The sequence below is a fragment of the Paramisgurnus dabryanus genome, chromosome 6 (assembly GCF_030506205.2).
Source record: "Paramisgurnus dabryanus chromosome 6, PD_genome_1.1, whole genome shotgun sequence".
Lineage (NCBI taxonomy): Eukaryota > Metazoa > Chordata > Actinopteri > Cypriniformes > Cobitidae > Paramisgurnus > Paramisgurnus dabryanus.
Window position 1 is genome coordinate 23,806,420 of NC_133342.1, and position 109,584 is coordinate 23,916,003.

A 109,584-nucleotide genomic window follows, 5' to 3' on the forward strand; every position below is an offset into this window, starting at 1 on the left:
AATGTCAATACAGTTACTCTTGTTAGTTCATGGTGCATTAACTAACAGTTAAGAGTTACAATGCTTTATTTTATTACAAGTATGAGTAAATGTCGAAATTAACATGAACAAAGATTAATAAATGCTGTAAATGAATTGTTCATTAGTTCATGCCAGCTAATGCATAAACTAATTGTTAACAAATACAACCTTATTGTAAAGTGTTACAGCTTTTTTGCATGTCAAACAAGATTTTCGACATGGTAGTTAAAATAAATTTTACATTTAAGAATCTTGATCTAACATGCGTGTCGATGAAAAACATATTTGGCTGGCTTTATATACAATGCAAATACTGTAATTCGCAGCAAAATATGACTTTGAAATTGGTTCAAGCTATAAATCTCACATTTTTAATAGAAGTATTACTTTATCTTTCTCATTTGCCCTTCCCTGAAAGACAAATAAATTTAACTAAAGTGCGACAAGTGGCCCAGTTCACCCCACTCTTCTCTACTCCAATGAGAAAGAGGCTTGTGGCTCTGTGTCATCAACAACCTCACTTTCGTTTATGAACAGTTATAGTGTGATTTCTGTGGATGAATGGATTGTACTGGGCACAGATCATCAAACGTCTTAAGGTGCAGTATTTGGGTTTATTACTCTATTATATCTCTTGAGTTTTGGTGGTCTGTCAGTGGTCTCCTCATCAGAGGTTGTTATGAACTAATCAGCGGGTTTCCGTGATGCTCTGTGAGTCCCGGAAGCTCTGCTTCAGGAGACAGGACGGAGTTCAATGACAGTGGAGGATCTGATACCACTCTAATGGTCTTTTGATTCCACTGTCACAGCCCACTTGAGGGGCAACAGACCTAGTTTGCTCTGATGATCTCTTTCTGCTGGGTCATTGCCTCTGTTAGAGTACGGTTCACAGTGACCCCCTTTAGCAGGGTCCTGTCAGGACCCTAGCGCTATATGTTCAGACATTTGGGTGAGAGCTTCACATGTTCTCATTTTTGGTATAACATATGTCTACAACGTCAATTATTCTTCAGTGACGTTTAATCAATGTACTTCCAAAACAGCTAAAAATCAATATTGATTATCCTCTAGTTGTACTTAAATGACCACTCATTGGGTTTAATTATGTCTGACTCTCTTTCAGATACATTTCTTTAATGAGGTTTGTTTAAACATAAGGAATTTGAGTCAGTTTTATTTTACATTGATGCATTTGGAAGAAACTTTCATCAAAAGCGACATACAGTGTATAACAACGAATACGATTTAAATTTATAAGATACATGTGTTCCCTGGTAATCAAATCCACAACCGCAAAACTCTGCCAACTGTGCTACGGGATTAATCATACTTTTAAAGGACTTCATGTTTCATAAACGCCAAATGCGTAACATTAGAAGTGATGTTGCCTAATGAACATGAAACAACAAGCTTTCGAACAAAACCTGATCCTAAATAAGTTTAAAGTGTGACGAAATACTAAACTTGGAAGGACCAAATTCCATGGTTTCCAGTCTTTTCCTTTCACATTTCATCATCAACACTTGTGTCACATTCACCAATTGAATGGGACATTGTCCTCCCCTCAGAGCCCAGTCTCAATAACTGCCCATTTTCTGGGTCTCTGCCCTCACACAATCACGTATCAACTCCAATCTGTCCACATAATGCTCTGCTGCCTGCCTGGAATGGCTGCTAAAACCTACTGCCATTCCATTTGCATGCATTGCTTCTGGCCAGGGTGTGATTCCATGCCATAATAAACACCCCTGTCGTGAAGATGTGGGTTTGAAAGATTTTGTCATTAAGGGAAACCTGTGCATGCAGCATATTAAAGAAGCTTGTAACGTTATGATTTTGTACCATGTTTCCAGACTAAGAGGTCGTGACCGTATAGACCGTGTGGTCTTTGAGAGAAGGTGGCTATTAGTGACCAGACATCCACTTTTATAAAGGATGTCTTTAAAGGACAAACATTAAGGCATCGTCGATGTATAGCTTAATGGTAGAGCATTGTGTCGGCTGGAAAGGTCACGGTTTTGAACACAGGAAACACGCATACTGATAAAAGAAAATGTGGAAATCCTTTATAAAAAGGTTGTATTTGTTAACACTAGTGTTAGCTAACATAAATTAACAAAGAACAATATTTCTACTGCATTTATGAATCTTTGTTCATCTTAATTTCAGCATTTACTAGTACATCAGTTAACACACAATGAATTAAAATAAACAATTAAATTGACATTAATTACCATTAAAGATATACTAGAAAAATATACTAGAAAACTGTTAGTTCATGTTAGCTAATGCATTTAGTAAGGAATAATTGACGACGGGCTATTGAATTATAAGAAAATAATGCACACCAAGGTGTGCATTATTTTCTTATAATTCAATGGCAAGGCAAGGCAAGTTTATTTGTATAGCACATTTCATACACAGAGGTCATTCAAAGTGCTTTACATAGAAATGAGAAAACAAAAAATCAAAGATACATAAATTTAAAATATCAATTAAACGTAGGGTAACAGATTTGATCCTGAAACATTTTTAGTTATGCTGGTTAAAAGTCTCCTCACATCCTGATAGCAATCACTGTGTTAAGTTGTTTAAATGTATTTGTAGAAATTTATGTCATCTGTGAAAGGCGTAGGACCAAAAAATGTTCAACAAATCATAGATTTCGGTCCGAACGGACGTTTCCTTTTTTGTCCCTCATACGTAAGCGTAATTTGAATGCCCACAGCACAGCAAGTCCACGCAGACACCATACGTCATCGGCGCGTTCACGTGCGCTCACCTCCTGTCTGTAAACAGCGAGAACAACAAACTTTTTTGCTGAATTGACAACCTACACAGGAGCCACCAAACTAAAGGCATCTTTTATAACAACAACAGCAAAAAACTGCCTGGATCAGCAAGAGCAAAAACCCAAATTAACATCGGTAACTTTACTGCTTTACCACGAGATGCAAACAGCTACAGGAGGCAAAGGGTCTGAAAGGGTCGTTGCACTGTTTATTTTGGTAAGGTAGGTACGCAATATGTTTGTATTGAGATGGATTCAGATATTCTACTTTGATGAAACATTGTGTTGCTTATGAAATTTGTGTTCGTTTACGGATTAGCGTAACGATAATAGTTACTACGTCTTCACAACCGAAAGTGTGCTTTAACTAATTCTGATGTAAACCAGTTGTTTATGTTGGTTATTTTGGAAGTGTTATTCACTTTGTACTGCAAAGTTTTCTCACTGGTGAATGAGACATGAGATGTGACCGTCTGATCTGTGCGTGTTCATGTTGTTGAAAGAGGCGTGACTTTGGATGGCGATTTGACTTGAGGGTGGGATCGGGATTTCATTGCTAGGCGGCTACCGTTAGCATTTTTCAAAATGTGTTACCCTACCTTTAAAACAAAATAAATCGGATTTTAATAAAAACAGTTTAAATGAATGGACCCAAGTCAAGTATTCCTCTTATACCACGGTTACCACAAACATTGCTCTGGTGCCTATTTTTAAGACATTTGACAAGTTAGGTGTGCGGTTATCAGAAATTAATGCATACCCATGGAACATTTCTCAGCCAATCAGAATACAGCATTCAACAGACCCGTGGTATAACTAATGCTAACAAAACGTATTGTAAAGTATTACCAGAAATGTATACCTTGTATGCACTGTAAGTCATTTTAAATTTAAGCATTAGACAAATGCATAGGTGTAAATGTATTATGAACATTGCTTATAATATTAAAAAGCGCCTATTGTCCGATTCGCGTTTTTAAATTCCCTTTGGTGTGTAAGTGTGTATTAGTACATATTAACCATATGCAAAAGGTACAAACCCCAAAGTAAACGATGACGTGCGTTATCGTCTCCAACGTAAATCTCTTTTCTTGGACTACAACAAACACAAGGATTGTAGGCAACAGTTTACTTCCTGGGATTGATGATGTAGAAAAGACCGACATTATCATAATTCCTACCGATTTGATTCACAGCCTGTAAGTTAACTCGTGTTAGCATTGCATTGCAGGCACGTGCACACATAGACATCAAAGGGGGCTTGAGCACCTGCCCTTTTTATTCCTTGAGAGAAAGTGCCCTTTTTTCTGGGGTGCTTTTTAAAAAAAAAAAAAAAATATGATCTTTATTCATATAACAACTGATGTCTGTCTGTTTCTTGTGTTTTTTACTTGTTGCTTATTTAATGTAACATGAATTTATTCAGGAATCATTTAAATGAGATTTAAACTCTTGGTAACGCTTTAGATTACAGCCCGGAAAGTACTGGGTAAGTACAGGGAATTTACAGCGTATGTTTCTATAATTATAGTTTACTTATGAAGTACGTACGTGTAATTATAAGGGAACAATTTATAATATTTGGGGAATAAAAGGGTAACAACCAGGAAAAATACAAATAATATATGCAGTAAAGTACTGCGTAAGTACAGCGAATTTACAGCATACATTTCTGTAATTATAGTGTACTTATAAAGTACATACGTGTAATTTTAAGGGAACAATTTATAATATTTTCGGAACAAAGGGGTAACAAGTGCCACTTTAATTTACAGCCCGCAGATGTTGTATTTACTCTGTAACTACGTGAAACAAGGGGGTAACAAGTGCCACTTTAATTTACAGCCCGTAGATGTTGTATTTACTCTGTAACTATGTGAAACAAGGGGGTAACAAGTGCCACTTTAATTTACAGCCCGCAGATGTTGTATTTACTCTGTAACTACGTGAAACAAGGGGGTAACAAGTGCCACTTTAATTTACAGCCCGCAGATGTTGTATTTACTCTGTAACTACGTGAAACAAGGGGGTAACAAGTGCCACTTTAATTTACAGCCCGCAGATTCTGTACTTACTCCTACTACATGAAACAAGGGGGTAAACATTTTTGACTTAGACTGTAACAACACAAAACTATTTACACAGTAACTACAGAAAATACACTCTTAGGAAGGATGTGTTAATTTTTTACACATCTTTGTGTGTTAAGTTTTTAAAACATTATGTGTAATTTAAACACATTATGTGTCATTTTGTGTTGATTTTGTGTTAAAATATCACACAAGTTGTGTTAAAAGTAACACAAAATGTGTTGTTTCCATAATAACACAGAGACTAATGTGTTGTTTTTAACACATCCGTTCTAAGAGTGTAGTTCTAGTTTTGCTTGCTTTGTTTTCACCATAGTTGCCTTGCCTATTTTTAATTTTGCTTGATGACCCAACAAATTCCTGTACTCTTTTTCTTTCTTAAGGTAAGTAACCTTTATTGAAAATTCTAAATAAATTGTATTGTATAGCATAAACACATTAACTGAATTTCAAGTTTTGTTGTTTAGTAATCTAAAATACTTACTGCATATATTATTTGTATTTTTCCTGGTTGTTACCCCTTTGTTCCCCAAATATTGTAAATTGTTCCCTTATAATTACATGTACGTACTTCATAAGTTTACTATAATTACAGAAACATACGCTGTAAATTCGCTGTACTTACGCAGTACTTTCCGGGCTGTAATCTAAAGCGTTACCAAACTCTTATATAAAGAAAAATAGCGCTATTTGTGGCACACAAACGGTAGACAGATGAGTCCCGCCTCCAAAATTCACATCGCTAATATGATTGGCTTTACCTTTCCTTAGTCCCGCCTCTCTAACTTATTTCGCTTTATGATTGGTTTGTCTACACTCGTGCTGCATCATTCGCGCTTCAAGCGCCAAAGCTCAGCCTGAACGAGACGCGATCATGTGCATGATTATGCAGGCAGGCTACCGGTAAGTGTGTGAGGAAGAAAGCATTCTTATATCAACAGTTTTATGCACAAAATATGGGACACGTTGTTACACATAACGATTCAGGGACATTGTTTTCCATGGCAATCCCATATTAACCTGAAGAGTTGCAAACTTGTATCCGTATAGTGTATGTAGTTTAAACAGACTGCTCATAAAATAATAGACCTTTCTCACAACTTCCGTATTTATGACCGGAAATACGCAATCGTCGCGGAAATCTACTTCCTCCGCAGTCAAGGCAATGTAAAAAGCCATATCTGTTCCATCAATTCCCTGTTGATGGTGAAGTTAGACAGAAGTGGATTCAGGCTATCCGGCGAGACTTATAATGTGTCGCTTTAGTTAACAGTTCAGTAACAGTTAGACTCGCTCTCTACTTACGTAGAAATTTATGGACAAATTCTTCATGGAAAAAGTTTTCCTCCATTAGTCGTGTCACATCAGCAAATGTAATATTTGGCAAATCCGTTAACGAAGTTTTGTAGACTCTTTGATCCATTTTAAACTTGCCCGGGTTTATGTTTTTCTAGTGTGTTGACGTTTGACAGGAACTCCGCTTACACGACGATTACGTATTTCCGGTTACTGTGAGAAAGGTCTATAAAGCACAAACAATAAAATAATTGCTAACTGCAGTAGTAAGCTTTTTTTGTTTGTGTTTTTTGTAATGGCTGTTAAATAAGTATAATGTGTTATATAGTGGAGTGCTGGAGTAGCCTGGTTAGCCAGACCTACATCAAGATGTAAGGTCTGGCAACTCTTCACACAAACGGCTCAATGCAAGGGGCGGGATATAAGGTTGTCCCTCAAAATGCCTCTGCACGCAATAGGATAGCGCTATGACGGATCAGAGCAACAAAGAAGGTGACGTAGTTACCGTAACCAGTCGGCAAAACTCCAAACACATCTTTCTTGCTTAAAAAAGGACTTCAGTATGGTTTATTTGCTCTTCTCTCAAAGAAAAACATAAGTCTAAGTCCTCCAGAGTCGCGGCCAAAGCCGCTTCAAAAGATAGCTGTTCGCCAGCAGCAGCAGCCATTCTCTGTTTTCAAGTAGGAACCGTTGCAGCTCTGTCGTCATCATGTTAAGCCCGCCCCACAGACGCTACACACGATGTGATTGGCCTGACCAAATTTTGGTTTTTGGACCGGTTAAGTGTATTGAGAGTGCCTAGACTAAACCCTGGCAGCAAATATATTTTGCGGCCGCTAGGGTGCGTCTAGATTTCTAGGCTAGTGCTGGAGTAGATTGGAAAGAAATCTGATGGTTCAGTATTTTACTTGCCCAGTCTGAATTTTCACTGACATCACAAAAAAGTCAAATATAAAATACAAATAAAATAGGCCTAATCTATATTTGTTGTTTCTGACATGTGTAACCCTAATAAATATGAAACCTCAGATTAAAGGTGCCATAGGATGTGTTGTCATAATATGTTAAATTGTTCTATGACAATTACATAGAAGGTATGTTGCTTTATTAAGTGCAAAAATTATCCAGAAACGTTTTTACATGTCTATTTTCAACCCTAGAATTTGTCATTTTAATTAAATGGTCTATTTTTGCCCTATTTGAAAGTGTCATGAATAATAATGTTGAGCTCTGCTCTGATTGCTCTGCTCTGAGGCTCATGCCAGCTCACATTAGTAAACAGACCTTATATTTTGAGCCCTTATTAGAAAAACAAAAAAATACATTTTGACAAAAATACATTTTGAGTAACAACTAATCAGCTAAAAGCTAGCATATGATATAGCATTTATTGGCATGTAGCGCTAACTCAGCAGTCACAACTTTGTTTTTAGCATTTTAACAAATTTGTAATTAATGTGTAATTTTGTTTTTAGCATTTTAACAAATTTGTAATTAATGTGTAATTTAATGTTTTCAAAACATGCACATTGGCTACCTTTGCTGCTCTATAAACCTAGACTACTAAGGAGACCATGGTGTCTGTGTGAACTGATTATTTTCTAGACATATTTTGAAAATTAAACAATTGCGTGAGTTTGAGGAAGTTAAAATTAATTAACTTTTTTAATCTTTTTTCAAAAAGGAAGTCAGAATTGCGTTAATATATACTTTTTGTTTAAAAAAAAGAAAAATATATACATAATTATGAGAAGTGCCCTTTATTTCACTTGAGCCCCTGCCCCTCGAAATGTCTGTGCTCGTCCCTGTTGCATTGTAAGCGAATCTTTCAAACATAGTAAGGAGCGTCACATTTCCGGCTGACGCCAGAGGTATTCAGACCAATCACAACGTACAGATTAGCTGGCCAATCAGGGACACAGAGCTTTTCAAATCTGTGCATTTCAGGAAGAGAGTGAAATCTAGAGCTACAAAAATGTACGGTATGTGGAAAATAATGTTTTTTAACCATAAACAAAGCGAACACATTGTATTATACCAAATACACAAAATAATGTTGTGTTGTAGCAATGAAATAGGTGCTATTTAATAAATATTACTTTAGAATTCAATTAAATTATGTTCACTTCATAGTCTTATATGTCCTAAAAGCTGCTTTATTTTATATGACACTGGGCTTCTCATGGTCGCCATGTTGTGACAAAGTCCCGGGAAGTCACAGCACTAGGCAGCCATATTTGCAATGCCTACGGGCAGTTATTTCAGTCATGCACGACTAAAGTCCTATCTACTTCAATGGGTCTAAAATCACTTACCTAAATCACAAGTAAACATGTTTCTGACCAACAATTAAACCTGACATCAGCTGTACCATAACTCTTTTATCTTAAATTTGCGCTAAAAACGACTTTTATCGTGATCGCTTCAGCTACTAAGCATGTGCATGGGTTGAAAAGCACCTTTATGAATGTGACTCTGTACAAAGCCCCCACCTCTGCCGTTATCGACTGATGATTAGGTTTTTTAACTGGAAGGTGGGACTTTCTGCGCCCAGCAGCCATAGTGGGTGCATCCCAGGCTGGATCCTTCAAAGAATGCGACTTCGAATGCAGGGACCTGGTTTTTGAAGAGTGCAGCCTCCGAAGTCCACGAAGCAAACTGAAATGAGAAGGTCTAGGAGGGAGTTGCATCACCTGCTTTTCCCATCCACCGCATCTTTCAGCAGGACACAACAGCAGAGACATTTCATACTTTAACCCTGGAGAACCCAGGAAAATCCAAAAACCCATTCATTCTATTGAACAAATTTAACCCGTGGGTTCTCCAGGGTTAAAAATAAATATGGAGCCAGATCATTTTTTATTTTATTTTATTTTAGCTAATATGACGCATTAATGCAGATTAAACTACTCAATAGTATATCAAATTAACCAATCTTAGAAATATACAACAGTAAAAAGCAATGCACAGTTTTTCAGCAATAATATTAAAGAGCACCAATTATCCGATTCACGTTTTTACATTTTCTTTGTGTATTAGTACATGTTAACAATATGCAAAAGGTACAAACCTCAAAGTAAACGATGATGCAAGTTATCATCTCCAACGTAAATCTCTTTTCTTGGACTACAACAAACAAACGTATTGTAGGTAGCAGTTTACTTCCTGCGATTGTTGATGTAGTAAAGACTGACAATATTATAATTCCTTGGACTCACAGCCTGTAAGTTAAAGGAACAGTATGTATGAAATTTCAACCCAGTCTCACCCCATGTCGTCAATATTTGACGACACTTGACCATTCGTCATATGTTGACGCGAAGGGTATACCTTTCGCGTCATTTTTTGACGAACTGGGGACTTCAATACTATTACGTCCGTTGCATTCTCTTTCCTATTTTCTTACCATTTCCGCGTCGGTTTAGGGTTAGATTTACATAATGACATCCCTACCCAAACCTAACTCTAACCCCAACGCCAGGTGACAACTGTTTCATTTCGCGTACCTAACTCTAACCCCAACGCCAGGTGACAACTGTTTAATTTCGCGTAGACTGTTTCATTTTGCGTAATCTAACCCTAAACCGACGCGAAAATGGTAAGAAAATAGGAAAGAGAATGCAACGGACGTAATAGTATTGAAGTCCCCAGTTCGTCAAAAAATGACGCGAAAGGTATACCCTTCGCGTCAACATATGACGAATGGTCAAGTGTCGTCAAATATTGACGACATGGGGTGAGACTGTGTTAGAAATTTATATCAATTAGTCATAAAATGGCCCTGATATGTCACCACAAGACATTAAGAAATCATTTTCATTTCAAATACTTATATCACTCACAACAGTGGTCTGGCCAGGATATTGTCATTTAAAAAGTGGAGTTGCAGCCCTCAACTGATGTTTATGTTGTCATGTTGTGTAGTGGCCACCAGTTGTGTGATTGCAGTACCAGTTTTAGCCACAAGTTTTGTGATTGCAGTACCAGTTTTGGCCACAATTCTACATACTTTGCCTTTAACTCCTGTTAGCATTGCATTGTAAGCGAATCTTTCAAACGTGGTAAAGAGCATCACATTTCCGTCTGACTTTAGAGGAATTCAGGCCAATCACAATGTACAGATTACCTGACCAATCAGGGACACAGTGTTTTTCAAATTAATGAGTTTTGTAGATGAATCAATGTTTGTACATGTACAATGTTTCAGGAATAGATGGAAATGGAGCTACAAAATGTACAGTTTGTTGAAAATAATGTGTTTTTAACCATAAACCATGAAAACACATTGTATTATACCAAATACACAAAATAACGTTGTTTTTAGCAATAAAATAGGTGCACTTTAATTCTTAGCATTAAAACATCATTTAATAGAAAACCGTGGTGGCCGGTGACTTCTCTTCCGAGGGATTTCAAAATACTGTATGTGTGTGTCATGTGAACCTATGTGCATCATTCGTCATGTCAAAATATGTGCCTTGCTGCACACGCATCGAAAGGGTTTTAAGATAAAAGAGACGCTCATGTTCACAAAATACTCGCAAGACAATAACTTAACACTAAACTCTGATGAGATTAAGCGAGTATCTGTCAAACGTGAGCATATCTTTAATCATAAACCCCTTCGAAGTGTCCATCTGATGGATCCTTCCTTTCATGGGAAACGAAGGACGCATTTGGAGGGCACATCTGAAGGCTTTTAAAGAAGCCTCCGAATTGGGACAGCCTTCATCACAGCTTGTTGACAATATTGGACTTCGAATACTGCCTTCTGAGGATGCAGCCTTCGAATTGGGATGCATCCATTGAGCACTGCATTGTCCCCTGTTCATAGTAACAGTCCACAATCTAATTATGTCCAATAACTTTGGTTGTGATCACATGACCCGTCAAAATGCTACTCGCTTCAGCATGCATGCATATGGAATAAATTAATTCACTATGAACAGTGCATATCTACAATAGAATGTGCACATACAAACATCATTTACACTGCGTGTCACCATCCAAGATGACTGCTATATTGGCCAGCACAACATAAGCAAAAGCTCAAACGTAGGTTTAAATAAGTTTCATTTCACAAAAGATTAAGGAGAATGTAAAGGAGGCTATTTATACTTTTAAATGAAAGCATTTTAAAGTACTGTGCATATCCTTTACTTAAGTTGTGAGTCTGCAACATGACAACAGAAAAATAATGTCCGAAAGTCACTGCCACTTTATTTGTTTTGCCATTACTAGACTCTGACAACGATGTAAATCACCCACACATTCTAATTGCAGAGCAAACATCAACATTTATTTGAATATTTTCATATGAAAAGTTATTGCCTTTAGAGCCTATGGGCAGAATGAGAAGGCCATGTTCTTGTACAACCCCCCAGCCCTGTGTTATCAAGCACACTCAACTCCATTTGGCTGTGAATGATCAATATGTCCCTCCCCCCTCTTTCCATACACATTCCATACACATTGCACATTTATATCTCCCTCATTGGCATAAAGATATGGACGTTATAGCAACCCACAGCTCATTGGTTAGAAATGGTAGTTATTTTTAGAGCAGCTTAATGGAACAATAGTCATTCCAGTCTCTCTCTCTCTCTCTCTCTCTCTCTCTCTCTCTCTCTCTCTCTCTCTATCTATCTATCTATCTATCTCTCTCTCTACACATTTTCTCTGTTAGGCACAAAGGTCATGGTGAAATGGATTAGATTTTGTTGTTTGATTTATATCTGTTGTTATTATTCCCCTTTCAGATTTCCATTTCGGAGAAATGCTGATCTTCACCGCATATGAATTTTCTGTTATACGCAGACATTGTCAACAAACAGGATAGACTACAGAAACTATAGCATTTTATATGTGATTTATCTCAATACTTCCCTCTCTCTTTCTCATTAAAACACCTTATCATGATTTTTCCATAATACTGCTCTATATGAGTGTCTGTGGAGGTGTAGTAGCCTGGGGCATTGGGAACCCTTGGGATTTAGTTCTCATTCCGAGGAATTTCTTTCTCTTTTTTTTGTAGTATGGTCCTTTCTATTCACATGCATAACATAGAAACTAGTGATTTTATATCAGTGCAGAGGGAATGTAAAGGGACCTCTCTGTCTCCAAAGTGGCCGATACAGTATATTTTTGTTGCTAAAATGAGTAGCATCGTGGACTGGAATTGCACCAGCTTTTACAAGGGCGTTGAGTTGTCCCTCAATCCATGAAGCAACCATCTGTTTGGGCTTTAAGCTCTTTTGTATTAAAGCTGTAATAGCAAAAGGTCATTCCGGGAATGACATCAATAAACTTGTGAATTAATGCAAAACAAAAAAGGGAAGCGATACCTCTGTACTCCAGGGTACATCTGGGTCCACCTAATCTTCTGCTATGGAAACAAATCAATTAGAGCAACCGCAATTATGTATGATGTGAACAATGAAGAGCTGAATTTAATACAGGCATGTTTTAATGCATGAGCATGTTTAACTTCACTGTCTTGAATATCCATGCTGTGTGATAATTGAAAAATATGAAAAAAAAAGAAGAGTTTTCGTAATTTGTCTCGCATGTTTCTAGTCAAGCATTTCTGAAATTAAAGCTCTTGTTCTTTTGGCAAAATATTCATAATTATTATAAAATAAACTATCCATCTAAATTTTGGGAGGTGAATAATACAAATGTCAAATTAAATAATCCCTTGTAGTTGATATTTCCTCCTGACCGTGAAAGGTCATGGCATATCATTCAATTAGATGGCCCGTGGCCTGAAACGTTTTCATCTGCCGTCCACGCATAAGTATTGGCGTACTCACAGCTCCCCCTGCTGTTTCATTAAAGGAACTACAACTGTGTCATCAGCCCTTCGGTGCAAATATTGTGGGTTTAACATGTCAGAGTTAGCCCAAAGTAAAGAAAAACAGTAACTGGGGAAAAATAAATATGATTAAACAGAAGAAATATTATCTAGACCACTCGAGGAAAGAAATGTGACCAATCCACTGGTATGCACATCCAGCATATATGGCTATATTCATGGCGAGAACTGGTTAATCCATAAACAAGTTTATTCACACAAGTTAATCCAGACACAGGTTGGGGGAGAGACAATTTGCATAACTTGCATGCTTTTTGGCCTGTGGGAGGAAACTCCCCACAGAAAGGCCACCTGACCCAGCCGGGGCTCCGACCGGAGACCTTCTTTCTGTGAGGCAATGTTTTAGTTAAATTTTGTTTTCATAGTGAATTATTCCAGGTTCCACACAATTCGGTCTTAGTGTCCCCGCATGGCAGCACAGTATTTGATTAAAACAGGTTTGGGCAGATTTGGGACACTGACATTCAATGCAACGTGGGATGTACTCCACTGTCTGATATGTGCTTATGCATCCTCATCAGTGTTCACATGGCTCTGTTTACTTACAGGTGCACGCCACAAAAGACAGCTCTGGACTTTTATACACAAGGCAACTAGACAGAGGCGTATTGAGAAGCCACATATTTATTTAAGGAAGGTCTTTGTGAAGCCACTAAAGTGAGTAAAGAGTGTATGAGCATAAGGTTGGTTAAAGAAAAAAGTGAGTGAGTGAGTGAGTTTCTCTCTCTCTCTCTCTCTCTCTCTCTCTCTCTCTCTCTCTCTCTCTCTCTCTCTCTCTCTCTCTCTCTCTCTCTCTCTCTCTCTCTCTCTCTCTCTCTCTCTCTCTATCTATCTGCGCGCGCGCACGTGTGTGTAGACGCTTGTTGCACATGTTTGTTGTTGCATTTCATTGTAATAGGATTTGTGAATGATTGCTATAATCTGGCTTTTTCAGGCCCAAGGGAGAGCCATTAACATATTAACATCTGTATCTTGTTTATTTGCCATGCCATAATTTCCCTCTAATCAAGACTTAATAAGGACAAGAAGCTTGAGGAATGAGCTGTGCGATGAGCATTGTGCGAGTCTTCTCGCTGATTACTCGAGTGAAACACTTCATTTAGTGTGACACACTAGGTTGACTACCTCAATTAACCATTCACCATGATGTCAGAGCGTGACCATGCGATCATCGCGTGTCTTTGAAGATAAAAGCTTGCACTTCACGCAGCATAACAGCTTTAAATTATGATGAAAGATAAATGTTGTCATCCTCATTAAACATCTGATGAGTCTGCCCTCTGATGTGACGCTTCTGTCAGCTTTTCATAAGCGACAGAGTGATTTTAATAAACACCGAAGAGCTGTATTTTGTCGAGTGTCAGTTTGATCATGATTCTCGTATTGCCTTCAAGTTGCACTCACTTATGAAAAATAATGCATCTAATGACAAAACACTGTCCCTAAGTGCCGTAATTTATTTCATAGACAGCTGAGGGCGCTGTGGACCCTTTAAATGAAGCGTACAGCTTATAGCTGCAGCGGTCTAATGCGTTTGACTTGTTTGGGGATTAAAAATCGTGTCTCCACAGAAAATTAATTTACATGCAATAACAAAAACATTTAGTTTTAGCCTTTTAAGGCCCCAATGAAATCAATAAATATATATATATATATATTTTTTGCATTTATATAAACATGTAGCTTTAAGTACCATATGTGCTCCAAAACATTGACGAAATTCACATTTAGAAGATATAAGCATTTTAAACTTACAATTTCTCAATTCCATTAAAGGCGGGGTCCATGATCTCTGAAAGCCAATGTTGACATTTGAAATCACCTAAACAAACACGCCCCTACCCCAAAAGAATCTGGACCTTTTTTTAATAGACACATACGCAACCCAGGCAACGATATCGGTTAGTAGATACGCACCTACTGCTGATTGGCTACAAGTGTGTTTTGGTAGTCATCCCAACTCCCTTTTCCAAACCATTCTTTAGAAATTGTGGATCAATCATTTCACATCAATCTTAACTTCAGCTTCTAGTCAGATTTCAGGCTGTGAGGTAAGCTAAACCCTATTGGCTATTTTAAAAGGGGAGGGGCCTCACAAAATGCCCCTCCCTAACTTGTTTTAGTTTGACATTACATAACCGTGTTAAACAATGCTAATTATTTCAAGGGACTTCAGTGGTTCTTTAAAAAAACATACTGTCCCAGAAACACCATTAGGTACTATTTTTTTGATTGACAATCTGATACTCAATAATGGACTTAAATTGTTAAAGGAAAACACCACTCTTTTTTAATACTTTACTAGCCTTAATCCTAAACTAACCCTAATACATACCTATCTTTTTTCAGTGTGTGCACTAAATCTTTGTACAGCGAGTCGTGACTGTGTTAGCATTTAGCCTAGCACCATTTATTCCTTAGGATCCAAATAGGGACACAGCACTTCAACCTCGGCAAGCAGTAACATCATCACTCCTGTCTACTCCCCCTCTGACTTAAACTTCCACCAATATTACTGCGCCCGAGGTCAAAGTGCTGCAAACTAAGTGCTCTTGCGCCATACAATATAGTTATCATTTTTTATCCGATCAAAAAATCGGCACGTTTTTTTTTGTGCCACCATACTTACTTGTGTAACTACTCATGTAAAAGTCTTTATATAAGGAAAACATGGAAGTGTTTGGTGGCTTCTAAATTCATCCCTGTTTGGATCCTAAGGAATGACTGGGGCTAGGCTAAATGCTAACACATTCACGACAAGCTGTACAAAGATTAAGGGCACGCATAAAAAAAAATGGGTATGTCTTAATTTGTCTAAGTTGAGGTAAGAACATGGTAAAATATTGAAAAACTGTGGTGTTTTCCTTTAAAACAATACTAGGACACATCCAGCACTACTAAGAATTATTATTGTACATTTGTGTGTAAGTCTAATTAAACATTATTTTTCATTATGTGCATTGAGGGTCTACATGCATATATACATAATATTGCGAACTACATGTATTCAGTATAAATTATGATTAGGTTAAGCCAGGGCTAGCAGTTACAAAGTAGCCTTAATACATACAGAACAGGACTGTAAACAAAGTACCAAGCTGTGCTAGAAAAGAGAGATATGCCTGTTTAGATGAGACAAGAAATGAATCATCATAAAGTTGCAGGTGTGGATCCTCTGTATTAACAAAAAAGACAAAACACCCACTCCAACAAACATTGTTTTAGCCTTAGCTTTGAAGCTGTTGGAACAGATGGGTGGGGTTGCGTTTGTTAGTTTAGGGGAATGTTCTTATTGGACCAGCAGAATAGACAATACTATAATACTAGTAAATTTAGTTAGCTTGCTTAATGTAAACGCCCTAAACTACAGAGTGTTATCACCTTAATAGAAGCTACACAGTTGTGATGTTTCCTGTAGTGTTAATTAGGCCGGGAAATGATTTTTTTACTTCTGCATAATTGTAATCATGGAAGCATTTTACACATAATCTTACTGTAAAAATGCCATTTATTTCTTTTTATATAATGACATGAGAACTATGATATAATTACTTAATAATGAATTACACACATACACACTCTTTTTGACATTTATATGTGATCTCTATCTTTAATGCCAGTACATTACTTCTTACAGAACAATCATTACAACAACAAGGGGGTTTTCAAGATATGAAAAAACAATACCCTGCACTCTGGTTTTCAGTGAGAACGGCAGACTGAGGTCAGTTTCAAAACAAGTGTGAAAAATACAGACATGTCTGTCAATGAATCATGTTTTCATTATTTGGGACAGTCAGTAAGAAATATGACCTTACTAGAAGTTCTGCAAGCAATGTAATGACATCGGTAAATTAAATATTAAACTACAGCTTTAAATACAATCTGCTGCGTCAAAACTTACTCCAAACAGACTAGACTGTCAACAAAACAAAACTCTTAAGAAAACATTTTAAACAATAGCTAACAGCTAATAAGATTGCTGTTAAAGTTATAGTCAGTTTATTCAAGGTATTCACAGTTTATTATTATAGAAATTTACCTTCATTGAAATGTATGGTTAATTGTCAGCTTTGATAATACTCAACTGCCTTTAAAAAATAAACATGTATTTTATTTTAAAATAGTGTCCAAAATGTATAGTGTAATCTAATAAAAGCAGTCTTCAAATGATGTTACATTATGTGTCAGTCATGTACATTTTTCTGTGTACTGTAGCAAGTTCGTATAAAGGCAGATTAAATTATAGGACTACACAACTGCTTCAATTAAACTTCTTAACTGCAGTAATCTTACAATATTCATCAAGCTAAAGTATGCTTCTCCTCTCTTCCCTATACAAGCTTATCACCAGCTATCATGCTCATTCATTCCTTCTTCACAATGAATCAATAAAACTGTGATTCAAATGAAAAGAAACAGCAGTTCAGCTTCTGCAACACTAACCATCAGTGCTTTATTTAGGACATTGAACTACAAAATGATGCCCAAGCAACTCTACAGGAAGTGCTGCACTTTCATTTATACCACAATGATGTAGATCTTCATTTCAGTTTCTTCATCATTTCTTGTCTCTGCATGAGAAAAAAGTATGGATTAAGAAAATGTATAAGCTCATAAATATATACAATTACCACACAACATCTTAAATCATACCACCAAATTAAATCATTTTTTGAAAAAAAACATTGATTTTTTATAAACCACATATAAACACTCTGGCCCAATAACTCATGGGGAATGCTAAGATTCATGTTTAACTAATATTGTTTTTAACATTACATTTAGACTTTTTGATCCAGTGAACAATGGGGGCAAAATAAAGGCAGAGAATAAGAATTTCAAGAGTGGTATTCAAAACACACCATGCACTGCTGATTTGTGAGACAGTCATGTGACCATTAGATATCAATTACACCTGAACAATAACTCACTGTGCCTCTGTCAGCCTTTTATGTAAATGTCCTCTACATAGCACAGAGGAGTAGTGTGTAAAATAATATGATCATATAAATATGCATGTGATCCAAAATGATGTAGTTTAGAGTGGTTGCCATTTGTATTACTTATAAAGAGGAGGGAATTAAAATGCATACATGTAAGGGACTACATGAACCGACTTACTAGTGATCTGCATGACTAACCCTTACACTGACATCAATTTAGTCTGGTTAGTATTGACTGATTCAGTTGATTTACCACTAACATTGGATTTACGGGTAGTTTAAAGATGACTGCAACTCACTTGACCTAGTTGAGTGCATTTTTTATGAAATGTGATGACATGATCTTACGTTGCTTATTGTGGTCTTGAATCATGTGGTTATCTGTTGTTATATCATTTCTGTGTTGGCCCATTTCCATGCTGTGTGGTTTTGTATGACACCTTGTAACTGTCAAGCTAAATGACTAAATGTCTTAGAACAATTATATATCTTCTAAGGGCCAGATTTACTACTAAACTATGCAAATTAGCGCAATTCCAAAAAGGCGCAGATGGGATGGTAATATTTGCGGGTTATTAACTAAAAAGACGCTAATTAAATAACATAGGCGCAACAGCTGATTTCCATAATGACCAATGCAATCTACTAAGAGCAGCGCAAATTAGTTTAGGGTCGCAAATAAGCAGAGCTGATGCTCCTGCAGGTGCTGGTGATCTATTTACGCCTAATGCGCTTGAGTTCAGCACCACGTACATCCCAGCTGAAAATTCAGTGTGTGAAATCCCAGCTAACCAAGGACACTGAAAAGAACCAGAGGACAAAAAAATAAGGTTTACAAGAAGTTTTGAAACATCTGCTATTGTGTGACTTCTAGTCACTCTGGGATTCCAAATAAACTGTTTCGTATTAAAAAAATTCTCTGCCTTGTACCACGTGCTGTCTGATCTAACTGCAGTCATTTCAAGCACAAAAAAAATATTTAAGAAATGCTTTTTTTCTGTATTTAATAATGGTGCAAAACTATTAATATCACACATGCAAATATTAGTAAATCGTGTTGCGTGAATCATTCAAATAATCTCCTCCCATAAATTTTGCATCTGAATGAGAAACACCCGAACAGTCACAAAAATAACTAGACCACACATCTTTGGTAAATCACAACAGTCGTGTTAACAGCAAAATGATGGTTTGCTCTGGCAAACCACAGTCGTAGGTAAACTGTTTGTTATTTTTGTCATTTCTTAATATGGCCTAAATTGACCATATTTCTAAACTTAGGTCCTTGCTGGCTCAAGAATATCTAAGATCTGGCATTTTGTACACCATGTATTTTATGTATTTTATACTTTTCTTATTACTGTTTTTATGCATTTTGTTTTCAATATTTTGTGAAAAGCACATAAGCTTCAAATAAGTAAGATGATTCTTATGAAGAAACCATGAGTAAAACGAATCTTTAGTTAGTCAAAAAAACCATGTGGTCCCAGAAAATTTCTGTAAAATTGTCAGAGAGGATTTTGTGTGAACACAAACACGTCCCGTAAATGTTCTGGGATCGCTTACATAGTTACGTATAGGCTCGTGACTGCAATTCCGAGGATGCGCTAATTCATAATAAGTGTTCGGATTGTCACGTGTGTGGTTCCCTTTTCCAAAATATGTGTCCTGCGTGTGGAGAGATCCTGTGTGCATCACGTGTTTTGTCAAAATAAGTGCCTGCTGTACATGCGTCAAAACCGTTTATGATAAAAGAGACGCCCACGTTCCCTAAATACATGCAAGACACTCCCTTAACAGTAAACTCTGATTACGCATGAGATTGTGCGAGTATCTGGCACACGCGAGTGTCTCCTTTTAAGTTCAAGTTCAAGGCAGCAGGCACTTATTTTGGCATGACACGTGATGCACACACGATCTCTCAAAGCACAGAACACAATTTTTGAAATGACGAACCACACACATGACAAGCTACATACTTCAAAAAAAAGAAGTCATCCGCCACTGCGTTGCCGTAACATTCACAGAAAGCATTCTGTGTGAACAAGAGACAGAAACAATGGCGTAAGGGGCGTGTGTCATCGCAATTAGAAGTTATGGTTAAGATCTTTCACACAGGGATTTAAATGCAGATCAACATTCACAACTAAAGAAATGTCGGCAAACTGGACTGAAGCAGAGATCAGAGAGCTGTCACTATCTGCCCTAAAGCCGACATTATTCACCAGGATGACAGAAAAGCGCATCACGTACTCTTGTCATACACAAAAATGCACGCGAATGGTTTCTCGAGAGAGAAATCATGGATAATTAGTATAATCTCTGTTTTAAAGGGCTATGATTAGGAAACTGAGGCCTGATTTCACAGTCAAGGCTTAGCTAAACCTAGGACTAGATTAAGATGTTTAAGCATCTTTTATAGATGGTTTCATCGGACGCACGTGATACACGTCTGGATCCGAACTTTACTTCCGGTTTCGTTTTTTTTAATGGTCTGACTAGTTGCTAAACTGATCTCTTGAACAAATGCCTCCTCGAAAATAACAAATGTTTTGGTTTCCTAGGTAATCTATGTGTTGTTAATTTTGCTTGTTATATAAATAAACTACGTTTAAAGAACTTTGTTGTTATTTATTCTTAGCGGAGCTTACCGGAAGTTACGTGCGGAACGCGACATCCGCTTGTTTGTGTTGTTATTGCTGAAACGGTCTATAAACATGCCTTAGAAAAGACGCTACTGGTGTGTATCTTAAAGGCAAGGTGCATTATTTTTGAAAACCACTTTGGAAAAGGGAGTCGGGCCAAGTACCAAAACATACTTGTAGCCAATCAGCAGTAAGTGGCGTGTCTACTAACCGACATTGTGGCCTATTATTGCGGGTCTATCAAAAGAAGGTCCAGATTCTATTGGGGTAGGGGTGTGTTTGTTAAGTTGATTTCAAATGTCAACATTGGCTTTCAGAGATAATGCACCCCACCTTTAAGGCAAATCAATGGCACTGGCATATTTTAAAGGTGCAGTGTGTAAATTTTAGCGGCATCTAGTGGGGAGGTTGTGAATTGCAACCAATGGCTCAGTCCACTGCTCACCCCTGGCTTTTGAAACACATAGAGAAGCTACTGTAGCCACCACAGGACAAACAGGTCATCATCTGAGACAACTTAGTAAAAAAATTTGTCCGTTAAGAGCTTCTGTAGAAACATGGTGGCCCAAAATGGCGACTTCCATGTAAGGGGACCCACTGTGTATGTAGATAAAAACATCTCATTCTAAGGTAATAAACACATAACTGTTCATTATGAAAGGTCTTTATACACCTTTGATAATATAGTTTTGTGTATTATATTGCATTTCTGTCAAGAGATCCTTCTAAAAATTACACACTGCACCTTTAAGATCTGTCAGTGCACGTTATTTTCAGTTGATACAATGACTTAGTCAAGGACTAGTTTTACGCCTTGTCTGTAAAACCAGTGGTTAGAGTTTTAAATTGTGCGCATCTTTGCAGAAACCTAAAAAAAATTATTTGAGATGCTTAACTAGAAACTGAAAGTAGTTATTTATAAATATAGAAACTAGTTATTTATAAATAATGCATTGCTACACTACATGTGTGTTTTATAAAAAAGTGCCTTCTGGCACTTCTCCGGCCCTTTACTCTGCATTACTCTGCATACAGCATTTTACACATTTAGGAGCACTGCATCATCATGGCCTAAATTGAGCCTCTTCGCCATCTCATTTCAAAATGAGTTATATGCAGGCAGACCCAGGTGTCCCCTTGAGAGTCCTGAAATAGCTAGATCTATATACAATGCTGCAGCTAGTCCTAGATCAGAAGGAATTGGGTTACTCTATTACTCCAACCCTTGAAGCGCTGCACTGTATACTAATTATTGTACTGCTAAGAGAACGTGGCCTATTTAATACACTAAGCAAGACCCTTTTTTATAGTTTTTGGTCAGAGTTATGGTCGATATAATATACAGGTCTGCCTAAACTAGAAGATTTGCACTCCCAGAAAATCCAGGTGGGCTCTTGTACCTCAGAGAATGAGTCATTTAATCAGCTAAAGTGGGGGATTTAACTCCTCCTTTACACAGAGCAGCAAAGCAATACATTAGCCATGGCATTATCCTGAAATGAGGAAATTCCACTTGAATAAACAGAGAGAAGAATATGATCTTCTGAAAAATTACCCATGGCAGATTAAAATGGATCCTGGTGTGGAGCTTCTACTGGAAGGCTGCCCTGACCACCCTGTCACTCAGAGGCTGGGTTGGTCTGAAGTTGTCTCCCAGCATCCCATCATTTCCTTCAGGAAGCTCTGCTCCTTTAATGTGAGACCGGAGTCGACGGAACTCTTCAATCTTGGACAGAAAAAGATTTTGGGTTAGTTAAAACATGGATAGTACGTTTTAAGCTCATTGTTATTTTCACTGTTTATTTTTCACATAACATCAACAGGGTCAAATGAGTCCCTTGAAAAGTACAACAAGGTGATATCATTCTATAGACATCTAAAACTTTATAAGAATCCTCAAACAAATGCAAGGCTCATGTCTGACCTTTGTATTATACTCATATGGCTCTAGCCTTTACTTAATTGTGCAAGTCATTCAAAAATGCTTTGAGTTGCAGACCAAATATTGTACTGACAGAATTGACTTGCACACTGACATGCTTTTCCGCTGTCATGCCAGTGTGAGCAAAGCTACTGGTGTCAATATAGCCGGTGCCAATAACTGTCAAAAGGGCTTCAGCTTGTGATACCACAACAAAGTAAAGGTAGCACAAAGAGGAAAACATAAAATTAGACCCTATATTCAACCAACCTAGTAGCACCTAGTGTACACATTTAGCGAACTGTTAGTAGATGGTAATGTGGTAAAGGCTGAGTATTGTCTAAGAAAATATAAGATATATATGTTTGTAAATATTTCTATATAATTAATTATATAGACATTGCTTTAGTTTGCAATTTTCTCACTAGTAATAATTTTAGGCCAAATTAACAACAATCAAGCAAACATCGAACTAATTCACACTGATCTAACAAATGCCAATCAAATTAGAATGTTAGTGTTGGTTGGAGTTTGTTGGCATTTGTTGGACCAGTGTGAATTAGCCTTTGCATATCCACCTGTTTCTTGAGGTAAATGCGGGGGCCGCCATCTTTGAGCTTTCCGGCTTATGACTTCCGGTGAACCACTAAAGCCAATGGTAGTCTATTGCGAAGGACACAAGTGTGCCGTTTTGACTGGCTGTTTAATGTTTATTATGAAATCCAGGAAGATCGACATAATTTGTGCAGTTAGGGGTTGCCATAATAGCTAATACAAATGCAGTTAATCTCTACAAAACATTTATTGTAACCCCATGCACAAGAGCATGTGTATGTGGCGCACATGCACTCATCGGTATTTACAAATCCATCCAGTAAAACATTTTATAGAAACTACCAGTAAACAATAAATACAATAATTGTTTAATAACAACTAATATTATGCTTATAAAAATGCAGATTTATTTATTCTGCTACTATATATTATTACAAAAATGCGATTACAGTACAGAATATATATACGACATAATCTGCTTAGTTATTGTTTGTAATGTGTTTGAGCGTACTTTTGTTCAGAAAGCAAATACTTTAAAAAGTAAGCACATAAGTTCATAAGCTAATGTCTCCTGCGTAAGCGATGTAATAATATTTTTTTTAAATGAAAACAACACTCAATACATGCAGTAGTTTAACATGTTTATTAGGGTTTGTTCAAATTATTTACAATGTGTTGAAAAGAAAGATACTGCTGACTGTGTCGGACCGCGAGAAGCTTGACGTGTCGCAAAAAAGTCCATTAAAAAATGCAGTTTCAAAAAACCTCACAGCAGAGGGACAGTTGTACGGAAGCCGAGAAAGGCCATGCACTATTATTATTTTTGCTTGCTTGTTTTCTCGTGATCACGACTTAATTTCATGTCAGGATAACAAGAAAACAACTTTTGTTATCTCGAGATCACAAGAAATTAAGTCGTGATCACGAGAAAACAAGAAAGCAAAAATAATAATAGTGCATGTCCTCTCTCGGCTTCCATAGGTTCATACATGGCAGGTGTAGTAAATATTAATTGTTTAAATCATGAGCCATTTCTCAATATGCGTTCTTGTCTGTACTTGTGGGCTGCGTCCGAAACCGCATACTGTATAGTAGGTACTGAATTAGATGAAGTACCTACTTACTTGCCGTTAAAACAGTAGGTACTGTATAGTATGAATCCTGGTAGTATGAATGAGATTCGGACGTACTACATCCGCCATCTTGCTACATCACGTGACATACGTCGTCATCACGTCATGTCATTTCAGCGCGAAAAGTGCCTCTTCTTCTTCGTTGGATAACTCCTCGTCCGGGGCATCATGGGATAGTGAAGCGTCCATCGTATGCACACTGCAAAATCTAACCGGAAGTAGTAGGTCATCCGGGTACTTTTCGCATACTGTTTTTCGAATACTATGTATTCGGACATACTACTCGCCTCGCCTACTGCTTTTCACGTACTATATTGTATGTAGTAGGCGGTTTCGGACGCAGCAGTGTTCTTGTGGACTTGTGAAACGTCATCAGTCGCGGCCCAAGTACTGTTCCAATTCAAAGTTCGCATCAAGCCCAAGTTCACATAAAATCCCCGGATGTGTTCTTGATCCGCCCATTTTATCGAGGATGCACCAGAGGAGACTTGTGTGGACTTATGACAGTGAAGTTTCCCAGAATGCATTTCGCATCACGAGTTCGTTCTTCCAAGTCTGAACTTGTAAGTTCGAACTACGAAAGACACAAATCCGTGTTTGGCGTACTTGGTATTGAGAAACGGCTATGTTTTATGCGTGCTCCCACTACGCCCCTCTACCGGCTGGCAAGTAAAACGGAAGTCTCAGACCGGAAAGGTAATACGTCACATTTTGCGTTCAAGAAACAGGTGGATAGCCAAAATATTGTCCCCACTTTATTCCCCAGCTTGCCTTCTTTGGCCCAAGATGTTCTAAAATTGCCCCCAAATGACTCAAAAAAGTGATATTCCAGGTTCTGACCATTAAAAAACTGGCCTATATCTGCTTTTTAAGAACAATTTAAAAGGTTTTTCTCTTGTTTTCACCTTTTGTGGGTAAACTATGGCTTTTTAGTTGGCCAGTGAATGAAAAAAGTTAGTTACGGTAACAGTCACATATTATTTAACATTTTAAATAGCTTTACCTGCATCTGAGAGATAGTTAGTGGGTAACGGTAGAGAATCCAGGTGACATTCTCACTGCAGGGTGGAGTGGTCAAAGAGCCCTCATACACCCAGTAATCTCTTAAAAGAGGGTCTGAGGAAGTTAAGAAACCAATAAAGACAATCAGAGAAGCACTGATGCTTTGATCTAGGAAATAACAAGAAAATGCCATTGCATTGGAAAGGATTTTATATAGTATGCAAAAAAGAATATTAAAGGGCAAATATTATTACAAAATGTAATATAAGTCTCAGGTGGGCCTATGTGCCAGTAAAGTTTCAGCTCAAAATACCACACAGATCATTTGTAGCATGTCCAAAATGCTATAACAAATGAAAAACGCTGTTTTCATGTGTTTATACTTTTAAATGCAAATAAGATAGTGCTTTTACCTCCGTTACAAACAGACAGTAAGTGCTGAGACAATAGTATATTTAGCTGCATTAGCACTACAACGTGCTAACAAACACATTTAGAAAAGCTTTTGGGTAAATTTAACCTGTCATTCAGACAGTGGCTATGGGTGGGGTGGGCTTTTTTTGCTGCTTTGAATAAATAGGGATTAAAAGAGGGTGAGAGGGTGAATTAATATGTGCCCTTTAAAGTGTAAGTTCACCTCAGAAAGAACATTTTGTCATTAATTACTCACCCTCACATTGTTTTACACCTTTAACTCTTTCCCCGCCATTGACGAGATAACTCGTCAATTAATAGAAAAAGCTTCCCTGCCAATTACAAGTTTTTCCGGCAATCTGTATTTTCTTACCCAGCTTATAAAAACCCGAAGTATTCCCTTAGGACAAATAGTTTAAATTTCACTGTAAAAAAAATCCGTAGAAATTTCAATGTTATTGCAGCTGGGTTGCCGGTAATATACCGTAGATTTACATTTATGTTATTTACTGGCAAGAGTTTGTTCAAAGTTAAATAAATTTTAAATATTAACAAGTCTTTATCTTTACAGAATAAAGCTATACAATAACAGCCTCATGCAAAGCATTCTGGGAACCAGAAATCATCATCAACCTTTTTCTGTTTTTTGCTTCAGATTTTGTTTCCCAGAATGTTTTGCTTGATGCTGTTTTTTTAGTTTTACTCTGTAAAGACAAAGACTTGTAAATGTTTAATGTTCATTTAACTTTGAACAAAATATTGCCAGTAAAAACTTAAATTTAAATCTACGGTAAATTACCGGCAACCCAGCTGCAATTTCTACGGAATTTTTTTACAGTGTTCGTATGTTTTAAGGATCACACTGAATCTGATCTCTATCAAAAGTCCTTTACAAAAATAATATATTCTCAGCTTTTTACTCAAAATTTGGTATTTTTGAAGAAACGTACCCATATTTGAGAGAAGAGTTTAAAAGCATACAGTCTGTTCTTTGTAGGTTTGATATTGTGTAGGTTTATATATTTAAAGAAGAACATTTTCTGGAAGGCATTAAACTTGTGAAAATCATAAAAAATGCTACCGCTGGCTGGCAACTTTTTTTAAGTCGCTGGTGGGGAAAGAGTTAAGACCTTTTCTGAACAAATGAAGATTTTTTTTAATTAAATCCGAGAGCTTTCTGAACCCCCATAGAGAGCAACACAACGCACAACTTTCAGAAAGGCAGTAAAGGCACTGCGAAAATAATCCCTGTGACTATGGTCTGCATTTCATGAAGTGACAAGAATATCTTGGTGCTCAAAAAGTCTCCAACATGTATTAATGAAAGCTGTTTAACACATGTTTATATACACACATAGATGCCCCATTATCGACTCACATCTGTATATAGAGAGAAAGAGAGAGAGACCGATATAGGTACTGAGACCGATTTTATGACCACAAAAAGTATGCTTGTCACTTCATGAAATGAAGATTGAACCATTGTATTCACATGGACTATACCCAATGTCTTTACTGCCTATGGAGGTTCAGAAAGCTTTTGAATTTCATTACAAATATTTTCATTTGGGTTCCGAAGATAAACAAATGTCGAAGAGTAATTATTAACAAAATTATGATTCTTGGGTGAACCAAACCTTCAATATAATAAATTATAAATAAGAGTGTTATGTACTACTATAAAGTTTTTTAACTTACCAGGTAGTAACGTGTTAGGGTTAAAACATGGAATAATTTTTGTCTTTCCCTGTACAAAGATAAAAAGATAACAGTCAGATAACTCTGCCAGTTTATGGGTCATATTCTAATCTCATGTGCTTACTTTATACTGGAGGTCCTGCAAGACGTCTGTAATGGCTTTCAATCCAAGATGCTCCTTCCCAACCTGCACAAATTACATCAGATCGAAAATGTCAAATGAGCATGACATACAGTGGGAAAACCACATAGAGCAAAAATTCTCCTTCCATTTACATGTATAATCAGTATTTTAAACACAAACAGAGGAAGACACCAAAAGCTTTCTGTGTAAACAATGTGCTAAAAACATATTTATTCATACAACAGTACTGGATATTTCATATTTGGTCAAGTCAAATATGATACCTGGACAAACAGAGCGATGATGAGAATGCCATTTTTCTTGCCCATGGCCTCCTCCACGCTGTTAAATAATGTTGAGTTCCAGTGGATTAGATGAAGCTGTGAGAGACATTTAATAACTGAAGGGATCTGCATTCATTTTCACCATACACCCAAAATGTCAAGTCAACAATGTTTGCTATGCAAAATTATAATTGTGATGCTATTTAATTTACAAGTCCCACCACTATCTTCGGTTAAAAAACTGGTTTGACTGTGGCAACTTCAGGAACTACTGTGTTATGGACAAACATGGCAACATAAGAACAGGCCCTTATCTTTCTCCTTGTGTACAGAAGACAAGGGCATGTCGGTGTGGGATAGCAGGTGCCAGGGATAGGTGAGCTGAATAGAACAATTCATGATGCATGTGGTACTACTGGCATTAAAAAAGACTGAGTTCCCCTTTTGTTCTTTTGCAACTAAGAAAAGATTTTCTCCTCATACTGAATAGGCACTGCAACTGACATGATGTGCAACTAAGTTTGAAAGTGGTATAAAAATTCTATAATCCATTCCTGTGTTTTGCTAGACCGGTTGCACATCAGAGTAATATAAGTAATATAATTGCAACAGCAGGCTTACTGCAACAAAATGCTATTTCTTCTGTGTAGCAAAGTTGAAGCTATATTGAGCTACTGCATTGAATATTCGTATCAGCAGTAGCTGACAACTGAGAATTATTACTTGTAATAAACAAGCAAGAACAAACATCCAAAATACACAGAACTGGTAGACATGCTTACTTCCATAGGAAATGCCTTAAAGTTAACAGTGTGTTCAGATCCCCTCTGGTTTTCTCTTCCCCAGTGAAAGCGCACCTCGTTCAGTTCATACTCATGGTTGTTGGGGAGAGGGCCACCGGTTACAACTGAAAAAACATTATAAGACTCAGGAAGCATTTTTACCTCCCCATAACCTCATAATGCAGTAGGTGTAAGGGTTACAGTGGCAAGGAAAGTATGTGAACCTTTTGGAATTTCATAGTTTTCTAAAAAGAAATCGGATCTTTCATGTCTTTATTTAACAACCAAAAAAACTCATAGTGCTTGTGGAAAAAAATATGTGAACCCTTGAGTTATGCCACGTTTCTGGCAACTTGTAACTCGTAAATCACATCTTCAAAACCACGACTCACGACTCTGAACCGGGAATACATCGATCTAGTACGACTTCACGCATATGAAGTCATGGGTTTGACTGCCGTTCCAGTGCACTTTCACGAGGTTGGAAAAACACAGGTTATAGGCCTGAAACGCGTACTCCCAGTTCAGAGTCGTGGTTTTGAAGTCGTGATTCAAGGGCTCAAAAACCTGCCTGGAATGCAGAATTAATAACCTCTAAAAAGCTAATTGGAGTCAGGTTTTAGCACACCTGGAGTCTCGTTAATATAATACATTTGGAGGTGTGGACTACAGCTATTTTGACTGATAAAAACCCCTCAAACTTTTGGAGTCTGCACAAGAAGAACATGCTTATGTGACCCATGCCTCCCAAAAAGAGCTTTCAGAGCAGCTACGATCAAGAATTGTTGCTTTACATGAAGCTGGAAAGGGTTACAAAGTTATTTCAAAGACTTTAGAAATTCACCAATCTACAAATGGAGATGCTTTGGGACTGTTGCTACTCTACCAAAAAGTGGTCGCCCAGTCAAAATGACACCGAGACCACAAAAAAGACTCATCAGTGAGGTCAAGAAACGACTCAGAATGACAGCCAAAGATTTGAAGATATCATTGGAACTTGCGAACATCTATGTTCATGAGTCTACAATAAGTAAAACACTGAACAAGCAGGGTTTCTATGGCAGGATACCATGAGGGAAGCTACTGCTTACTAAAAGAACATGCTGCACGCCTAAAGTTTGCAAAAGAGCACATTGACACTCCAGCGGTTTTCCCAAAATGTTTTGTGGACTGATGAAACTAAGACTAAAACTAAGCGCTACATCTGGCATGGGAAAGGGCACAGCATATCATCATGAAAACATCACCTCAACTGTAAAGTATGGTGGAGGGAAATCATGATTTTGGCCTGCCTTGCTGCATCAGGGCATGGGCAGCTTGCAATCATTGAGGGGAAGATGAATTCCCAAGTTTATCAGACAATTCTTCAGGATAATGTGAGAATGTCTGTATGTCAGTTGAACCTGTGTAGAAGGTGGGTGATGCAACAGGACAACAACCCAAAACACCTCTTCAAGTCAATTCATAGTAACTCTATTGGGTTGAGGTCTGGGCTCTGACTTGGCCACTCCAAAAGGCGGATTTTGTTTTTCTGAAGCCATTCTGTCGTTGACTTGCTCTGGTGTTTCAGCCTGATCTCACAAAAAATCATATTTTACGAGTTGGCTAATTCGTATTAATTCATACAACCACATTTATAAGTTTTGGTACGATTTGCCTTGACCCCAGTGGGGTTAGGGGTTCGGTTTTGTTGTTGTTGTTTTCTTGAGAATCGTACGATTTTGCACAATTACCTTTGTATAAATGTATACGAATAAGCAAACTCGTAAAATATGTATGATTTTTTGTGAGATCAGGCTGAAACACCGGAGCAAGTCCACAACAGAATGGCTTCATAAAAACAAAATCTGCCTTTTGGAGTGGCCAAGTCAGAGCCCAGACCTCAACCCAATAGAGATGCTATGGACACATGAGACATCCAAAGAATATGTTGTGCCAGCAAAAATGTGCAGTTCTGATTCACAGCTACAGGAAGCACCAGGTTTAGGTCATTGTTGCCAAGGGGGTCATTCACTTACTTTTTCCTCTGTCATTTTGAATGTTGAATGAGTGTGTTCAATAAAGACATGAACGATTAGTATTTTTTTGTGTTATTATTTTTTGACACATTATGTTCGTCAATACCCGTGAGATCAGTTCACATTTAATGACACATTTTTTCAGAAAACTATGAAATTCCAAAAGGTTCACAAAATGTTTCTTGCCACTGTTTTTTTTTTTTGTATACCTGATTTGGATTTAAGCATGATCCTTGCAGTGTGACCATCATTGATGACCTCGCAGTCCCTGCAAACCACATAGTTGGGGTTAAGCCCCACCTCCAGGAGCCGGGGATCATAGCATGCTTCCCTGGAGTTAAGGTTTATAGGGGACTGGTACTCTCCATTTGCTTCAGGAAACAGCAGACCCCATTCAACACCTGGAATCCATTACAAGAAAACACATGGGGATGCAATCAACTGCTTAATGGTGATAACATAAATTTTATCAAACGCTTATCTTGTTTTTAACTGTTGCTGACTTTGTCCTTGTTCATGACCCACTACAACAGTTTAATGCGAATCCTTGGTGAATTGTTACCTTGAAACAAATTCTTGCAACATTTGTGTCAATCAAACTGTTGTTCGCAGTAAATGCAGCATTAGGTACTGTTGCTGTGGATGATACAGGCGGTGGTCTAGTTATCCTAAAGTAAAACTAAATAAGATCTGTCAGACCTCCAGTGTTTCAAAGTCATTAGTGAGGTGTCCAGCAGGAATAACAGACACGGGGGGATACAGTATGTGCTCATTTTTTCCTCTGCTGCTTTTTTATTTCTGTGTTTAAAAGCTTTACTTGTCCCTTTTCTCTTCTTGGCAATCCATCTGCTTCATCTTATTAAAATAATAAGGAATACTTTCCATTACAAAGTAACACAGTAAAAAAAGCCTAGGGATTTTTTTACTGCAATTATTACATAATATGCATAATTATTGAATTATAATATATCAATAAGCACCTGGTACATAAAAAATGACTGACTTATACAGCAGCGCTACTATATAGAGTAAAACAGAGACATTACTGATCACGACTGACCTGCACTTTGAATCCAAGTTGTTGATACAGTAAGTTTGCCAAAGTATTAGTAGAAACAACATTTTGCAATGAGTATCACTACTAGTTTGGCCCATAACTTATTGATAAAACAGCTGGATCACTGATATTTTTAAAAGTACCAAAGAAACTCATTGTAAGTTGTATCCATACACAAAAAAGCAATATTTTAGTTGGCAGGGATGTTTAAAGAGTAATCCTTAATCATGGGCGTGACAATAGAGTTTCATGTTTCACAAAGAGGAGAATTAGCCAGTTGTTATCTCACTGAAGTCTTACCTTCTTCATAGCCCCAGTTCAGCTCATCTTTGAAGTTATTGGATTCCTCAATAGCATTATCCGCCATGGCAATACAATTTGTTTCCACCACGCTGGTCAGAATAGCAAACGTTCTGCCCCGAGAAGATGCCAAAAACTATAAGTTCTTTATGGCACTGTTTTCAGGATGAAGTCTGCCTCTTCATTTGTACACTTTCCACTCATAAAACATGAAGGAGATGATCTATAGCAATACTGTGGAAGTAATTGAATTTGGTAGCTTTGAAGGCAGTGTCAGAAACAAGACTCCTAGGTGAGATTGCAGCAGATAGACCAAGTCTTCATTCCACTGAAAATGATGAGTGTGCCCAATCCGCTTTTCTGTCTCCTGTTTTTTCCAGAAAAGTGGTGCCCCCTTGTTTAAACTCCAGTGCGCACTAAAAGAAACTTCAAAAACTCTCTTTCCCTCAGCTGTGACGGCCCACACTGTGCCCCTTCAAACCACAAGCCATCTGATTGGCTGAGTGCAATGCCTCTTAAGTCTCAGATGTAGCACCATAGAAACAGCTCAGCAGTCTGGCCTGGTTTGCAGTCAGGCCACGGGACGCACAGTGCACACTGGCAGGAATGCAGGAGTGATGTTGCTCTTAGAGTTCCTCCCACAATGGAGGAAATGGGTGTGGTTAGAAAAATACTCACCAGGGGGAGGAGGAGAGACATACAGAGAGAAAGGAAGGTCTGTCAGAAATATTGTTTGCTTGGCATGTTACTGAGGTTGTTTTCAAAGTGAGGATGAGATGGACCCTAACAGTGCCCTGCTCTGAGTGATGGACATGTTTTTCCAGAGTGTTATTTTCTGCAGTGAGACCTTGATGTTGTGAGCGGAAATCTTATCATTTTTCTTTTTTAACAACGTTAACAAGAACGTTTATCTGCTAGATTTCCAAAAAAAGTACTGTGACAGTATCTTATCTCATTACCCAGAGAGTTCTCCCAAACTAAAAACTTTCAGTTTGACTTATTATTATCATGTACTTACCCTTGTGTCATTCCTATCCTGCTGGTTTTCCCCTGGAAATCAAAAAAAAAGTTTTGTTAGCAACCTCACTCAGCTCATGTTGTCCCTAGCAACAGTGTATAGTAAACATATTTGTTAAAAATGAGATAAAAGTCCACATGACTTTTATTGATGCTACTGACTTATTCTTGATAAAACACTCACTATTTCAAACATCCTGTCACAATAATTCTTAAAAAAGCTTTCTTAAAGTATACCATGAAAATCTTTTACCATGTTTAAGTGCTATGATTGTGTCCCCAGTGCTTTTATTAACCTAGAAAATGTGAAAAAGAACAACCCGGTAACTTCGGCATGTGAAAAAAATAGGTAATTGAAATTTGGCTCCCCTTGTGATGTCAGAAGGGGATAATACCGTCCCTTAATCTGCACTATCCAACCACACCACTGCCATTTAGTACAGAGAGAGAGAGAGAGAGAGAGAGAGAGAGAGAGAGAGAGAGAGAGAGAGAGAGAGAGAGAGAGAGAGATGAGAATTGACAGCACAATTGAGTTTCAATTTCAACAAACCACCATAAAGGCGATCAATATTTGCATTTCATCAGCTCATTTGCATTTCAGAGGACACACCCAAAAACGACAATTATAACATTTATAAAAATTATCGATATGGTATTTTGAGTTTAAACTTCGCATATTTACTCTGGGGACACCAAAGATTTATTTTGCATTTTCAAAAAGGTCTTGTGAAATGTCCCCTTTAAGGTAAAGATGAAGATCAGTGAATAGTGATGACAGAACATTTTCACATGACTTCTGAAGACATTAAAAAAACCCTGTGAAGATTCATCAAAGATGGTAAATAAATAATGACAGTTGGTAAAAAAATAAATGATTAGTTAAAATGTCTCCTTCTGAAAGATAAAAAAGAATGTGTTCCTTAATTACTAAAGCTCCTGAAAGAAAAATGTAACAACTATTAGAGATGATTCTATACTAAGAAATTACTTTGACCCTAATTTTCCAAAATTAAAGCATATTACATAAAAGTCCAACCACTACCTAATTAATAATAAGTAGGCCATTTGAATCCCTAAAGTTTAGGAACTAAATCAGGGTTATCATGTGACCTAAGGAAGTCAAATCTATTCTTGATAATGTAGCTAAGAAATGTTTGACTAAACATGGACAAAAACATTAACAATTTCATGGTGGTGTAACTGGTGAGGAATTGTTTTAATATTTAGTGTAATTATTTTATTGACCACACAGCACTTACATCAGCTCAGGTTCTCAGTCAAAGATAACAGCATTGCCCCCCAGTGGACATTACAAGACAATGCAAACAGCTTAATGAGCTGCCAAGGCCTGTTTAAGGCTAAATGCAAATTTTAATTACTTAATTTTAATCTTAATCCATAAAATATTTTGACCCGAGATTTAAAATGTGTTTACATCTGGTATTAACACCATTTTGGGTTATCCAATCAAAAATTGTCAAATTTCTGTTTATAGTGATAATTAAAACATGGTCCTACTTTAGAAAAAAATGACTGGGCCATTAAGAAATATAGAAGTACCACTAACATAGCATAGCACATTTAAGATAATAGAATATAGATTAAATACATGACAAAGGCACAGAATATTTTTTATTTAATTTGAAGGAGGAGTGGAAAGGTCACTTTCATCAGCAGTTTAAAAATATACAAGAACAGTTAAATCTCAATATTAGGTGGCATGTTTTGCCCTCATTACATAGCCTACATACATTACAAATCCTGTTTTAGGCAAAATAGCAATTAATGATAGCGAGACATGTGCAGACATAAATTGGCTCTGCTTTCATCTATGAAATGGTTTTGAGCCTCTCCAGGTTTACACGGTCAATTTACCCCACAGCAAAGCATGTAACCCCAAACTGTCATATGGATTAAAGGGATAGTTCACCCAAAAATTAAAATTCTGTCATCATTTACTCATTCTCATGTTGTTACAAACCTGAATACATTTCTTTGTTCTGATGAACTTTGAGGAAAGTTCGCAATCAAACAGTTCGCAAGCCCCATGCATCTACTTCCAAAGTTAATTTTTTTCCTACCATGGAAGTGAATGTGGCTCACAAAAGTTTTTTTAAAATATGAAGAGCTTGGTTGCAAAACGCGATAAACCCACCACCAAAATCAGTATTGTATCAGGTCAGTATAAAAAAGTAAATTCTTAATTTTACGCAAAATCCAATATACGCCGTTTTTTCTGTCATCTTTTCTCCCTTTTTCCCAAAACCCAATAAACGCCAGTCCTCCTTCTCTGCAGAATGCAATAAATCCGCTCAACAAATCACTGCGCACCATTTCACGCATTGTAAACAACAATGGCGGTGTGTTGAATACACACAGAATACTAGTTTTCCTCATCTACTTTGTACTCCGTGATCAACAAACAAACAAAAACAAAATAATATTTTTGATGGCATTGATAAACCTGTGGTGGTTTTCTGTGGCGATGAAGAATTGTAAGCCACTTGGGTGATGGAAAATGCCTGCTGCTGCTTGTTCTCACAAGACAGCATGAAGCTTCTGTCATGCTAACACATTGACCCCATGGGATCTAATGAAAAACTTTCCATTATTTTACTCGAAGTCAATGAAAATTGTGTTTTTAATATGACAAAGTAAGTGTTTTGATTAATGCCAATTTTTTTTTTTTTTTTTTAATCAGTGTATACCACTAGTCAACTAAATGAATATAACATGGCAAAGATGAATGCACATTAATATATTGATTTAATAGCATTTAAAAAAAATGGTCATGGATATATTGCATTTTGCTGAAAAAAATAATCAGTTTTTATAATAAATCTTTGAAAATCAAATTATGGATTTGAATTTTTCATGTTATTATAACCTAAAGATGCTGTGTGAAAGTTTGTAAAGGAAAATTGTGGTTTTTATCTTGTCACTCTCTTGGTATAGAAAACACATTTTTACTGTCAAAATGGATTTATTGCGTTTTGTAACCAAACTTTTCATATTTTCCTGCGTGTTTATCAGAACTAAGAAATTTATACAGGTTTCTAACAAAACGAGAGTGAGTAAATGATGACAGAATTTTCATTTTTGGGTGAACTATATAATTTTACTTTTTAACCTCTTTGAAACTTTGAAACTCATATCTTACAGAACAAGAACCTTTATAATTTTTTTCTTTATAATTTGACAACCAATGACAACATAAAAATTTGCTTGCATTTGTATTATAAAACAATATAAAAAATATGGTTGAGAATACGCAAAGTAAGAAATTCTTGGGTAATGTGTGTAATGTGTTTGTAAAATATTAATAGCAAAGTACAAATTAATAATATATAATATATTGTAAAATATTTGTTCTTTGCTTTTTATAAAAATATAAAAATATATTTTGGACTTGAGAGGCAAGACAAAAACTTTGAGAGCACACAATCAGCATCTACTTTATTATTTCTCATTTTTAAATTATCAATAATAAAAATGACCACAAATTATTACAGGTAGGTAGACAATTTTATAATTTGGTAATAAACATAAAAAAAGTTGCATAAAAGGCAAGTACTTATTAACAATAGCTAGTAGTTACATTACAAATCTAACCTTGTAAAACTAAATATTGCAAACACCAAAAACAATCTATAAAAGTAAATAAATAATATTTTTTTATTTGAAAGAACAAGTGTTTGTAGGTAGCCAATGCGGTTCATTGTACCTTATTTTACTACATTCACCATAATTTTAAAGGTCTGTTGCATTTACATTATATTTAAATGTAACCAATAAGTGGTAGTAGTAGTATTATTATTTGTAAAAGTGTCTACAAGCCCAGTGTTTAAAATTATTTTTAATCTCTACACTATCAATGTCTGACACAGAAGGTTTAGTTTTTTTTTTATTTGCAATCAACAATAGTACAATGAGAAATATGCAATTAAACAAAAGTATACAATTATTATACAATCAACAAGTCAGAGTTACATAAAATAAATAAATTAACAAAGAGAGAGAGAAGGAAAAAAAGAAAAAAATGTGTCATTTAACTAGCAATGTCATATTTGCTTGTAATCATATGAGCTCTATCAGATTTTTTACTGTTACAATTTTTTAGCCTAGTACAGTAATTCTTAAGCTCATTTTTAAAGTGAAAGAAGTTTGGTTTGGAGTCAGACTATTTTACTTTATGAATGTGAAATTTCCCCAGTAAAATCAACATTTGAATAAGATATTCCTTTTCTTTATCAAGTGTTTGATCACTGAAGTATATTAATATGTCCAGTCCAGTTAGCTGTAAAACAATGTTCAATTTTTTGAACAAATCTTTCCAATTCAACCCAAAACATCTTTGAACAGAAGATTTAGGTGAGATAACTTCCGGTGAAGTCCAGCGCGTCTTCTATTCTGCGTGCGTGGCGAAGGCGGGACGTGTGACGTAGGCCCGGCTAGAGCTCGAGGTGTTTATTGTTCCTTCCCGTCGAGGAGAGAAAAGGGCTGGCTTAGCGGAGACATATATCACAAACAGTAACCCTGCGATTTTAGCTTTAAGGAGCTATTTTAAACGGGCCAAAACAGGTTAATACAGGACCGGTTGGCCATGGCGTACGCGTACCTCTTCAAATACATCATAATCGGAGACACGGGTAAGCAGCACGAGCGAGTCTGTTATTTCCGCAGTGTTGGAGTCAATGACGTGGTTTAATCGGAGACGCGAGGGGTGGGAGGACTGACAGGCTGTTAAAATTGTCCTTTCTCTCTATTTACCTATTTGACTCTTATCCTACCACTTACATTATCTATAAAGTCAAATCTATAGTGCGTGCTTCATGTCATGACAGCAGCGTGCAGTTATAATGCCTGTCACTGTCTTTTGTTTTCTTGGGTGGGGGGTGCTAGCAGGCAAGCTAAATATTGTTTCCATCTATATGTCTCCATCTATAACAATAGCAGCCTCTATGCGTATTTTAAGCATGATATGTAGTGTGTCAAAGCAAATGTGTTTGTTAACAAATGCTGTTTTATTGCTAAAATCTGCTTTGAAGCTCAGCGAAAGGCCACAGCAGTCAGTTAACGTTAGCCAAAACCGCTAGCAGCTATTTACCCTGGTTAAAAATGGCGTTTACACAATTGCGTTTGTCAGATGGCAAACCTGTTTACCAGTTGAGTGCTAATAATGATACCAAATGTTTTACATTTATCAGTTAGTCGCGTTTTACTTATCCTCTATATTTTGAGGCCTGCAAGACTTCACCCAAATTTCTTTTCCAGTAGGCCTTTCCTCAAGACACAATACGTCAACAGGAGACGTTGTCAGTTAATACACATAGGCCTATGATGTTTTTTTTTTTTTTGCTATTCATCAGAATGTTAAATAAGTAATACAGGTCCATGGAATTTCGTGATGCTGAAAATGGGATGCTGAGGCATCATCTTAAATGCAAGCCAGCTGTGTATGCATATAATCCCCTCTGCTCACCTATTTTTTTCTTAACATAGAAGCTATCAGTTCGTCTTGCAATCACACCATAATGTTTATTAACACCTGACTTAAATTGACGTTTTAACTTATTGTAAATTATAGTATCCTTGTGGTCAGGTGTCAGGGTTGGTTAGGTCTATATTCACCATTGATGCTTTCCTGCACTAAAAGACCACATCAAAATATTATATTTTTAAGCAGATGTCTGTGTTGGTGTTATTATACAGGCTCTTGGTGCTTTCAAATGTAACCTTTTATTTACAGTGTCACATAAATTTCATTAATTGGTAAGAAAATTGCGTTCTGCCTTTACAGGTGCAATAGTAGACAACATGATTTCTGAACTATTTAACTATCTAGGCCAGTGGTCCTAAACTCAAATTGGCTTGTCGCCATTTCTGACATTGACATCTTATAGGAGGGCCACAGAGCTGTTTCAACAATCAAAAAAGCACAATATTTGTGGGTGTGTTTGTGCGGCTTAAATTTTATTATTTAACATAGCCAGACAGGGATTATTTTAAGACAGGACTAGGCCTTAGTTTAATTAGGAAATATAATTAGTTTTAAAAAACATGCCTTACTAAAAATATTACTGGTGTGCATTTTGAGGCAAAACAAAGAGTGCTGATGTATTTTAAGATATGTCAGTGCAACTTGTTTTCAGTTTGGACAGCTCTTACATTTATTTCTGTATTCATGTTTTCTATCTTTTTATGTTAGTTCACCCAAAAATGAAAATTACCCCAATTACCCACAAGCCATCTAAAATGTATATATGACTATTATCATTTAGATGAACACAATCAGAGTTATATTTGAAGATGTCCTGTCTCTTCTAAGCTTTATAATGGCAGTAAATGGTGCTACTGATTTTGAATCCCAAAAATTTGCATCCATCCTTCACAGAAGTAATCCACACGTCTCCAAGGGCCTAATAAAGCCCTTCTGATGGCAATCAATTTAATTTTGTAAGGAAAATATCTATATTTAAGACCTTATAAACTATAATAAGTTCAACAACTAGCTTCTGGTACCGTCCAACGTGCATTTACGAGGCGTCATTAAGGCCGTTTCACACGGTACGCGGCAACCACGAGTGTTTAGTTCTTTTTCAATAGGAGACGTGCGGAAAGCGGCAAAACGGGGGCGGTTACAGAGGTGAAGCGGAGTTGGTCCACACGCCTTGCTCGTGCACCCAAAATCCTATTCCTTCTCCGGACATTGTACTTCATGACAGGCGCCGTTGAAGATAAACATATTTGCACTAAATGCTGCACAAAACGCTTCCAATACAAGAGAAAAGCTGAAGCCGCGCGGCGATTTTGCCGCTTACCGCGTACCGTGTGAAACGGCCATTACTCTGACAAGAGTGAGTTTTCAACGTAGGATGTAGCGTATGATGCATAGTGACGAACACAGAGGAGAGAGCAAAACAAAATGCCAGTAACAAGTTTATAATTTTTAAACAAGGAAAGAAAATGGCTGAAGATTTGATATAACATGACGGTGTTGAGTTATCCTTATCTGTAGCTAAAACAACTCACTAGTTCTCAATGGTTCTTACGCCCAGTCTGTTGCATTCTACATCCTGAACTCATTCCCTTTAGCGTAAGCTAGTTATTATAATACTAGTTTTAGGCCATGTTTACATTAGAGCATTTGCGTTTTAAAACGGCATTTTAAAATGAAAACGATGCTCGTTTATACTGGCATTTTAAAAAGAATCTTCATCCACACTATACACCACCATAAACGCATGAAACATGACCAATCATGTAACTGGGCTGCGGGCATGCGCATAAAAGTGTAAAATAACTTATTACTCTAATAATAGCTTACCTTTGCGCGTTTACGCAGCCTAGGGGGTGTGCGATATTGACAAAAAGTCATACGTGGGTCCTTTGCTGGCAACTATAACAGACACTATTTTTGAACCTATAGAAATGTGTTTGGGAAAGTCTTATACTGTTCCATCTCCCCCCTACAACATATTAATATGATTAATAGGTTAATTTTGATTTAATAACTAAACAGAAAGGTCTTTATGAATTAAAAAGAAAGCATTCAAGTGAACAGTACTAAACAGTAGCGAACTTTAATCAAACATAGTAAGAGGTGAAGTGTTGCTTTAGCCTATCAGAAATGCTTATTGCATTAATTTTTAAAAGTGTACGAGGTCCGTGCACGTCCTCCGCTAGCAACACAGAATAACGTTAGCTAAAAGTGCAAGCGCCTAAACCAGCATTATATATTAATGACGTTGGGTTTATTGTTTTTATTAATTTAAATTCACAAAACTTATCAACAAAACATCGATTAAAATTAAGAGACAAATTATCTGAAACGAAATTCATTTTAAAGTAGCAAACAAAACTTACATTAAACTGGAAAATAATGTCTGACCCATTACAATTCTCCCTTCATATTGGCCTTTACAACGCCTATATGGCGTTTTAAATTACAGTCTATCTTTCATAAGCTAACTAAATTTAAACAAAACATAAACACTTATACTGTTCTATCTCCCCCCTACAACATATTAATATGATTAATAGGTTAATTTTGATTTTATAACTAAACAGAAAGGTCTTTATGATTTAAAAAGAAAGCATTCAAGTGAACAGTACTAAACAGTAGCAAACTTGAAGCAAAAATAAATTTCAGCAAATGCAAACTTTAATCAAACATAGTAAGAGGTGAAGTGTTGCTTTAGCCTATACCAGAAATGTTTATTGCATTAATTTTTAAAAGTGTGCGAGGTCTGTGCACGTCCTCTGGTAGCAACACACAAATAAAAGCGCAAGCGCTTAAACAAGCATTATATTAATGACGTTGAGTTTATTGTTTTTATTAATTTACATTCACAAAACTTATCAACAAAACATCGATTAAAATTAAGAGACCATTTATCTGAAACGAAATTCATTTTAAAGTAGCAAACAAAACTTACATTAAACTGGAAAATAATGTCTGACCCATTACAATTCTCCCTTCATATTGGCCTTTGCAAAACCCTATATGGCGTTTAAAATTACAGTCTATCTTTCATAATCTAACTAAATTTAAACAAAACATAAACACATTAAACCCAACAATACTCAAACATTAATATAAAACAGACATTGTCATTATCTATAAGGATGCATGTTAAAACAATCCGATATAGCGTTTATAATAGCTGGTTGGTAGATGTTTAGCCTACTATTTTTGGCAAAACCTCCGTTGCAAACCTCCATTTACCTGAATAAAAATATTTTTTCTTTGAAAATGATGCGCTGTCACGTTAACATCAGCTGTTCGTTTACATAAGACTCAGTCTACGTTCATTTACACTCAGAGCAACGTCTGAGTTCTCAAACTAAAACAGGGTCTTCAGCGTTTCCGAACGAATCCGTTTATGAGGGTCGAAAACGGTGATGTAGTGTAGATGAAAGGCGTAAACGTAATTAAAGGATAAACGCATTAATTTAAACATAGCCTTAAATACACATATTTTTATTACAAAATTGCATTGATTACCATCAGAAGGCCTTTATTAACTCTGTGTGGGTTACTTCTGTGAAGGATGGATTTACTTTTTTGGCTTCAAAATCAGTAGCACCATTTACTACCATTATAAAGCTTAGAAGAGCCAGGACGTTTTCTAATATAACTCTGATTGTGTTTATCTGAAAGATGATACTCTTATACATTTCAGATGGCTTGAGAATGAGAAAATCATGGGGTAATATTTATATTTACTCAATTTCAGATGATAATAACACGATAGTCAGAACCTAAAATTTGGCAGAAGTGGATATAAACATAATGTGTTTTCCTATGTAAACAGAGTTGTCCCTTTGCATGTTGCTTAACCTAGGTCAGATCAGATGCTCATCTGAAACCTGATCTGACTAGTCACTCCATGGTGAGGTTGCATCCAGGTTAAAACTAAAGATTAATCTTAAAGTTCCTAATATAAGATTTGGGACAAGTTGAAGCTTTGCTTCATTTCTTGGACAAACTGAGCATTCAAATTAGCATTTTTGATAAATAAGAATAAAATAATTTGTGATTCGTCATTATGAGACAAGGTGTGCATGCTTGAACAAGATTTGCCACCTTACCTAGCTTACTTCAGACTACAACTTTTTAAGTACACTCTTAGAAAGGATGTGTTAATTTTTTACACATCTTTATGCGTTAAGCTTTTAACACATTATGTGTAATTTTAACACATTATGTGTCATTTTGTGTTGATTTTGTGTTAAAATATAACACATGTTGTGTTAAAAGTAACACAAAATGTGTTGTTTCAATAATAACACAGTGATGGGTGAATTCTGGGACAACGCATTTAGTGTGTCGTCCCACAATCAACACTAATGTGTTGTTTTTAACACATTCGTTCTAAGAGTGTAAGTGAATAACAGTAGACATAGGAACTTTCTTTATACTCGTATATTCAAACTAACTTTACCCACTAGTATTTGACAAAGTTACGATAGATCTTATCTCTTTTGTTAAGCACTTTACCATGACTGAATTGACATGCATATAATTTTATTGTGCAAGAAGCAATAGTTACCTGCGGTTTTCAAGATTATTTTGTATGTGGCATCATTATGCTCAGGAGACAATAAGCTAGTTTAATTTTTTATATATCTATATTTCTATTTGGATTGGATATCCAGCATGTGTGTGTGTATGTTAAGGCTAGTGTTTGCTGTAGGAGGGTCTGCACATAAACAATGTGTGATTTCATCTTTGTTTGTTGTCTCCATACATCTCTCTCGTGAGCGCTTTTCCAATGCAGCTCGCTTGCTTAGCAACGGCTGTTGCTCATGGCAACGCATAATCCTAATGTCCTAAGGATTTAACCTCTTTGGTTATCATGGCAGAATCTCTTATCTCATTTTAGGTGAGAGGAAATATGGTTTTACCAATAATATAAATATTCAGTTTCTCAGCCTGGCTTATTACATACAGAAATTTAATTAAGTTAAAGATCGAGGAACACTTTTCTAAAAGAGCCTTCGGTTCAAAACGCAAGGGAAATTTTGCTTTCATGTCTGTGGATGTATAGAATTTTGAACCAAAAATTTTTTTTTTGTGAATACTGACATTGAGAAACAGAAAAATTATATTGCTCTGAGCAATAAAATGAGTGAATAAATTTAATCCAGATTCTTTTTTAGCAGTTGCATAATGAGATCGTTTGATTAAATGGTTTTAATGTTCATGTGTGTTAGTGGAAAATGAGATGATGTAAGAGGAGGGCAAATCTAGCACCAATACAGATGAAAACTCCCCTTTTTGAAGTTTCTCAAATAAAGGCTCAACAAATGCTTTTATTGTAATGCGATACAGCAGGTGTATAGCCCTGAGGCTAATTGTGGCCATTCATGTGTTTGCTTTGCAGGTGTGGGGAAATCGTGCCTATTATTACAGTTTACAGATAAGCGCTTTCAGCCGGTGCATGATCTCACTATCGGTAAGCCTCTTTAACCCAACATCATTATTTTCCCTTATTAATTAAAACAGAAATAAATGGGTCTGATCGGCACTGCAAACAGATTGGTGTTAGTCCTTTTGCAGAGACTTTTTAAAAAATTAAACACATTGAAAGTACTTTATAGTCAAATTAGTTGAGAAAGGACAGACCTAAACTCTTTGTGTGCACAATTCACAAAGTCTCAATATGTAAATTAAACTGAAATAATAACTGTATTGTACTGATAGATTCATTTATTTTGACAGGTGTTGAATTTGGAGCACGAATGATCACTATAGATGGCAAACAGATAAAACTACAGATCTGGGATACGGTAAGATTACAATCACTTTTTATTATTATTTTAAATACATTTGATGTATTTGGTGCATGTATACCTCAGGTTGATATGCTATGCTATTTTTATATTTTATATTAAGTTATGCTATTACTGTATTACATTAAAGGTGCTCTAAGCGAATTGGCGCGTTTTAGACCATAAAACATTTTTTGTTACATACAGCAAACATCTCCTCACTATCTGCTTGCTGCCTGTCCGCTGATCAAACTGTAAAAAAACGCAATCTCTGTAGACAGCCCAGGCTTCACAAACGGCAATAACAACACAGTGGCCAAACCTAGCACCACAAAACAAAACAAAGTGTTCCAGCCATAGACTGTAAAAAAAGATGGACGACGCGACATCGCCTCCCACCATTGTAAAGAATTGAAGCCAAAAATGTTCGACCACGGTCGCCGCCATGTTACGTAAAAACGTCAGTTTCGCCCGCGCGACCAATCAACCATGCCAATCATAACGTCACGCCCTGTTTCTATTGCATCAAATTACAAGCTAAAATGAAACTTACCACAATAATGAAGACTTGAACATATATCAGCGTGAATTACTTGAAAGGACCAAAAACATCTTTGGGAAACTTTTACTGGAAGTGTAAATAATTTTTTTTTTATTTAGAGCAGAGTCCGATTCGTTTGAATGGAGAGGGCGGGGTTTATGACTTGTACTTCAGCCAGCCACCAGGGGGCGATCAAAGAGCCAGAGGTTTCATTTTTTAAGGCTTATGAGGCACACCGGGTTCCAGAAAATAAATGACAAAAAGGATTTGGGGGTGGGGGTTGGGCGCGTTCATGAAAGCACGGAAGGGAGGGGGAGGAGTTAGCTACGCTCCGTCTGTTTGAAAACAATTCAAACGTCAACAAAAACTAACGTCTCGCAGATTCGCTTAGAACGCCTTTAACAGACATGGTATAGACCTTAAAAGCACTAATCTATATAAATGACTGGATTGCGCATAGAACGCTTAACGTAACAGCGTGAGGTGAAGCCAGCGCAGAGTTCGAGCGGCCATCTTTGTATACCCAACCGGCAGAGGGGGTCATTGACTTCCATTCAAAATCATGATCTAAATTCACCCGCTTTACAGAGTATCAGTCACACAAGATACATTTTTAGGATATGTGTACGTGAATTAATTGTTAATTCTGGTGTTATTTGCAATGTTTATATTTTAATTGGGCAGAATAATGGATTTATAAAAAACCTTTAAAGCTCCACTGTGTACTTTTTTGAGTTAATTCTTAGCAAAAACCCATGTTTTCTTATAAAAGTATGTGCTCATTTATGTGTAATTACTTCCACCCACTAATCAAAGTATTCTCGCAAGTGTAGAATCTGCTATTTAAAATACATACGGTCGAGTCGCTCGACTGGCTGAATCCATGTTGTGCTCCGTTCACAGCTCACCCCTTGCTTTTGAAATGCATAGAGAAGCTACGGTAGCCACCACCAGACAAACATGTCATGATTGGAGACAACGTAATAAAAAAATTTGTCTGTTAAGACTGTGGAAACATGGTGGCACAAAATGGCGACTTCCATGGAGGGGGACCCTCGGTGTATGTAGATAAAAACGTCTCATTCTAAAGTAATAAAAACATAACGGTTCATTATGAAAGGTCTTTATACACCCCTGATAATATAGTTTTGTATATTATTTTGCATTTCTGTCAAGAGATCCTTCTAAAAATTACACACTGCACCTTTAAGGTATTCTGTTAATGACACGGGTATAAATAATGTTTTTTGACATTCAGCTACACGGTCAGCGTTATTTTGGTTATTTCTCTGAATAAGTTAAGGTAACTTGTAAGTTTGATAACATAATTACAAAACCAGCAAATTATTGCATGCACATATGGTACAAAGCATGCTTATTTATTTAGATTTCAGAATGATCACATTTGTGCGGCGGTCTGTCTGATGATCTGGTACTGTAATAAAGTATATAATAACTGATTAAAAAGCAAAATGTACAACTTTCAGTAAATAACTATGTACATGGTTAGGACGTTTGCGTTGTAATAATGTACAGGGTAACTTTAGATATAAAAACGAAGACTAGTAAAGTGATGTTTTATCATTAAAATCTGATAACGTCCATTGATTTAATAGAATGTTTCCTCATGTGCAATCCAGTCATTTATATAGATCAGTGGTTAAAAGTAGTGAAATTTAAAAACCATACAACAGAGCTAATTCAGCATTACCCATGTGAGGAAGTATGAATGTTTTCCATTGGCATGTCAGCTGTTTTCTGTCTTTTTGCTAACTGGACTATATCCACGTTCCAAGATCCCTACCTCTCCAATGAAATTTCAGCAAACACACACAAAAAATGGTTCAGACAGCAGTTTTGGTTGGCAAATTTTTTTTAGGTCTATCACAGAGACAAATTTTCTAGGACATGTATCTGTCCATTTGGTAGTAAGAACATTTCAGCATATTATTGATAGTTTTTATGTGATGTCACGCACATAGGGGAACGCCCTTCTGGAGGGCAAGAGAGCGCTATCTGCCGTTGTCTGCAGGTAAAGAAGTGAGTGATTTCTTTTGTTTAGCCTAAAAATTTAATAGTTGTTGTGCAATAAAATGCACTAACCTACGAGGAGACAATCCTGGGCTGTGCTTCTACAGAATGTTGTCGGAGAAGAAAACCCAGAAAGGAGGAATTTGTAAATGATGTGCCATAAACGTCTGTGCTTCTGACTCTTCAATGAATGCAACAATGAATGATTCTATATTCTTTAGAATGTAACTGGGCGTATGTTTGTTTAAAGGATTAGTCCATTTTCTTAAAAAAATCCAGATAATTTACTCATGTAATCCAAAATGTTGATGTATTTCTTTGTTTAGTCGAGAAGAAATTATGTTTTTTGAGGAAAACATTCCAGGATTTTTCTCATTTTAATGGACCCCAACACTTAACGGCTTTAATGCAGTTTAAAATTGCAGTTTCAAAGGACTCTAAACAATCCCAAACGAGGCATAAGGGTCTTATCTAGCGAAATTATTGTAATTTTTGGCAAGAAAAATTAAATATATGCACTTTTAAACCACAACTTCTCGTCTTCCTCTGGTCAAGTGACGCTCCAGGGCGACCTCACGTAATACACGTCATCACGTCAAGAGGTCAAGGATGACATATGCGAAACTACGCCCCAGTGTTTACAAGTGTGGAGAAAGAGGACCGTTCTGACATTGTTTTATGTCCACATAAGTGCATAGTATATACGTTACACTTGACCTTTCTACGTCATTATGCAATTACGTGAGATCACAGGACCGGAGATAGACCAGAAGTTGTGGTTTAAAAGTGCATATTTTTTTTAAATGACAATTGTTTTGCTAAATAATACCCTTATTCCTCGTTTGGGATCGTTTAGAGTCCTTTAAAGCTGTGTTGAAACTGCAATTTTAAACTGCATTATAACTCTTAAGTGTTGGGGTCTATTAAAGTCCATTAAAATGAGAAAAATCCTGAAGTGTTTTTCTCAAAAAACACATGCAATATACAAATTATAATCATTTTTTTCAGATAATCATGTGCAGACTTGCTTATTCATCCTTATTGAAAGATTAAAAACATGTCGAAAGGATGATGATGATGATAAAAGGAGTTGTGCACACAAACATTTCACCCAGCAGAGGGCAACAAAGTATAAGCAAGAAGAACATCTGACTTGTGTTATTGCTTATTTATTTATAAACATCTTACATTTTTAGAGAGTAGGTAGGTCATACATATTTTTTATGTCTAATAATTTGCAAAACTCGCTTTGCAGGTTTAAAGTTAAATGAAATGTTTTCATGTTTATAGGCAAGTTGCATGGGTGAGGCTATCTAATGAAAAATCTAATGTCAGGATAATTAGATGGTGGTTGTTTTGTGTGGCTTCCTTGTAGCCATACTGCGATAATGTCACCTAGCTTGTCCAGTGTCTTCAAATGTGCCATAAATCTTTTATCTCAAGGTTATTTCAACAAGCATTTGTGATAAACTACAGAAGATGAGGGAGTGTTGGGTGAAGTAACAGGAGAAATCTGCATGTCTGGCCTTCCTGTAACCTTTCACTCCAGCAGATGGCAGGCATAACGGTGTCATTCATCATTTATTCACAATGGGCTCCATTAACTCTAATGTTAACAGCTGCCCCGGGGAATGGGTTATTGAATTCAGATACGTGCTGCTGTTGGCTTATTCGCCTGCTGTCAGAGGGGGTGGGTTGACCAGAGGCCATCTTATGCCACTACATGCTATTGAACGTGGCCGTGCGCAAGGAGTCGACTGATTGGATGGGCGCCATGCTCTGGAGAAGCATTGTGGGATAGAGACTTGGCCAGTGCGTGTAAAAGGCATTGCGCGTGAAGTCGGAGTACCTCAGAGTCTATGTGTGTCTGCATGTTTTTGATATTAGCGGATGAAAGGGTCAAGGTGGAGATGCATATCCTGCTTCTGCTGTGCTTCTGCTTGGAGAAAATGAATTGAAGATGGTTTATGTACAGAGTGGATATACAAGATATCCAGTGGACGTTGTCGACAGATGACTGCTTCTCATAAACTGGCTTTTACTGGCGTAGTGATGCATGCATGTATGTGTGTTCCAGGCCGGACAGGAGTCCTTTCGCTCAATCACCAGGTCTTACTACAGAGGTGCAGCTGGGGCTCTCCTAGTTTATGACATCACAAGGTGAGAACCTAACTTTTGTAGTTCCTTGTAGTCTTTTACAATTCAGTATTGCATTCCATAAATTCAGAAATTAGCTTATTGTCAGTTTTATGTGTTGGGTTTCATTATATTTGCAGAAGGGACACCTTTAATCACTTGACAACCTGGTTAGAAGATGCTCGTCAACATTCCAACTCCAACATGGTCATCATGCTCATTGGAAATAAAAGGTTAGTGCAAGTTTGGTTTTAAAGGGGACATATCATGAAAATCTGACTTTTCCATGTTTAAGTGTTATAATTGGGTCCCCAGTGCTTCTATCAACCTAGAAAATGTGAAAAAGATCAACCCAGTAACTTAGTTTTGGGAAACCATTCTCTGCAAGCATGTGAAAAAATAGGTAATTGAAATCTGGTTCCCCTTGTGATGTCATCAGGGAATAATACTGCCCCTTAATCTGCACTATCCAACCATGGCACTGCCATTTAGTGCAGAGATCAGTTCAGTTGCATTTTAAAGGACACACCCATAACATTTTTGCTCACACCTACCAAGTGGCATTTTAACATGCAATAATAAATTATCTATATGATATGTTGAGTTAAAACTTCACATACGTACTCTGGGGACACCAAAGATTTATTTTACATTTTTAAGTACATTTTGCCTTAGCTGTGTTGAACAGATAAACATGATATATGATCGTGTATATGAACTGGACAGGTAAACCTGTTTCCAAGCATGCATCAGCCCTTGTGTCTCAAAATGGTCAAACCTATTTCCTCTTGATTGATCACTAATATGCAGAAAGTACTGTTTGATTTAAGAAACGACAAAACAAAACAATACAACACATGTTTGCAATCTGTTGGAATTAACTAAATGCAATTTGGTTTCTCACGGCAGTGATTTAGAGTCACGGAGAGAAGTGAAGAAAGAGGAAGGAGAGGCCTTTGCCAGAGAACACGGTCTGATTTTTATGGAGACCTCTGCAAAGACCGCATCGAACGTAGAAGAGGTACGGTAGCACTTGTATGGTCTTCAGTGCTTATGTGATGATTTATGTTTGGGTGAAAACATGTGCACATACATGAATACAGAAAACACCCTAGGGACACACAAACTGGGGAGAAAACGTTCAGTGCTCTGCAGCGACGCTAGGAGAGGCTTAGAGATGGCTTTAAAAGAGAAGGGGTGTTCAATTGTGGAGTCTTTTCCCCCATAGATCCACCCAGAGCTGCCTCAATGATTAATTTGTCTCATTAGTGTCGTGTGAATTCTCCTGACCCCTTCCCCCACCTCTTTATGACGTTTCAATCTCCTATTTAAGGTTCATGCATATTCATAGATTCCCTGCCACACACACGTGGATACGAGCGCACACACATTGCGGCACTCGCTCTGCCGTCGTTTTCTCTGCAGTTATTGAGCCGCAGAGGACTGATTGCTCTGGAGAGCTGAGGGGCAGGTCTACCAAAAGGAAAGCACCTTTGTTAATTTGGCTACAAAGTGCCCATGGCATTTCTTAACACTTCAAGGGTGAGCCGAAGCTACGGGCGTGTTTATTTTCTTAGGGTGACCAATGTGTGCCCGTCAAGAATAATAATAGACGCAATCACTTACAACCAGATGGGGGCACCAGCCTTCAACCATAAATACCATGACACTGTTTGCGTTTGAATGTCTTGTGTGTTTTACCTCACTTGTATTGATGCTCATTTGTGTTTTTATGTATTTGGTTGTATTTGTCTGCCATTATTCAGTGTTCTTCAATCCAGTTCTACACAAAATCTTTGATAGACCAGTATCAGTTTTAATTGCCTTGACTTATTTAAAATATGGTTCTTGTTGTCATTTCAGGCATTTATCAACACGGCCAAGGAGATTTATGAAAAGATCCAAGAAGGAGTCTTTGATATTAACAACGAGGTAACCTGTGAAGAGAGAGCACAATCTGTGTTCATTACAAGTTTGAAAAGAATTAGGTCAAAAGGATTTCCTTTAGCACTACACTGAAATGTCACATATGGTCTGATGGGTGGATTCAGATACTTGCACCACAACAAATGATGGTTAGGTGCCACAAGTAGGATAGAAACAAGATGGTACCAACCAGAAAGAAAGGTTGTTGCCTTTTGTCATGTGTACCCACAGTAACCATGTACTTGACTTTTAATCTATTTAAATTCTAATGTAATAGCCAGTGAAGCTGGACGGATGTTATTGTATTTGGTTGCCTTTGATTTAGGTGCTGTAGTAACCAATGAAATGTTTAGGAATGTGGTAGTAAATAAATACTGGATCTTTGTATGATGATATACATGCCCAACAAAAAAAGACCCATCTAGCCACTCACTTTTTCCCTACTGGCTGGTAGCCAGCACATAAATTCATCCCATTTTGTAAGTTACATCCGGTTTGACGAATGTCCACTGTAGCTATTTTATTTAAGTAGTTGGAAAAGTAAAAAAATTTAAGGCACCGAGTCCAAACCGCATCAGCTGATCGAAATCCCAGCCAGGAACTTCAAGGCTCTCCCTCTCACCCCAGATCACTATAAATCAGATTTGGCGCAAAGTGGAGTATCCTAAGAATGTTACAAAAGCACAGCGTGTCTCTGGAGTTTTGGTTTTGAACGCAAGCCCACTTAAAGGAAAAGCTGGCAAGGTGGATGACTTTGTGTGATGAATGAAAGTGCCACCAGCTTGGGTGTGTGTGTTTTGAAAGTCCTGGCAGGTTTCCCTGCTTCTCTGTATTAACGCTGGAATAACACTCCTGAGGTTCTCCTGCCTCAGTGCTGACAAAAGCGGGTTGCTAATTCAGGCCTACAGGGACCAATATTTTCTGCTTAATACAGCATTATGTGACGGTACACAACCACGACAATATTAAATTCGTTTTTTTGTGAGTATGAATGTAAATTGTGTGGTTTCTCATTCTTGTAGCCTTAATGGAAATAAGTGTTTAAATGTCTTCATTTGTGTGTGTGTGTACACAGGCTAACGGTATTAAGATCGGACCCCAGCATGCTGCCACCAACTCCACGATGGGTGGCAGTCAGGGAGGACAGCAAGCTGGAGGTGGCTGTTGCTGAGCACTACCCTTTACCCTCCAGTCGTCTCCAGCCCCCCTGCTCCTTACGTTTCTACTGGACTGGTCGGGCTCACTAACATTTTCTTAACCTCCCACAGCCCAGGCCCCGGATTTAAATCGTATATTAGATGGCTGTCCAAAAAATATTTATAAAGTCCAGGTTGTCTACAAACCTCCTGACAAACTCCTGAAGCCCGTTTGGGCTACAGCAGACGTTATATGGTTACTAGTAAGGAAAAGGCACGAGCTTTGGAATTATTATGGTAAATATATTCATGTTTGTTTCTCGGCAGGTTGTTTTTTTTTTCAATGTTTTGTTTTTGCCCATTTGACTTCAATCTGAACTGTATTAAACACTACAAAGTCATCTATAGTATTTTAAACGGTTTATGTGGGTGAATTTTTTTGAAACTGTGGTGAACCCTGAAGTCAAAATAAATGAAACGTAGTGCTGTACTTAAAGCAACAGCTATTATCGAAGTGAAGAAGTTAAAAGAAGAAAAAAGCAGGACTGTTTTAAATCTGTATTTATCATTCACATTCTGTATATAAAGCTTTTCTTGCTTTGGTGTATGTTGACCGAGCTAGAATTCTGTACTGAGTTTGCTTAAATTCTATACTGTATGAATAGAGCTTGAAACTACAACAGTATTGCGACATTTCCAAATCTGCTTTGACACCATTTTAAGGTAACATTTTTACTTCATTTATTTTAGTTTGGTCCTGCCATCTGCCTTGACCCATCGTATCTCTGCCCCTGAACCTGCTCTCTGTATAGTATAACTCTGGCTCTGTATACCTATTTTAATGCCAAATTTGTGTTTACCCGTGTTCTAAAATCACAACTCCAGACATGGATCACATCTTCAGAACTAGATCTGCTGTTTGCCTTAAAAGATTTTGGGACATCAAAAGATTAACATAATCATGCCACACAAGGTCATCGCCGTAATTACGTGCAATTATGTATTGCATATGGTAACGCTAGGCTTACTTATTCCTTCATGCACACATACATGCCTATACCTATATATCCATAAAAGTTGTCACATATGCATGCGTTTGTATGCATATAGGTATATATTTTTCCCTCTTTTAGAAGTTATTTTTCCTCCAAAGCAGTCTCCTGTGTAACGTCAGTGCAGATCCACATTAATTTAGGTGTCTGAGTGATTGTGTAAAGACTTGCTTTCTCTTGGCACTATGTTGTTAATAGATATGTGGTGGACATCTTGTCTGTTGTTTAGGGGGTGTGATAAAGCCAAACCTGGAGTAACTTTGTGACCCTCAACTTTATTTGCTGTGTTTCAAAATTAAATGCTATCACGAAATAATATAATAAAACCTTATAAACTCAGTTTGTTTTGTGCAGTTTCTACAACACCCAGTAGGCCTAGTTTTGTGTGTTTTTTTTCCAGTAAAATCTTTTATATCCTACTCAGTTTTTTACATAAGTCATGCATAGTTTAGCTTAGAAAAAGTGGTTCAGTGATGTTATATCAAATAATCCAAAAGAGTGTGTAAGAAGTTAGTATTTGAATTGAGTGGGACAGTGAGGAATTTATGTTGAATTGGGGACAGCTATAGAAGTGACGCACAGGGGAAAGGCCTGGACATCCGGGTTACTGGCGCCTATTGGGATTGGTTGGTTGGTTCACGATTCAGGTAACTTCTGTTCGGGTATGTCTTCTACATTTACGCATTAATGCGCTTTATTTGATCATAATTATCTGTCTGTAATGTCAATTAGAGAATGTTTTATATATTTATTTAAAAAAAAAACACGCACAGAAATCACAGTGTTTCACAACATTTGTCCAGACATGCTGACTGCTCACATATTGTTCAGAAATACAATATACCAGAACTATTGACACTACCGATATATTGGCTAATCATTACTTTAAGAACTTTCAAGAAAATATTCTATTAAGACTAAGGAAATATAAACATGCATAATGTTCTTTTAATAAAAAGACTTTTAAATAATAAATACTTGGCCTAGTTTTAAAAAAGCAATAATTGGGAAATGCTCAAAAAATGAAAAATATTTGTCCACGAAAACATCAGTATGAAACCCAGTACGGTTCACAAAAATGTTTATAATTAATCGTAAGTTAGGAGAGAAAAAATCACTTGCGTCACAAGCCGGCGAGGTCACTCACGCGCACGCCTGTTTATCCAGTAACTCATGCACGCGCCCCCTGCCTGTGGAAGGTGAGCGCGAGTGTCTAGAGGAGAGGACGCGAGAACGCGACTGCCTGGATCGATCGGATTAAACTCGAATTGAGTGAAATTAACACAAAGGAGAGAGGCAGAGTCGGCGAGGACGGGACACGAAGACGCCGACTTTACAGACACAATTTATATTTCGACAGTTTTTCGCTCATTTTAAAGGATTTTCTGGATATACGAACAGGAGTTAATTGGTGAAAACCCTAAACTGACCCGCGTTGAGTAGGGTAAGAAATTGCCGTTCTTTCTGATAATACAATGTGAATTCACCAACTTTATCAGTGGCACACAACTTATTTTTCGGTTCCACGTGTTTTCTTAACAATGTTACGTTATCATAACCACACTTTCATTGTAAGAAAACTGTTTTAAGTTTACATTTAACTTTGTTTTCCACCATGGTGGTATCAGATGCGTTAAACCGTATTTTAATAGCACAAAAAGTTCTCTTTAAACAAGGTTTCATATGGAATACAAGAGCCGCTTGTTAGTTTGACGTTTCTTTGCATTTTAACTCTTTAAAGATTCTCAAACTAGCTCGCGCACATGCTAACGTTAGCTTATTTAGCTCACGTTCTCTGTATTGTATAGAGCCGCACGGTATCCATAGGAGTGGAAGCGAGAAATATGTTAGTTTAATTACACGAGCGCCATTTGTTTTATTTAAGGTATTAGACAGAACACGCATAACCTCTGTGTTTTACATTTATCACAGACAAGTAAAATTAATTTAATCAAAACCCTATAAAGTAACATTCGTTAGCAAGCTAATTGTGTGTTGAGACACGAGGTGGTTTGAACGTAGAGGTGAGTCATTGGCCGAGCTGAATGAGGGAGATCCCCGACCCCTAGTATCAACAATTACACTTAAAATAGTTTTTACGCACCCCACGCTTCATGATGATATTATGGTGAAGTTGTTTTATTACCACGTTTCGCTTAGAATATTCAGGGGGGATCGAAATATTACGCGGTATTAGTAAAACTAATCGGAAAGTGTTCTCGTCCGAAGGACAATATATTACCAGGGAAGGTTGCTTGAGGGCATAGTGGCAGTCCCCTGTTAGTCTTTTTATTTATTAAAACTTTTACTTGTTTTATTAAAAAACTATTTGTAGACGTGTCTTGTGTTTATACAATCTGGGAAAATTTTATTTTTAATCGTTTGGTCAACACTGAAAAGTGCGTTGGAGAGCCAGGCGTGCGCCGAGGTAATTAGCTTGTTGGAAGTGGCCGATCTGCTGAAAGAAACAGACAGCGTCGACTTCATTGTCTCACAACAAGCTAACTAGCTAGCTGGACACAACTCATCTCACATTTCTTTTGTTCCCTTTACTCCTCAACAGGTAGACAGGGTTTAAAAAAGGAGGGGGGGTCGTTCGACACTCGGATGAACCGAAAAACTGGATCTGGTTATTATGGGATGACTTTTCAAAAAGTTATAAATTTAATGTTACGAAGTAAGATAGGTTTTCTACTTCAAGTTCTATATTTGAGACAAATATAGAACTTGATAACTAAATGATAAGCACCTGCCTCATATACATCGTTTGAACGGCGAAGAAGAAAAAATTACCATTTACAACAGGTCCAAGATTATTTTTACACTTTGTTTGCATGTATCATTCATTTTGTCGTTAAATGTGTCATTTTAAGGTAGAACATATTTACAGAAGTTGTTAAAGACTTCTTTGAACTTAGTTTAACAAAGAAATGTCGTTGTCTCTTTCACTCACTGCCTCTCAAGTCTTTAACCTAAGATGGCAGCTTTTAATGTGTGTCCGTCCACTCAGTGAGGAGATATGAAGCCGGTATGGCGGAGCAGATGCGAGTCTGCTTTGTAGCCGCTTTAAGCTTTTCATCTCGCGTGCCTTTTCTTGTGGTTGCCGAGGCTTGTTCACTAGTTGCATCAAATCGAAAAGTCAAGTGCCGGTTCCTCTTTTGAGAAGTTTGATTACAACTTGTTGTTTTACCATGTCCGTATCAAGTCCAAATATATTTATATATATTATAAATAACTTTACCATATGAAAATACTCTTTAACCGTTTAGCTTGATTTGCATTTACATTTATGCATTTAGCAGACGATAATCCACAAAGTTTAAAAAGATTTGGCAGATTCTTTATTTTCGATAGTCACCCAAAGTATATTTTTTTAAGAATATTAACTTTAAACAATCATTAAGTGGATTTTTCTGTTTGAAATACTTTAATCGTTCAGATTATACAGTAATACATAAATAATTTATTATTACATGCTTCATTTATCAAAATAATTATGTAGGCAAATAATTTTAAGGATAGGATGTTAGATGGTCAGATCAGTTTGTTTGTCAGCCATTTTGGCTTGCATCAAGCAAACTTAAACATGACAAAAGATGTGGACTGTCCCATCAATATCTAATTACACTTTAGATTGTAGATTAAATATTTTTGTTGAATCACACAAGGTCGTGACTGATATACTTATAGATGTGAATGAACCAACAATATTTTGTTTTGGAAACTTCACACCTACAAATGTAGTTTGTAAATCTGTATATTTAGTATGCTTGAATGCAAATAGAGTAAATGTACAGTATTTTATCAATTTAAAAAAATAAAATCAAAGAAACAAAAAGGCCCAATAATAAGTTTTATGTGTTTTTCATATGATTTGTGCATCCCCTGTCCATATAGCTTGGATGTTTTTTTTATTATTTTTAATTAGCCAGAAACCGAAAAAACTAATCCAAAGGACTGCGTTGGATGTGGGTCAGTCACCCCCCCCCCCCAAATCATCGGACGGTGCTTTCAAAGCTGGTATTTTAGTTATCTGACAACATGCTTTCAATCTACGCCAGGAACAGCACTTCTGTGTACAGGCCCTTTCCCTCCAGCCCCTCCTCTCTGGCCATGGGTTAGCAGGAGGGCTGCAGTGGCCTGTTGTGCTGCAAAACAAGCAGGCTTTTTTTCCCTTCTTGCTGACCATCCCCCTCTCTCCTGCCACATAGAAGATGGAGGAACCGCTTTAGATGAATAGCTTAGAATGAATGAATCAAATATTCAAATGGGAACCGCTGGCCTGTAGTAGTCGAAGTTGTCACTCGATCAGTTTTGAGATTTGTTTTTATAGTTAAGGTGTGACAGCTTAATGTCCTCTAACTGCTCTAGGACTTTGCTTTTTGTAAAGTTTGCATAAATTCCTATATCACTTTATAAATCCTTATCACTTTCTTTTAACCTTGATATGCAAGTAAATCTAGATCTAGCCTGTAGTCTGGTATAGGCTGAGCTTCTTTCAACAACCAAATTTGTTTGGTTTCCATCCCAACAATTCCATTTCTTTGGTTGTTGTTGCTCAACATGTTTAGTCTGTATTATATCAAACTTTAAGTTTCATAATCACATTTGTTGTTAACACCATGCACATGGTTTTGTATTTGTCCCATTTCCCCATTTTTGTCGCACAGAGACTTTTTACAAAATATACAGAAACATGGCATATATTTGTCATACGTTCTTAAAGCTACACACGTTCTGAATACTTATACACTCATAGGCTGTTTGGTGAAGGATCTAACGGAGTAATTCCCTGCAGCTCATTTGTGTCCCCTGTTTGGCTACAAGCAGTTATCACAGCCTCGGGTTATACAACCTTAAATTCATCAGCCCTAAGGGAATGTCACAATCATTGGGTATCCTGATCGGTGACACTGTGCCTGACGTCTTTCAAATTAATGTGATCGAGACCTTTTCTGTTTTTTATACAGAAGCATCATCTGACATAAATTTTGTAGATGAGCTTTTTTTGAATGTTTTTGTTCTGGGTGGTTGCTTTGTTATGAGAAAAGGCACTGTTTCCATGTGCATGTTTCATAAATCTGTTTACAGGACATATTGTTAACAATCTCCACCTCATTACTATAGTAAAATAGGTGACTCTTCTAACGTCTCTTAATTTTTTCTACGCTACCCTTGCCTGGATATTGCTAACAGGAAGTGCATCTGATAAATACACCTCTTTAGTATGTCTTTTTTGTGGCTCCATGGCTTTGGGATTGTGTAGCATACAGTTAAATGTTTCATGGGGGGCATCATGGGTTCCAGGCCTGTCTGACCCTTCTGCAGGTCCTCAGCCGGTAAGCAGACAAGTGCTGGAGGCAGACTTGGTGACAGCAGGTCTGGAAGTGAAGGTCAAAGTTCTCCCTTCCTCTTTTTCCATATCTGGCTGTCTGTGTTCTGTAATGCACGCAAGCTCTTTTTTTTCCGTTTGACAGAAATTTTCTTGTGTAAGCATTATAGAAATAAACAGCAGGATACTGCTTGATATTTGGAGTGAAATCTGCTAAATAGCTTTGGACTATAGATGTAGATTACAATTATTCATTAGCAGCGATTTTCCACCTCGTATAGGCCAGTTCACTCTACAAAATAAGGGGGGGGAAGTCATCCATTCAATTACATCAGCATTGTGTAAAAAGAACCAGTTTGCGCAAATAGAACAGCTCTACGGCCCTAACCCCCGCTCTCTCCGACTACCCACTCCTCACATCCTGTCACCCTCACGCTGCCTTTGTGCTCGGTTACTTGCCACAGATACACCCCCCTCCAAACCCCCGCCTATGCATATGTGTGCTCACTCACAGAATAGCACAGATATAAATTATGCCCAGCTGCAGTAAGCTTCTAGTGGGGGTTGTTGAATAGGGAAATAAAATTAAAGGAATGTTGCTAGTGAGCATTCGTGTAAGTTGTTGTTTTGAGTGTGACTCCTCCTCTTTTTTTGCCATGATGCATACGTTATGCATGTTAAAGTTCATCCTAAGAGACACCACAGGTGGCCATAGACCTGCCCTCTCTTAACAGGGTTTTAAAGCTCCCTGTGAAATGGGAAAATTGGGGAGGTAGGATTGGTTAATCAGTGACTTTCTTGCAGAGTGCATTAAAGAGACTGTCGGTGTTAATGACTGCAATCACACACACTTGGTGGGCCTTTCCTCTCCCTCTTTTTTATTTCTCTAGTCTCCTTTTTCTACTATCACAGCACATTGCTCTTTTGGCAAAGCAGGTTTGGTTTGGTTTCAGGAGAAATTAATGCGGGTTGATGCTCTGACACAGATGGCTAAAAACCGGCTCAAACTGCTTGAATGTTTATTGCTTGTTTTGTCAAAGGAATGCTTTTTTTAATGAAGGATAACGTCTTGTGCACCTCTATAGACAGAGCTCAAATACCTAAACTTCGGCGTGGTTACAGATACACTGACTTTTTGTGATGTCTTTAATTGAGAGATCTGGTTGATTTTGATTACTTTTTAAGTCAACAATGACCTTTAGTATGAAGTTCTTGTTTGATGTATTTTTAGTATAAGATTGTTAAAACAAAAATGATGGTTTTGGGCAACTCATAAATAACACTCGTATGCACATGTACTCCTGTGTTGGGATCAGCAGTAATCTGTCAGTTTTGAAGTGTCTGTGTGACAGCAGGTAATCATTCAGCATTGTGACAGATTGGCTCTCTCATGTGTTGTGTAACTTAAGTTATAAAACTGATTTTAAGAAAGATACTGAGTTGCGAGACTGTTGCAAGAATTCTTTTTATTCACACCTCCAGACCGCAGAGGACCACGTATAAATCATCAGTTCATGAGATTAAAAGCATATTTATAAGTGATGCACCTAGGGCTGGGTGATACAACGATATTGATATGTACTGTCAATACACCTTTATCGATGCTGATGGGAAAAAAACATTTGATACGACGCCTGTTAATGAATTGCTAAAACTGCATTGGACTACATAACATTGCTTTCCTAGATCTTAAACAGCCTATTATATGCCCTGATAAAGAAGCGTGCCGCAAGTGACATGCAAACAGCCAATAACAAGTGTTGCTGTGGGGTTCGGTTTCGCCATTGCCATGTAACAGGAAAAGCACAAAAACGTGTAAAAATGAGTGCTGTGGCCGAGGAGATTGTCAATAATAAAAGGAAATGTTAGTTCACCAGTGTGGCAGTTTTTTGTACAGCTTTCAAAGTATACTTACTGCGGCTATGCGCAGATTAGGCGACATTTACAGTAGATTTAAAAATGCAGGTGAAGAAAAGTAGCCGATCGACCATTGCAAATAAAGTTTAGAACAAACAACGAGAAACGGGAATATCAAATTATGGTGACGAAAATGCTCCAGACAGAGCATTTATAGAGTTTATTTAACACCAATTTAATCTTTATGTGAAATACACATTTTTTTTGTACTGCTTAAATAAATTTTTTGTCTTAAAGCATGTAAATAAAACATACAGCGCTTCTACTTGTCATTTTTAAAAAAACGTAATAAAATGTTTAATAATTATCGCTATCAAATAATATAACATGTAATATAGATTTTTAATTTTTTTAGCTCTATCGCCCAGCCTTAGATGCACCAACAAGAGAAGGGCCGATACAGATTGTTTATTTGTTAACTGCGTAAACGCAATAAGTTGCATGTTTGTTGCATAATCCAGCATTTAAAAAAAATAATTATCAAAATAGCTTCCCAAAATAAACTGTATTCCCTGTAATATCATGCAAATTATAGTTTGTCAGACGTGTGATTTGAGCCATGTGTGAAAATGTGTGCTTTCTGGGCTTTTTTCAAAATCTCAAATTACCAAAAATTGCTGAAATTTTATCTTACTTTGTTCTTCTCTTATTGTGTTGGTCATTCAAATGTTAAACAGATCCAACACATGATCAGTAAAAATAATTTGTTGCAGAAATAAACAGCTAATATGCCCACTGTATAGTAGTGTATACAAGTGTTTAATATCGGTATCGGCCAATAGTTGTCTGTTTAAATCTATCGCTCCTCCCAAAAAAAAATCATATCGCTGCATGTTTATCCATTTAATATAGTGATGCACCAATGTATCGGCCTCTGATATTTATCGGCTGATTTTTTTATGAATTTGAAACCATCGGCATATCGGCAATAGCACGAGAAAGGCTGATACCGATTATTTATTAATTAACTTAAGAAATCCATTATATGTAAAAAAAAAACCACCTTTGAAGGTTGTCATGCTGTCTTATTATATTTTTTTTTAGCTTAATTTGTGCCTCTCTTATTATGTTGGTCAGTTGAATGTTAATTAGATCCAATCCATGTTCAATAAAAATAATTTGATGCAGAAATAAACTAGCTAATAGACCAACTGTATAGTATTGTATACAAGTGTTTATTATCGGCATCGGACAGAAGTTATCTGTTTAAATCCGTATCAGCCCAAAAAATCCTATCGGTGCATCCCTAATTTAATATTTCACAAAGGCTTTATTCCACAGTGAGATACTACTGATGTCATTATGATCACGCTTTGATACATGTGGACAACTGTGGTCTTACCAGTGTCAGAAATGGACAGAGAAGTCAAAACTGACCAACAGTTCACATGATCCGCTTGGTGCTCCTGAGAATACTGCAGTTTTGCTTTGTCAGCATGAATTCTGGGACGGGGATTTGTACTGAAAACTTGCCCTGAGCGTACCTTTTATACAGGTTAATTTTACAGCAACGTGCTTGGACGGTGAACTATACTTTGTTGCTATGAATCACTGGTAATGTTAAAGCTGGATGTTGTGATCTAGCCAAAGTAGGGCTGCACGATTAATAGGGATGCACCGATACCGATACTTGTATCGGGTATCGACCTCGATACCGATTTCCTAAAGTACTCGTTAAAAGTCCCCCGATACATGGAATCGATACCACGGTCTGAGAAATGTCTATGTTTGAGCGGCGTGTTAAGGGCGATTTATAGTCGTGCGTAGGTCCTACGGCGTAGCAGCGACGGCGTAGGTTCCGCGTCGGTTTTCATTTATACTTGTGCTTCGCCGTCCGGGTCGACGTGCAAACACACGCGAAACCGCTGGTTGGCAGTAATCACGCGTGTAACCACAGTAGCAGCAGAAGTCGTCACAGAAGAAGAAGCTAAGCAAGTTAACCCACAAACGAAGAAGAAATAGCAACTTGTTGTGTATAATTTAAGAAGACCAGCAATGATGGAAGTAAATAAACAGCAACTAATGTTGCAGTTTGAGTTAAATCACTCCTCAACTTGGCTCATCTTTGTTTTCACCGTCTCAAACGGAAATACCTATGACGCAGTTTTTTTACCTGACGGGAGGGGTTCTGGTGGACCAATCACAGCGCTTACGGTCCGCGTAGAGCCGACGCGCTGTTAGAAATTTTGTGAGGTGCGCGTCAGGCTACGCACAGGCTACGGATAGCCTACGCCGTAGGACCTACGCACGACTATAAATCGCCCTTAAGTGGTTAATGCCTCTTGTGTTGTCCAAAGAGACAGAGTTTACAACAAACTGAAAAGCTAGTCCTTTGGTTTTTTTTGTTAAATTATATGACTAAAGCTGTTACCTGTAAATTTAAATCATGTTTTTTATTAAGTACTCTGTATCGGCAAGTACTGAAATGCGAGTACTCGTACTCGTATTCCAAAAAAGTGGTATTGGTGCATCCCTAACGATTAATCGTATTTTTATCATGATAACGATATGTGCGCCCCATGGTTAGTTAAAGACAATCGTCGCGATTAATGTGTAAAGACCAAGTACAAAGCAGACGGTCTAGAATCAAGCAATGTGTTTGCTTGATATGGGAGAAGTCAGAGTATACAGAGTGGACATTTGCAAGCGCGGTCTGTGTAATGGTAGAATTAAGTTGGCATCACGCGATTTACAGTCATTCATCTTGAACGAACATAATGGCAGAGCAACAAAAAGAAAGTACAGAAATACGTACGTTAGTTCCTCGAAAAGGGTCATATACTCCATTGTTTTGATATTTCTGATATTTTTTGTGCAAACTGTGCTTTTGTTTTGTCCAAACCTGAAATATCAAGATTTTAAAAGCTGAAGACACAAGCCGCAACCATAAAAACCTCGATCGTCCACGACATACAAATATATATTAGAGCTTTTTATCATCACAGTTGAAACTGTGGCTTTTTTAGGCTTCTTCATCTTTTTTTATTTTTCAATTTAATTTAAAGAAACATTGAGCCATTGATGATTGTAAAAGAAAGACGTTTAACCTATGGCACGAGTCCGCTACGCACACACATACATTCACAATGCACCTGTTGCAAAGGTGTTAAGCGTCTCCGCCCGCAGCACCGGGGGAAAATATAAATGGAGGACTGGATTAAAACCCAACTTTTTTTGGAATGTGTAGCTCTCATGAAATCCAAAATAAGCCAATATTTGGCATGACATTTCAAAATGTCTCACTTTCTACATTTGATATGTTATCTATATTCTATTGTGAATAAAATATAAGTTTATGAGATTTGTAAATTATTCCATTCCTTTTTACTCACAATTTCTACAGTGTCCCAACTTTTTCTGATTTGTGGTTGTACAAAACAATAAAATATTTTATAATATATAAAATATAGCCTAAAATTATATACATGGCTGTAAAGTGTAATAAAAATACTGAAGTGAATAGAAGTTCTTCACTTAGAGAATGATCATGAATTCTAATCGTGATCAAAAGTTTGAGCAAAACAATCGTGATCATAATTTTTCCTGGAATCGTGCAGCCCTAAGCCAAAGTATGTGTCCGGATATGATGTGCCGTTTAAAAACTGATAATGGTTGTTCCTCAGTCTTACGGTGGTTATGTCTTGTGAATAGATGATCATGCTGAGTCTGCACTCTACCAGATTTGTTTGGAGACATTGTTTTAGTAACTCTTTCAGTAACTCCTTTGTCTAACGAAGAAGTCTCTTTTGAGCTCTTGTGTTTATTGGTCAGAAATGGAAATTCGTTTTGCTAGTTGTGTCAAAATACCCTGTTGTCAGCTTTGTTAGGCCTACATTTGAAAACTATGCCCATTGGGCATTATTTTATAGGTTAAAATATTAAAGACATCTTGTATATGTTTGTTGTGTCTTGTCAAGATAATTAGCCTTTTTAATGACGTTACGTATGTCCCTGGTTGTATTTGCTGCCACCGCTTGTTCTGCCCTCCAGACAGGGGCAAGCCTGGCCACCCACTCACTGTGGTTGCCTTGTAAGTGCGTACGTCATGGTTGCTCTTGCCCTGACTTGTGGGTTTGTACTCCTCCTTAGGGGTGTGGCCCTCCAGAAGGAGGCACTCTGGCATGCCGCCACATCCGTCACACTCCAAAGAGAATTGGGTGAACGGTCAGACTGTCGGCTTACACACCAAATCTGATCATAGGGATTCAAATTTGCGGCTTTTGGCATGGATGTGTAGGATCTCCCTCCCCCGTCCATCGTTGTGGTTGGTGCAGCCAGAGCATCGTTAGTACAAGTGCTGCTTTGGGTAAATAGGGACTGATTTATGGCTGTGGTGTTGAGACTCTTCTTCCTGCTCTTAACTAAAGCTGTGAGGAGATTAAAGTTGTGGTCCTGTCACCCACAGGCAGACATCTCTCCTTCCTCCGATCACTGCTTCCATTGAGGTTAACTGTGGTTGTAATGACCACCCTGTGTCACCTTCAGGATGTTAAAAAGTTAAGGAAGATTTAAGTCCACCACTAAAGTGTTATTGTGCTTTCTTAACAGAGATGTTTCATATTGAGTGAAAGGGTAATGAGTGGAAAGTAGGCCTGTTGGTTTTGGTGAAGTTGTGTAAGTGTGAAATGTTTATTTGCTATGTGTGGTTTGTAGCTGGGTGACTGTATACTGTGATATTGCCTTACAGGAAGTCTTTACACCTATTGCCATGCTATGCAACCACTTATTATAAGTCTAACATTGTAGTCATTCTTTTGTCTCCCTGTGTTATGGCTGGAAAGTGTTGTTTTTCTTTGTCTTTTTTTAATAGTACCAAATTTCATGAAATCTGTATCCAGAAGAAAGTTTGTGGAACAGTATTTTTTGTTATAACGCAGCATGCTGAAGCTTGTTTTTTAGTGTGGCTCTTTGATCCTAAGATTAGGCTGGTCAATGTAGATTTTCACTGGGATAGTTTAAACATCCATGTGGAGGGGCCTAAAGAAAAAGGAAAATTGGGGGTTGGGTGGAAAGACTGAATGAGCAACAGAAAATGAGGAGCCTAGGGTGGAAAGGGAACATTTTATAGTGAGGTGGTTGAAGTTGAGGCAACGCATTCCTCGCCCACCCTTTTTTCTTGCAGTGGAGTCACCCCACACATTCACACACGCACGCATGCACACAGAGATAGTTGTGGTTGACTAGGACATCCAGTCCCTTAGCAGGCTCCCTTTCCCCCTCCCCTGCCTGGGTTATTTCACTTCTACATAATTCCCCTTGCTCATCTGATTACCCTGCACAAGGGGACGAGCAGGTTAAGCTCACAATATTCCCAAGAACATAGACCTTCACTCTGACTCCTTCAAAATACTTCAACAGCTCTGACACACTCACAAATACAGAAAGTTGCACACAGGCAACAGCATGGTTAGTTTTAAGACTTAGCCTTAGCAGGTGGGCTGCCTGATTGTGTTCTTGCATCTGCCTGCCTGGTCTGGCAGCTGCTGTTGTTTAACTACCACTGCTTCTGCTGCTGCCTCACTCTAAAATCCTTTGTTCTTTCTCCACCATCAACGAATTGTAAAGAATGAATGAATTTAGGCTTGGTGCCTGTGTATGTTGGCCCTTTTGTTTGGAAGCAGAAGGAGCAGAGGGTGGGGGCTGGGATCAAAGGTTGGCAAAGAGTCAGTTACAACTGATTTAACTGAAGAAAAAATCCTAAGTCTCACAACCCTCAACTGCTCTTGAATCTCTTAACAGCTGCAACTCACTGGCTGAAAATTTTATAAATCATGGTTAAAGTGAACATAATAGAAGTGGCTTTCTCTCACCTTGAGCTATTTGTGTTAATGCTTCCTCTTTCTCCCTTCCTCTGCAGGTCCTGTAACCTGACTTTGCCTGACACTGCGTTCTCTGAGAGAATTAAGGAAATATGGAGTGACATGCTGCAGATTAGTTAGCGGCTTAGCGGCTTTGAGGACATCCACCTCTGTGTGAGCATACATTCCCTGTCCTGCTTCTGAAGCTTGGCTGCACAGCAGGAGCACCGCAGCCATGGCTGACCCGGGCATGATGAGCCTTTTTGGGGATGATGGGAATCTGTTCTCTGATGAGCTGGAAAGCTTGGGAGAATGTGGCTACCCCCAAGGTCAGGCAAATCCAATGAGTCAACAGATGCCCCATGAGCACCAAGGTTATGGGCAGCTCTCCTCTTCTCTTCACCTCTCCTCACCTGCTGTCCCTGGACAGGCCAAGCTTGGCCACCATTTTGACCACTTCAATCAGTATGAACAGCCCAAGATGCATCCAATAGACCAGCAGGGAGGCCGGATGATGGGAAATGGACCAGTAAATGGCATGTCCTCACCTCACTACCATGGTGCTCCAGCGGGTGCAGGAGGAGCTGGAGCTCATCATGTCTACCCAGGTGCACAAGGAGATGGACGGAGCCAGTCATTCCCAGATGCTGGAAATGCTTGGGGCCCTCAAGCGATACAGGTCCCTGAACAGACTCGACCACCTTTTCAGCAGCAACCTCCACAGCCCTCTTCTCACCAGCATGGCCCTGCTGGAGCACAGGGACATGCTCACCAAATAGGCTCTTTTATTGGGCGTGGTGAATTTGCCATGCAAGGGCACAACCAGACGCAAACACCTCCAAGAATGAACCACTTTCCACAAGGCATCTCTCAGGATGCAAATCATTTTATGGGTCACGTGGGGATGGCGCAAAATCCCAGCATGTCAGGATCTCCCATGCGTCACCCAGCACAGCCTTCTCAGCAGCATCAGCAATCCAATCAGCAGTTTCTTCACAGGCCTGGCCAGGGCTCCGTTCATCCAGAGTCTGTGGCCAACCACAATTCCCAATTCCCACAAAGCCCTTCACGGCAACAGCAGCAACAAGTAATGGGCGGAAGACCCCACCAAAATATGGCATTTAACATGCACAACCAGCCAGTCTCTTCCAACACTGTAAACAGCTCAGGGCAGTACCCTCCCTATCCTCCATACGGCAACCTTAATCAGGGATTAGCCAACACTTCAGGGATGAGTCCCAACTTGAGCCTTACCACCAGCAACAACAGTAACCCTAATGCACCCGTATCCCAAGTGCAACGTTACCCTGCCACAACAGGGCCCCAGCGCTATCCAACACCTGGGACACAACAGGGACCAATTCACCAGCAGCCCATTCATGTGAACCAAATCAATGCCCAGCCTATGCATTCAGCTCAGAACCAGACAACGGGTCAGCAGAAGCTGCAGCAACAGCATTTACCACCTCCATCTCAGGGATCGTATGTTTCCCCACCTTCCATGTCACCAATGAGGAGCCTGGCGACACCTGCAGGTACTCCTCCACCCCAGCAGGGCCGCCCACCCAGTGCCGGTTTGGTAACTGATGTGGGTGGTTACCCTGGTGTGCCACACCAATCTCAAGGTCCAATGGCTCATACCCAGAGAGGAGCTGGCCCAATGAATGCAGCACAGCAGCATCCCCACCAACAGCTGCCATCACATTCACAGCAACATCCACATCCTCCACCCACCCAGATGTATGCTGCTCTGTCACCCAATCACAGGGCCACTGGCGCTCAAGTAAGACCTCCAGCAGGACCTGGCACAAACCACACAGAGCCGCCAGGCCCACAGGACCAGAGGCTGCTCTCCCAACATGCACAACGACAGCAGCTGCAGACACCCCCATTGCCTTTCCAACAGCTGCAGCAGGTGCACACCCCTCCTACAATTCCCCCCTCACAGACACACCTGGCTGCACACCACCAGAGCTCTCCTCCATCTCAGCAGGCATGGGCACCTACTCACCAGTCACCTCCATCCATGCAGAAAGTGCCTCACATGCTGGTGAGTGTAATAGAAGTACATTTACGTGTTTGGCATATGTTTTTATCCAAAGTGACTCGCAGTGCACAACAGTTGAGTATACCTTGTATCATCAATGCAGTGTGTTAACCTTACTTCTGGACAGTTAGCTTTGTGGGTGGCAAAAGGCGTACCTTTAGGTGTTTTTGGCAGACTACAAAGTTGCCTTTGCCCCTATGGGTGAACAAGTGTGTGGGAAATAGATTTTTACAGCTGTTTGTTTCCTCCTCACTGCATATCCCGGCCCTCCCCAAGACACAGGCGCCACAGTGCTAATCTCCTAACCCCACCCCTCCCCCTTCCCACTCTGAAGGGGAAATGCTCCCTTCCTGCTCGCAGTAAGCATCACTCTCCTCCCCCGTCTGCACTTCTTCCGCTCCCTCTTTCTCTCTCTCTCTCTCTCTCGCTTGCTCTCTCTCGCTTGCGCTCTCTCTCTCTCTCTCTCTCTCTCTCTCTCTCTCTCTCTCTCTCTCTCTCTCTCTCTCTCTCTCTCTCTCTCTCTCTCTCTCTCTCTCTCTCTCTCTCTCTCTCTCTCTCTCTGCACCATGTATGTCTGTCTGTCTCTCTCCACCCTATCTGTTTGCTTTGCCTGTCTCGGAGGACTCATGCGTGAGTTAATGGTGTACAGCAGGATGCGTGCCGTGTTGGGAGGGTGGAGGAGAGAGAGCCAGTGGGGATGGGAGGTTAGCAGCTCTCAATAGCTGTGAATGTCACGTGCTTCTGATGCCATTAGCTTGTTTTGCTCTGAAAGCCTCTTTCTCTGGTGACCCTTTCACACACAATGGCTACTGTTATTCTAACATGCATATCCAGCACAAGGCATTTTTTGGTGGTTTGTGTTTCTCTCTCCCTTTCATACCACAATCCGTGTCTCATGTCTGCGACAGCATCTCTTTGATTCTGTCCTGATAGAAGTTTTGAGGTTGACATTTAGGATGTCAGCATTAATTTGTCCACCTCAGTTGTGACCTAGATGAAATGCATGCACTTAAGTGCTGTGTGCCTGTGTTCACTGCATCGCTATCTTGTCACTTTAGGCAACCCGTGATCAAGACAAAGACAAGATGATTTATTAGCTCAAAGACATTTGATGTTAATATTTTTCATTCACATGCATTTTGCCCTTACTCTCAGACCAACGTAGGCATATTATTGATATTAGCTCATCTCATTGTTTATACAGTATTTAGGCATTTATGACCCATAGGCAAAGTACTCTGTTTTCTGCATACAACAAGAGGTTGATAACAGGCTTGACTTGGTTCAAGTTATCATGAAATAAATTAAATTCAACATTTATTTTCTCATGTTGCCAAGAGATTAAGTCTAGTGTGCCATGTGCTAAGGGCCTGCTCTGCACTCCTCAGAGGAAGGGTTGAATGTACCGCACTCATCTCATGCGTTTTGCGAACTATTAAATGACATAGATGTGTCACTTGTGCAATATTGAGAGGTTTGATGCAGACAAAATGAGAGTGTGACCTTTTAAGTAGAGCAGTGCTTCATCTGAGGGAACAGACGCTTCACTGTGGCTCCAGCCACTGTAGTCAGACTGGTACCAAGCACAAGTGTTCACAGCATCACACTTGTCTTTGATAACTAAAATAGAAGTGCAGATGGGAATGCATGAAATGTTTGGGTCATGGCTTAAATCCAGTCACGCTGTGTGTGAAGAGTGGACAGCCATGTTTATAATTCCTTTATTTCCCATTTAGCAGTTGGTACGAGCTGCAAGCCTCCTGAGACTCTGCTGTCAGCGACTGCTAGTCGTCTTAGTGGTCTCTCTCACTCTGGGTCAAGCACAGGCCGCATGGTACTTCCTAAATATAAAAAGTACAACCAGGAGTTATGGCTGTAAGGGTTATGCATAATTTGCGCAAACCAAATGTCGTAAAAGGAAGTTGCAACACAGAATGGTTCAGTTGGAACATATATACATTTTCTAGTCTTTCTGTTTGTCAGTTTATGTACCATTTAAAGGGATAGTTCACCCAAAAATGAATATTCTGTCATGTATGCACACATGTTTAACACAAAATAAGATATTTTGATAGATGATGATGGTAAGCACACAGCTGATTGTAATCATTTACTTCTCTAGTAGGGAAACGCATTAAGCAGTATTGTGATAAATTATTGTAAGCTCATATTTGACAGTACCCATTGAAATCCATTGTATGTTTTTCCTACTGTGAAGTCAATGGTTACAATCAGCTGTGTGGTTACCATCATTCATCAAAATCTTATTTTGTGTTCATCAGAAAAAAGAAATTAATACAAGTTTAGAACAACACGAGGATAAGACAATTATAAGATAATGAACTATCCCTTTAATGTATGTGTCAGTTTCAAGCTCAAAGCATTATAAACTTATTTGACACCAAAGTTTGGTTTCATTTGTTGCACTTTGTAATTCCCTGTGCAAGCCATGTCTATTCCGTGCAAGTTTGTTTATAGTTGGGTACTAGTGAACGTCTTACGGCCTCTAGGTGTTGCGGCACCATAAATTTGTAGTTCATTTAGATATGCTCTCAACCAGAAGCAAAAAGAACTTCGAGCAATGAATCTTGAAGATAAATTTTAACTAGGGTTAGGCCGTGTGTCTGGGAGTCAGCTTTTCATCAAATGAATTGGGTGTTAACTCATGGGTTTGCGCTGCAAAAAGCCTGCCGTGCTGAGCAGAGGCGCAGTGCTCCTTCAGGGAGTATTTAGCTCACCGAGTGAGCACTTTGCCTGCTAGATTAACTGACACGCCAGTCTCCCCCTCCGAGAGATGAAATCCTATATTGAACATATTGTATTCTGGACTGCTGCTGTCAAATTAGAAATGCAGAGAGCGCGTGTGGTAGGCCTATTGTCATTCATGCAATTGATTATTGGGGAGACTTGGCAAGAGGAGAGACATTTATCCGTTAAAGCAGCCGCTGAACACTCGCTGTTCCAGCTGCTGTAATGACCACCATTGCATTGGGTGTTGGGTATTTTCTGTGACCTTGCTGCTGTTTGGCATGCACAGTGCACCCATTTTTCTCATAGTGTGTTTACAGGAAATATGCATTTCATCACCACAATCATGTGGTTTACAAAGTCTTTTGTTTTAAAGCAAACTGCATGGTATACAAGAAACTGGTAGAGTAGAACGGAACGCATGGTTCAACATCTTCCAATTTGCAAAGAACAAAAAAATGTTGTATGTATCCTTAAAATGCTATGGCATTTTGCATTACAAATGCCAGTGTTTAAATTTTAGACATCAGCTAATTTAAAGTATAGATATAATTTATTAGTGTCATAATGCCTCAGTCCCATATGCTGCTGGGACTTTGGGAAGCTGGACGCTTAACACGGCTGCCAGCATGTTTCCTGTCATTTTGTCTTCGCTATGAACTGTGTGGGTACTGGAGATAACAATGCAACTGGAAGGAGAAAAACAAAACCGTTTAATTCTGTTGAACTATAACTTGCACTGGTGATAATGGGGGTTAATGAAGTCAGACCAAATAATGTGGCATCCCACGTTACATCAGTACAGAAAGTTGTGCAAATTCTGTAATTATTTTTTCCCCACAAGCAGTGATCCTAACAGCTGATGGCTTAAGATTGGTTTGCTGCTTTGTAGTCATAAATAGGAGAGATTTTTAAGTCTGTGTTTTTCCTAGTGTTTTTTTCATTCTAGGTGCTTACTAATGTCTCTCTTTCCCATCCTCAGCATTCCCCTTCAGACCCCTCCATGGAGATGGTAACATCCAGTATGACACCTGCCTCAGGCCCGAACCTGCAACCAGCCAACTGTGACATACAGCAGACTGAGAGCGAGCTCAAGCCAAAAAAGAAGAAAAAGAAGAAAGCCAAGGCCAGTGAGGGCCAGGAGGGTAATGACATCGGCAGTGAGGCTGGAGGAGCATCATTTCTGTTGAATGATGGAGATGATCTTATGACTTCCATGGATCAGCCTGCCGTTGAAAAGAAAAGCAAGAAGAAACCAAAGGAGAAGGAGCCCAAGGAGCCGAAAGAACCCAAGACTCCTAAAACTCCGAAGACTCCCAAGACACCCAAAGAACCCAAGGAACCTAAGGAGAAAAAAGTGAAGCCTGCCACCCCGAAACCTAAGACCTCTAAAAAGCCCAGGTTTGTGTCCATGCGTTTTCTTATTACAGTGCTTTGCCATAATGTATACGGTTTTATTTAAGTTCACATGTGATGGTTGCTGTCAGATGAACGAATGTATAAAGATCTGTGGACAAGTTATATTTTAGTCTTGGTTGTATTTGTGCGACATACACATGAACAGAGAGACAAAACCCTTCTTGATCATTTTGTTTATTGCACTGTAAAAATGTTTTTAGCAGTTGTTTACTGTAGAAGTATAATACCATCCATTTATGGTGCTTTTCCATCGCATAGTACCCCACGGTTGCTCACTTTGGCTTGGTTAGCTTTTCCATTGAGTTTAGTAACAATTCGGAGTGGGTGGGATTATAGGCGTGTCGTTATATTTGCGCTACCTACTGCTGTGACATCATGCAAGTGATAGCATCGTTGTACATTCCCATACATTCATTTATTTCTCAGTCCACTACAAAATTAAAATTGACCACCACAAATAGAGGTTTGCACGTCATGTTTATCACTACCTCTGTCTCACATGACAGTTTCTGTACAAACACCAGTGGCGTCGTAAGTCGACGCACTCCGCTGAGCCTCATTTAATTAGCATTTAAGCATATAAGACAACGTGCGCTTCGTGAATGTGCAGCCACATTCTGCAAGTCTGGAAAAAACTGTTATGGTGTTCCTGATTCTCAACCTGTGGATGTTTTTCATCGCTAAAAGGGAAATTGGGAACTTATAGCAGAGCACAGATGACAACATGTTTGCTCGAGACAGCGCAAGCTAGCATAAAGGTAAAGTTAATCTTTTACATTATAGCGATGACGCCGGTAGTGACGATTCTCTCAGACCAATCAGTGATCTACAGTGTTCTCGCATCACGTTTTGGTATCAGCTCAGGTCGCTTGAAACCATAAGCGAGGTGGTACTAAAAAAAGTATTGGGTACTACGTACTGCACCCAGTGGAAAAGTTCACAAAAGCAAGCTGACCCAAACCAAACTGTAGAGTACTATGCAATGGAAAAGCGCCATTAGATGTGGTGGGACTGGTATTCAGTTGTACTGTCTTAACATCAACGACTTTAAAGAGATGATATTGTCCCTTTACAAAGGCTTTGAGGGCTGTTTTTGTTTTTTAGCTTGAAGCTAGTAACACTAAACCACAAACACCATAGCATTCTCATTAAAAATCTCACCCACTTACCAAAGCTTGATGCTCATACTTGTGAAGAGTTACAAAGTATTGCTAACAATAAGGTTGCACTATACATTCTCACCTTTGCTGCTAATTCGTACTGCAAAAAAGGCTGCCGTAAACACAATATTTGTATGTTCTTTCTATATCTGCCTCTCCTCTAAATACACATCCCAATCATTATCCCGACTTTGAATGATGCTCCCTTCCTTTTCCAGCCCTTTCTTCAACCCCACCCCTCTTTAAAAGAATCATCCGGCTCAGAAATGCAAAGCAACAAGGTTTCATGGCTATTTTTTCTCTAGCTGAGGTGGTAACATGAGCCGGCTGAGGAATGTGTCAGCCTTCCCCCTTAACCTCCTCCTCCCCCCGCCCATTCGAACGCCCGTCACTCCACCGCCATGTCCCTTTCATCCAGGGGAAAAGGGCCGGGCCAATGCGAGCACTCAGCAGCGCATCTGCAGCACAGTGCCAGAGCAGTAGGTCATCTGAAGGGGGAGGGGTTGGGGAAGTGTGTATGAGCGAGAGGAAGAGGGGAGGGGGAGTATCTCCATTTAAAATGGCACCTAATGCTAGTTAGTCCACAATGCTGTCTCATTAATCATGCCGGCCTGAATTTGACCAGATCTGCTGCAGTTCTGGCTGTGTGGTATTGGTGAGCCCCTGTGAATAGTTCTTAACAGTCTGTCCCCATTTCTTATAAAGTGGGCTAGCGAGTTGAATTCTCATAGCGTGTCACACATTTGATGAGACTTTGTCATTTCCTTTCCCCTACTGTCATTTTTTGAATATTTGCAGTCCATCTTATCAGTTTTAACACTTGGCTTGTTTACTTATTTTATGTCAAGAAAATGGAGTAGAGGTAACAATGTTGGACTTTAAAAAGTCTTGTCTTTGTCTGTGTTTTAACTGACAAAAAGAAACATACTATAAATACTCATTCTTGGGCCACACCCAGGGTAAATGTGAGTGTTTGCGTGCCCCGGTCTGTTTTCCCCACGCAATCATCAAACACTTCTCAAGGATCTCTCCTTAGTGTTGCATTGCATACGGCTCTCCCCCCCACAAGATGACTGCTTTGCATTGCAAATGCACACCTCTCATCTTCAATTTATTGGCCGGTTCCCAAGCAACTATGGCAAAGCCCCCGGTTAATTCTGTGTGGTTGTTTTTCCAACTATATAAAACCATCTAATTTGGTGGGCAGTTTTCTTAGCACTTTGATTTTTATTTGGTCTCATGTCAAAGTCTCTCTTTCTCGCAGATTATCTTAGCTACATCCTGTGCACTCAGATATAAAAACCACAATAGTCGCGGTTGCATAGGAAGTGCTGCAATGTGTGTGTACTTAAAGCTCTACGCTTGCGGGACCAGCATGCCTGTCTACAGCACCTTTACACCACACCGCTCGCTTATTTGTCCCCAAACAAGCACTCTGCCATGTCTCCTCCCCACCAAGCTCTGGTGTAAAAAAGTTACATTCGGCATGACATTGAACCTCAAAGACAAAGTGCAGAGAGGTGAATAACAGAACGAAAGGAAAGGCTAAGCATCCCACTTTATACTACCAAGACTGGCAGCCCTGTCCCACCAGGGGTTGGGAGTTTTCAGTTCCTGTGAAGTCTTGTGTTTGCTGCTTTGGTGATCAGAGAAGCTACCGCCTCAAAGAGAGAGAGAGGTGCAGTGAATACATTCGAGAAGTGTGCCGAACGCTGAATGCACAGCCACTCGAGGACAAGCAAGAGAGTAAAGATGCACATCGCCAATGCTACCTCGCTGCCATCAAAGCAATACGCACTTAGAGTTACCCCCACACACGCAATATAGGCATTAAAGACGCTTTTTTTTCCGATGTAGTGTTTTTTAGGAGGCTCAAAAAGTTGATTGAATGGTCGTTGGGGAATTTAGCCATGAAGGTCCACTCCGTATTTTGTTTTACTCAAAGAATTAATGGAAAAAGACTTTAGTGCCTTTGAGGTGTTTGATGTTGTACTCTCACATGAGTGAAACCCTATTTAGTAGGGGTGGGCAAAAAAATCGATTCTTAGATGAATCGCGATTCGGACGTGGGCCGATTCTGAATCGATTCACAAATGTCAAGAATCGATTCTTAAATGTTAGTTTACAAAATAACGTCACGTTATCAGAACCAAAAGGCGGAACTCAACTGGGGGAGCGGTGATGCACACGGACAACTTAAGAGAGCGCGCCCTGCAAGAGCGCATAGCTGAGCTTACAAGAGCAGAAGAGAAAGAACGCTTTAAATGCTTGTAGGACTATACTGCATATATCTCTACATTGAATTTAGGGCTGTCACCATTACTCTATTCTTTTTGAGGTGTTTTAAAAAAAATCCTGGAGTACATGTCGAGTACTCCTTAAAATAGCGGAGATGCGGTTTAGTGAAACTAACAGTATTAGAAGCATACAAATCAGCGCTACGCTGCCTCTCTCTCCCTCTCGTTTGCTCGCTCACACACACCGTGCGTGTGAATCAGGAACTGCGTGAGGCAAGAATGCGCATCCATGTGAATTTTGGAAGTTAAAGACGACTGAGCTGCAGTGGCATGGCAAAACACATTTGAGAAGAAAGGCGCAGCAACTCAAAAAGACCTGCATGTTTCACAATTACTCCAAAAGACCATAATGACAATTTTGCGCGTGGAGCAGCAGTTGTGCGATCTACCGGCATTGCCTTTGCGATCGACGTATTGTACACCCCTGCCCTAAACCATCCGCAGACTGTTTAGATATAACATGAATATACTTCTGTAAAAATATGCACATAGTTTGTTATTCAGTCGCTGGGTGCGCTGCATTATATAAATACAGTAATACTGCCAATCACTGTGTATAATGATGATGATGATTAGACGCTTAACGTTCGTGGAAGTTAATGCCGGTTAACATATAGAATTAATATGTCACGTTAAATTAATATTTTTACTGGTTTTAATGTCTTACAACAGAAACAACACATGTATGTATATAAGAATGACATTATTTATCCCTAGTTGCATTAAAGTACAGTATATGACAGTTCAAAGACTAGCAAAAGCGCAAACATTAACCTGGCTTTGAAAGCAAATGCGACGTAATGACGTCACAGATATGCAAATTAGTACGTCAAGAATCGATTCTGAATCGAATCGGGACCCTAAGAATTGATTCTGAATCGATTCATGAGGGTCCAAGCGATTCCCACCCCTACTATTTAGATTGCTGGGCTAATAAAAGCTGAATAATTATGGGGCTGTGCTGCTTCTTGAAGATGCTAAGATCACATGACCAGCTGCTACTAAATTTAACATGGTAATGACTGACCCTTTCAGGAGATTAAAGCATCACTGACTGTTAAAAGTAGGTTTGTAACTAAAATTTGTTTTGATGCAGCATTATCAGCTAAGTGTCAATTTAAGTCCAAGATAAATATTACATTATACCCCTTTCACACAGTGCAATGATCTCATAAAATTGCAAGAGTTTCTTTTGTGTGTGAACAAACATATTACGGAATTGATCATGGGACTCATCCCTGGTGGAATCAGTCTTGTAATGCGTCCTGTGTAATCAAAAGGCAGGGTGTTTCATATTGAGAATCCACGTTGTTGCAATATAGTTATCGTCACCAGGGTTTTTAAATGCAGATCAACGTTCACAAAGAAAAAGGTCTGAAACTGGAATGAAGCAGAGATCAGGGAGCTCCTCACTTTTTCCCTGAAAGTGAGATTGTTTGCAAGATTAATTGAACCGTGAGCAATGTGCTAGATTACGAATCAGAAAATACACAAGCGTAATTTATCAAGAGAGATATCGCAGATTATGTGCAAACTTAAGGGCGCACTCACATTATTCAAACAAAACCAAACTAGGGCTGCACGATTTGGGTAATTTTTCCCATTGCGGTTATTGATGCTAATATTGCGATGTGCGATTGCAATTATAATAAATGGTATCATGAGTCAACTTGATGGGTTTTAAGGAAATCCACACACAGTTTAGGGATAATGCTAAAATGTGTATTTGTAAAACTAGAAATGTTTTCGTATTGCCACGTGATGTAGTAACTGCTCAGTGTCAGTAATCCTAAATCCTAAATACCGTCATACAACAGACGTAGAGTTTTTTTTTTCAGCTACCAGATCACTGTCAATCTCCTCTGCATCCATCTTCGCTCTGGTATTTCTGCGCCGCGCGCTCACAAGTGACGACGCACGCCACACACGTGCATGCCACACGTGCACTGCCTTTTTTGTTCGTTTTTCTTTCTTTTTTTAAACAGCAAGAAAAATCATCAAACTGTTATCAGAAAGTTTGTGTTAACAAGCCCACACATTTATTTATTTAATATAATTGCAACATTCTGCTGTCATATAATCGCACAGGCTGACATCGCGATTGCGATGCGATTAATTGTGCAGCACTAAACCAAACCATGCCCCAGCGCGATTGTCACCCCTCCCTACTCCCCCAGATGCACGCACTCACACTGTAATTCGATCCGAGTCTGGGCGCGCTTTCGTCATTACGATGCGATTGTTTTGAAAAAAGCAGGAAGTAAAGCGCTCTCTTAACACTGGAACCCACCGTAATGATAAGTCTGTGTTTTTTATTCGGAGTCATTTGGTGCGCAATTACAGACAGCCCTCTCACATGTCATCATATTGCTTAGTTGATCCGTCAAGTGTGCAGCTCGGACATTCACGTTACCCCGCTGCTCGGAGCAAAAGGTTTCTACGGAGGCAGATGAACGTGAGTGGTCGCGCAACTGACGTCTTCACCTTTTGAATCGCGCTCAGGCGCGATTGCGCTCACACCACAGCCTTCCGCGCCTGAGCCAAAGTGAACCGCGCTCCGGCCCACCTCTGCAATCCGGCCGCGGCGCGTTTAAACAATCCGCGCCCGGGCACAGAACAGAGCGATCACACTAGTCAAACAAACCAGGCTTTGGGGGTCAAACGCGCCCGAGCGCGGTTTGGTTTGGATCGTGTGAGTGCGCCCTTAGATGCTTTGGAAAGTCCACCAAGTGCACGATTACAATTACATCAAACGTCACATCCTGATGTCGCATGTCTTGACAGGCTGTGCGACTGCACACACAGATTGCCAGAACGTGTTATCAGTGTTTATACCAGAATGTCTACGTGAAAAGGGCTCTCATCAGCCAAACATGAAAGAATTATTCAGTGAACCTGTATGATGTCTGTTGCTTAATTTGTGGAAGTGATCACAGCCTCATACTTGCATGCTTATCTGTGTGGTTTTGGCATGCATGCATCTCCATCACACTGTGGTGGTCTAATAAACCTGCCTTGTCAGTGATGGCGTCTAATTAAGTAGATCCGCAGCATAGGTGACCTTGCTTTAAGAGAGCCCAAGGTGTGATGCCATCAATTCATCCTGACTTTTTTTTACACATGCGAACACAAACGCTGTGTTTCTCCTTGATTGGCTTCTAACACTTTCACACAATCCTTCAGCAAAGTCTGTATTTCTGTCTCATCCTCTAATACCACGGCACACTTTCTGTCTATTCCTACATAACTTATCCACTCCAAGAAAGGCTGACTTTTCCCCTCCCATAATTCAGGCCCAGTTTAGTGTGATTTTATCTTCCTTTTTGATTTAACTTGATAGCGTTTGGTTTATAGAGAGATGTTTGTCTGTCTCTTAGAGGCTTTGTTTTGTCTTATTCTTTATGATTCATTACTATCCTGTTTGTTTTGAAGGGCACAGGCATCCATTTTGTACCGTATGCCTTTGTAAACCTGTTGTAGCATGTTCATCTTCTATTTCACGTTCTTGTTTATGTATGCGTGTTTACGTTTGCGCCTGTGCGATACTGCAAGGGCTGTTGGGAGTAAACAGTCGTGTGTGTGTGTGTATGTGCATGTGCGAGCAGCTGCTGTTAGAGCGAGCACCATGGGGGGGTCCAGCTGAAGATGAGTCATCTCACTGGCGGGCGGCAGGTGTCCCATTAACCCCCCGGCCTTCTCTCCTTCTCCTGAGTGTCAGCACTGGAGCGGAGAGGCTCACACAAACCTGCAGCAGGGTCTGTGTCCTTTCCCTACTAATGCCAATTAGCCCCTCATTCTCCTCCTGTTCATCTCAAAGGCCACATGCGGCCAGGCGCGGCCCACTACAGAATGTGTCGCTTGCGTCCTGTCCTGTGATTCATAAAGGTCGGCTATCGAAAGGAAGCCCCCCCTTCTCCACCGAGAGTGCTCTTCCTGCCCTCATGGATCTCTTTTCTTCCTTTTCTTTGTGCCGACTTTTTTCTCCTTACTTCTGGCCGTGTTTGCTGAGCAGTGACAGTATGAAACCCAAAGCCGGCGAGCGGCGCGGCTGCAGGTGCTTGAGGAGTGTTGGAGAGAGAGACTCTGACTGAGGGAAGCAGATGGCTTTAGCCAGTGGCATCCAGCCAGAGGAACAGGTGCGGGTCACGTGACCGCCGGTTACCAGGGCGATTTGATTGCTCTTGGCGTGCAAATGAAAAGAGAGGGGGGCCCAGAGCGAGAGAGCACGAGAGCCTCCAGGGCATTGTGTAATCTGTGGCAAGGAGAGAGAGCGAGACACTGAACTGGAAGTGGAGTTAACTAGTCCTCCTTCTCTCCTCTCTCACGTCTCCTCTTTTATGTTTTTGAAACTGAGAATATGTTGGGAAGAGACCAGTTTTAATTCCTTTCCATCATTTCTTAATTCCACTGTGTGTGTACTTAAAGATTACTTTTTTTTGTCCGTCTTGTGTCATAAATGTTCCTGTTTAGTTGGAAGATGACTTTACATTTACCATCTAAAACTCCTTCATTAACATTAACGGAGTCATTTTTTGAGATTTTATGGTTTTCTACATAAAATCCAACATAATGTAAAGAACATTCTGTGAAAAATAACCTTGATATCTTTAATATTATCAAATAATATCAAAGATTAGGGTATAAGAAAAAAGAGATACAGGGGCATATCAGGATATTTTGTGTGCAGATGTTGTATCGATTATCAAAAACGCAATATCGTTGTTGTTTTTATCATACAAGATTCATGGCAGTCGTTTAATTTTGAGTTTACATCCCTGCCGATAGATAGCAGTCGTCTTATCTGTAAACTTTTAAGAGTGACATGAAGTATTTGCTAAGGTTTGCATATGATGGTGTGTTCTTGATGACCGCTTTCCTAAAATGATGTCCTATATTCCAAAAATAAGAAATGAGTAACTCAATATATTGTCTTGCGCACAGTAGCCCAATGCATGCGAATTATCAAATCGCAACCTCTATATCACGATAAGTATCGTATCGCCAGATTCTTGCTGATACACAGCCCTGGTCAAAGATTAAAGTGAAAAATACAAATAAAACCAGTGAATGAAATCAAACTTTCCTCCTAATCTCATAATTAGGTTGAGGCTTTGACACTGCACGACTATTTAAGCAATCTGAAATTACAGTGTTTGTTAGCTTAATTTTTTAACCATTACTATGCAGTGACTTTCAATCTAGAAACTGTGGTTTTGTTGGTATGACACTCAATCTAACCAAATCTTTTTGGTCACCCACAGTGTCAAGAAATCTGAAACTGAGTCCAGTAACAGCACCAAGAAAGAGACAAAGCGCAAGAGAGAGCCCTCCGTCACATCTGACGTAGAGAAATCGCCTCCACATTCACCAGAGGAAGAGGAGGATGATGGTGTGCAGGTAAAGTTGACGTTTTAAACAGTTAAAAGTTCTTGTTTGTCTTTAAGCAAAGCATGAATGTTTCCAATGAATAACAACAACTTAAGCAAAACATTTTATGGTTTAGTGATTTTGGTATTCTGATGTTCTACATCTCTGTCATTACTACAGAAAAGACGATCTAGCCGGCAAGTCAAGAGGAAGCGTTATACTGAAGACCTTGAGTTCAAGATTTCAGACGATGATGATGGAGATGACTCAACAGGACCAAAGACTCCTTCAGCTACTTCAGAGCAGCAGGTCAGTATCATGAAAACCTGTGGATGTGGGTGTGTGTGTTAAATTTGCATGTATGCAATTATGAACACGACTTAAGTCATTACGTCAATGGCAGGAAACTGCTGATGTAATATGCTGTTTGCTATGCATGTTATGCATCTTTTGTTACCCTGTGGGTTGCAGGAGATGCCAGATGCAGAGGGCCCCGTGGTGGAGAAGATCATGGGGATGCGCATGGGAAAGAAAGAGGTGAGCTAAGCAGCCCGAAATCCTCTCACATGAGCTTTAGCTGCTGCTGCTGCTGCTGCTGGTCTCTATTGGAATCAGGGTAGCTTACATCTAACATCTGTCTCAAATCCCGCTCCAGACCCTGTTATTGCCGAGGACATGTCTGAGTGGGCTGATATTGTCTTCAGCTGACAGTAGTGGTAATATTAATCTGGTACAGGCCAACAGCGCTGCTGAGCCGTGGCCGGTTTAAAGCAAAGCTGGTGCGAGGTCTTGAGATGAAGCCTTGCAAGAATAAACTGTCTCTCAGCGTGATTAATCTCAGACCGCGCAATGTTACTCCTTTGAAACGGCTCCACAAAACAAAGCTCCCCGAGCTCGGCAGCCAAAAATAATATGCTGTGAACGGCTCTTAGTAGCGCAGCTGCAAATGGGCTCCCGCCCGAGGAAATGGTAGGTTTGGCGTCTGCCGTAGTGCTGTGGTTTTGGCAGGAAGCCAGGCCCCGGGTCAGCTCCCTGTGAATGGGGCTGTGTGTGGTAGAGGAGCTGATGTGATTCATGACTCAGCCACACAGCGTACTACTAGCCGGAGAAACCGAATAGTAGGATTGCTCTTTTTCGCCTCCTGGTCTTACAGTTATCGCACTGCTTTTTTGTCCTGAAGCATTACAGTTCAAGGGCAGATTTCAATAATAAAATGCACTGCTTCGCAAGTAGTTTGTGACAGGAAATGGGTTGTGCTTTTGATGTCTGGGTGTTATTGACATGCTCTAGTGATTTTTAGATTTTAAACATTTTACAGATAAACAAATTTTAAACATACACTTTTTATTTTGCAGCTGGAGTCTGGTGAAGAGGTTGAAGTTGAGGAGTTTTATGTCAAATTTAAAGGCTTGTAAGTATCCATTTTAAGGTGCTTGCCATCTAATGCATTTTTATTATTCTCTTTAATTATGAAAATAACTGAAATTATTACATGAGTCTAGAAGTCTTATGTTAGAGCAAAGACTGTTGCATATTATGTTAGATCATGTGTTCTTTAAAGTTAAATATTAATTGCAAAATAGTGCAAACACATTACTACTTCTTTACTGTGCCCCATTAAATTATCATGCTATCAGCTTTTTACATGTCCCGTCAATACCTCTTTGTTTAGGAACATAGTGCCAAATGTTTCGTTCATAAACAAGACTAAACATTCCAGCTGAATTTATAAAGAGTTTATTGTTTGTGTTTAGGCTTTTAAGCGTTAAAATGTAAATGCTGGCTGAGGTCACTCAGTGAAAATGTTTTGTTGTTGTTTTTTCCAGCTCATACCTGCACTGTCGCTGGGCTGACATTGAAGAGCTAGAAAAGGATAAGCGTATTCAGCAGAAGGTCAAGAGGTTTAGAGCCAAGCAAGCCCTCAATAACTTTATAACTGAGGTTAGCATCTACCCTCCATTTTCCTTGTCATCCACCATTTTGTCATTTTCTTTTTCCGTTTATTTTATGGCCCTCACTGATAATGGCGGCAGTATGTATGCTCAACAGTGGTGTGTTGTGCTGGTATTATGGTGGCTTTATGAACAATCTCATCCACGCTAAAGCAATAAAACGCCTCACTGGAAGCCCTTATCTCTGTTGCACGCAATCTCCCAGTGCACATGCCACCCAGCTGAGTTCACAAGTTTTAAGTAATTCAAGCAGTGGTGTTAAAATCTGTGCCGTTGAAGACTTCTTTTCTGGAATACAGCAACGCATTTTATTTGAAAGGGTTTTTCAATCCATCAAACCCAGGTGGGGTTTTCCCTGAGAAATTTATGCCACCCACATCAGAAAGCTCAAAAAAAAAAATGTGTTCCACCAGCAGGTAGATTTTCATTTCAAGGCTTGTTGTAGTTCGAGGCTCGAGCAGCAGTGAAACCACCATTCTGCGATGCTCCATCTAACCAATCAATCACACTTTCATTGACAGATGGATGATGAGCCCTTCAACCCAGATTATGTGGAGGTGGACCGAGTTCTGGATGTGTCTGAAAGCACAGATGAAAATGGAGAGGTATGACTTCTCGCTCATCCATCTGTTCTTCAACTGTTCATCAAGTCATCTGTCCCTCAAAACATAGATTTACTTTGATTAAAGCTCTTGCTTGATCGGTTACTGCTATAAAGATGTCAGTCAGACCACCCCCTGAGATAAATGTGAGGGCTTTCTTTTGCATAACTTGTTGATGCTTGTTCCTGCAGCTTGTAACTTTGTACCTGGTGAAGTGGTGCTCCTTGCCCTACGAGGACAGCACGTGGGAGCTGAAAGCTGACATTGACCAAGGGAAAATTGAAGAGTTTGAGAGAGTGATGGCCCGCGAGCCAGAGCCAAAGCGCGTGGTAAGAGCTGGCTCTCGTCTAGCGCTCTCTTTATTTTCTCTTGAGTGCTGAGCAAGTGAGGGGAGAGGGCCACGTTCTTGCGGTTGCACGGAAACCACTAACGGGAATTGTTTTATTTGAAACAGGAGCGACCTCCCGCTAGCGACTGGCAGAAATCCGAGAGTTCCAGAGAATATAAAAACGGCAATGCGCTCAGGGAATACCAGCTGGAGGGAGTCAACTGGCTGCTCTTCAACTGGTACAACACGTATGTATGCAATTACCCAGCCGTACAGCTGCACAGCTCACTTGTACACAAGCTAAATCTGCAATTGCACTGGTGCACATCACATTTGTTTTGTGCTAGTGAAGTGCATTTATGAAAATCTTTGCTTTTTCTTTTTGCTCTTAGACGAAACTGTATTTTAGCCGATGAAATGGGTCTTGGGAAAACGATCCAGTCCATCACATTCCTCTATGAGATATACCTGAAGGGAATCTGTGGTCCTTACCTGGTGATCGCTCCTCTCTCCACCATTCCCAACTGGGAGAGAGAGTTCAGGACATGGACCGAGCTCAACGTAGTGGTTTATCACGGTAGCCAAGCCAGCAGAAAAACTATTCAGGCTTATGAGATGTACCACAGGGACTCACAGGTAAACATTTCCTACATTTGGTATACGCCGAGAGGTATTGTTGCACAATACGCGAGATATCTGAAGGATTTTATACATGAAACTCTGCTTTGAAGGGTCTTTATAACCAACATATCTCTTCTTGCAGGGTCGTGTAATAAAGGGAGCCTACAAATTCCATGCAATCATCACCACTTTTGAGATGATCTTGACGGATTGTCCTGAGTTACGAAACGTTGCTTGGCGTTGTGTGATTATTGATGAGGCTCATAGGCTCAAGAACAGAAACTGCAAGTTGCTTGAGGGCCTGAAGATGATGGACATGGTTGGTGCCTCACTTTTAGTACACAATTTTACCACAAACTGCTGTCAGTCTTAGCTTAGATCTGTTTGATGCCTTTCTCTTACTGTTATTCTAATGTAAATGTTGCTCTGCCTGAGGCATTTGGGAAATGTACGTTTGTTTTGTTGCGTTATGGTCTAAAATATTTACTTAATAAAACTTGACTGAGTAGTAAAATCAGATCGTTTCATGTTTCTTTTTAATAAACCAAACTGATTCACAAATCTGAATAATTTCCCAGATTCTAGCTGATACAAAAATTCACTGGTCAAAAGTCAACTAATGATATTCTTGATCTTCCATAGGAACACAAAGTCCTGTTGACTGGGACCCCACTGCAAAACACAGTTGAGGAACTCTTCAGTCTCCTTAATTTCCTGGAGCCAGACCGGTTTCCATCAGAGTCCACCTTCATGATGGAGTTTGGAGATCTTAAAACAGAGGAACAGGTACAGAAAATCAATGTTTGTTTTTACTCACCGCACTCTGCGTGTAAAGCCTTTCAATGCTGCCTGGATAGATGATCTCTAATAGTAAATGTTTGTTTTAGGTGCAAAAGCTGCAAGGCATTTTGAAGCCCATGATGTTGCGGCGACTGAAGGAGGATGTGGAGAAGAATCTTGCACCGAAAGAGGAGACCATCATTGAGGTGGAACTGACCAATGTGCAGAAGAAATACTACCGTGCAATTTTGGAGAAGAACTTTGCTTTCCTATCCAAGGGTGGAGCAGGGGGTGGTGGAGGAGGGGGAGGAGGAGGAGGATCCAATGTTCCCAACCTGCTGAACACCATGATGGAGCTGAGAAAGTGCTGTAATCATCCCTACCTCATCAATGGTGAGTAGAATTCTGAACTAAACAAACCCTTAAAAAAGGAAATATTTGCTGTTTTTATTGTTTTATACTGTTGACTGAGTTCTTACTTATGATGTTTGTGTAGTTTTTACCTTCAAAAACATCAAAAGCACTAAGTAATACGCTATTTTGTACCCTTGTTTTGATTGGTGCGCCACATTAAAGACCTGGAAGTAAACGCCCACTTCTATGATTGGATAGCTTCATTTTCCATCATTCCATACAGGGAATTGTTTTGAAAACCTTAATGTGTAAAAATAGCATTCGGACACACATATTTGAGCCACAAAAGATTCTGGGTGCTAGAGATGATGCACATAAATGACAATACGTATGGTGATGTAGCAACAAAACTTCAAACCTGGCATGACCAAGGCCTTTCCACACGGACACGGGTATTTTTATAACAGTGACTTTTTACGCGTTTTTTACGAAAACACAGTATCACGGCACTGAAACCAAACATTTTTGAAAACCCATGCCAGGGTGAGTTTTTAGGAAAAGCCGGTTGCAGTGTTGTCATGTAGACAGTAAAACCGGGGGTTTTGCCTTGTGAGGTCACTTTTGTTAGGCTTCTGATTGGCCAAGGTGGCTTTACGATTTGAGTTACATCGCCGCCTGCTGGTGTAGCATGTTCTTGACAGTACTTGATAGCGTGTGTTTGGTTTTTCATGAGGATAGAGATTTCTTTTTAACCGAGCATGTGTGGACTAGGCCTAAATTACCGTATATAACACAGCAAGCGCGCATCAGAATCTAAATCGCGGATGGTAAGTCCTCATAACTAACTTGTATATTTCTAACGTTTTATTACAGTAAATCTTTATTATTAATCGTTTAAGGTTTTTTGTAAATAAGAACAGTTAAACATACGTGTTTAGACACCGGATGTTACACACAATCAGGACATATCGAGCAATCTCTAATAAAGCAAAAGTGACACATAGTAACTTACTAAAATGTTTAACTCGCATAAGACCGTTGTGCCATTCCTGTCAGATCCAATATTGATGGTACAACATTGCTTTTTAATCCGTCTCTGCAAATCCAGCATCAACATGTGGCTCTTTACAAGTGAATCCGCGGTACAATGAGGTAGTAAACAAACACTCTGTTTTCCCCACGCGTGCTGGAGATTTTTTAAAAACAAACTTCAACCACACATTCCTAATGTTAGGTTCCCAGGGAAGGTTTTACAGCGACTGTGTTCTTCCACAACCGGGCGCTGTACAAACTTTGGCGATCTTTAATGGCATGTTTGCTGATACGGTTTGCTTCGCCACACATGTGTTACTTCCCCTCATGCGAACCTGTGGGCGGGGCTACAAAAGTAGTCATTGCCATTCAACATTGGAGGTGGTGTTTAAAATCTTTACAATTCCATACATTGGCACATTCCTCGACCGGCCGTTTTCTGGGCTTGGTGCCAAATCTGTTATTTCAGTGGCAAGGACGTTTTCAGTTCTGAAACTTGCAGGATGTTTAAGTACGATGAACTCTTATATAACAAAAATCAAGTTAAAATTGATTCTTTAATTCACTGCTCCTTTAAAACCTTTCAGTATTTACACCAGTTGAGGGCTTGTTTTGATAGCCAGTTCTACTGAGTACAGTTTGTAACTGCTTCACTGGTAACATGCAAGCTAAAATACACTTTTTTTTAATGTGTCTGTGTAGGTGCTGAGGAGAAGATAATGGAGGAGTTTAGGGAGAGCCACCCCACAGACCTCATTGACTTCCACCTCCAGGCCATGGTCCAGGCTGCAGGAAAACTGGTGCTGATCGACAAGCTGCTCCCCAAACTGAAGGCTGGGGGTCACCGTGTGCTCATCTTTTCCCAGATGGTGCGCTGTCTGGACATCCTGGAGGACTACCTCATCCAGAGACGGTAGGATCTTACTGCCAGCAAATTAGATAGATGCATCTTTTGAATGCGTTTTTGGTCTCATTTGTTGGTGTGCAAGTTAGAATTTTTATTTACCAGCTGGTTAATGGAATTTATTTTTTATTTTTTGCTAATGTGTGCTTTATGTCCCACACTTTAGGTATCCATATGAGCGTATAGATGGCCGAGTTAGAGGAAATCTCCGTCAGGCAGCTATTGACCGCTTCTCACGGCCAGACTCGGACCGTTTTGTGTTCCTGCTGTGCACCAGGGCTGGAGGCCTCGGTATTAACTTAACTGCAGCTGATACCTGCATAATATTCGACTCTGACTGGAACCCTCAGAATGACTTACAGGTAAGCTTGTTTTTTAACCATGTACAGTCTTTGCAACTGAAATTACTGGATCTTTATGCAAAGCCATTTTATTTTTTCAAAGCTTCTTATAATAGAGCACTGCCAGCTGAGTTACTGGATGGAATGCAGCTATCATATTATCCAACCATAGCAGTTTTTTCAATATGTGTGTGTGTGACTGTTGCCTTCAGGCACAAGCTCGATGCCACAGGATCGGACAGAGCAAGGCTGTGAAGATTTACCGCCTGATCACCAGAAACTCTTACGAAAGGGAGATGTTTGACAAGGCCAGTCTGAAGCTGGGACTGGACAAGGCTGTTCTTCAGTCCATGAGTGGGAGGGAGAATGCCGCCAATGGGGTATGAACTGCACACAGCGCCACCATTTTGTGAAGTTGCACGGAAACAGTATTCCATATGGTTCATTAATCAAATATACTTTCCACATGTTGGCAGGCAGTGGATGGACCACTAATTCCTGTGCACTGAGACTTATTTTCCTTCTTACACTCTGTCTAAATATGTCCACTCTATAAAAATACCCCAGATGAAAACTGTAAATTTATTGAAGTTAATTCATTGCCTATGCACTTTTTTAGGTTCAACAGCTCTCTAAAAAGGAGATTGAGGACCTTCTGCGGAAAGGAGCGTATGGGGCTTTAATGGATGAGGAGGATGAAGGATCCAAATTCTGTGAGGAAGACATTGACCAGATTTTGCAAAGACGTACACAGACCATTACTATTGAGTCCGAGGGCAAAGGCTCAACATTTGCTAAGGTGATAACACTTTTATGTCTTTTCCCAAGTACTTTTATGTAACGCATTATTGACAAACCAATGCATCACCATTACATAATTGCCTATATATGGGCTCACTACCTATTTCATCATGCTCTTAAAATAGACTTGCCTAAAGGGTAAAATGTCTTTGAACTCACTATTAATTTTTTCTTTTTTTGCTACCAGGCAAGTTTTGTGTCCTCTGGGAACAGAACAGACATTTCTCTAGAGGACCCAGATTTCTGGCAGAAATGGGCAAAGAAGGCAGAGCTGGACCTGGATGTGCTCCATGGCAGGGTAAGGGGTTTTCTTGTGCTGTGAAATACCTCACAGTTGATGTTAGAAGTAATCTGTACGTCTGTAGCATCTCTTGTTTAAGTACTTGTGACTGACTCATTTCATTAATGTCAGGGTCATGCATTAGCAAATTTGGATGGATATATGTCCAAGAATGGTTAAGTGAAAATGCAGGTCTCGTGTCAATGGGGCTTGATGTGTCACTCCTCATAAATGTGCTATCTGAGCATAATTAATGAGGCTTATTTCCCAAGGCTAACAGTGTGTGAAATGCAGTCATAATTGAGCAAAGGCGAATTTGTTCAAAGTTGTCCATGGGAAGTGTGTTCTGTAATTACCACTAGATTTTGCACTCAGGAGAATAAAAGGTTGTAAGCAGCTTATATTTGCTTCAACCGAAAAGTCATAAGTCTACATCATAAAAATGCTTTATCACAATTTTGTTTTTTGCATGCGAGTTGTGATCTAGGGCTGTGAAAATAAATCGCATTCAAAAGAAGTTTGTTTTTGCATAATATGTGTGTTCATTTTGTGTAATTATTTTGTATATATAAATACACACACGCATGGATGAAAATTTATATTAAAACAATTATACATAAATGTTTCCTAAATTTATAAATATATGTGTGTATTAATATACATATTAATTATACACAATACACACAAATATGTATTATGCAAACAATGTCTTATTTTTAATGCGATTAATAATGATTAATCTTTTGACAGCCCTACTCATGTCTTTATTTTGCAGTTTAGTTGTGGTTTAAATCTACACTATGGCAAATTGCATATATGAGTGTTGAAAACTCAAAACTCTCCCTTCTGTCTTAAATGCTATAGTGAGCTATCTGACATTAAATTCTATCTCCCGTCAGAATAATCTGGTGATTGACACTCCGCGAGTGAGAAAGCAGACACGTCACTACAGTTCAATGAAGGAGGATGATTTGATGGAGTACTCTGAGCTTGAGAGTGATTCTGAGGACAAGCCGATTCAGAAACCGCGAAGGCCTCAGGACCGAACCCAGGGGTATCCCCGCAGTGAATGCTTCAGGGTGGAGAAGAACCTGCTGGTATATGGGTGAGTGGAGTCGGGAAATATTATATTTTTTACCAGCTTGGTATTTATTACTTTCTTATTTAAAAAAATCATGCAGTCCTGGGGATTTTATTTCTATAAATAGTTTCCTCCTTATGATTTGAGTAGCATCTGCTATGTATACATGACCCTGTTGTGGATGACAAAATCTGTCCCACTCTGACTATTTGGATCATATCTTCCTAAAGCACAAATTAAGCTTTTGGATTTCTTTGCCATAGCTCCCAGTGAAAACCAGATTAAGCAGGAAGGACCATCCCAGTGCCATGAGACAGGATATTCTGCTTCCTGCTTTGTTACATTGCCGTCTAAATACCCCTTGTCTCATCTTGTTTTCCATTTGGAATGAGAATATCTGGTAGCTCACAGCCCACCAGTATAGTGGCCGAGTTTGTCACACTTGCTTGTCTCGGGGCAGTGGCAGAAACGCGGCTATCTAACGCGTGCAGTTAATTAAACGCCAGGCCTCAGTGCACTCAGCACTAATCATGCCTGGCTGCACGCACCATGTCTGACCAGTATTTTTTTTTTCTTTTTTCAGTCAGACGTGTCTAGACCCCTGGGCTACACGGCAAATTAGGTCCATCATGTCGGAGGGCCTTGTCTCTCATGATTTTTCTTTTTTGGGGGGGAGCAATGTAGGGCTGTAAAATCAAAACAGACTTCCCCTCCTTTTCCCCAAAAGCCCTGCAGGCCTGTGCTTAGACAGAGCTTGAGTGCTTCCATCAAATAACAAGGGCACTGGGTCTCCTCATGGTCATGTACTATGCCACAAGTCAGTAGTGCCACTCCCTTCATTTAAAAAGATAAACTAAGAGGCGTAATAGAGTAATACTATGCTTAAACGGTTCTTTGGTCCATTTACTGTTTCTGAGCAGGTTAAATTCCCTTTTTAAATTAGCAAAAACAATATAATATAACTCAATGTCAATATCAGGGTTCAAAAGGATGTGAATTTTTGGAATATTCAATGGGAACATAGAAATTAGGCTATTTCATGATATTTTTTCGAGCTCTGGCTAACTTCTTTTTTTCTGCTGTGCATAGCTGGGGCCGCTGGGGTGACATCCTGTCCCACGGACGCTTCAAGCGCCCCCTGAGGGAGCGGGACGTAGAGACCATCTGCCGTGCGCTTCTGGCCTACTGCCTGCTGCACTACCGCGGAGATGAGAACATCAAGAGCTTCATCTGGGACCTCATCACCCCTACCGAGGACGGGCAGAGCCGAACACTGACCAACCACTCTGGTAGGACACGGCAACCTTGACATTGTACCCCACATTAAGCTTGCATCATGCCTATTCGCTGTGGCACTGTTTATGTGCCATTATATTCTGTATGTGTGCTGAACAGTAGCTTTTCTGTTGTTTCAGGACTGTCTGCTCCAGTGCCTCGGGGCCGTAAAGGGAAAAAGGGGAAGCTGCAAACTGCTCAGCCTCACATGCCACAGGCTGACTGGCTTGCTGATTGTAATCCTGACATCCTGCTTCAAGAAGACAGTTACAAAAGGCACCTGAAACACCATTGCAACAAGTATGGGCTATTTCACAAAGTCCATCTTTCTTATTCTTGAATTTAAGTATACAGAAAATCATTTTGTATGAGAACTTTTTTTGGCTCTACTTTTAAATTTGATATCCCTACAAGCAGGTGGTTTTAAATTAGAAGTATACGAAAGTTCTTCAAAGAGATCTTCAGATGTAATTAAAGCAAACTTATGAATTTAGATGAACATGTACAAATGTGAGTTAGTGCTGTTACCTTGTGGTGCAGATGTTTCATTAAGCTGCTTGGCTCCTCAGTAGTTTAGCTTTGACTAATGAATGTCAGTTAAAAAATGGCCAGCTGTAGAGATTCTGGCAAATGAAACGGTCCCATCCTTCTGGCAAAGGTATCTGCCAAGTGAACGAAATCATGAGTGGCAGACCATAAGGAATCTTTTTCATCGCTGAAATGAAAGATTTTAAGATCTATTAATAATTCATCTTTTACTCATCAGGCCACACAAGATGATTTTGTCACTCGCCCCACATGCCCATTGTGCCCTGTGTGCTGCCGGCCTGACGTCTCTTTGTTTTTCAAAGCCTCTCTGGTTTCATTTGATAAATAATTTCTGTTGCCAGGCCAGCATTGTTGCGTCCTGTCTAATGCTAGGCAGTGATAGGAGAGGGGGGGGAGATAGGACAGGGTTTATATACCTGGCTCTGATGTGCATCCAGAGATGGAGAAACAGAGCAACAGCTGAGGAAACGTTACGAGACGATAAATGTGAGATGCTTAGACCGCCAGCCATCTGCTCGCCGCACTACAAACTTCTGCCTCTGTACTTTTGAGGCGTCCCGTTAGCACCTCCCCAACTTCCCTAACAGCATTAGGAAGGAAATGAAAACGAGAGGATGAAGGTGCTGGAGTGTTTTTGGGAGGGGGTGGGTACGGGCAGCTCCCCAAGCGCAACGGCGCAGTGCCAGGCCAGGTGCCAGGCAGACCTGTTGGAAGCGGGTGAAAGGCGGCACACACAGAGGTGATTATGTGCAGCCATCTGTCAGGCGTGGAGGCTGCCGCACAGCGTGGCTAATCAGCCCTGGCAGCATGATGGATGAGCTGTGGCACATGCCAAAGAGCTGCTGCTGCCGCTGCTGCTGCTGCTGGCACAGCTCAGAGCTGCTGGCCAAACTTACTCACTCTTTTGTTTACTGCCTTCTTTGTCCTTCTTACTTGCAATCGGCAACTCCCACCGTGTCACTCCATTAACCCCAAACTCTTCTTTTTTTCCTCCACTCACAGAGTTCTGCTGCGCGTCCGCATGCTGTACTATCTGCGGCAGGAAGTCATCGGAGACCAGGCAGACAGAATCCTGGAGGGAACCGATTCAAGGTTGGCATCTCCCTTCATTCCTTCCACAGAATCCTGCCTGCTGTTATCTTCCCTCTCCTTCCATCACCTTCTCCTCCACCACCAGCCCCCCCCCCTTTCTGACAGCCCCCTAACCCCCACCCAGATGTGCATGCATTTATAATGTACAAACGTGCTTGCCATGCTGATGCTCTCAAGGACTTGACTGAAGTTCTAATGACTGCGATGGTTTTACGAGAGGGGTGAGATAAGCAAGTAGCTCAGATCTCTGGCCATAATCAAGTTGGCCCTGCATAAACAAGATGAGAAATGGGCCTAAATGAGATGCGGCTTGCTAATGGTTGCATTTCCTACCAGATGTCGGCAGATAGACATTAATGCAGCTCTCATTAGATTATGTGCCACTGCGGCCATCTCCTGGTTTTAATCACTTTCCTGTGTTTGTTTGTCTTTCGCTTGCAGTGAACTGGATATCTGGATCCCACAGCCCTTCCATGCTGAAGTCCCCACTGATTGGTGGGATATTGACGCTGATAAATCCCTCCTCATCGGGGTCTTTAAACACGGTAAGCACCGCCTCTTTCTAGTATTTTCACATCCTCTCACAGCTGAGCTCTGGTGGTGACAGGCGACTATAATTGCTAATGTTGACCTATTGTAATATTGCCTAGAGATTGATCTGTGATATTTTCCAAATGGCTGATTGTGCGCTTGATGGAGGATGGGTAGAGAGCTGGGTTGAGTCGCACGGCTATATAATCCATCAGAGGCAACAGGCACCTCTCAACGTATTTTATTAACATTGACCTGCAGTGTTAAGAAGTGTTCTGGGAGAACCTGCTGAATTCCCGGTTTGGGACGTGGTTGTTTTTCTTTTGGAAAGCAGTGCAGCTGTTACGATTTATCTTTTGGGGAAAAGGGGCCAAAAGCAGTATAAAAAAGGGGGATTTCTCTGCTGCTGACTTTTAATTGTATTAAATATAGTAAGAGGCACTTTTTTATTGAATAATGGCCGCCGGCTCTCCCAGCCAATATTAATCTTGATGAGAGGCTTTTTTTCTCAGATTGGTCTTTTTCTGAATGTGTGTACAGAGATCTCGTTGCGCGCTCTCTCTCTCTCTCCCCTGGTGCTCTGTGCTACCTTGTTAACTCAGCTGGCGTCCATACACGCACACAGGAGCGTGTATATAACACAGGCAGCCTGTTCTTAATCATAATCCCAATTCAGTAGGGAGGTCTGGGGAGGAAGCAGGGAGAGGAGAGGTGGCAGGCCTGTACTGCAGAGGAAAGAGTGATGGCCTATAAACCCCCTCATGATTACAGTTTGGCTCAGGGCGCGGCAGCAGTTAGGAACAATGTGTCACCGCATAAATCCTAATTGAAATGTGATGTTCTAGCAGAGGAGGGGGGAGCGCTCGAGCCCTGTCTGATCAGCGGCTCAGCTGAAGTGGGTCCAGCCTGCCAATCGCCTCCCCTGTCGTGCGCTGTCGGGATCCGCAGGCTCAAATCTGTTCTGCTTGGACAGTTTCAACGGGCATTTTCCTCTGGCTCTGCCTTTTGTTTCTCCCCCTTTTTAGTAGTTTTTAAGGGGCTTCGGATATAAGATAATTGCAGAAGTGTTTACGACACTCGTGTTTGGAAATGCAATTTTAGTCTGCATGCTTTATCTTTGATCTATGTGCTTGCATACTCTTTTAATGTTGCTTTGACGTTGCCTCATTCAGCAGATGGATTCAGTGCTCTCTAGCATAAACATAGTTTTTCAATAGTAATGCATCAACACAAAACTACACTTTCAAAAACAAATTCACTTAGGCTTTATCTTTTTATTTTTTTGAGGACATCACATGTCTGCTGTGGACTCTCTAGCATTTTATTTTTAAATGCCTAATCCAATAAGACTTGAAACTAGATCTGACTCCAGTAATAAACTCATATTTTATGCCGCCTTCATCACCAGGGAAATAATAGCCCTCCAGCCCATAGCTCAGCCTGTAATTATGCATATTTTATGTTCTCCGCTGCTCTCTTTTCTTCTGCTAGGATATGAGAAGTACAACTCTATGCGTGCTGACCCCACCCTGTGTTTCCTGGAGAGGGTGGGCATGCCTGATGCCAAGGCCATAGCTGCCGAGCAGAGGGGAGCGGACATGATGGCAGATGGCGTTGAGGGGTAAGTTTGGCCCGAAATCACAGCCCCAGTGAGAGGGACTCCTCCTGTTCTCCTCTCTCTCTGGCTGTCGCCCTCTTTCTTTTCTTTTAATTCTTTGTTCGGAGTTCCACACTAATTGCCATTCTCTTTCTCCAATAGAGAGGATGAAGACCCCGAATACAGGCCACTCCGAATGCCTTTTAAAGACGATCTGGATGTGAGTGCAGAAACATATAACTGATATATTAACAATGGTTATGGATGGATTGTCTAATTCTCGTCACATTTGTAGGATTTTACGAACTCTCCTCTGGATGATAAAGATGACGGAATTGATGGCGAGGGTGGAGAAGGTATTTCTTGAGTTATCCAATACGTAAATGTTTGTGTATGCTTCCCTATTTGTGCTTATCATTGCCATCTGTTTGTTCGTGCTCAGCTCCTAGAATGGGTGAGAACGGGAAGGCGGGCAATCTGTACTGGCCACCAGCCTCTGCTCTGACCGCACGGTTACGCCGCCTCATCACGGCCTATCAGCGCACTCATAAACGTGAGCAGCTAAGGCAGGAAGCCATGACTAAACCTGACCGCCGTCGTCGACGCCCACGTGATGACATCCTCTCCATGGTAGCAGAGGGAGGAGCTTATGTTCCAGAGGGGGCTGTAGCTTTCCTGGCAGAAGGTGGACCCTTCATGGCTAAGGGAGCGTCTTTCATACCAGACAGCGCCGCCCTGCTGGCTGATGGATCGGCCTACTTTAAAGAACGCCGACAGAGGTGAGCTGCCTCTAAAAATACTGCAATCATCTTTTTTTATTATTGGTAAATAATTTTAACTTGCAATTGCCCATTCGCCTCGCTTCTGTTTGTCCACCTCAGAATGATTTCCTGAGGTTTTGAGAACTTTTTATTTTAGGATAATGCTACTGACTAGTATCCAAACTAGTTGTGTTGTGAAATTGAGTGTTAGTTATTCTTTGTTTTAAAGTTTGTGATTTGAAAAGCCATGTTTTTCATCTCTATTTTCTTTTGCTTTACCACCGTCTGTTTTCCAGATGGACGAGGCGTGAAGAGGCTGATTTCTACCGTGTGGTGTCCACATTTGGTGTGGTTTATGACGTTCACAAACAGCGCTTTGACTGGTCCCAGTTCCGTGCTTTTGCTCGTCTAGACAAGAAGACGGATGAGAGCCTGGAAAAATATTACTACTCTTTTGTGGCCATGTGCAAGCGAGTGTGCAGGATGCAGATTAAATCAGAGACAGGTAAACTCCCATTGAAACTGTAGATAAACTAAAGGTGTAGACCTGTAAAATCACGGTGTATGTTTTGAAGGATGGAAATTACCATTAAATTGGTCTGTATTCCCAGTGTATTCCCAAAATAATTATCTTGTGGTTGTCTGCTTTTTTAGTTCTGGTCTTCAAGTCCCAACTTTTTTCCTTTTTTGTACCCACAACCCTGTCTGCTTCCTCTATCCTTTAATAGCTCTGTTCTTTTACGTCTTTGTTTTTCTGCTAGCCTACGAATTAAATCATCTATTAAATGAAACCGAAGTCTGTGCCAGTTTTTTAGATTTTGTTGCTGTTTTGGTCTTCATTGTATTTAATGTATTTGGAGAATTCGGTTCTTGTGTTCATTGCTGCTACTGCTGTTTGAATAAAAAATCCCTGATCATGCATCTTGCTAATTATTTCCCCTCCGTTCTGCTTATAGAGCTGCCAGACCCCACCCTCATCATTGACCCAATTACAGAAGAGCGGGCCTCACGGACACTATATCGCATTGAATTGCTACGGCGGATCAGGGAGCAGGTGTTGCTGCACCCCCTGCTGGAGGAGCGGTTGAGTCTCTGCCAACCCAGCCCCGACCTTCCAGCCTGGTGGGAGCCTGGACGCCACGACCTAGACCTGTTACGGGGTGCGTCAAAGCACGGCGTCAGCCGGACAGACTACCACATCCTCAATGACCCCGAACTGAGCTTCCTGGAGGCCCATCGGAAGTTCACACAGGGCAAGGGTACAGAACTGTCCATCATCTCTGATCCTCTCACTCCTCAGGCCCTGGTCAAAGATGAGGAAGTGAAGGAAGAGCCAGGAGATGATGTTGTACCCAAGGTGGAGAACAATGGCCAGGTTGAGGAGATCAAAGAGGAGAAAACTGGAGCTTTGTCTCCTAAGGAGGAACTAAAGACGGAGGAGGTGGCAAATGACTTGAGTCTTAAGCAGGAGCCCAAAGTGGAGAATATGGAGGTGGAGGAGAAAGAAGAAGAAATGGAAGTTAAGACCACCAAGGAAGAACAGGGTGGTCCTAAAGATGGCATGGCTGAGGAGAAACCCTTCACAGACATGCTCCCAACAACTGAGGATAAAGACACTGAAAGGGAGGAGAAGGTTCCTCCCTTAATCACCGAAAGTAAACTGTCAACTGACAAAACATCCGAGGAAGAAGAGGAGGAGAAGATGGACGAAGACGACAAATCGGAAAAGTCATCACAAGCTGAAGGTATACATTGATACAAGTCTAAAATCTTTTTCCAGGTGCAAATGAAAGGTTAATTTGGAGTTTTAGAATTCACCCTTTACATGTAAAGTTGAATGTTAAGTCTTGTTGAAGATTTGCATTAAAAGATATTATTTTGATTCGCAGCTGGAGCCTCATCTGAGAGAAAGAATTTTGATGAGGAGAGTAATGCCTCCTTGAGCACTGCCCGCGATGAGACCAGGGACTGCTTCGGTGTTGATGACGTGGAGCCATCAGCCTCTCAGATGTTCAGTGAACGCTCTCTATTCTCCTTTTGGCCCAAGGTTAGCAGAGTCATGTTTATACCATTTTACATTTTGTTTTGGCTAACAGATTTTGTCTTTTCGTTTTACTTGTATATTTATATATAATTACTTTGTATATTTAATCATAATTACATAGTTTGCTACAGGGGTGTCTAAATACAACTAAAACATTTTTCTTTAACCTTCTGAGTTATAGATGTACACAGATTACATGAAGTTAATTTGCATTTTTCCTGTTGAGTCCCCTCCCTATTAACATAACAAAATTGCATTAAAAGCTCCTTACAAGCAGAAATCTAAGCTATAATACCCTTTATACTCCATGTAGTTCATTATGTATGTGATCACGTGCATGCACTCTCTCACACTTGTGCTCCTCTTCTGTGTTTTTACTTCAGGACAGGGTAATGATCAATCGTATGGACAACATCTGTGAAGCGGTCATAAAGGGCAAGTGGCCTTCTAATCGGAGGCAGTTCTTTGAATTCCCTGGGATGTTGCCTGGTTACAGCTCCATGGCGATGGACAGCCCCCTTCCGAGGCGGAGTCTTGGTGATCTCTCAATGGTGGGTCAGACCAGCTATAGTGGTAGCGAGGACCTCACCATGTCACCGCAGGTCAACAAGGTAAGTCCTGCCCACAACTTGGCTTTCTGGTCCCCCTTATATTCAACACCTGTTGTAATTGTAACTTAATACTATTGTATTATATCCTCTAAAACTACACAAAATAGATGCTTTGTAATTCGTTGAAAGAGTCATGTCTAATTACCTTCTCATTTTTCTTGGCCTTTCTGGTGCGCAGGATGAGGCTTTGAGTCTGTCAGTACCTCGGCAGCGCAGGCGCAGGAGGAGAAAGGTGGAGATCGAGGCAGAGCGCGCTGCCAAGCGTAGGAACTTAATGGAGATGGTAGCCCAGTTACGAGAGTCACATGCCGCAGATGGTCAAGCTCAGGCCATGGATCTGACGAAGGCCTTGCACGGCATGTCTTCGTCTTCATCCGCCTCCTTCCCTGGAGCCATGTCCTCTTCTGCGGCCCTGAAGGCACAGATGGAGCTGCTGCAAGCAGGCGCTTCATCAAGACCAAGAGCCAACGGCACTCTACTGGATGCTGAACTTCCCAATCGGAGAAAGAGAGGCCGTAGGAAAAATGTGGAGGGGTTGGACATGCTCTTTATGGGAAACAAGAGAGGACAGCTCAGTGCTGTACGTATCTAGAAACAATAAAAATGATCAGAAACATGCGTCTCTTCTTTAATTTTTGTATTTTCTAATTCTCTCTTTACTTGTGACCTTTGCAGGAAGAGTCACATGGGACCAAAGCTTTTGGGGACGGGGCACACAGACACCTTTCATCTCCTGCACAGAAGGTTCCTGGTGATGGTCTAGAAGAGGGAGGCCATTCTAAAGGAGAAGATGGACCTAGCACAAAGGACCTAAGGGAATGGTTGAGACAGCATCCCACTTACACTATGGATATGCCTGGATATGTACCAGTGAGTGAAATTAGTGTGCTATTCTTCTTATTAAACCCCCTTTTCCTTTTGTTGTGAACATATCTATTGTAATGTACTTTTTTTTACAAAATTCTGTTTTTATCTTTCAGAAGAATGAGGACCTCCTCTCACAATTCGGCAAGCCCAAGCAGAAAAGACACCGTTGTCGCAACCCCAACAAGATTGACATTAACACACTGACTGGAGAGGAGAGGGTCCCTGTTGTTAATATAAGAAACGGGAGAAAGGCAAGTATTGCGTTCAAGTGGTTTATCTTTTTTTTTACATCTGTACATGTCTAAAAACGATTTTTACATAATTACAGATGGGAGGAGCCATGGCCCCTCCAATGAAGGATTTACCACGCTGGCTAGTTGAAAATCCAGAATTTGCAATCTCCCCAGATTGGACAGATATTGTTAAACAATCGGTGAGTCCATCTTTCAATTATAATATAAACTCACTGGTGATATTTTTATAATGTATATCACTGTACGCCTAAATATATGGTATCCCTTTATGTTACCAGGGCTTTCTCCCAGAGTCCATGTTTGACCGTCTCCTAACCGGGCCAGTAGTAAGAGAGGAAGGCGTGCGCCGCAGAGGGAGACGGCCCAAATCTGAAATCGCCAAGGCAACAGCAGCGGCACAGGCAGCTGCGGCGGCGGCATCCACCTCTGGTGTCAATCCTTTGTTAATGAACGGACTGTTTGGAGGTATGGACCTGTCCAGTCTGCAAGGCCTGCAGAGTCTCCAGAGCCTCCAGCTGGCTGCTGGCCTCATGGGCTTTCCTTCTGGTCTTGGAGGAGGAGCAGATGCCAAGCACGCTGCTGCCATGATGCCTCTGATGCTTTCAAGCATGGGTGGCCTACCCAACATGTTTAGCCTAGGGGGACTGTTTGGAGGAAACCTGGCTACAGCTGCCACAGCCACCAACGGCGCCTCCAGCACAACACAGGCTGAGGAGAAATCCAAGACTAAGAAGGACGAGGAGAATGAGGAAGGGGAGGAAATAGATAATGATAAGGAAGTTGAGAAACCGAGCGAAACTGAGTCCGCCGAGGCTACAGGAGATGCTGCCGCTCTAAACGCCGCAGCTGCAGCCGCCGCCGCCACTGCTGGAATGTCGGCAAGCTCGTTAGCCTTCAATCCTTTCCTTCTTTCCACAATGGCCCCAGGCCTCTTCTACCCATCCATGTTCTTATCTCCCAACCTCGGTGGCTTGAGCATCCCGGGCTTTCCTCAGGCTTCTCTAGCTGACCTCCAGACTGCTGTGTCAGGGGCCTTAGGGGCCACCGGCGAGGACAAGGAGTCCAATAAAGGACCCCACGCAGAACAGGACCAGAACGCCTCCACGGCTGATGTGGAAACTGCTGACAACACACTTGAAGACAGTGACTCGGAAGAGAGCCAAAACAAGACTGCTGATTCATCCGTACTAGATGACGACCTGGCAGGACCAGCAGAGGAAATGGACTCCATGGAGGATGATGACGACGACGATGACGATGATGACGACGATGAGGATGACCCTGCTGATGAGGAGGACAAAAGTGACTGAAAACTAAAATAGGCCGCCTTACATTTCCCCGGGGCTGACTGAAACTGACAGAATGGTTTGTCCAGTTGTTTACATGCCAACTCTATATCCAAAACACTTTTTGAATTTGGTTGTTTGGTTTTTCTTGACTGGTAACGTAACAGGAAAGCGAATTAGCTGTCTCTGTGTAACCATTTTAGCATAGCCAGGGATGAAACAAACTGAAGTAGAGTTGTGTGGATGTCAAAGGGTGTTCCCCTGCCCTCTGTATTTTTTCTTTTTCGTTTGTTTGTTTTTGTTTAAGTCTTCGGCACTGTTTGGGTGCCTTCTAGATGAGATGGAAATGTCATGAAATATTATAGGAATTAATCGTTCCAATAGTGCTATGCTGCTCCCTTTAATTTTAATATTGTTTCGATTTTTTTTTTCGTCATTTCTCTCTCTCACTCTCTCTCTACTGTTGATATTGTAATGACGAGTAGCATCTCATAATATTCAGTGGTGTACAATTTAACGGCATTAAGACTCCGCTGCTGAGTAAGGATCTTTGGTTTTTGTTGTACTGTTCTGCTGAGAGGAGCGGGTGAAGTTCTCACATATCATAGTCTACACTCGGACTGTTCCCAGTCTCTCACACTGACAATCCAAACGGGTGAGGAGACCTCTCAACCTGTGGAGACAGCAATAACGAAGGCAGCTTTTGAATGTTCAATTTTACTCTCTTTGACTAAACACCGGAAAGTGAAAAATGACATGAAATAAATCACTGCAGTCAAAATTGTCTCATTGTATCCATGTTAATGCACTGGTGTAAGAATAAAATCAGGTACCTTTATCTATTTGAATGGACTTTTGTTACTTTAGCCACAAAGCTGAACAGCATTACCTCAATTCTAACTAGCCTTGAAGTTTACAGACATAAATGTTGTATATGTTTGTTGTTTTTTTCTTTTTGTGAGTGTCCTTTTTCTTCCTTTTTTTTGGAACCATCATGTATGATGAACTGTAAATTGCTGCCAACTGTAGTAATGATGCTTTTAATAAAAGTGACTCACAATATTCGCCTAGGAAACCAAAACAGTGTTTGTGTTGCTCTCTGAGGATGTCTGGTAACATTTAGTGCCACGGTCCTCTTACAACAATGGCCCTTTTATACAAAGTCCATGTCATTTATTATACCAATTGATTCTGTCAATTTTCAGCCATTATGCTGTTAAATTCAAATGCAAAGTAGTTACTTCTAAACATTAAGATGTTTTATAATTAATAAAGCACACAAATAATTCTGTACAAGGCGCCACATACAGTAGAGCTGCATGGCTTTGTTGCCAGGCAGAGCGAGAAGAAAGCGACTCCGACAGGCCTGTTTATTCTAACCATCATAAACAGCATCAGTCCTGTGGAGCGGCTGACATAACGCGCTCCGACAGGACGAGAGGACGTGGCAGGGGCTCTCTGTCCGCTCCAGTAGCCAGCCATTATGAGCCTAACGCCTGGAACGAGGTTTCCCCCTCGACAGACATCTTTCATAATTGCACTTTCCGATGAAGTGGCTCGTGAAATCCATAGGTCTCGTGTGCACCCAGCATGCCGCTCCTTGGCAGGAGCTGGAGGTTGAGATTTGGACAGTAGATACTTGCATGTGACATTCTCAAAATTATGCCTTTAATAGTACTACTTGTGGACATACTGCGTCGGAGATGCTTTTTTCACACAAGCAAATAATGAGCTGCTCATACTATAGTTGTTGTTCATAGTTTCCTGTTTTTCATGAAAAACGACTTCTCCTGTTGTCTGAGTGGTTTTAGTGGCAGTGAAAATCTGTGGTTCCTAGTCATTATGTGTTATCTTGACACATGGCACAGTCCCTCGCACGGGGCTCGTCACCGCCGGCATCGTGCCTCCTTCACAAACCACTGACTGCTGGGTGTGAAGTCTGTCATTGGCGCGGAGGCAGGTTGTGGTTAGCCGCTGAGCGTCAAACTTGGCAACACGGCACAGTTCACTAACGTCGGGCCACTGGGATTCGAGCTTGCAGTGGCAGCTTCCCCTCGGGACAGGCCCTTTTACTGAAAGGCCAAAGTGAATGTTTTCCTCAGCAGCTGCTCTCTAAAAGATATGTCATGCGTATAGACAAAATCTGAGTTTGTTATTGCCCACCTGACAATTGCCTTGAGTGACTGTGGCTTTACATTTAGCAAAAGTGACTTGCAGTGCATTCAAACCATACATTTTATCAGTAGCTATGTGTGTTCCCTAGAAAATCAAACCTGTGACCTTTGTGCCGCCTAGTAGCAACTAAGAAACAGAAACACCCAAACAGTATTAAAGGCGTTGTTGAATGGAAAACTGTATTTAGCTAGGCATAGATGAATAATAGTACAGAGTTCTGTACATGGTAATGACATATCGTGAGCCTCAAACACTATTGTTTCCTCCTAATATAAACCTTGTGCATCCAAAAGACAGGCATAAAGACATTACAGTTGAGATATACAATATGGAACTACACATTAAATTAAGTACAATGATGTTACAATGCTAAAAAAAAGTTATGACTGCTGCTGAGTTAGCGCTATACGCTAGTTAATGCTGTATGCTAACGTTTACAATGAAGTTCTATTATTAACGTTAGTTACGTTTTGCTGGTCCATACTGAAAAAACCTCCAAACAATTGATTATTCCTCAATTTCTGTATCTTCGTCTGACACAGGCTCAAACATAAGGTCTGTTTGCACACACAAAAAGCTACTCAAATGAGCTGCTCTGAGAAACAGCCAATCAGAGCAGAGCTCAACATTATTATTCATGACCATTTCAAATAAGGTAATAATCGATCATTTCATTTCAGGGGCAAATCCTAGGGCTGCAAATGGATATGTAAAACCAACTCTGAATAATTGTTGCATGTAGATATTATTTCAATGCATTCTTTGGCACCTTTAATTGTTTAGTCACTCTACACAGGATTGATTCATGGATGTGAGAATGATCTCTCATAGAGGATGACCCGAGGCATTGAGGTGCAACTAATCAAAATTGCTATTACATAATCATCTCATCATCAGCAGACAGAGACTCTTTCAATAAGCAAGGTTCATTAGCCGTTGTGACAGGTCTGCCAATGTAAGCCTGGGGCTCAGTGTGCTCGCTGTGGACGAGATGATCTACTTGTATCTTTACTTGTGGGGTAGAGATACATTAACTGTGTCCTGTTCATAAGATAAACTGATTTAACATTTAGCGCAGAGCCTTTAGGGTTTTAGTAAGCCGAGGGAATGTGATATCGATGACCTACACTGACTTTATCTTTCTTTCTACCCGATTGTGACAAAAAAAAGCATGAGTAATAATGTAGCGTCCACCCCTCTGGCCAATGATCCTAAAAACTGCTGTTTTCCTAAAATGTCAGTCTTTGGCCAGCTAATTCTTATTCTGAGCCAATAAACATGCCATTTCCAGCTGGAGTTGGCCAGGCCGGCTGTCTCTGCAGCTTTTCGATAAAGAGCGATTCGCTGTCGCCTTGACGACCCGGTGCCTCGCCGTCTTGGTTACGTGATTGATCACAGTATCCTGTGCCGATGACACAGGTAGGGGGAGGGACGTGGCTGAGCTCAATCAGATGCAGCGACGATGTCCTTCTCTCCGGTTGAGGGGATTTAAAACTGTCACACGCTCTCACACCTTCTGTTTCCCCCGGAGACGGATGTGTCGTGCGTGACATTGAGGGCGAGAGGCAGAGCATCAATCGCAGGCTGAGTGACGAGTGTCATGCCGACTGCTCAGCTGCCCCGTGCATCACACTCGCACACACATTTGTGCACTCCGGCATGCTGGTAAGTAGTGCGAACAGATGACAACTTTAAACTACTTTTGGATTGTAGCCTGCTACGAGCCGAAGAATATTTGTGAAATGTGCTTCACTTCAAAATCCCAATTCCTTTACTTACATGTTTGTAAATGATGACAGAATTTTAATTTTAGGGTGAACTGTCTCTAACAAAATTTTATAGGTGAAAATGTTCTACAACATAGGCTTATAATTCAACAGATAAATCAGTAAATCACACACGCCTCAAAATTGTTACACCCGTGCAAAAGTGAGACATAATTATTACATGACTGTGAATTCTGACCTGGCTGGTCTGTGCTTGTCACCCGGTTTAGATGAAGACGGATTATTCACCACAGGCGTGACTCATCAGACGCCATGTTGCCCAAATCAAGTGTCTGTGAGCTGTGCGGCCCTAGAGAGAGGGTATATTTCACTGTGAAACTAAATGCTACCGCACTACACAAACACCCTCATTATGTCCAGTCGCCCATTAAGATTTCTAGAATGCTCTCCATAGCTCATGTTGATATGCAGCAGGGGTCATGTGAAAGAATGGGACATCTCATCAGATATCAATGTTTCATTTCTGCAAGATGTAAATCATTGGTGTTCCGATTTTATGATGCCAAGGACCTCTGATTATGATTAACCTTTTGTGAAGGAAGCCCTTCCTAAAATGTATATCCATCTACACTACACACTTAAAAATTAAGGTACTTGAAAGGTTCATAAAAGAACAATTTTTGGTTCCTCAAAGAACCTTTTAGTCAAAAGGTTCTTTACAAAACAATTTCTTTCTTACTTTTTTCATAATTTGAAGAACCCGTTTTAACCACAATGAACCTTTTGTGAAACAGAAAGGTTCCTTAGATGTTAAAGGATTAGTCCACTTTCATAAAATGTCCTGATCTTTTACTCACCCCCATGTCATCCAAGATGTTTTTGTCTTACTTTCTTCAGTCAAAAAGAAATCAAGTTTTTTGAGGAACACATTCCAGGATTTTACTTCATATAGCAGATTTCAATTGAACCCAAGGTTTAAACGTGTCATATTATGAGATTTTTTTAAAGATGTAAAATATGTATTTGGTGTCCCCAGAGTGCATATGTAAAGTTTTAGCTCAAACTACTCCACAGATAGTAATTATTTATAGCTATGAAATGCAAACACTGATCGCAATGATGGTGGTTTGTTGCAATTGATACTCAATTTTTTTCTCTCTCTTAAGTGGGAGTGCTGTGGTTGGCTAGTGCAGATTTAGGGGCAGTATTATTGTAATTGGCCTTGCTATCTACCTCACAAAACAGGCGAAATCTGATCGACCTAATTTTTTACATGCTTGCAAAGAATGGGTTACCCAAACTATGTTACTGGGTTGTTCTTTTTCACGTTTTCTAGGTTGATAGAAGCACTGGGGACCCAAGAATTGCACTTAAACATGAAAAAAGTCAGATATTCATGCTATGACCACTTTAAAGGTCTAATTCACAGTTTCAAAGCAGCTTCAAAGGGCTTTAAAAAACCCAACCGAGGCATAAAGGTCTTATTTAGCGAAACTTTTTAACCATAACTTCTCATCTTGCACTAGCCCTGCGCATCCATGACCTTATTACATTATCACGTCTAAAGGTCATGCATTTAAAGAACCTTTAAAGGTTGTTTATACGCCATATTCAACCTGACACCATATTGATTCCAAAACGAGAATGTGAGGGATGGACATCCAGAGCGTGCACTTAAACCTATTGTTTCGTACCGGGATGCTGGCATTAAGCCATCAAAACATAGAAAATACATTTTGCAAATTTCCACAGGACAAAAAAACTCAGAAATTATGGATTGGTAAAATGAGAAGGGACACATGACCTAATTCTGAGATAAGAGCAGTGCAATTTGTACTGTTGGCTATCATTAATTTGTAATGTGGTAAGCATGCTTACTTTTCTATATATATAATATAGTCCCATAACACATTTCTAAGTACATATCTCCAATTCGTACGGATTACAAAAAAACACAAGGCATGAATACATTAAAAACATTGAAAAATTAAGCAACCAAAGCAGAATTAATTTCTAACTAAATAACATCTGTACACAACATTTGGGGTTCATATGGGGTTTTACCTCTAACAATACTTGCACAATGAACTATCACGTAGCTTGTTATCAAGTCAGTCACACGTTATTAAGTCAATGTTCATGTCTTAAAGGGGACATTCCACAACACTTTTTTAAGATGTCAAATATATCTTTGGTGTCCCCAGAGTACTTATGTGAAGTTTTAGCTCAAAATACCATATAGATAATTTGTTATAATTGTCACTTTGTAGGTGTGAGCAAAAACGTGCCATTTTTGGGTATATCCTTTAAAATGCAAATGAGCTGATCTCTACACTAAATGTCAGTGTCGTGGTTGGATAGTGCAGATTAAGGGGCGAATTATCCCCTTCTGACATCACAGGGGGAGCCAAATTTCAAGATCAATTTTTTTGCATGCTTGCAGAAAATGGTTTACCAAAACTAAGGTTGCTTTCTCACATGCACTGTTTAGGTCAGCCCACATGACGTGTCGGTCCGAGTACGGTTCGTTTGGGTCAGTGTGAACACAACAGCTGCACACTGGTCGCACTAAACTGCGGCTCCGCAGAACTGAACTCTGTTGCGACCCATCTGTGGTGTGAACACTGCTCGACCTCGGACCGAACCAAATACAGAAAGTTCTCCACATGTTTGAGCCACTAGGCTTTCGTCGTGACGTGAGCCAGGTGTTATATTGTGGGTTAACAACAAATAAAGCCATCTTGGTCCGTTGTAGATATTTGCTGTCTCCTGGTGATGTAAGCTGATGATTTCATTAATGCATAGCTGTCCTCCACACACAAAAAATAGTGACACTTTGATTATTTTTAGCAAACAGCTCAGTGAGAAGGACTTTAATAGAGTAGTTGCACAATTTCGTGTTAAAGCAAAGAAACTTTGGAAAAAGTCAGATTTTCACGATATCCCCTTTAAAAAAACAATGGAGAAAATACATGGGACATACGTACTCTTATGTTCTATACAAACTGGAGGAGAATACTTGGGTAATGTCATAAAATATTGTATTCTTGCACCATATTGGTGTACCGAAGAAGTTTTTAATGTATTCATGCCTTGTATTTTTTGTAATTGGTACAAATTGAAGATATGTACTTAGGTTTAGGACTATAGTGTTTTAAATAAAAGTGAACATGCTTACAACATTAGAAATGAACGAAAACAGATCCAAAACAGATATTATGTACACAATGCGCTATTCTCATCTTAAATTAGGTCATATGTCCCTTCTAATTTGAACAATCCACATTTTCTGAGGTTCTTTATCCTGTGGAAATGTGTAAAACTATGTATTTTCTGTGTTTTGATGGCTGAATGACCAACATCTTGATACAAAACAATAGGTTTAAAGTGCACGCTTTGGAAATCCATCCCTCATAGCCTCAATTTAAAATCAACATGGCAGCAGAATGAATACGGCATTCAGACAAAAATTATTCTTATAGCCTATGGAACCATGAAGCACCTATATTTTTAAGAGTATATATATGGGACTTAAAGTTTGGTTTCACTCATAGATTTCAATCTTTGACATGACCTTACTCACTCAATATTAAATATATTATTGTTATACTTTCACAGAATGTTCTTTAGATTATGTATGATAAATGTATGTAACAGTAAACAACAAAAAATAACTTTAGCTGGAATAACTTTCACAAACTGGATCATGTATAACCAAACTTATTTAAACTAAATTTAATTTAAACTGTGTTAGATATACACTCACCTAAAGGATTATTAGGAACACCTGTTCATTTTCTCATTAATGTAATGATCTAATCATTCAATCACATGGCAGTTTCTTCAATGCATTTAGGGGTGTGGTCCTGGTCAAGACTCTCCTGAACTCCAAACTGAATGTCAGAATGGGAAAGAAAGGTGATTGAAGCAATTTTGAGCGTGGCATGGTTGTTGGTGCCAGACAGGCTGGTCTGAGTATTTTACAATGCCTTGTTGATGCTAGAGGTCAAAAGAGAATGGGCCGACTGATTCAAGCTGATAGAAGAGCAACTTTGACTGAAATAAGCACTTGTTAAAGCCGAGGTATGCCGCAAAGCATTTTTGAAGCCACAACACGCACAACCTTAAGGCAGATGGGCTACAACAGCAGAAGACCCCACCAGGTACCACTCATCTCCACTACAAATAGGACAAAGAGGCTACAATTTGCACAAGCTCACTAAAATTGGACAGTGGAAAACTGAAAAAATGTTGCGTGGTCTGATGAGTCTCGATTTTTGTTGAGACATTCAGATGGTAGAGTCAGAATTTGGCGTAAACAGAATGAGAACATGGATCCATCATCCCTTTGTTATCACTCTGCAGGCTGCTGGTAGTGGTGTAATGGTGTGGGGGATGTTTTCTTTGCACACTTTAGGCCCCTTAGTGCCAACTGGGCAACGTTTAAATGCCACGGCTTACCTGAGCATTGTTTCTGAACATGTCCATCCCTTTATGACCACCATGTACCCATCCTCTGATGGCTACTTCCAGCAGGATAATGCACCATGTCACAAAGCTTGAATCATTTCAAATTGGTTTCTTGAA

The 109,584-nt window shown here is 39.7% G+C and overlaps 3 protein-coding genes across 5 annotated transcripts; 2 read left to right on the forward strand and 1 right to left on the reverse strand.

Annotated features, from left to right (window-relative positions):
- Positions 1-16,207: 16,207 nt before the first annotated feature.
- ca8 (carbonic anhydrase VIII) lies at positions 16,208-32,564 on the reverse strand. 2 transcript variants are annotated; one of them, XM_065276205.2, is made up of 9 exons: positions 31,952-32,563; positions 30,804-30,995; positions 28,577-28,701; positions 27,795-27,890; positions 27,511-27,573; positions 27,387-27,435; positions 25,276-25,388; positions 22,219-22,389; positions 16,212-17,646 (listed from the first exon to the last, which is right to left on the reverse strand). In XM_065276205.2, exons 1-8 carry the CDS (start codon positions 32,016-32,018, stop codon positions 22,255-22,257), a joined length of 840 nt encoding a protein of 279 aa, XP_065132277.1. In that variant the 5' UTR covers positions 32,019-32,563; the 3' UTR covers positions 16,212-17,646; positions 22,219-22,254. The 2 variants fall into 2 exon arrangements, with proteins under 2 accessions (XP_065132279.1, XP_065132277.1); XM_065276207.2 differs by lacking the exon at positions 27,795-27,890 and having other exon boundaries at positions 16,208-17,646; positions 31,952-32,564.
- Positions 32,565-37,400: 4,836 nt separating this feature from the next.
- On the forward strand, positions 37,401-53,406 carry rab2a (RAB2A, member RAS oncogene family). The gene is made up of 8 exons (XM_065276209.2): positions 37,401-37,617; positions 43,858-43,929; positions 44,196-44,263; positions 48,895-48,977; positions 49,094-49,186; positions 49,863-49,974; positions 50,817-50,885; positions 51,955-53,406. The coding sequence occupies exons 1-8, from the start codon at positions 37,572-37,574 to the stop codon at positions 52,048-52,050; spliced, it is 639 nt and encodes a 212-aa protein (XP_065132281.1). The 5' UTR covers positions 37,401-37,571; the 3' UTR covers positions 52,051-53,406.
- Positions 53,407-54,267: 861 nt separating this feature from the next.
- chd7 (chromodomain helicase DNA binding protein 7) lies at positions 54,268-102,028 on the forward strand. 2 transcript variants are annotated; one of them, XM_065276210.1, is made up of 38 exons: positions 54,268-54,511; positions 66,174-68,164; positions 71,892-72,310; positions 81,047-81,182; positions 81,333-81,461; positions 81,624-81,689; positions 82,508-82,563; positions 82,979-83,093; positions 83,626-83,709; positions 83,898-84,035; positions 84,161-84,282; positions 84,427-84,670; positions 84,798-84,974; positions 85,298-85,441; positions 85,543-85,828; positions 87,524-87,734; positions 87,892-88,087; positions 88,279-88,446; positions 88,686-88,865; positions 89,055-89,165; positions 90,047-90,252; positions 91,318-91,517; positions 91,644-91,803; positions 93,055-93,144; positions 93,586-93,689; positions 95,167-95,296; positions 95,435-95,492; positions 95,568-95,628; positions 95,715-96,051; positions 96,330-96,538; positions 96,990-97,778; positions 97,923-98,080; positions 98,461-98,688; positions 98,867-99,268; positions 99,364-99,558; positions 99,669-99,806; positions 99,884-99,988; positions 100,088-102,028. In XM_065276210.1, the coding sequence occupies exons 2-38, from the start codon at positions 66,350-66,352 to the stop codon at positions 101,117-101,119; spliced, it is 9,399 nt and encodes a 3,132-aa protein (XP_065132282.1). In that variant the 5' UTR covers positions 54,268-54,511; positions 66,174-66,349; the 3' UTR covers positions 101,120-102,028. The 2 variants fall into 2 exon arrangements, with proteins under 2 accessions (XP_065132282.1, XP_065132283.1); XM_065276211.1 differs by having other exon boundaries at positions 99,672-99,806.
- Positions 102,029-109,584: the final 7,556 nt, after the last annotated feature.

What these genes read in the sequence shown, in the direction of transcription:
- ca8 (XM_065276205.2), bottom strand. Translation starts at nt 32,018, where the DNA reads ATGGCGGATAATGCTATTGAGGAATCCAATAACTTCAAAGATGAGCTG. An exon ending in GAACTGGGGCTATGAAGAAG is followed by an intron (nt 30,996 to 31,951) that starts GTAAGACTTCAG and finishes AATGGATTCCAG; the next exon opens with GTGTTGAATGGGGTCTGCTG. An exon ending in TGCAGGACCTCCAGTATAAA is followed by an intron (nt 27,436 to 27,510) that starts GTAAGCACATGA and finishes ATCTTTGTACAG; the next exon opens with GGAAAGACAAAAATTATTCC.
- rab2a (XM_065276209.2), top strand. Translation starts at nt 37,572, where the DNA reads ATGGCGTACGCGTACCTCTTCAAATACATCATAATCGGAGACACGG. An exon ending in AACTACAGATCTGGGATACG is followed by an intron (nt 44,264 to 48,894) that starts GTAAGATTACAA and finishes TGTGTGTTCCAG; the next exon opens with GCCGGACAGGAGTCCTTTCG. An exon ending in TCTTTGATATTAACAACGAG is followed by an intron (nt 50,886 to 51,954) that starts GTAACCTGTGAA and finishes GTGTGTACACAG; the next exon opens with GCTAACGGTATTAAGATCGG.
- chd7 (XM_065276210.1), top strand. Translation starts at nt 66,350, where the DNA reads ATGGCTGACCCGGGCATGATGAGCCTTTTTGGGGATGATGGGAATCTG. An exon ending in CTCTTCAACTGGTACAACAC is followed by an intron (nt 84,283 to 84,426) that starts GTATGTATGCAA and finishes TTTTGCTCTTAG; the next exon opens with ACGAAACTGTATTTTAGCCG. An exon ending in CTGGAGGGAACCGATTCAAG is followed by an intron (nt 93,145 to 93,585) that starts GTTGGCATCTCC and finishes TTTCGCTTGCAG; the next exon opens with TGAACTGGATATCTGGATCC.